The 121,616-nt window shown below is 39.8% G+C and overlaps 1 protein-coding gene across 10 annotated transcripts; it reads left to right on the forward strand.

Moving 5' to 3' along the window:
* Positions 1 to 8,925: 8,925 nt before the first annotated feature.
* On the forward strand, positions 8,926 to 116,581 carry PUM2 (pumilio RNA binding family member 2). 10 transcript variants are annotated; one of them, XM_048845582.2, is made up of 22 exons: positions 8,926 to 9,042; positions 48,174 to 48,242; positions 55,995 to 56,100; positions 56,452 to 56,639; positions 57,338 to 57,510; positions 60,004 to 60,274; positions 60,591 to 60,684; positions 65,500 to 65,625; positions 67,884 to 68,020; positions 70,869 to 71,007; positions 84,304 to 84,447; positions 84,638 to 84,670; positions 85,517 to 85,798; positions 91,147 to 91,383; positions 98,259 to 98,526; positions 99,189 to 99,318; positions 102,719 to 102,853; positions 103,119 to 103,256; positions 108,651 to 108,776; positions 109,325 to 109,446; positions 111,911 to 112,103; positions 113,491 to 116,581. In XM_048845582.2, exons 2-22 carry the CDS (start codon positions 48,192 to 48,194, stop codon positions 113,620 to 113,622), a joined length of 3,225 nt encoding a protein of 1,074 aa, XP_048701539.1. In that variant the 5' UTR covers positions 8,926 to 9,042; positions 48,174 to 48,191; the 3' UTR covers positions 113,623 to 116,581. The 10 variants fall into 10 exon arrangements, with proteins under 10 accessions (XP_048701539.1, XP_048701538.1, XP_048701533.1 ...); XM_048845581.2 differs by lacking the exon at positions 8,926 to 9,042 and adding an exon at positions 9,083 to 9,178; XM_048845576.2 differs by lacking the exon at positions 8,926 to 9,042 and adding an exon at positions 20,732 to 21,116.
* Positions 116,582 to 121,616: the final 5,035 nt, after the last annotated feature.

The following is a 121,616-nucleotide window of genomic DNA, read 5'->3' on the forward strand; positions in this document are numbered from 1 at the left end:
TGCAGGACACACTGAAAACAGAAAATAAAACAAAGCTAAATAGAAATAGTTCCACTGGAGGCAGGATATGCCTGTGTAATATGTATACTTTATTTACAATAGCACCTCCGGGTATCAATCAAAAATTAGTATCCTACCTGCTGGACACTTATTGAAATGACAGCCTCTGCCCCAAAGATCTGATATATTGATCTTTTGTTGGGGTGGGGGGTTTGATTCATGCCACTTTCACTGAGGATTGTGACCGCTTTCTGAGAAACTTGGGCCAGTTTATGGGGTTGAGTGGAAACATTGTGAAGTCCATACAAATAAGCTGAAATGTTGAGATTTCAGAGGTATTTAGCATTGAGTTTTGGGTTCTAATCTCAAATGAAAACAGGCTATTTATGTTGTGGCTCAGGATCTAAGTAACTAAGATTCATTAGCTGGTATCTAAATAGCCTTTTCTAGTGCCTAGAGAGAGGTTCCCATTTCAATTCTCATGATAATTGAGACCAACACTAATTCCCACTATCCTAACTCATCAGGACATCTAGCAATGAGCTAGTAGGTGGATCTTAGCCTCATCCAGGATAAAAGAGATGTCTTTTTTTTTTTTTTAACCCTGGTCTACACTACAGGGTTAGGTTGAATTTAGCCGTGTTAGGTCGATTTTAAAATGAATGCGTCTACACGACCAACCCCATTCCAGCGACCTAAACGGCTCTTAAAATCGACTTCTGTACTCCTCCCCGGCGAGGGGAGTAGCACTAAAATCGACCTTGCTGGGTCGAATTTGGGGTAGCACAGACACAATTTGATGGTATTGGCCTCATACCAAAATGAGACCTGCTCTGATAATTGAGAAGCCAGTGGTGATAGCCCTGTGGAAGCTTGCAATGCCAGATTGCTACCAGTCAGTTGGGAATCACTTTTGAGTTGGTAAATCTACTGTGGGAGCTGCTGTGATGCAAGTAGCCAGGGCAATCAATTCACTTCTGCTAAGAAGGGTAATGACTCTGGGAAACATGCAGGACATAGAGGATGGCTTTGCTGTGATGGGGTTCCCTAACTGTGGTGGGGCGATAGAATGCACATCCCTATCTTGGCACCAGACCACCTTGCCAAAGAGTACATAAACCGCAAGAGGTACTTCTCAATGGTGTTGCGAGCGCTAGTGGATCACAAGGGCCATTTCACTGATATCAACGTGGGATGATTGGGAAAGGTACATGACGTATGCATCTTTAGGAACTTCAGTCTCTTCAGAAGGCTGAAAGAAGGAATTTCCTTCCCAGACTGGAAAATTACCATTGGTGATGTTGAAATGCCAATAGTTATCCTTGGGGACCCAGCCTACTCCTTGCTCCCACGGCTCACGAAGCCGTACACAGGCAGCCTGGACAGCAGTAAGGAGCAGTTCAACCATAGGCTGAGCAAATGCAGAATGGTGGTAGAATGTGCCTTTGGACGTTTAAAGGGGCGCTGGCGCAATTTAGTCACTAGGTTAGAACTCAATGAAAGCAATATTCCCATTGTTGTTGCTGCTTGCTGTGTGCGCCATAAGATCTGTGAAAGTAAGGGGGGAAAGTTTCTAGCAGGGTGACGGATTGAGGCAGATTGCCTGGCTGCCAATTATGAGCAGCCAGACACCAGGGCAATAAGAAGAGCACATCAAGGTGCACTGCGTCTCCGAGAGGCTTTGAAAACCAATTTCATGAGTGACCCAACACTGATGTGACAGTTCTGTGTGTTGTTCCTTACCAAGTTGCCCCCTTTTTTTGCAGGTACTGCCCTGTAAACTAAATCCCCACTATCCACAGCCTGCACAGTGAATAAAGAGCCTCTTGTCCTCAATCCATGCATTTTTATTATGCTAACAAACACTGAACAGAGACAGCAATGAATAGCAAAGATAACCCGGGTCTAAGGGCCTGATAACACGGGGGGGGGGGGGGGGGAGGGAGGAGCAAGGACTCATACCTTATTACAATTGCACTGTCTAGCAATCAAAGCTGTAGGACTGAGAGGATTCTGCTTGATGAACCATCCCCTGGAGTTGAGTTCAAGGGATAATGGAGCTTCCCCCACCCTGCCCTGCATTCTTTTCTAGGATGTCTGGGAGTTCTAGGATATGGAACTTGGTTGGGGTACTGGTGGAGTCCCTGCCTAGAATCGCATGCAGCTGCTCACAGAAGCAGAATATCTGTGGCTCAGAACCAGAGCAACTGTTCGCCTCCCTTATCTTCTGGTATGCTTGCCTGAGCTCCTTTATTTTCATGTGGAACTGCTGTCTGTGTCTGGTGTAGCCTTTGTCCCCACATGCCCTGTGCGATTTTGCCATAGATGTCAGCATTTCTTCTGCTGGTTCGGAGTTCTGCCTGCACAGACTCTTCTCCCCACACAGCAATCAGATCCAGTGTCTCCTGTATGCTGCATGCTGGAGCGCCTTTGCGGCCCTGGACAGGCATGGTCAGCTGTGCTGGTGAGCTCTCCATGCTGATCAAACAGGAAATGAAATTCAGCCACTCCCAGGGCTTTTCCTGTGTACCTGACTGAAGTGCAGTGGAGGTGAAAGTGCTGTCCAGAGCAGTCACATTGGAGCACTCTGGGACACCTCCCAGATACCAATCCCGTCGAATTACACAGCATTGTGTCTACACTACCCCTAATTTGACCCAGGAAGTTCGACTCTAGTGGTACATCTCTCGCCAAGGTGGAGTACCGGCGTCAATTTTAGAAGCCCTTTAGGTCGGCAGAAAGGGCTCGGTAGTGTAGACACTCATTTTTTAAATTCGACCAACATGGCATATGTCGACCTAACACAGTAGTGTAGACCAGGCCTTATGGAAGTCAATGGGATTACTCACATGCATACAGTTAAGCACCACATAAGTCTTTGCAGGATCAGAGCCTTCAATTGTAAGCTTCTTGGAAAAGGGAGCAAACCTTTCATCTGGTTTGTATGCCCCCAAGCAGATTGACACACTTGAGTATTTTCCCTCTTTCATCACCTCTATCAGTTAGTAAAGAGTAGGTTGCAAAACAATACATTGATGGCAGGCACAAATGCTCTTATTATCAAAATGGTTATATTCATTACCTAGGCTATTTCTTTGAACTTCCAGTGCCTTTTAATAGGGACTAAAATTAGAATACTTATCTACTTTTTTTTTTTTTTTTACACAATATGCACAAGAATCAAATTGAAACTAATCTTATTTACAGCTTCAGCTGTACTGTGTACGAGGTGCACTACGTGATTTTGATTGCATAAACTATGGTGTACCCTCATCTTGAAGAGCTACGCATTAACAGTTCACTAACTGAATCCAGGGCCGGTGCAACCACTAGGCGGTCACCTAGGGCGCCAAGTGGTTGGGGGCAGCAGTGGAGCAGAGGTAAGCTGGGGCAGGGGGGCGCGGGGAGGGCCGCCTGCAGTAAGTAACGGGGGGGGGGCGGTGCGCAGGGGGGCGCCTGCAGCAAGTAACGGGGGGGGGCGCACAGGGGAACCGCTCCCCGCCCCAGCTCACCTCTGCTCCGCCCCGTTCTGCTTCTCTCCCTCCCAGGCTTGTGCGCCAAACAGCAGAAGCAGCGTGCTCGGGGAGGAGGCAGAGCAGAGGTGAGCTGGGGCGGGGAGCTGCTGCACACAGCCCCTGGGCTGAGGGGGTGGTGGGGAGCTGCCGCAAGGGGGGGCTACCCGGGCTGAGGGGAGGGGGTGGCGGCAGGGAGCTGCCGCAAGGCAGGAGGGGCGGCGCAAGGTGGAAGTTTCACCTAAGGCACCAAACCTCCTTGCACAGGCCCTGTCTGAATCAGAGAAAATTATAGTCCTATTGAGACATCTATTATCTAAAAAAAGACAAGATTATACTTGCTCAACTGTGAACAAGGTGGAATCATCTGAGGCCAAGCAATACAAAATCTGAAAGCCAGCTGTTATCCCTGCTTTGGGTCCACATTCGCATACACAAAATGATGTCATTGGTTACTCACACTCTGTTACAATGAATAGCCATCACTGACTGTTGTGATGCTGAGGTATGTTTATTATGTATATCTATTTATATCACAGGCTATTAAGGGGAACTGAGTGACTCAGGAACAAAAGTTGGCCAACTGAGGAAATCAGTGTTCCTGGTTCAGTCTGTAATCTAGACCTGCTATGGTATTTATTATAGGATATTTATTTGTGGTAACGTCATTGGTGACAATGTTTAGGTTAGGGCTGTACACTTGACACACTGATCTTTCACTTAAAATCTTTGCAGAACAGTGTTATCCTGCCTACTTCAAAAGCAGAAATACTGTTTAGGGGGCAATGGCCAACTAATTAAACCTTACAGCAGCCTGTATATTTATAAAAAAGTTAAGTATTATCAATCTAACACATGGCTACTATGAAAGCATTGTCATTTAGTTGTGACTCTTCTATGGGTTCTAAATATAAACATTGTCATTGTTATCCCTTTTGACCCAAGCCACTAGCAAAAATTTGGAGTCTTGTAGATTCTTCCAGTGAGGAGGAGAAACTAATGATGGAGTCTAGTACCTTTTGATGCAATCTTGTTTATTTACAAAGAATGTACAAAGTTCTGTTTCTCTGAACACAGACAGAAGGAACCAAAATAAGAAGAGATATTTTCTTTGCTCACAAACCCAAACTTCTTTCAGCTTTCTCTCTAGGCTTTTCTCAGGGTTGTGCTGCCAGCTGCTTGTTCAGGCTGTGACTCTTTCTGTTCTACCTCTCTCCTGATTCTCATCCACACCCACGCATGCCCTTACCCAAACAATGCCCAGCAAAAACTCCTCTGCCCACATGGTTCAAATTCCTGAGTGGACTCACATATGCCTGTGTTTTAGGAGAGAGGTTGCCTAACATGAAGGGCGGTGGTTACACCTCACACATAACAAAAAGGTGTAACCCAGCCCCTATTATTATATTATTAACTTATTTTATTTGTATTATTTTAGCAGTGTGCCTAGGAGCTCTAGTCATGGACCAGGTCCCCTTTGTGGTCCACACTGTACAAACATAGAACAAAGACAGTTCCTGCTTGAAGGAGCTTACAATCTAAGAATAAGACAAGAGATGATAGATAGATACAGATACACAGATGGGGGAGCACAAGGAAACAGTTAGACAATACTGATCCTCATGATAGTCTGTGGTCTCAGCACACCAGCAGCTTAACCACTGTCATGTTTTTTATGGGCATCATGGCAAAAGAGAGTTTTAAGGAGAGATTAATACATTAGTTTTGCGGATGTTTATGGGGAGCTCCTTCCAAGCGTGAGGGGTGGAATGGGAGAAAACACGAATATGCTTCTTTGAAAATTTAACAAGTGGGCAATGGAGGCTGGTATCAAGAGCCAACTGGAAGCCCTTTTGATAGTGGATGAGAAATTATCTGTAGGGTATGGATAGGCTGTGAAGGGAAATTGAAGACAGGTAATTAATGCAGGATACAAGAGGGAATGAGAGAAAGGATATAAAGAGAGGGGTGATTTGGTCTAAGTGAAAGGCTATGAAAATGATCTTTTCAGCAGCATTCTGAATGGATACGAGTGGAACAGGGTTGCATTTGTTAAGGGCAGAGAGAAGGATGTTGTAGTAATCAAGACAATGAAAGCTTGGAGGAGAGTTTTAGCTGTGTGAATGGATAGGAAAGGTGGTATTGTAGAGATGCTATGCAGAAAGAATCTGCAAGATTTGGACATAGCCTGAATGTGATGACCTAGAGAGGTCTGAGTTGAGGAGGATGCTCAGGTTAACACACAGCCACACCCACCACAATAATAATGATAAACAGGCACCATTTATGTAGTACCTGTTATATGTTGCATTCAGCTGCAGGTCCAACATATGGAATACTAATTGACTCTATTCCTACAGCTACGTATCTTGCTGATGATGCTGATACTCAGTGAGAAGACCAAATAAAGTAAAACCAGGTTGATGTGTGATTCATAAGAAACCCCTGGAGAGTGCTTGGGAAATCATTCATCAATTATTAATGCCTTAACATTTATATCCTAGCATTTTTATTAAGAAGCTCAAAAATGGATTAATATCAAATTAAACTATTAATAAGTACTTTTAAGTTTCCCTTCAGCACAAAACCAAGAGTGGCTTTTTTTTTGGTAGCGTGAGCCAAAAGTTTGAATGCTACTCTTAATGTGATAATTAGTTCCTACTTTATTTTAATTGCCATAGTTTTATTTTTCAAACAAATTTGTTAATTGATTGCATTTATACATTTTTCTTTTCTTTACGTGTTTATTTTTCATCCTCTAATACAAAGGACCAGTCAGACCAGGTAGAGATCACATATATTTCTGAAGCTTATGCTGATCAAAAAATACTTAGCACTTACAGGCATGTAGCACTTCAAAGCATTTTACAAGCATTAGATAATTCTCACAAACACTATTGTGCAGTAGGAAAGTTGTACTGTCCACATCTTACAAATGAAGAAAGTGAAGGAAAGGTTAGCAGAATATTTTTTAAGTGATCACTAATTTTAGATGCTCAATTTGAGATGCTGAGGGCCTGATTTTTCAGAGGTGCTGTACGTCAGTCAAAGTTCCCAAATCCTCTCAAAATCTGAGAACAGCCTGTAACTTATGCATGTTATGCCTATGATTGCCAAGGGCTGTTTTGTCTCCTGGGAATGGCTAGAGTGTAGTTGTGCTTCTACCATGCTATCTTTCCCCTAGCTAGGCCTCCCTGCTCTGAGCATAGTGCCTTGGGAACCACTGCATTGGTTCTATGTGTAAGCGGGGGAATAGTCCCGCTATTGTGGGGAACTTTCCTGGCTTCTGCACTACCCCCGTGAAGTGGGCTAGCGAAAGGATCTGAGTCCTCTCTTCCAATTCCTTTTACCCAGTGGCCTCCCTGCTCTTGAGGACTCCCCTTCCACTCTCCTATCTGGCAGAGTCCTCGTAACCGCAACAAGGCTGGGACCAGGATTCCTGGGGGGCTCCACCCCCAACTCTGCTGTGGTCACCTAGGACAGGGGCTAGGGTGTCTCCGGGGTACTCTCTCTGCCCTGGGCACTTCTCTGACCCACTGACCATTACATACAAGTTAAAGCAAATGCAAGTTATTTAATCAACAATTAATTTTAAAAAGAATAAGGAAAAGTGGGAAAGGTTAAAGGAAACACATCAACCCGCTCTGTAGCAAGGAACATTACAAACAGTGTCTCTGGAATGTCAGGGCAGTTCATAGTCTGTTGCTTGTAAGTCCCAGGCCTCCTTCTCCGGCCCTGGCTGTGCTGCAGGGATGCTGTGGGCTGGACACTTGCTCTGGTGGTGGCCACACGCTCTCAGGCTCTAAGTGGTAGGACCCTTCTTCCCAGTGTCGCCCCCGCCCTGTTGGTGTTACAATCCAAGCCTGGCCTGCAGAGCCTCTTCGCTGAGGCGTCTCCCTGTGCTGGGCCCACTGCCCTGGGTCCCCCTCGCTCTTCCCAGCTGCTCACCGCACCCAGCTCCAAACTGCCCCAGCCCCAGCTCCACCACTCTGTCTCAGCACTGCTGCTCTGCCTCCAGCTCCCTGGGCTGCTTCTTTGGCCCCTCTGCCTCTGGTTGCTACAGCTCTGCTCCCAGGACAGGTCTGCTCTCTCTAGGCTGCTTTTCTGGTCCCTCTGGATCTGGCACAGCTCTGCTCCCCAGCTTAGCTTGGGCCCCTGCTTTCTCCTTAGCCCGGCCCCACTCTGTCTGACCCAGACAAATCCAGCTCATATGGAGGATGGGACCTCCCTGGCCTCCTGACTCCCTGATTAGCCTGCCTGCCCTGTCATTCAGGCTGACCTGGAGCACTGGCCTCTCCCCATTGTTCCTGGGGACGATCAGTCTCAGGGTCCTGATTTCCCATAGACCCTTCCCCTTTTAGTACTGGGAGCTAGCCAACCAAAACGCCCCCACTGAATGTTAGTAAGGGGGCAACAGTCTGAGAAATCCCCCTCAGCTGGGGAAATCCCCATGTAGCTGGTTAAACTGGCTTTACAGCACTTGGCATCAGTAATAAGGTGATATTTGGACTGGGATTTAGGGCCACTGGTAGTCACGTGAGTAATAGTTGAAAGAGTGGATGTGTTGACATCCAACATTGGACTATCAATACGTTTTCAGTGTTTAAACAGGTTTCAGCTTTGTCAGGGGTTGGAACTTCTGTTTTTTATTAGATTTTGTAAAATGCTGTGTGTGTTGGTATAAAAGTGAGGGTTTTTTCTATATATTGCATCTTTAAATTTCCAAGAACCCTCCCAGTTTTCTGCAGCCGATTATAGAATAGGCACACATTTTATTCTTTCCTGGAGGCTGTACTCATTGTTTGTTCCTTTTTTTTTTCTAAAAGTAGTTATTTTTAGACTGAAAATACATACTTGTTCAATGTGTATGGGAAAAAAATATTGTAAATATCAGTTCTATTTACTGATGTTTGGGTTAATGGTTGATTTATGAAACACATCTGTGTGTGCCATGCTGCTTAAGACAAAGAACTGGTGGTGAGGTGAAATCAATTTTTTTCATTAAACCATAATTTCAGAATTATTTGAGGACTGGCCCATCAAAGTTGGCTTAACCTCTACGCCAGTTGCATGACAGGGATTCACCCCTGTAGCACAGCCTAGTCTTGTTTGGTGAGGTGGGGGGTTTTCATTATTATTATTATTACTGTAATTAACGTCTTTCTTTCAATAGCTACTTACATCACTACCCGTGGACTCCAGCGGGAGCTGGATCAGGCCCTAAAGCATCGTCCCATCGCACGCTGTGCAGAAGGATGGAACAATGAGGTGCCCGGAGTTCCGCGTTTGGAACGCCGCTACCGCGTCGACCGCCCCTCTCCCCTCCCCTCCCCTCCCCTCCCCTCGCGCGGGGCCGCTGGGAGGGCACATCAAAGCGCGCGCAGACGCCGCGCCAACGCCGGTGATTGGCGCGCGGCGGAAGGGACTCGCGGGTTCCTGCTGCTCGCTCCGCCTCCGCCCCGGCCACAGCGCGCCTGCGCAGTGGGGGTTGCTGCTCTGAGTGTGTGTGGGTCTCTCTCGCCATGTTGTTGTGAGTCTCTGGCGGCTGAGGTGGTGGGGGGGAGGGGAGGAAGGCGAGACCCGGAGGTGGGGGCGGGCGGCGGGGACAGGGGTGTTCCAGGGCCCTGTCCGGCTCCGTTGCAGGCAGCAGCGCCGCCAGCCAGCCCGTGAGTATCTCCTGGGGCCGGGCTAGTCGAGGAGGCGGCGGCGGCGGCGGGGGGGGCGGACGGAGCCCCCTTTTGTCTCGGGCCTCGGGGGCCATGTTGTGGCTGGTAACCCGGCTGGTCGGGGCCTGGTCGATGGTGGCTGCCCTTTCCTCTGCCTTTGTGCCGCTCAGCTTGGGCCCTGTAGGGAGCAGCACAAAGGCGTGGGGAGGGAGCGGAGGGGTGGGGGGAACGAAGCGGGGGTGTATATGGGGGAGGGGCAGCCTGGGGGAAAGGGGTTTATATGGGGGAGGGGCAGCCTGGGGAAAGGAGGGTGTAGGAAGGAAGGGGTGTGTGGCCGGGGGCTCGGGGAGGGACTGTCTGGGAGAAGGAGGGGAAGGGACATTCTGGAGGGGAAGTGTATGTTGTGGTTGGGAGAGTGTTGTGGGGTGGGGACTTCCGTGTGACCCTTAAAGCACCTTAAGAATGCTAACAGCACGCACCCGTTTGGTGCGGGAGCTTACTACGCTTTGGGTGAGGAGGGAGGAAAGACTTGGAGAGGAGTTTACGCCGAGGGATGTGATGGGATTTAGATGAAAGAGATGAATTCATCCCTGAAAAACAGATCTGTGGTGGGGAGGGGAAGGGTGGCAAGGAATTGGGATAGCAATTCTCACTGAAGGGCACAACTGAGATCAAGACACAGGAAACGTTTTGGAAATGTGAGCAAGGGTTTTTCATTGCTTTCATTGAGTTTAAGGCCAGACCCTTAGATCATTTAGGCTGATCTCCTGTGTATTACAGGTTATTATATTTCACCTGGTTACTAAGGATATCTAAGTCTTTTTTTTTGTAGAGCCATGAGGGTAGGTAGGAATACTAAATGCACATTTTATAGTTGATGCCACACAATTAAATGTTGGATTTTATTTTTTCTTTAATATATCTCTATCTGCACACACAAAATCAGAGAAAACATTATTGCAAAATATAACCATTGTCACAATACAACTAAATGCAGAGCAGATCACATTTTTATTTGATTATTGCAGATAATTTAAAAAATGTTTTAATAGTTATACAAGAGATTTTTGGGCTTTGTTGCTATGAAGTTTTGTGTGCACTTCACTTTAAACTGTGTCTTTAATTCTGTGAAAGTAAAGTGATACATGTTGAGCATTTTATACTCATCTGGTGTACTAAGCATTGTGTACAAAGCAAGCACAATGTCAAAACACTAAAAAAGTATTGTATTTTACATGGTGGTGTGGTTTAGAGGTTTTATCAAGTGAGTTTGGGGTGCGTCATTACTACCAAGTGATAAAGGCATTCATGAGTTTTATATATCATTGCAAATGAGTGCCCATAAAACCTTTATACCAAACATTTGTACATTCTCTATATGTTACATATTAATAGAAATGGTTTTTGGAAATGTGTCCCCTAATTATTTTATTCATGGTCCTTTTTGTCCCACAACTGAATAGTCGGGCTCCTTTAATTATGATGATTCAAACTATGTAGGCGTTGGAGGGAGAGGAAAATGAAAACAAATACATTCTTGAAATCTGTAAATATACCTAAAATGCCTGCCTGCCTATCTATCTATATATATACACACACGCACACACATATAGTGCTGCTAATTTTGATGTCTGGAGGGTTTTAATGCCTATATACTTCAGGATCTTCGTTGGTTTAGAAACAGGTATTGTGCATATTGTTGGAAAGCTGGATCTCATTTTTGCAATGGTATAAAGAGGTGTTGGATCTTCAACCTTTCATTGGTCCGTGACTGAATATTGTACCACTGTAAATATTTTTTTGGTAGGGGAAGGTGGTGAGGAAATTAGAATTGGGGAAGATTGAATTTTGTGGCAGTTTTTATTTGTTTTGTTTTTTAAACAAAGCATCTGGCAGCTGCTTGAAGATGCTCAAGGGTTTGGAAAGTTAGAGGTAGTCCCAGAGGAGATAGACCTAATGGGCAAATGCAGGTAAGGAGGTGCTTGATAAATGCAGTTTTATCGCATGGTTCTTCAATTTATTGCATGAATATCATGTATGTGTATACACGTGCTATTTTAATCTTTATCATTTTTCTGTCTGTTTTTTTGTGGGGAGGGAAGCAATAGAATGGTGGCTAGGCAATTACAGTAATCAAAAGTGAGAAATAGTTATCCATTGTGATGTTTATCAGTAGTGCAAAAATTTGGAGGGGTTTGACCAGGAAGAGTGTAATTGACTTCCCTTAAATGGTAGCTGCAGTGAAATCTATTATAGCTAATACATTTTCATTGGTAGAGAGAAAAGATCATTTTTCCTTGTCTTAGGGGAAAAATCAGTTTTAATGTAGGGTTGCAATATATATTTAAGATTGGTGTTTATTGCCCGATTGTAGTATATTAAACAATAAGTAACTTCATTCCCATTTGTTTAGTTGTGTGTGAGAGATTCTGTACATATTGTGGGACAGCATTAGCAGGGAGTTAGACTCATTCCCAGGTTTTTCAAACTAACTTAGTAGCATTTTTCCTGTTTTACTCTTGTCCAGTTTTCCCCTTGTCTAGGTGTGCATGTATGTGTGTACTAATAATTTGTGTGTACAGAACTTTCTAAAATGCTTTATCTTGAGAATTCGAGTCTCTGCTTTGTACAGTTGTTTCTGAAATGTTAAGAGATCCCAAAAGCTGGGGCTGGATGACCTGGGATGGATTACTTTTTCTCTGAAGTGTCTGGCACTGGCCACTGTCAGAAGACGGGATACTGGGCTATGAGTGAACCATTGGTCTGACCCTGTATGGCCCTTCTTAAGAACATAAGTTGTTAGATGGGCAATGATTAACTTTCATTATTCCTATTCACATACATTGATGCTTTCTTTCTGGTGTACAGGATTATGTAGAGTGTCATTCTTGATTGCAGTAAAAATTCCTAAATATTATTCTTGATGTTAATGCTGAGGTATGGGGGGGTGAGGAAGTCTGCAATATCACTTTTTAAATGTAACAAAGATATTGGCACTCAGCATTTTCTTAGGGGAAGAAAATAGACCTTTCATTTCTAAATAAAAACTACTAAAGTGACCTTATAAAAGTGTGATGGGTAGGTCATGTAGATACTAGTTAGGTTGTATAAGCTGTGTTCACAGGCATGAGATATATTAGTTGCTCTTCCTGCTTCTGTTCTCTTTCTAAAAAATTTAGTTGAAAAATACTTCCCTCATCCAGGGTGAAGTTTTTCCACCCATAACACAACTATTTTCTTGCTTACTCCACACAGTGGAACCGTTCCAGCATTGTCACTAAGCCAATACCCAAGCTCTGTGAAATGGAATAAGAAGTCCGTCACTGAAAGGCTTTTTTTCTCCTCCTGTAACAAGAAGTTAAGTTTGCATAGTGCCTTTAATAACAATGTTTCAAGCCACTTTGTAGTAATATAGTAGAAATACTGTACAGCTGTATGTGTATAAAAACACCTTCAGATCACTTAGCGTTTACTCAGGTTCTAAGTGTTTGTGTGATTTCAAATAGGTATGTATAAAATCTTTCTGCTAATAGCTTGCATATTGCTGAGACTTTTTTATTTTCAGGGGGGCTTTGTTTATCCCCTTCAGAATTTGTCAGCAGTACTTCTAGCTCATTTGGCAGTATTTCCCAGTCTGGAGTGTGAGATATCTAGTTGGTGAACCAAAACCAGGTCTTACCTGTAGAAGTATCATTAAGGTGTCCATTTTGTTATCTGTCAGTTTATTTTTAGGCCCTGATGAATTATCCATTCTGGAAGTGACTCTCGGAGAGCTAATTTGTACATGTTGGAGACATGGCCCTGTAACAGTTACGAGATGACCATCCTGGGTGTTGAGAGAGGAATATAAAGCTCTCTGAAATGCAGCAGCTGCAAAATTATTGAATCCATAGATATGTGCAGGACTCTTATCAAATAGAATTTGCAAGAATATGTCCAAAACAAAATATTGTGACTTGGACATGCTCACTGTTCAATATAGATTGGCCGTGAATTTGGTAGGATCCTTCCAGAAAACCACATCACAGACCGTGAAATCTGGTCTTTTGTGTGCTCTTACCCTATACTATACAGATTTCATGGGGGAGACCAACATTTATCAAATGGGGGTCCTGACCCAAAGGGAGTTGCAGGGGTATCGCAAGGTTATTTTAGAGGGTACTGCCACCCTTACTTCTGCACTGTCTTCAGAACGGGGTGTCTGGAGAGTGGCAGCTGTTGGCTAGGCACCTAGCTCTGAAGACAGTGCTCAGCCAGCAGCAGTGCAGAAGTAAGGGTGGCAATACCATACCCTGCCTTCCTTACTTCCATGCTGCTGCTTGCCGTGGCTCTGCCTTCAGAGCAGGGCTCGCAGCCAGCAGTCACAGCTCTCCAGCTGCCCAGCTCTGAAGGCAGCACCACCGCCTGCAGCAGCGCAGAAATAAGGATAGCAGAGACGGGCTCCACCTAACGAAGAGAGGGAAGAGCATCTTCATAAGCAGGCTGCCTAACCTAGTGAGGAGGGCTTTAAACTAGGTTCACTGGGGGAAGGAGACCAAAGCCCTGAAGTAAGTGGGGAAGTGGGATACCAGGAGGAAGCACAAGCAGGAGCGCATGAGAGGGGAGGGCTCCTGCCTCATACTGAGAAAGAGGGACGATCAGTGAGTTATCTCTAGTGCCTATACACAAATGCAAGAAGCCTGGGAAACAAGCAGGGAGAACTGGAAGTCCTGGCACAGTCAAGGAATTATGATGTGATTGGAATAACTGAGACTTGGTGGTATGACTCACATGACTGGAGTACTGTCATGGATGGATAGAAACTGTTCAGGAAGGACAGGCAGCACAGAAAAGGTGGGGGAGTTGCATTGTATGTAAGGGAGCAAGTGTGACTGCTCAGAGCTCAAGTAAGAAACTTCAGAAAAACCTGAGAGTCTCTGGATTAAGTTTAGAGTGTGACCAACAACGGTGATGTCATGGTGGGAGTCTGCTGTAGACCATCGGACCAGGGGGATGAGATGGACGAGGCTTTCTTCCAGCAACTAACGGAAGTTACTAGATCGCAGGCCCTGGTTCTCATGGGAGACTTCAATCACCCTGATATCTGCTGGGAGAGCAATACAGCGGTGCACAGACAATCCAGGAAGTTTTTGGAAAGTGTAGGGGACAATTTCCTGGTGCAAGTGCTGGAGGAACCAACTAGGGGCAGAGCTCTTCTTGACCTGCTGCTCACAAACCGGGAAGAACTAGTAGGGGAAGCAAAAGTGGATGGGAACCTGTGAGGCAGTGACGATGAGACGGTTGAGTTCAGGATCCTGACACAGGGAAGAAAGGAGTGCAGCAGAATACGGACCCTGGACTTCAGAAAAGCAGACTCTGACTTCATCAGGGAACTGATGGGCAAGATCCCCTGGGAGAATAACATGAGGGGGAAAGGAGTCCAGGAGAGCTGGCTGTATTTTAAAGAATCCTTATTGAGGTTACAGGGACAAACCATACCGATGTGTAGAAAGAATAGTAAATATGGCAGGCGACCAGCTTGGCTTAACAGTGAAATCCTTGCTGATCTTAAACACAAAAAAGAAGCTTCCAAGAAGTGGAAGATTGGACAAATGACCAGGGAAGAGTATAAAAATATTGCTCGGGCATGCAGGAGTGAAATCAGGAAGGCCAAATCACACCTGGAGTTGCAGCTAGCAAGAGATGTTAAGAGTAACGAGAAGGGTTTCTTCAGGTATGTTAGCAACAAGAAGAAAGTCAAGGAAAGTGTGGGCCCCTTCCTGAATGAGGGAGGCAACCTAGTGACAGAGGATGTGGAAAAAGCTAATGCACTCAATGCTTTTTTTGCCTCTGTCTTCACGAACAAGGTCAGCTCCCAGACTACTGCACTGGGCAGCACAGCATGGGGAGGAGATGGCCAGCCCTCTGAAGAAAGAAGTGGTTCGGGACTATTTTAGAAAATCTGGACGAGCACAAGTCCATGGGGCCGGATGCGCTGCATCCGAGAGTGCTAAAGGAGTTGGCAGATGTGATTGCAGAGCCATTGCCCATTATCTTTGAAAACTCATGACAATCGGGGAAGGTCCTGAACAACTGGAAAAAGGCTCATGTAGTGCCCATCTTTAAAAAAGGGAAGGAGGAGGATCCTGGGAACTACAGGCCAGTCAGCCTCACCTGAGTCCCTGGAAAAATCACGGAGCAGGTCCTCAAGGAATCAATTCTGAAGCACTTAGAGGAGAGGAAAGTGATCAGGAACAGTCAGCATGGATTCACCAAGGGCAAGTCCTGCCTGACTAATCTAATTGCCTTCTATGATGAGATAACTGGCTCTGTGGATGAGGGGAAAGCGGTGGACATGTTGTTCCTTGACTTTAACAAAGCTTTTGACACTGTCTCCCGCAGTATTCTTGCCAGCAAGTTAAAGAAGTATGGGCTAGATGAATGGACTACAAGGTGGATAGAAAGCTGTGTAGATCGTCGGTCTCAACAGGTAGTGATCAATGGCTCCATGTCTAGTTGGCAGTCGGTATCAAGTGGAGTGCCCCAAGGGTCAGTCCTCAGGCCAGTTTTGTTCAATATCTTCATTAATGATCTGGAGGATGGTGTGGATTGCACTCTCAGCAAGTTTGCAGATGACATTAAACTGGGAGGAGAGGTAGATATGCTGGAGGGTAGGGATAGGATACAGAGGGACTTAGACAAATTAGAGGATTGGGCTGAAAGAAATCTGATGAGGTTCAACAAGGACAAGTGCAGAGTCCTGCACTTGGGATGGAAGAATCCCATGCACCGCTACAGACTAGGGACCGAATGGCTCGGCAGCAGTTCTGCAGAAAAGGACCTAGGGGTTACAGTGGACGAGAAGCTGGATATGAGTCAGTGTGCCTTTGCTGCCAAGAAGGCCAATGGCATTTTGAGATGTATATGTAGGGGTATTGCCAGCAGATCGAGGGATGTGATCGTTCCCCTCTATTCGACGTTGGTGAGGCCTCATCTGGAGTACTGTGTCCAGTTTTGGGCCCCACACTACAAGAAGGATGTGGGAAAATTGGAATGCGTCCAGTGGAGGGCAACAAAAATTATTAGTCATGGAACACATGACTTATGAGGAGAGGCTGAGGGAACTGGGATTGTTTAGTCTGCGGAAGAGAAGAATGGGGGGGGGGGTTGATAGCTGCTTTCAACTACCTGAAAGGGGGTTCCAAAGACTCTTCTCAGTGGTAGCAGATGACAGAACAAGGAGTAATGGTCTCAAGTTGCAGTGGGGGAGGTTTAGGTTGGATATTAGGAAAAACTTTTTCACTAGGAGGGTGGTGAAACACTGGAATGCGTTTCCTAGGGAGGTGGAATCTCCTTCCTTAGAAGTTTAAGGTCATGCTTGAGAAAGCCCTGGCTGCGATGATTTAATTGGGGATTGGTCCTGCTTTGAGCAGGGGGCTGGACTAGATGACCTCCTGAGGTCCCTTCCAGCCCTGATATTCTATGATTCTATGATTCTAAACTTGCAAACCCCCCACAACTTCATTTTGGGTTCGGCCCCTACAATTACAACACTGTGACATTTCAGATTTAAATAGCTGAAATCATGACATTTAGTATTTTTCAAATTCTATGACTGTGAAATTGACCAAAATGCACTGAATTTGGTAGGGCCTTAAATATAGATCATCATATTAATATCACGTATTGTAGCATAGATATATTTTAATCAACATATATGATTTTTCCTTACAAATCGGAGTTGGTAGTCTGTTAAAAATTTTGACAATTTCATCAAATGATTCCAAATACAGTCTGGCCTCAGTTTACACGGTGGTTACATTCTTGAAAAAACACCGTGCCAATAGAAATCCCTTTAAAAGATACCAAGGGTCCATGGGAAATAAGTGTTTTAGATTCCAGGCTCACAAGATGACCTCCCTAATTTATCCAATACAGGTTTTAAATTAAAAATTGATCGTGAAATTTAAACTTTCTACTATACTGATGTTAAGGATGAACTTGATATGATAATGCTGATGTTGTTGAAGTCAGAACTCCGAGGGCTCATCTGGGGAGGCCAGGGAGTGTGGAGCGGCAGCATAGCCAGGGCGGGACACATGGGTGGGTGGGCATGATTGGGGAGGGGAGGCAGGAAGGATGGACCACCTCCCCTCACCCCCTCCAGCCAGCCTTGTGGGGACGATGGCCAGTGGCTGCATCGCTGCAGGCATGCACCTGGGGAGCAGGGTGCGGGGGCTTGCCCCGCTCCGCCCGGCGCTCCAGCCAGGGAGTGGGGTCAGGGTGTGGGGTCTTGCTCACTCCCTGGATAAAATGCTGGGTGGGTGGAGTGAGGTAAGCCCCTGTTCCACGACCCCACTCCCCAGCAAGAGTGCTGGATGGAATGGGGTAAGCCTCCACACCCTGACCCTGATCCCCAGCAGGAGCGCTGGGTGGGCAGAACAGGGCTAGCCCACGCCCCGATCCTGTTCCTCGGCAGGAGCGCCGACTGAATGGAGTAAGCCCCCGCTCCCCAGCAGGAGCGCTGGATGGAGCGGGGCGAGCCCTTGACCCTGCTCCCCTTCTGGAGCGCCAGGTGAGTGGAGCCAGGCGAGCCCCCAATCCCACTTCCTGGCAGGAGTGTCGGATGGAGCGGCGTAAATGCCTGTGCCCTGATTCCACTCCCCGGGTGTCCACTTGGGGTCGCAAGGCCCCTGGCCAGAGTGTCCATCACCCCCTGCACGGCCTTGTGGAGGGGGTGAGGGGAGGCAGCCTCCCCTCCCCCACCCCCATCATTGCCACACACCCAAATCTGGGCCCACCCAAGTGTCCCGTCCTGGCTACGCCACTGACCTGCGCATCTTGGTGATTGCGCCAGACCATGTAAAAGTGAATCCATACTATGTACAAAAATAAAGGGTCACAATTAATTGACTGGGCATAACTGAAATCATGCAAAAAAACCCACTGTGTAAATCAAGGCCCAACTGTACAGGCCTCGATTTTCATGGTATTTTTTTGCACAGTTTCAGTTATGCACGGTCAGTTAGTTGTAACCCCATTCCTCGTGCTTCCCCGCCCACCCAAGTGTCCCACCCTGGCTGCTCCACTGCTCCACACTCCCCATCCTCCTCAGATTTACCCTCAGAGTTCTGACTTCAACAACATCAGCATTATCATCATATCAAGTTCATCCTTAACATCAGTGAAGGTTAGTAGCAAGTTTAAATTTCATTAAAAAAAATTAATTTTAAAACCTCTATTGGATGAATTAGGGAGGACATCTTAAGAGCCTGGAACCTAAACCCTTATTTCCCATAGACCCTTGGTATCTTTTTAAGCGATTTCTTTTGGCACGGTGTTTTTTCAAGAACGTCAACCACTGTGTAAATTAAGGCCCAACTGTATATCTACAATTTGACCAGTTCTGGTAAAGTTAAATTACTTCTCACTTAGCCAGTGTAGAGAAGGCATTGGAGAAATGGACATATACAAATTACTGCACTGACCGGCCTTGTTTTTCCATTGTAAATCTCTCTTTGTGCTTACATATGTCATAAATCGTTGATTTTTTTTCTCTTTGTGTGTGGGGAGTGGGGAACAAGGAGATAAAGGTTGACAGAAAAAGTCTCAGTCCAGAAACTACTTTTTAAATGTGAGCATGCTCACCCAACATTGATATGAGCATAAATTTTTCAATTATAAGTGTACCAAACTAGTTTTTTTAATTTGGTTACTTAGTTCCTTTATTTATATATAAATCATATACAAAACTTTAAAGTGGACTAAAGCCTGCTAGTTTTTTAAAAGGAAAAAAAAGTGATGTTGAGGCTCAAAGAGAGGCTACTATGCACATGTATTTAGTTTCTTGGAGCCATATTATGCAAACGTTAAATTTTCACAGTATATATTTTAGCACAGAGCTGCTTGAAATGAATTTTTTGAATGTTCATTAAGAAAAATAAAACTTACACATTTTATTTCACATTCATAGTTTTTAGGCATATTATTCTTAATGCATGATTATATTTCCAGTAGAATATATATTGCAAAATTCTTTGTTCTGTAAATATTGCATTGGGGGGTTTGTCATATTGTTGAGTTTGAAGAAATCTCAGAATTCATAACATGTTTGTGAAATGCCATTTCAGTGAAGTAAACAGCTATTGTTGTAATAATAAAACTACATCTAAGTAGCATTTTTTCTTACAATGGCAATAAAACAATGCATATTCAGAGTTATAGCAAAAACCTCAATTCCACAGTATGGTATCTTTTTTTTTGTTGATGATAATGATTGTACATGGAGGAGGTGTTAACGCTGGGAATAAAATATATGTATGCATAGAGGAATTAGAAGGGATCGTGATCTCTTTTTGTATACAATTTTACGCTTAAAAACTGGGTGAGGAGCTTTCTGCATATGATTTTTTCCATTCAGGTTTTATATTGTTCCTCTTAAGTGATTATGGAAGGTATGAAACTTACTGTAAAGCTTCCAGACTGTACTTTAAAATAAAAATAACTCTGACCATTTTTGCAGATGCCATAAATTATTACATTGTAGGATATTTTTGTCTTAGTTTGTGTACTGCTCCTGGTCTATGAATTTCACTGTAAGATTGACAATAAGCCTGATGAAATAGACAAAGTAGGAATCAAAAAGTCAAAAAAAAGCATGATCACTTTGCCCCCATCAGATATTTTGGCAATAAAAACACAGGCGAATCCATTCTTAGATGTTGGCAACAAAAACAGAGTTCATTCTTAATCTGGTAGAATGGACTCTCCTTTGTTTTTATTGCCAGAATCCATTCTACCAGATTAAGAATGAACTCTGTTTTTGTTGCCAACATCTAAGAATGGACTCGCCTGTGTTTTTATTGCCAAAATCTCTGCGGGGGCAAAGTGATCATGCATTTTTTCTACTTTTTGATTGCTACTTTGTCCACTTCATCATGGGTATTTTCAGTCTTTCATCAATAAGCGTGTGGTTGTCAGTTATACTTATTTCAAACCAAAAATAAAATTCTTCAAAAGGAAGTTGGCAGACTGACTAAAGATTTCAGGCTCAGATTAAAATTGTGGTCAGTGAAAGGCCAAAATATACTGCCAGTTTGGTCATAGGTGTTTTTAATATGAAATTTGATATTAAAATTACAACCAGAATAACACTGAACATTTTTCACTTGTGACATATCTGCATTGAGATTTAGGAGTTAGCCTTCCATACTATTTAGGTGAAAGTGTTTGTAGGCTATGAAAAACAAAGTTGGTAGCAGAAATTATAGGACCTAATATGAAGGAATGTACGTGTCAGTTGATATTATAAAAAACTAAATTCAAGATCTGAAATTATATTTTGATCAAGGATAGTTTGGCTCCATACTATGTATTGTCTCCGAAAACCCTGCCATCTTAGGTTGATAACAGTACTTTAAATTAATTAAATAGAAAAAGCTTAAGCCAACATCTTCAACAGAGAATACTGTTCTTATATAGTCTGGATTTTTTTGAAATCCTAATTATAAGAACTGCGTATTTAAAGACATTCATTGGAAAGCCTTTTATGTTATCAAGACTTTTTCTTTTTAGGTTTCTACGTGGAATGAGCATTCCATGTGTCCTCCTAGGTATGAATGAAGTGACCTGGCAGGAGACAAGAGGAATGATGCATGCGAACATTGGTCAGGAAGCCAGTGGGGTTGGAATAGGGGTTGCCCCAGCTGGAACAGTAGGTGGAAGAACAGCAGGGCCAGGGCCTGGAACTTCAGGGCCCAGTTCAGGTGGAAACAATCCTCACACCATCCCTACAGCTACAGTGTCAGGTGCTTCCAATGTCCAGGTACCCCTCAGTGGACGGTCTCAGGATGATGCCACAGTTGGATATTTCTTCCAGAGGCAGGCTGGTGAGCAGTTGAGTGGCTACTCCAGCAAACATCGCTGGCCCACAGGAGATAGCATTCATGTAGATCATTCGGTAGGTAGTTTATTTGTTTTTTCATTCAAAAACTTCTTATGTTTTTTCTTAAATCCATATCTTTCAGAAAGATATATGTGGGTTAAGCTAGTCTTTCTGTATCAATTATAGCTTCAAAGCATATAGTTTTCCATAATGTAAACTATTCAGTTTTTTGTTTGAGCAGTTAAATTAGGCTACATATAAGTTATAATTATTCTATTGTAATACTTTAAGTGTTCATTAAAAAGTTGTTGGTTAAAGTAAATAAGCATTACTTTTCAAAATATGTGTCTAGTTTTTTTCCAGAAACACAAGTATCACTTGTTAGATCTGAAATCAGATGATAGCCAACTGTTTTAGTGTGATAAAAGGCCAAATTATAATAGGCCTAATGAAAAGTAACATGGCTCTTGCACACAAGCTTACTTGTTACACTTGCAGGTAAAAACTTGTATCATCAACACTATAAACATGTAAGTAGTAGAACTAAGCAAGGGGTACCTGTTGTTTAAACTTAACAGTATACAATAGGTTACAACCTGATCTTTTTTTTTTAGATAATGAAATCTAATTACCCACAAAGCTTCAAATAGCAAACACCTAGCTCCAAATGTGTAACTGCTACAGCTTTCTAATTTCTCTCGTTTAACATTTACTCTTGAAATTCAGAAAACAAAACGTTCTTTCCTATGAATCTGAGTTCGGCAAGTTAAAAGGTTCACTGGCAATTTCTTTATCTTCCCAAACCCCGGGGTTGTGGGATATGTTCCAAGAAAATTCAGTAAAATGTAGGAAAATGAATACAACAACTGAACTTTTAGGTTGGTAAAATTTCTTATCTTTGTTATTTTTCTCATCCATTTGCTTTTCGTCTTTACCTTAATTTCTCTGGTCATTTTATTTCTTGGTTTTGTTTTTATTCTCCCTCCCTTTTATTCTCCCTTCTTTCTCTTTCCTGTAATATTAATTGCAGAGCAAAACCTCTCTTGTCAGTACCTGGTTCTTTGTATTGTATAAAATATTATATTTTATAGATTACTAAAATATAAATCAAGCCCCTCACAATATTCTTCTTTCCCACTTGGGGCAAGTAATTATTTTGAATGTGTGATAACGTAATAGTCTTTTTTTTTTTTTCCCCTCATCATCTTTGGCTTCATGGTAAATGGTGGGCAACTAGATTGTGTGCCTAGGCCAATTGATTTTTATTACAGTTTTGCAAGGTGATAGTCTGTGTGTGTATTTATGTATTAAGCTATTCTTAGACAAGTAAGAATTGGCATATCTTCTCCCCCATCCGGAGAGCAGAGAGATCTGCAGCTCAGATTAGCTTTGTGTAATAAAACTATTTAGGTCCTTCAGCGTATTGCCACGCTTGTTCAGGAGAGAACGGTAAATGTAAACGTCCTATACCTAGTGTGTTTTAAAAAGAGCTCCAGAAAAAACTGGTTCTTGAAAATGTTTTGTTTTATAAATTACAAAGAGCCATAAAGGGGAAGTTTATTTTACTTTTGCTTATTCACCTTTAATTGCTGGGAAGCAGTAATACTTTTCTAACCTATATAAATGAGCAATATCTCCTTTGTGTTCTGCCATTTTCACTGCTTTCCTTCTTTGATGGTCTAGAAAAATAGGAAATTGCCATGAAAGAACAGATCAATAGACTTCCCTAGTGCTATTCTGTATGCTTTAATAGTTGCAGAGTGTTCTTTGTGGGCCACAGTGCACACAGAACAGTTGCTTTAGGGTGGGTATGTGAAGACAGGAATTACATTCATATTTACCATCTTGTAAAGAGCCAGTGCTCAGAGTGAGGTTCCAACAGACCTGGTACATCTAAAAGCTAAAATATGCAGACTTTGAAAGAATTTAATTACCATTCCTTTCTATATGCATAGGTTAGGAAAAATCAGCACATTTGGGTGAGAGATGAAAGGGGTGGATGTTTTGACATGTTTGCAAAGAGAGACTGCATAGAAATGATGTTAATAAAAATGACTCTGAAATCCAAAATGAGGAAATTAAAATCCCTAGATTCAGTATGGATTACTTAAGCATACTGTAGCTGAGTCACGGAAGGTATGAATATGCCTAAACAAAAAAGAAAGCAGGAAGGAAAGAAAATAAGCAATATGGATAAAAACAGTAAGGTTCAAGTTGCAGAGAGTGGAAACCCGGCTCAAGTGAAGCCAGTAGAAAGGAGCACAGACTGTTACAGGTAAAATACGAAATGGAAACTAGGAAACTTGGGAGAAATTTTCATAGAATCATAGAACTGGAAGGGACCTCGAGAGGTCATCTAGTCCAAACCCCTGCACTCAAGGCAGGGCTAAATATTATCTAGACCATCCCTCACAGGTGTTTGTCCAACCTTCTCTTAAAAATCCCCAATGATGGAGATTCCACAACCTCCCTAGGCAATTTCAGTGCTTAACCACTCTGATAAGAAGTTTTTCCTAATGTCCAACGTAAACTGCCCTTGCTGCAATTTAAGCCCATTGCTTCTCGTCCTATCTTCAGAGGTTAAGAAGAACAATTTTTCTCTCTCCTCCTTGTAACAACCTTTTATGTTCTTGTTATCATGTCCCCTCTTCTCCAGACTAGACAAACCCAATTTTTTCGGTCTTCCCTCATAGGTCATATTTTCTACACCTCCAATCATTTTTGTTGCTCTTCTCTGGATTTTCTCCAATTTGTCCACATCTTTCCTGAAATGTGGCATCCAGAACTAGACGCAGTACTCCAGTTGAGGCCTAATCAGTGTGGAGTAGAGCAGAAGAATTACTTCTCGTCTTGCTTACAATACTTTAATACATCCCAGAATGTTTACTTTTTTTGCAACAGCGTTACACTGTTGACTCATATTTAACTTGTGATCCGCTATGACTCCCAGATCCCTTTCTGCAGTACTCCTTCCTAGGCAGTCATTTCCCATTTTATATATGTGTAACTGATTGTTCCTTCCTAAGTGGAGTACTTTGCATTTGTCCGTATTGAGTTTCATCCTGTTTACTTCAGACCATTTCTCCAGTTTGTCCAGATCATTTTGAATATTAATCCTATCCTCCAAAGCACTTGCAACCCCCCCCCTCCCCCGCTTGGTATTGTCCGCAAACTTTATAAGCGTACTCTCTACGCCAGGGATCTCAAACTCAAATCACCATGAGGGCCACATGGAGTCTAGTATATTGGCCCCAGGGCCACATCACTGACACCTTTTCATACAAAGATACAAAAGCCCCCGGCCCCACTCCACCTCTTTCATGAGGCCCCGCCTCTTCTCCACCTCCTCCCCTGAGCATGCTGCACCCCCGCTCCTCCCCCCTGGAAAGTCCTAAGTGCTGCCAAATGTTTGGTGGCAGGAAGCGCTGGGAGGTAGGTGGAGGAGCAGGGACGCAATGCGCTTAAGGGGGCTGGAGGTGAGGGGAGCTGTGACGGGCCGCAGGAAATCTGTAAATTCATTGCCACAAGATATTGTTGAATCCTAGAGCATAGTATGATTCAAACAGAACATCCAGCATTATAATCTTTTAAAACATATATAGAGATATAAACCCTCATGCTTCAGTCCTTAATCCAGACCACTAACTGACAAAATTAGGAAGAAAATTCCCTTCTCTAATTCTAGAATTGCCCACCACAGGATTTTTTGCACTTTCCTCTGACATATTTATTATTAGTGGCCATTAAACAGGCTACTGGACTAGATGGACCACTGCTCTGATCTTGTATGGCAATGTCTCTTTTTCCCAACCATGAAAAAGACTGTAGAGCAAGAGAGGGTGGGCCCGCAGTCGGGGGAGGACACCTACCCTTTGGCATCATCCTGGTAAATTGGTGGTTACCATTAACTCGTATCAATTCTATCTGTGTTTAGTGGAGAATCCTCTAGGACCTGAGAAGTGAGTGACCAGCAGTAAGCCTATAACTGTCCCCTGCTTGAGCAATATTGCCATAGAGGCTGAGATGGGGTTTTGAGAGGAAAGTGACTGTGTGAAAGTTTAGAGACACATGGTCTTTTCAGAGGTCTCAAACGCCTCACAGATCTTAGACAAAGCAGACATTAGTGAATTTTGGTGGAAGAATGCCAAGGAAATACTGCAATTACAATAAAGACTACCAAAAGCCTCTTATACTTACAATAAATAGCAGTATTGTAAACAAGAGAATGTAAATGATTACACAAAGCCTTAGTGAGGTGCCAGTTGGAGTAACCGGTCTCATTTTGGGCATCTTACTTCTATTAGAATTTACGAACTGTTGGAGAAGGTATAGAGAGCAACTACTACATAAATTTCTCAGAAGTAGGACACAGTCTTAGTTATGACAGGTTGAAGAGCTTATTTTGTGTACAAGATGGAGGAGATGTTGCTAGTGATCTATTGCAGTATGTACGTACTTCAGTAAGACTTTGTTTCAACTATACAAGTATGGGGAAACACTTGGGCATTATTAGATACTTAACTATTAGCAATAATAGAATCAGCAGTTTAGATTATATGTGTTGAAGCACTTCCTTAGACAAAAATATTTGGAATTCTTTACACCAAGAATAAATGCACAATTGTGATATCTTGGGTTTTAAATAATATTGCATTCTTAAATATGGATTTTTCTTGCTCAAACATGCTGTGCTAACACATTAGCCAAATTTGAGATTGGGAAGGAATTTTCCCACACTGAACTGTACAGGAGTTTCACCTTCTTTTGGAGCATTGAGTTGGATTTAGCCATTTAGATCAGGTGAATATTTCCCACATAATCAGTTTTCTGTAGTTCCAGTGGGAGGAGAACTTTTTATAGTCATTTGTTCTTCCAATTGTATAGATGCCCTACGCTAAGAATTTTAATAATTGATTTTTAATTACATTTTTTGTTAGGTTAATGATAGGTTTCATTACATTGAAAATATTTTTACTTCCCTTTTGCCTGGGTGGATTTGATTTAAATCAGTTTGATTTAAATCATGATTTAAATCACTAGTCAGGAAGACTCGATTTAATCATGGATTCCTACATAAAAAGTGCATTCTTGTTGGTTGTTATAACCTTAATACATATTCTTCACAGCTCAGAGATAGATGTAGGTTTCATTTTTAGAAGGCACACACTATACATTTTTAAAGTGATTTTTTTGAAAACTTTTCAGATTAGATTTACAGCTATATCAGAAAATGAATATTTGTTTGGTTATTTCATTTACCAAAGCTAATTGAAGCATATGTTTCTGAAGTCATTGGGAGGTGAACTATCCCCAATTCAACAGGTTAATCATTAATATTTGGAGGATTTTCTTACCATTCTGTATTAGGAGGAGAACATCACCAGACAGACATTTAAATTGTTTTATTTAACTAAAACAACAACGTTATGTATTCTGGAATTTTTTCCTTCAATAGCAAACATAATATTTTAACAAAACAAGCATATGAAATTTTGAATTTAGTTAAACATTCAAGTTTTTTAAAATCTGGTTTGTTTTTTTAAAATTGTTTAACTAAAATAGTTAAATGAATTTTAAAAAATTAAATAGACTGCTAGGTCAACATGAAAAACTTAAAATATTGGCTTCTGCAGCTACCTCAGTCGTCTTCACCTTCATTTTCCTGTTTGTTCATAATCTGGGAAAGAAAAACAAGCTTTCCTGCTTTTTCAGGTCCCAAACGATTTCTCAGTTTGGAATGAATTATTCCAAAGGAAGAAAATATACTATCTACACCGGCAGAAGACGCTACTGCTGTTAAAAGTGAGATTATAACTTCAACAGTCTCTGAATCCAAGTGCTTAAGTGACTTCCATGAGTTTACTGGTGTGACTTTCTTTAAAACATCATCAGCAAACATATATTCCTTGAATGGTTCACCCTGAGCTCTGAAGATTATTATAGTTGGCATTATGGAGGGATGATTGCTGGATGTCCATGTCATAGCCAACTCCTCTTCTTCAGCAGTTAAGGTTTGACTCTGGTACCGAGTATTGAGAATATTTGCAAGAAAGTGAGCTGGAGAGGGTGCTTGTCCCATTCGTTTTTTTAATGCTTGTAATTTAACTCTGCATATTTCTCTTTTTAAGACCTCACTCAATTCCTTCCAAAGTTCAACAGCGTCAGCAATAAAATAGCTATTTCCCTGCATTTTGTTCAAGGCTATAGAAATAAGCTTCAGGGTACTCCGCATGAGTTCAACATTTCTTGTAAGCCCAATGTTGAGAATTTTGGCTGTGACAGTGCCATTTATTTTTTCACAATTTTGTTAACAAACTGTCATCAGATTAGGCCAGTTCTTGGTATAGTTCAAAACAGTCCACTCTGAGTTCCATCTCATGTCTTGTGGGAGAGTTAGCTTGGTTCCTCCCACTTTTTTCAGAGCAGCTGCTGCAAAGTGGTTGTTATGGAAGTATTTTGCAATTTCAACAACATTAGCCTTTATTTTTGGAACACTGAAGTCTTTGGCTAGGAGGTGTATCAAATGAGCATGGCAGTTGTATGTTATTAGGTTGGGATTCTCTTCGCTCTCTTCTAAATTTCTTCTCATCTTGGATACATTTGCAGCATTGTCTGTGACCAAGCTGCATACTAGACATTTGAATTTTTTTTCCACAGTTTGTTATAGGTTTTACTGCTACTTCTTGTAAGTATTCTGCTGTGTGTGCATTTCCTGATGTATCAATTGTTTCTGTAAGGAAGACATTCCCTTCTTCTGTTGTCACACAAGCACATACAACAGGATCATTGTGGACATTGCTCCACCCATCAAGACTTAGGTTAACAATTTTAGACCTTTTGCATGCTGCTCAATTTCTCTTTCATACACTTTATCCAGCAATTTGCCTGTGACATCTGCTCTGTTAGGTGACTGTGTCCTGGTCTTAATGACTGAACCATGTTAATGAAGTGTGGGTTCTCAATCGTACAAAGGAGTTTGTTGCATAAACAAACCGAGCAATTTTTTCATCAGTTACCTCTTTTTATAATCTGCTGGTGGTTCTCACAAACTTGTCTATGGTTGTTTCTGGATGATGATGATTTTTTTTTCTTTTTGCAATAGGTGATATACTTTGGCTACTTGACATACACGATGTGATTGAAACACTATCATTGGCAGATAACTGAAACTATAGAAAATGATAGTGATCTTGAAGGTGGATAGTCTTCAGAATCCTGTATGTTGAGGGTGGATTCTCCTAAACAAAATAAGTCAATGCAGTTATTTAATTATTATTACCATACTGCTCATTTAGGATTACTCATTGCATTCACAGACACTCAGTACTACTTTAAAGGTGAAATTGTAAAAAGAAGAGCTGCCTATTTCAGCTATTTATTTTTTTATCACAACTGCATCTAAAATAATAGTACCATAGAGTAACAACTATATTTTTTGCTCAAACATGAGAATTCAAGACTAGACCAGAAGGAAGACAGGCAGTCCTTAAGAAAGAAGTATGAAATACAGAAGTTTACCAACCTGAAGATCCTGCATGTTCAGACATGTTCCTTTCATCATCTTCAACACAGCTTCCTCCTGAGAAGGAACATGCCTCATGTTGTTGTTTCATTCGGGCAACCAGGCCTTGCATTTCTTTGTTGCACTGTTTGCAATTTGCACGCATGCCTGTCTTACCCACAGGTAGAGGAACTTCATTAAAATATTCCCAAACTGGGTCTCTTTTATGGTCTGCTGCCAATATAGGTTTTCCCTTTTAGCGAGAGAATGGTATTGTAGATCTCAAATCAATGAAGGCTACACGGAAAGACCTCAAGACTTCTGGAATATATTGCTCAAACAGTTTCACTTTTGTTTCTACTGCCTGTCCCTCCCCTCTCACATTTATCTCCAGACTTCTTCTCCTTGTCCAGATCTATTCTATTTCACCCCCAACGATCTTCTATTCATTGAACTTTCTGAAACTTTTTGAGAACTGCAAAACTATGCATCTCTGATGGTATCTTCTAGATTAAGCATTAAGCACTGTCCCATTGGGTAGATAGAAAGATTAACCTAAATAATCTATACAGAAGCCCCAGGAACCCCATAAGATTGGGTCCCTAATCCATGAACTATTGGAACTCATTTACAAAACTTTTCTTAAACGTTACATTAATATTGTCTCATCGTATAGAATTAGAATGTATAATCCCAATCCATGATGAGATATCTTTGAGCTATAATATGTCTTAATTAAAACTATCTTTAGATAGGATTTTTTTGATAAAATGCTTTTTGAGGAAAAATCCTATTTTAAATTTAAAAAATCCAATTTTTTTTAAGTCATTGATTTTTATCCACCCTGATTTTCTTCATGACCTATCCCTGCTCTAATTATCTTTTTAATATCAGGAAGGTCTTGATTCCTGTCTTTTCTCTGCCATTGATTCTAGCCTTTGTTGCCAATTTGTTAAATTTGCAGACTGTCATCTTGGTCATTTCTCACATGTCATCCCTCATGCCTGGGAGGAGTTACACGCACACCTCTGTAAAGCCACCTCACTGTCCTTAAAACTGTCCTGGGCCATGTTGCCTACAAAAACATTTGTCAGGTGTGCTTTGACCAGTGCTTTTCATGCTGACTACTAGTCTAATTGTTTTCTTGTGCTTCCTGACCTGTTTGTTGTATTCAGTGGTTGTCTCATCTCAGACTTAGACTGTAGGCTCTTTGGGACAGGAACCATCTCTTTATGTGCTTACGTAGTGCCTAATAATTTTCAGTCACTGTTACAATGATAAAGTATGAAAATATACTAATCAAGAATCTGGAACACTCAGCTGTGTCATATGGAAGAACTAGATTTAATTTTCTGGACTAAATTTAGTCTGGCACAGTTCCCATAAAAAACAATGGAGAAAGGGGGCCCTGAAATTTGGCCATGAAGGGTTCTAGAGAGCCTTGGTGAGCATGGGTTGCAGAAGACTGAAGAAAGTTGAAGCCAGATTGAAAAGTATCAAAGAGAGGAATGCAAAGCAATGGTTGTAAATAGCAGTGATCATAGAGATGACGGGAAGGAGGAAGATGGAGCATAATTGGAAAGACAAATGGGATTGAGGAATTAAATGATTTTTTTTTTAGACTAATGGATAATTTCATATCTAAAATGCTAATCAGAAATTAAATTAATTGTTTTAGAATCATAGAATATCAGGGTTGGAAGGGACCTCAGGAGGTCATCTAGTCCAACCCCCTGCTCAAAGCAGGACCAATCCCCAATTAAATCATCCCAGTCAGGGCTTTGTCAAGCCTGACCTTAAAAACCTCTAAGGAAGGAGATTCTACCACCTCCCTAGGTAACGCATTCCAGTGTTTCACCACCCTCATAGTGAAAAAAGTTTTTCCTAATATCCAACCTAAACCTCCCCCACTGCAACTTGAGACCATTACTCCTTGTCCTGTCCTCTTCTACCACTGAGAATAGTCTAGTCTAGAACCATCCTCTCTGGAACCACCTCTCAGGTAGTTGAAAGCAGCTGTCAAATCCCCCCTCATTCTTCTCTTCTGCAGACTAAACAATCCCAGTTCCCTCAGCCTCTCCTCATAAGTCATGTGTTCCAGACCCCTAATCATTTTTGTTGCCCTTCGCTGGACTCTCTCCAATTTATCCACATCCTTCTTGTAGTGTGGGGCCCAAAACTGGACACAGTACTCCAGATGAGGCCTCACCAATGTCGAATAGAGGGGAACGATCACGTCCCTCGATCTGCTCGCTATGCCCCTGCATATACATCCCAAAATGCCATTGGCCTTCTTGGCAACAAGGGCACACTGCTGACTCATATCCAGCTTCTCGTCCACTGTAATTCGTAGGTCCTTTTCTGCAGAACTGCTGCCTAGCCATTCGGTCCCTAGTCTGTAGCGGTGCATTGGGTTCTTCCGTCCTAAGTGCAGGACCCTGCACTTATCCTTATTGAACCTCATCAGATTTCTTTTGGCCCAATCCTCCAATTTGTCTAGGTCCCTCTGTATCCTATCCCTGCCCTCCAGCGTATCTACCACTCCTCCCAGTTTAGTATCATCCGCAAATTTGCTGAGGGTGCAATCCACACCATCCTCCAGTTCATTTATGAAGATATTGAACAAGACCGACCCCTGGGGCACTCCACTTGACACCGGCTGCCAACTAGACATGGAGCCATTGATCACTACCCGTTGAGCCCGACGATCTACACAGCTTTCTATCCACCTTATAGTCCATTCATCCAGCCCATACTTCTTTAACTTGCTGGCAAGAATACTGTGGGAGACCGTGTCAAAAGCTTTGCTAAAGTCAAGAAACAATACATCCACTGCTTTCCCTTCATCCACAGAACCAGTAATCTCATCATAGAAGGCAATTAGATTAGTCAGGCATGACCTTCCCTTGGTGAATCCATGCTGACTGTTCCTGGTCACTTTCCTCTCATGTAGGTGCTTCAGGATTGATTCTTTGAGGACCTGCTCCATGATTTTTCCAGGGACTGAGGTGAGGCTGACTGGCCTGTAGATCCCAGGATCCTCCTTCTTCCCTTTTTTAAAGATTGGCACTACATTAACCTTTTTCCAGTCATCTGGGACTTCCCCCTTTTGCCACGAGTTTTCAAAGATAATGGCCATCTCTTAGGGTCATCTCTTTAATCTAAAAATTTTAAGTTATCTAAAATGATAAATTTTTGGTTGTTTTTGTATAGGCAAATGTTCTCTTTAATGCAGAGCTATTGCACTCTGACCCAGTTCTATAATTTATTCATGTTGACTAGTACCTTTACTAATTTTCTTATTGAATCCAGGGTGCCTCAATGTAAAAGTTGCAGAATTTGACCTGGAGCCTTCCATTCTACAATTGTATTATTAGTTAATACTAATAATACATGACTTTTTTTTCTACAGATGAACTTTAATTTCTTTTATTTGAATTCTAAGATACCTATTTATTTTCAACAACTTGTTTATCACCAGTAAAGTTTTCACTGTTTAGTCTAGAAGTCATAATTTCATCCACTTTCTTTGAAGAACTCTGCAGTAAGGGACTAATGTCCAAGGCCACGCTGTGTTTTCCTGTTTTGGTAGCCAAAACTTATTGAAGTTTAAAAAAAAAAAAAAAAAGTCTGTTTTCTTTTGCAGCTGCCTATTCAGACATTGTAGGAATCCTATTTCTACTATCTTCCAGATTACTTTAAACACGTATGTTGTCCAAAAAGTGTATACTTTGAGGATAAAATAAATTGGTAATAGTAATTCCTTTTAAACATTGTCTACACCTTTGCCATAGATAAAAGTAGAAAACCCACACCCTCCAGTATACCACTGAAAATTTTTTTCCAAATAAGATAGTAGGGAATGCTGACTAAAGAGTGCTGCAGTTAAAAGCTCTCTGGTTCTACTCAAGCTTTTCTTTAGATGGTAAAAACTTGAAGAACCAAAGGTAAAACTTGAATTTTGAAATATATGCCGGTATATTTTTGAGAAATTTTTCACCTGCTCACTGGCATCTTGACTTCCATCATATAAAAGTAAAGTTTGGTCCAATAACATGCCTCTTTTGAATATGTAACTGTTTAGTGGTATGCTGTGCTTCCATTCTTGAGAGAGGAGTCTAGAAATTGTGAATTCCCACATAACGTGCTGGGTCAGATGAAGAAATATTTTCAGTCACTGCTTGGAGAGGGCTATGATTCAGCAGCTCCTGCAAAGAGCTGTACTTACTGGCCAAAAGTGTCTGACAAGGTTCACTACAGGTGTTCTGATGTGGCTTATTAGGGGACATAAACTTGTAAAGCCTTGGTTAAGAACTGCCTAATAAGAAAAGTAGTAGCCCCATAGTTTGGTGTTAATCTCCCTAGTTCTTGATAGCCATATAATTTAAAAGCTGTTGGCAGAGATTATGATTTGGAGTCTTTGCTCCATTCTGCATCAGAATAATAGAATGGAGGCCATAGAGATGTGGTAAAATGTCTGAGAGAAGTAAGGAGTGGTTGGTGTTATGTCAATAGGCTCCCATCTTGATTTGGGGGTCTAGGCAGTGGTGAGCTGGAACTGGTTTGCACTGGTTCACGTGAACCAGTTGCTAAATTTTGAAGCCGGTTGTGAAAGAGGTGGGCAAACTCCTGCCTGCGGACCACATCCGACCCACGGGAACGTCCTGTCCGGCCAGCCTGAGCTGTCGGCTGGGTAAGCTCCCCTGATAATCCCTTTTTAATTTTTACTCACCCGGCGGCTCTTTGGCAGCAGTTTGGCGGCGGGCCCTTCACTCGCTCTGGGTCTTCGGCGGCACTTCGGCAGCGGATCCTTCAGTGCCATCGAAGACCCGGAGCGACTAAAGGACCCGCCACCGAAGAGCCGGAGCAAGTGAAGGAACCGGTTCTTCAGCTTTTGGCAGCTCATCACTGGGTCTAGGTGCTACAATAATACAAATAATAATGCTCATTGTTTCCTGGAAATTCTGTTTAATCTACCATAACATTCCTCAACCCTATACTTAAAGCAAGATGTCTGAGAATTCTGCTTTCTAGGTCAGCGTTAGTAGTAAGTCCGTCACTATATGCTAACAATTAACCCTGCCACGTTTTTGCAAGTTTTCCTGAAAAAAGAAGTTTTTTCTTGAAAACATTTTCCTTGTAAATGTTTCAAGGTTAGTTTTGTTTGCTAGGTCTTCTATGTGTCTGGTTCTCTGGTGCTCAACTTTTCATTTTCGTATTCGGTATCTAAAGAAAATACTCTTTGGAAATATTCTTTCTGTTCAGACTCGGAAAATGTACACCACTGTGTAATAATCATCTTGTCTTCAGGCTGCGATTTTTAACTGTTACATTTTAAGCATAGAGTACAAGAGAGTTCCATATAAAATGTATTTAATATTTTCTGTTTAGGCTGTTGCCTATATATTTGTGTAACATGGTGCAATAAATACATAAACATACTAAGTCATTAGTTCTCAGCCTTTTTCATGCTTGGACCCTCCTACCATATAACCAGAATGTAGTGGGGACCTGCCTTTCCTTCAGCTGTATGGGAAAGATATAGAGGTTGCATCCCATCCCCATGGTGCCTGTTCTTGACCCCCAGGTTAAAGAGCTTTTGTGCTAAATAGTATGGTAAATGCATATGTTTATTGTAAGTGACCAAAATCTTCCAGTGTACTGTTGAATAATGTAGCTGGTCTTCACTGTGTGCATGTGTATGTGTATATATTGAAATATTTATTTATGATCATGTGTAAATGCTTCACAGATTCAGTGAGTGTTGTAAAGCTCATTCTTGAGCTGATGAAATGCCTTGTTGTGACTTGACTGGAACCAAGGGTCACTGGAAAAACAATAGCATTCTGGTTTGGATTTTTAACAGAATAAATGTATCTTCAGTAGCATAAAGCATTGTTTTGTGTAATGGAATAGTTTGGTGCTGCAAATTTCTTTGCTCACTTCCCCCATGAGGATTTTTTTAAGAGCACTTAAATGTAATTGGGTTTTTTGGTTGTTGTTCATTGATAGACTTCTGATGACTATCTGATCTTCAAAGCAGTGACTGCCTCTTACTGTGTGTTTTTCACAGTGCTTAGCACAGTGGTTCTCAACTCTGGTCCACCGCTTGTTCAGGGAAAGTCCCTGGTGCGCCGGGCCGGTTTGTTTACCTGCCGCGTCCTCAGGTTCAGCCAATTGCGGCTCCCACTGGCCGTGGTTCACCACTCCAGGCCAATGGGGGCTGCAGGAAGGGCGGCCAGCACATCCCTCAGCCCACGCCACTTTCTGCAGCCCCCATTGGCCTGGAGTGGCGAACTGCGGCCAGTGGGAGCCATGATCGGCCGAACCTGCGGACGCGGCAGGTAAACAAATTGGCCTGGTGCGCCAGGGGTTTTCCCTGAACAAGCAGTGGACCAGAGTTGAGAACCACTGGCTTAGCACAATGAGGGTGCAGTCTTTTTTGAAGCCCCTAGAGGCTACTGTAATACAAATAACAAAGAGGGAAGAGGAGGAGGTATGCATTGGTATTACTGGGAGACTGAGGTGGAATTGGGCTATACTGATTATGAATTAAGAACTAATAAATCACAGGAGTTAACTTGAAGTAAGATAGTGAGAAATAGGTCTCAAAAAACACACAGTGAATTACTTTCTCAAATATTTATGGTTTTAAATCCTTTTGTAAGTCTCCATTCAGTATTAAAATGATCAAGCAGACAAAACTATTTACACTATTCTGTCATGGTGAGCAGCAAAAATTGGCACCTTATTTCTGTATTACTTCCAAGCCCACAGTGTCTAAGACAATACCTCTTATTGTTCTGTTTTAACTCGTGGCCTATTTGTGGCAAGATACTAACTTAACTAGAGTTGTAGCTGTGTCTGTCCCAGGATATTAGAGAGGCAAGGTGAGTGAGTATCTTTCTCACCAACAGAAGTTGGTCTAGTAAGAGACAAGCTTTCGTGTGCTCTGTAAGCCACACTGTCTCTCTCAAACTTAACTAGAGGCAGAGTGTGTGATGTGTAGTATCTTAAAGTTTGAGAAAATTATGGGTGTGTTTTGATAGTTCTCTTAAATGGGCACTATCAACTTTGAAATGACACTTCCGTCTACATAGTTTTTACATCATTTTTTTCCAGTTTTTCTGTTGGGTATTTTGACAGCACTTTGTATGGTGTTTGTTTTCACCATTTTCCCTGTGTAGTTAGTTTGCTTCCTTTTTTGTTTGTATACGTGGGGTTTTTTTTTGTTTTGTTTTGTTTTTGGGGGGGGGGGTTCTATATACATCAGTAGCGGAGAGAACTGTTCGTTTAAAAAAAGTGTGTGTGTAGTTGTAAAATCACGAAAACTGGCAGGAGGACTCTGGCAGGTGGAGTACATAAAACTACTTCAAATTCATTTTTATGTAGAAACTGGAAAGAAAATATTTGACCAGCTTTTCAGTTGACTGTTTCAAAACCAGAGTTTTGGTGAGGGGGGAGGGAGGGACTTCTCCTGCTTGCCCGTGGTAAGTTACATTGGTGTTAAGTAGTGAATTCTGCCCTGTTAATTTTCTTCAGAATAAGCAGCAGTCCTTTGATCATTGCTTCAAGCAGAGGTATCTGGTCAGCATCATGATAAAAATGCTGTTTTTATAATCTGTTTTCAGAGTAAAACCACACTTGGCTAAATCACTTTGGTTCTAGAGCTGTGAAAAAGGCTATCTGAAATACAAGAACTATTTGTTGTGAATTGAATCTAAACAAAAAATAATGTATTATCAGTATTAACAAAATAAATATTTGACCTTCACTGAAAATGCGACTTGCCTTATGACTGTGTACAAATAAATGTGGATCATTCACAGCATGCATTTAAATAAGTCTTTCTGGAGCATATATGCATTTTATCTTGGTGTAAATCAGGACCCAATTATTAAAACTCTTCAATAGAGAGAGAGCTGGCTGTTTTTAAACAGTATTAACATGTAATTACCAAGAGAAAATCCTCATATCTTAAGAAACATACAGTCCAACTATGTACATAACTGTCGTTGCATCAACAGTGACATTCTTCCCAATACAAAAGGTTCTAGATGATGTTTTTGTCTGATTTTTTTTTTTAAATTATTTGGTAAATTAAAGCCAAAACAACTATAGTATCAAAAAGGTGTCATGTTTTCATTTTACAAAACTCTGACATTTACCATCCCTGACCTTGTTTCACCCTTTTCTTCACTTTCCTTTGTAGATGTTTTAAATAAATGATTCCTAACAAAATAAGATGGAAAGTCGAAAAACATGCTAGGTTATGTGGACAAAAACATTAGGATATATGTCTAGTCATGTTTCAATACTACTGAGACCTTTGAAATTAAGAAAACATAATGTGATTGCTCTAAAATATGGTTTTAAACCATTTGCATGGAAGAGCCGTATATTATAGACAAGGCTGGTAACTGCTTTAGTGAAATTTGGCAGGAGGGTGACTTCTGTGTCAAGGGTGTACCTTTTGTGACCCTTGTGAAAATCTTCTCAAATCTGGCCAAGTTATAAGCCTTTGCAAAATTGTTTTGCAGATGCTCAGTAAATTTCTTTGATTTTTAGAAGCTAAGATTCTGTCCTCACTAAGCATGCTCCCTGCAGCCAATGGCTACAAGGGAGAAACCAGAATTTCCATCTAAATCCTGCTCCAGCTGTTGTGAGAAGGTTCTGGGCACTGAAATTGAGAGCAGGGAGCCTGTCTCCAGTACTGTCGGTGACCCCCCCCCCCCCCCCCCTCTGCTGGCACCTAAGCACCATGGAAGAGGAAGGCATCTGTTTTGAATGCAGGGGAAGGTGGGGGGAAGAGTGAGGATGGAAAGGAGGAGATTGGGACATGATGTGTGGAGGAGATTGGGACATGATGTGTACTGAGACTGGCACTGTTTGAGCAAGGGGACTGTGACTTGGGATGGGGAGGCTGGGACTGGTTGAGCTGGGGGTAAGAAGGGAAGTTACAAAGTGACTGATAGAGGATGACAGCCTACTATTTTACTATGTGAACTGGTGCCAGAGTGGGACAAGACACACACACTTCGCTAGGGTGTTTCACAGACTGGGACTGGCTGAGCAAGGAGAATGGGTCTGACACAGAGAGCCAGGGGAGGGAGACAGGACAGGGACAGATTGGAGGGGATAGGTCAGAAAGGGTCAAATTTGGAGGGGGAGACAGGTAGAAGTTTGTGCTCACTAGAGCAGTGCTTCTCAAGCTATCTGATGTGGGGGACCGGCAAGTTTTTTTCCAATGTGCGTGCAGACCGGCAGCCGATGGCTCACGGACCAGCACTGGTCCGCGGACCGCCACTTTGAGTAGCACTGCACTAGAGCACACTCCTAGAGCCTGGAATGGAACCCAAGATTCCTGGTCTATACTACAAATTTACATCTGTATAATTGTGTGCTCAGCGGAAAATTGTCATCCTCTGTCTACTATTTAGCTCTGTTATTTTGTAAGCTCAAATGTCAGAGGTCTGTGTGGTGGATCTGTAGGTTCCAACTCTGCTGATGATCCATATGGGTGTCAGTATAATGCCACATGATGGAATTCCTTTTTCTTCAGTTGACTTTAAGAAACCTAGGAACTTGCACACAACTATATTAAAACAATATTATTAAGGTTGCCTGTGCAACCTGAAATCGGCACCCTTGTGTGTATGCGTTATGATTGTTTTTATTTACATGATCGCTTACTTTTTTTTTTCCACAAGACTCCTGCCTTATTCATTGCACAGGATGGATCTGCTGTGGGATGAGTCAGCATTGTATAGTGAAGGAGACTGCTGTTTGTATGGCCCAGGGATCATTTGTTGCTGAAGTTGGAAAGTTTGTAGTGCATAGATAGGGGATTACAGGAAGAGAGAAGATGGTTGCGGGAGTTGAATGCTGCCCTTGACAGTTGGATTCTATGCTACGCAGTTCTTATGTGATTCTCGACAAGTCTCTTAAGCCACAATTTCTGCAAGTGGTCACTAATTGTGTGTTCCTCCTTTTCTGGATTCCTGACTTGATATGCTGGGGTCTGTTATGTAGAAGTGCTGCAAGCTGAAGTCAGTGGAAGCTGTGCTTTGAACATGTAAGTGCTCTGTAATGAATGGTAAATCTGAAAAATCGTGTTTTAGTCATCTTGGATTGGGCACCCAAAAGTAGTGGGAAATGTTGACCTTAATATCTCTCTGCCCCAGTTACCCATTTGTGAAATGGGGATCTCATCACCCTGTCACCTCACAGAGCTGTTGTGAAAATAAATGGTTTGTGAAGCACTCAGATTCTGTAGGGATGAGTGCTGTAGAAAAGCCCATGAGGAAATTAATAATTCTGTTTCAAAGCAGGGTTTGAATAGTGTGCTGTAAATAAGATGTGGGGCCCCCAATAAGCAATGAGAAGAAAAAATATTGAATAGCTTGTTACTATGTGAGCACAGTTCCAATCTGTACCCTGAATGAGGCAGGGGTCCTGGGGACAAAATAGCATGTGATGTAATATAAAACTGTATCATAATGCATACACATGAGGGCTGAATTAAGATTAATTCTGGTATTTCCTGACTTGAGTGCTTGACTTTGCAACCTTAATGATGTTCTTTTAGCATCGGTTTGGAGGTTTTTGGTTTAATATTTATTATGTGATTTGCAGCGTGTGTGTTTGAGATCGCAAGCGTATATCTTGAAGTCTGTTTTTGAGTTTATAAATGGATTGTCTGAGTTCTGTCTCTGCAGGTGACTCAGTCTCATCCACTCTGATTAAAGAGGCAATCCAAGATATTTCATAAGAACTCCTTTTGTGCCATGATCTGACTGTGACTAATGCAAATCCATTAATTATGTGTGTTGCTCAACTGGAAAGAAACAGAATGATTACATCTGTTTTTTGTTTTTGTAATTTGCCAGTTGTAACCTGTGTTCTTCTGAATAAGTAAAACAGAAAAGGAAAGGGCACGTCCTGTAACTTTGTGAACTGTTCAACATATGCAGTTGGAATGCTTGTCTTTCTCGTGTTGCGCAAATTATTTTGGGGAAATAACCTAACTACTGGAAATCTCAGTATTTAATTATGTAAATTAAAATTTTGTTAGTATTATATGGTTTTGCTGACTTGTAGAATAGATATGAAATTGCAGAGGGGTTGATCTTAAGATTCCCTGTATCATTTTTAATATAATGTAAATATTATTATTATTGTCCAAATTATTGCCATGTTTAATCTGCAGTATTACTATGGATAGTTAGGAAAACCCTAGTTCAGAAAGCATTTAAGATTGAGGGGTTACTATAAACTAATAAGAGAACCATATTTGGTGATGTAGGTATCAACTGTACCCACCTAAAACACTGTAATACATGCAGAGAATGTTTTCTCTTGATAATGATATATTCTAGGAGAGAGACACTGTAAACTCTAGGTTTTGCAAATAAGGTTTATGATTTTACTTTTTAAAGTTTCAAGTTTTAAGGGGAAGTGAAGGGTTTCTCTGCATTAGTGTCTGAGTGAGAGTGATTTTTTTTTAATGCTTCCAGCTCAAAACAGCCATTATAATTCCAATGTTTAGTTTTGTTTGGGTATTATATAAATTACCGACACAAATTTAGTTTATATGCTTGGATTGCTAAAAATAATTCAGGTTCCTAATATGACCCCATAGGGTTGGTCTGTTGTCCTTTTAACTGTTGTATAGTTTTTGTCATTAGGAATACCATCACCTAGGTTTTTATCCTGTAACCTAAACTAGGGAAATCTTAATTAGGATAACTCTCTGCCATGCCACTTAGAGGAAAATATCTTGTAATTAAGATTTCAAAGGTAACTCAACATTTTCTACAACATTTCATTGATGGTTTTGGGCTCTATATTTGTATGTGTAGTTTTTTGTTGTATGTCTGGTTTTTATATTTTGATCACATGAAGACACATTAGGGAAAACAAGTGAAATTTTAAATGTTTTCACTTATAGCAAGACAACGCTAGCTGTGTTCAAAGTAAAATCAAATTTTAAGTGAATAGGGGAAGACCGATTCAAAGCCCACCCCCCAAATTAAAAAAGCTGCTAGTGTTCCTACTGAAGTTCTGTTTCTGATGGAGGGATAACTGAATTTGTAGCACATTATTAATACAAACTGGCATTTATGAAGAGAAATTATACTCCTTGGTCTACATACATGACTTCAGGTGGGGAACGATGCCTTTGGGATTTAGTATTAGGCTTTGTAATCCAATACTTCTGACTTTTAAACACAGAGTAGTCCTTTTCTACTATAAACCTCAATTCCAGTCATTAGCGTACTATACTGGAAATTTAGACAGGACTCATTGAAAGCCATCATCTTGTGATTGTGTTTAGTGATGCAAGTGTCACTCACATGTAACATATAACCCTGAGAGATTTGTGTAGACAATCAGTTGCCTTATTTAGAGAGATGTGATCGTGACAATATAGGTGAAGTTGATTTTCCATATCACAAAGTGACTTTTTTAAGCTGCCTTGTAATGATATTTAAAAATGTTCCTTTTCTTTCGTCATTACTCTTTGTTAGCTACATATCAAAGCTGTGAAATCAGGTATATACTCAAGTCAAATATGGAGTTTTTTTTCTTCTCTAAGGCAGTTCGATTTTAGATAATCTACTGAAAGACAACCATGATGGAAGGCAGTGTGATATGAGTACAAATATTGTAGCAAATAGGTTTCTATCTATACAAACGATAACAGGGATATCCATAGTAGATCAAACTGGTGATCCAGTGAGCCTAGTTTTCTGTCCCAACAGTGGCCAATAACCTATTTAGAAGAAAGTTCAAGAAAATCTGTAGCAGGTATTTGTGGGTTAACCTGTCCCAACAGGAAGTTTCCTGTTATCTGTTGGTAATTAGGTTGGAGTATGCCCTGAAGTGAGAGGGCTTATGTATCTTCCAAAATTCATTTGTTTTAATAGTTGCCATTGTGACCCAAGATAATCTTGTTAACCATCTAAATGTCTGTTCCTTTTCAAATCCATGTATAAGTACCATGAGCTAATTGTGTATTTTGTGGGGAAAATATTACTTCATACCTGTTTTGGATTTGCCACCTTTTACTTTCATCAGCTATTCCCTTATTCTTGTAATTGTGAAAGGAAATTTAAATCCTGGATTTGTGCTGGAAATGGCCCAACTTGATTATCATACACATTGTAAGGAGAGTGATCACTTTAGATAAGCTATTAGCAGCAGGAGAGTGGGGTGAGAGGAGGTATTGTTTCATGGTCTCTGTGTATATAAAAAGATATTTACACTTTCCACAGTATGCATCCGATGAAGTGAGCTGTAGCTCACGAAAGCTTATGCTCAAATAAATTGGTTAGTCTCTAAGGTGCCACAAGTACTCCTTTTCTTTTTAAATAACTTCGTCATCTGTAAACTTTGCCACCTCACTGCTCATCTCTTTTTCCAGATTATGAATAAATATATTTGACACCGGTTCTTGCATGGAACCTTGTGGCACCCCACACTTAGTAATAATTAACTGTCCATCCTGCATTTTGTGTCTTTTAGCCAGTTTTTGATAAACGACAGTACTGCTTAGTTTCTTCAGTTGCCTCTTATGAGGGACTTAGACAAATGCCTCATGAAAATGTAAATAAATTGTCTGTTCTCCTTTATCCATTGTTTTATTAACACATTCAAAACATTCTAATTAGGGAGGTATGAGTTTCCTTTGCAGAAGCCATTCTGGTTGAACCCTATCATCTCATGGTCTCATAGTTGTTCTGAAATATTTTAATACTTCCATACTGGGTAAATGGAATAAAGTTACTGGTCTGTATTTCTCTGAGTCACTCTTAGTGCCTTTTTTAATGTAAGTACACATTTGCTATTGTCCAGTCCTTGGATATGGCATAGAATATGCCTATGTGTTGTGGATAAGGCATCAAGAAAGGGGGAGGTTTAAAGATGGAGTGAGGTAAAGTAGGACCAATGAAGTTGGTCGCTAAGGGTACATCTACACTGCGATTTAAAAAAAACAAACAAACAAAAAAAAAACCTTTTATACCAAGTCTCAGAGCTAACATCAGCTGACTTAGGTTTGCGGGGCTCGAGCTGCAGGGCTGTACAATTCCAGTGTAAACGTTTGGGGTCTCCAAGCCCGAATGTCTACCATGAAATTTTATAGCCCCGCAAGCCTGAGTCAGCTGACCTGGGCCAGTCGCGGCCATGCCACAGGCGTTTTATTGCAGTGTAGACGTACAATAAGGGTGGATGGGGTAAGGGAGAGGTTGAAAGTGAAAAGTAAAAAGGCAGGTGTAATGGAGACTGATTGTATTTTTTGTGTGGTGAACTGAATTAATTATTCTAAAAATTGCTTACCAAGTTCATGACCAAATACCTCTTGAAATTGTTAATACTTAAAATTTGGAGCTGGAACTCCTAACAGAGTATGTAAGTGAGTGGACGTATAGTTTGTTGATTCCATGTGCATCTACATGATAGGCGTTTAAGATACGGTGTGTTTGTGTGTCTAATGTCTTTTTGGTTTTTTTGTTTTGTTTGCTTTTCTATTTCAGTGGGTGGGATGAAATATTGGTAACCTCAGATAATGCTGTAGGTTAACAATAAGAGTTATCTTTTTGTGACAGTTTAAGATCAGTTAGATAGAGACTTAATCATATCTATTCCTCGATCAAAGATGTTACAACAGACCAAACGGCAAAGCTCAAACCTAATACCTTTTAATGAACTTTCTAAGGTAGGAAACTATCTTCAGTGAGTAAATGGTTAGGACTTAGATAAAAAGCCTTTACATTCACGTTTATCAGTACCAGAATTCAAAGATACTTTCTTGCATTGGTTATTAACACAGTGATATTAACACAGTACAGGTGAGCAGTCTTGAGACACTTGATATACAGTAGCAGAGGGGGAAAAAACATACTTTGGAAGAGTTTTGACAAAGTCAAGGAAGACATTACAACACTTTTTTAATTTACACATGAATATATTTTAAAACTAAAGTGGATATATTCTGTTTTGTTTGCTTATTTTATCCTACATGGATTTATTTTATTGTCAAAAATTTATACATACTTTTCAGGGAATGTGCCGTGTCTGGGGAATGTGTCATAGGTAGATAGTCTCAACTTCTGTGTATATTTTGTTTTTTATTGGAGTATTTACCAGATTCTGACATCTGGAGTGAGTTATCTATATTAAATATTGGGACTAGTGCTAGCACCTAATGCCAAAGCATTTGGATGGTGGAAGAGAATACTCAACAAAATAATTTTCGGGGGAAAGATAAACAAAAGGCAAATATGTTCAACCAGAAACAGGGCCTTTCCAGCTACAGAAAAGATTTACTATTTCCGGAAGCTCTAGTTGAGTTGTCAGGGTGGCCTGCACAAAGGTGAGAAAATGCAAAGCAAAGCACCTTGCTTTGAAAATGTTGCTTTTTTTTTTTTTCCTTTTGTGTGTGGGAGTTTGTCTACTTAGACTTCTAAAATGAACTACACCTCATTTTTTACATTTCAAACAGTTGGATCTTTTGATTTTCCAAATTATTGATGTCTAAACTAATTAACTAAATATGACATTAATTAATGAGAGGCTTTGCTGTAGAGTTAACAGCACAAGTTTGTTTAACGCTATTCCCTGTGCTATAATAAATGTTCGTGCAAAACAATGGCTGTCTACACTATGAGCTATTGGTGTGATTCCCCTGCTCGTGTACAGGTACTTGTGCTAGCTCTCGTCCAGCTAGTGCAAGTATAAATATGGCAGTGTTGCCACGGTAGCCTGGGTAGCAGCAGCAGAGGCAGAGCTGAGCCATGTCGAGTATAAAGCTGCCTAACCCTGTGGGTATGTACTCCACGCAGCTCCGTGGCCTTTGCTGCCACTACGCTTGCTACTGGGGCAACACGTCTTCTAATTATATTCATGCCGGCTCGACGAGAGCTAGTGGGAGTGCGTACGCAAGCAGGGGAATCACATTCCTGACTCTTACTGTACATTTAGCCTAAGTAGTAACTGAAAACTGACACAATAGTTTTGAACTCAACTGAAAACTTTGAAAAGTGCTTGGGGAAGTAAGTTAGTCAAAGGCAAAATAATTGAGAAGGCACCCGTTTCTCAGTAGTTCATAAATTATTACAAATGATGGGGAAATATATATCTGGAACTAAGTATTTGACAGTGTTTTTAAATTCTAAAGAAATTAAAAAAACTCTGTACTGAAAGATCTTTTAATTAGGTTGCACCAAAGGAATAAGGCATTTTAAATTAATTAGCTAAACATTACTTCTGAATCAGAGGAACCAGGCAGGGACTGTCTTTTTGTTCTGTGTTTGTACAGTGTCTATTACAGTAGAGTCCTGGTCTATGACTAGGGCCTCTAGGTACTATGGTAATACAAGTAATAGGCAATGCTAGTCAGAACTGCTTGGCTGCTTATATGATTCCAGCCAACATGTTTTCCTTTTGGTTCTGTAGATTTCCTTAATGAATTCTGGAATTCAGTGAAGAAGTAGGAAAATTTTGGTAGGCAAGACACAAGGAAATCCAGTATCCTAGAGATTAGAGAATGCAGACCTTTTAAAACATCAGTGTTGCCTGCAGTGCTGTGGCAGTATTTTGTGTACTACTATTTCTGATGAAGGCATGTCTCCTGAAGGAGACACAAATGAAGGCTACACTCTTCTGGTAATAGTACAGTCTTGTAATAGTATTACTAATAGTAACAGGTTTCAGAGGAACAGCCGTGTTAGTCTGTATTCGCAAAAAGAAAAGGAGTACTTGTGGCACCTTAGAGACTAACCAATTTATTTGAGCATGAGCTTTCGTGAGCTACAGCTCACTTCATCAGATGTTTACCGTGGAAACTGCAGCAGACTTTATATACACACAGAGAATATGAAACAATACCTCCTCCCACCCCACTGTCCTGCTGGTAATAGCTTATCTAAAGTGATCAACAGGTGGGCCAGGTGGGCCATCAACAGGTGGGCCAGGTGGGCCATCCAGAAAACCTGGATCTATGCAGGAAATAGCCCGACTTGACTATGTAAAGAGTTGTCACTTTGGATGGGCTAGCACCAGCAGGAGAGTGAATTTGTGTGGGGGGGTGGAGGGTGAGAAAACCTGGGTTTGTGCTGGAAATGGCCCACCTGTTGATCACTTTAGATAAGCTATTACCAGCAGGACAGTGGGGTGGGAGGAGGTATTGTTTCATATTCTCTGTGTGTATATAAAGTCTGCTGCAGTTTCCACGGTAAACATCTGATGAAGTGAGCTGTAGCTCACGAAAGCTCATGCTCAAATAAATTGGTTAGTCTCTAATAGTAACAGTAATCATCTTTCAAATTTCATGCTTATGAGAATGGAACATGAGCAAAATGAAGTTCAGGGCAATGTATAGGATTGATCTACAGCCATAGAGACCTCCAGTTCCTCAGATTTGTTTGTTAAAATATGTAAGAACTAAATACATAGGTTACTATGTTGTTACTCTTTTGCTCTTTTTGTAGGGCTCTGGAGGACTGTGTGACTGTAATTTTAAGGTATTTTTATGTTGAAAACTGGGTAGGTGTGGCAATGTACACTTAATCTTTTGCAGCAAAATAAAAAATACAAAAAAAATGTAATGACTTACAAATGTGGCTAATTGTTAGACAGTGACTTAAACAACATTTGTGTTGAATGAATGTAGATTAACGAGTTTGCTGTAGATTGTTTGAAAAGTGCTAATTGAACAAAACCATGTTCTTGAGGATGAAATTATGTATATATCAAGTTTCTTTTTTTCTTTCAATAGTAAGTTGCAAAGTAATAGTGAAGTGGTTCACAGTATTATATATAAAAGTCTTCCATTGTTTTGTTAGGAACATCTCTGCAGGTAAATTCAGTCATTAGAAATTTAGAATATCCAAATTCAGAAGTGTGTTCCAAAACTGAAATTGTGTAGTTTCATTCTTTCCCCAAAAATCTCATTTTCCCCACACAAGGATTTTTCATCGCTTCCCTGAGCTTTTCAAATAAAAGTTTATCTTTATTTAAATAGGTTACTAATCTGCTGTTGATTTTGCTCAAGCCTAAAATTTGTTCTTAGACATTTTTATAGGAGCATAATGTTGTCTGTCTTCAGTTTCATTGATACAATCACAAAAAATCAACCTAATTGACTTAAATGCCCAGTTTTCTAGTATGGGGGAAAGAAAGTTTGTATTTAGGTTGCTCTTTCAATAATTCAGCTCAAAACTAAGTATTCTGCTAGTGCTGGTTGAATACATTGAGTGTTCACTGGGGATGGAAATGAATTAAAATAACCAAAATCATATTCTTCATGAAGAAGTGTTCTTTTATAACTTTGTTAAGCATTTGCTTCAGAAAGATTAACTATGTACTAATATGCTGACTTCCGAGGTTTAATAGTTTGTAGTTTAATATGTTCAGTAATGACATCTTGAGAGGACTGAGTTTTAGCAATGGAAATTGCCAAGAAATCAGCACTGCTCCTAGGGTTACCAGATAGCAACTGGGGGGAGGGGTACAGGGTAATAAACACCTATATAAGAAAAAGTCCCAGAAAACAGGACTGTCCCTTTAAAAACTGGACATCTGGTCACCCTAACTGCTGCTTAAATTCAGAATCCTAAATTTGCTACAAAAAACTTCCTGTTGGGGAATTTATAAAACTGCAAGTTTATCCAGTCTATCAACAGAAAGATAATGATCACATTTGCACATGCAATTTTGAGCATGTACAGGTTTTTTTCATGTTTTCATAAACAAGTTTATGAATGACCAGAAACCCTGATATGTGAAAGAAAAGAGCATTTGTATACCTTGTTAGATAAACATCTGTTTATACAAATGCAATGTTTGTGCAGCGTCACTTACTGTGTATGGGGAAATGCAAATGCACATGCACAGCATTCCAGGAACAACTAATTCCTTGGGATCCAACAGAGAACAACAAAAGTAAGGAAATTTGCATCTTCATCTTCCTCCAAAATTTTAGACTTCATAATGATTCTAAATCACTTCATTGCTGTGCCCTCTCATATTTTACAAACAATCCAATTGTAGTTTTACTTGTTCTTGTCCCCCTTCTTGTTCTAAGTTTTCCCTAGTTTTGAAAGTTCCTTTGAAGGCTATTCCTTAGAGGTGTGAGGTCAGTGTCTCTGATGGGAATAGGATAGACAGTAGTGATAGCTTCTCGTGTGCACTCTCATGAGCTTTTCCATACCTTTGTCTACCCTCAAGTGTACTCAGTAACTTTGTGTGCAACAAATCATTTATTTTCCAAATTAATATATATACACCAATTATTAATTTCATTTATGCTTGTGTGTGGTTGCAGATAGAAAATTACTCATTGTTTTCGTGGTAGTTGATGTGTACTGTAATTATAGTTTTTAAAATATTTGTCCTTAACACAATAATGCAAAACAAATTTTAACATGAAGCATTAAAGAACTGGTTGCAGTCTTTAAGTAGACTCACTTACCAAATCTGAGATTATAGACTGAGTAGCAAATTTTAAAACTTTAGAAACTATTTTTAAAAATCCAGTCAAATCATATCGGGGAATATATAATTGTATTTAAGACATATAATTCACTATCTAATAGATTGCTAATTGTCATTAATATTTTTTTCTTCAGGTTCGATCTGTGGATGAGATGAATCATGAGTTTCAAGCTCTTGCACTAGAATCTCGGGGAATGGGAGAGGTAAATATTTGTAGGTGATTAGAAAATCCTGTTGGAGGATTGGAAATTCTAATAAAATTTTGCTTGTTTCAATTCTTAGCTTGGTTAGTGAAGTTTTTTTGATCTGAGACAAACCAATTTTTCAGGCATCCAAAGACAACTTAGACACCACCTTAAATTTTGTAAATATTAACTCCAGTATCTAAGAACTATGATAAATGGAGCTATCATGTTAACATATTGGGCTTATCAGCTGTTAAGCTTGGGGAAGAAGAGCTGGCAATGTAAAGATTGTGGAAAATTCTCTGCTGTTGCTGCTTTCTAAGAAGTTATTTCCACTGACCTAAGCCCTCGGGTGTTGGGGCTTTTGCAGGATTCCTGGACCCAAAGAAAAATAACAATTATAAACTGGCTGAAATTAGGGCAATTTATTATACCCTTAGTGGCATGGCTTCTTCAATGGACAGCCTTAGTGCTGATGGACTGGCACATGTGCCATGTAAGGAGGAACAAAAGTTTCCTTCCAGAATGAGCAGTGCAATTTTAAAGAATTTGAAATACTCTGCTGGTTAAAAATAGCCCTTTCCTTCGCTCAAACTATAGTAACACCCACAGAGTGAGAGACTTTAAAAAGACTATTATAAAGTCTCTTAGGAAATTTAGAGAAATGCATACTGAAAGCTAGACTTCTCTACTTGCTAAGGATCTGACAGTTCTGCAGCTAACAGAGTCCATGTACATCACGTTAATGAAGGACTACCTTGTCTCTTTGCTGACATAGTGGAGGTGAAATCTGAAAAAAGATGTTGATATACAGGGTAGCTTTAGGAGGTTATAGGAATCAGGTGTAAAGATCAAATCAAAAGTGATTGGCTCATTTAGACAATCCAGTGATAAATATGAGTTATTCAAATGGTATACAGGCCACTTGATAAAATATTCCTTATTTTTTGTCCACTGTATCAAACATATCATTAGGCTTGCTATTCTCAATCTCAATAAAGATTTATCCCATCTTAAAAAGATGGAATTTATTTTGAATCTTGTTTTCAAGTTTTTCTAGTTAAGTCTCCAAAAGTGACTGCAGCTTCAAATTCTGATGATATAGAGGCAACTGTGAGATATTTTGCAAGTATGCACCATGTATACTGTGATGTTTGTTATGCCAGATCACTTGAAGGCAATGCAAAGAAGTATGGTTTGGCTGTTTCCCATTTGGAATATATTGAGAAAACTGAGTCAAGGCAGATGTTACCTGGGCCAGGAGGCATTCTTAAGGAGATCAAGAAAAACAAAATTGTTGATGCATTCTATTTTGTAATGACTTAATAACCAGTGCTATATGTAAACTGAAGCAGTCATGTTTCCTACATAGAATCATAGAATAACAGAGTTGGAAGGGACCTCTGGAGGCCATCTAGTCCAACCTCCTGCCCAGAGCAGGACCAATCCCAACTAAATCATCCCAGTGAGGGCTTTGTCAAGCCTGACCTTAAAAACCCCTAAGGAAGGGGATTCCACCACCTCCCTAGGTAACGCATTCCAGTGTTTCACCACCCTCCTAGTGAAAAAGTTTTTCCTAATATCCAACCTAAATCTCCCCCACTGCAACTTGAGACCATTACTCCTTGTCCTGTCATCTGCTATCACTGAGAATAGTCTAGATCCAATCTGCAGACACAAACTACATCAACTGCAATACTGATTTCAGTGTTTTGATTATACGGCTAAAAAAGTACAATATGGTTGTGTACGAACTGACACATGCTAGATTACTTTACACAAGTATTGAGTGAGAAGAAAAAGAAGATAGCTCTTTGTAAACAATTGCTTTTAAAATTAAACTGAAATATCAAATCCACAACGAATGATAGTGCATCATACATGTAAAACAAACTTTTTAATTACTTACCTATCTGTCTTTCAAAATATTAGAGAAATGCCTTTTGACAATCAAAACAAACAATATTTCAACTTAATATGTTAGAGATAATTTTTGGGCTCTGATCTTTCCAGGAAAAGCATTATTCCTTGATGAGAAATTTGAAGTTTTAGCTGGTGAGCATTTTGTTTTTCCAAGGCTGATCTATAGTCTCTAAGCACCTTACAAACGCTAATGAAATAATCCTCTCAACCACATGAGGTAGGGTACATTCCAGGTACTTTATCCTAACTTATATGAAATGTTCCAAAGGGGCTTCTACCATTTCTTCAGGAGACTATTCCACATTTCTTGCTTTCAGGAAGTTTGCTGTGTTTTTCCTAGATTTCCCTTTTCTTAATTCTTTTACCCAAGTTACACATCATAGTACACCCTAGTTTTGTGGTGTGTTTTTGTTGGTTATTCCCTGAACTCCAATTAGTTTTCTTGGCACCAGACTGAACACAGTATTCCAGGTGTGGTCTCATCAGAGCTATATCAAGAGCACATTCTCTTTTATTATGTGATTCTTCTGAATGTGGGAACTAAAAAATGGTGTCAGTTTTTTATGCCAGTTGTCACTGAACACCTTGGTATAATTTGTTTACTGTTTAACCAATGAACACATCGGGAAAAGTCAAGACATTAAGGGCTTGTCTACACTTGAAACACTACAGCTTTGCTGTAGCACTTCAGTGTAAATGCAACCTATACTGCTGGGAAGGGTTCTTGCATTGGCACAGGTAATCCACCTCCCTGAGAGGCAGTAGCTAGTTGGACAGAAGAATTCTTCTGTCAACCTAGCGCCGTGTACACTGCGGGTTAGGTTGGCTTAACTACACTGCTCCGATGTTGATTTTTCACACTCCTGAGCAACATAGGTGGGTCAACCAAACTTTTTAGTGTAGACCAGGCCTAACTCTTTTGCACTTTTTGTAAAGTGTAGTGTTGTAATGCTCCTAGAACATGTGAATAGGTATACTTTTTAAAAAAATGTCCAGATAGTTTTTTCTTCCCAGTGAAGACATTGTTCCTGTTATGTTCTCTTGTTCTCACATATGCATTTTTCTGAATTGAATTTCATTTCCTGATCATATTCCTAATCCCCGTAGGTCAATTTATTTTTCTGTCTCTGCAGGGATTCAGCACTTCCCACTTCTACACTTAGCTCCAGAGCGATTGATCCAGCGGGTGGGGGGGGGGTAGATTTAATTGGTGGGCTGTTAATTCTATCACTTGGAGTCTTTTAATGACATTTAAATGTCTTTCTGAAATATATGCTTGTGTTCAACCACAAGTTATTTGGTTAGATGCAGGAATCACTAAGTGAAAGGCCTATTTTGCCTTTGCTTCTCTGTTATGCTGCAGAATGAATGACATGTCTGTCATAGAGGTGCATACTGCTCTTTCAGGTACCACATAAGAAGTAACAGATGGCAGTTTGTTTGAGCTGTTCATGCCCTTAGCTAATCAGTAGCTAAATAACCACATTTTAATTAAGATGAACAACATGATGTATGCTTAGCTATCAGCAATTAGGAAGAACCAGGTCAGTCCCCCCTCCTTAGGGAAGATTAAACCCTCATAACTTGGGCAGGGAAAAATCTTACCTATGTACTTCCTTTCACTGTAGGCAAACTCAGTAGTGTTGTTAAATTGTCACAACATAAATGCACCAAAATGTAGCGTCTACCTGTTGGCATTGTCCCAGACAAATTATATCTTAAATACAATTATATATTCCCTGATATGATTTGACTGGATTTTTAAAAATAATTTCTAAAGTTCAGTTTCTAAAACTCGTTGGCATTGTCCCAGACAAATTTAGGCAACCAAAGGTAGATCTGTTTGCATCCTAAAATCAGTTGTAAAACACCTTGTCACAGGGAGCAGCAGCCATGGACCTGCTATCCTAACCATTCCTGAAATACCTCTTTAATGCCTTTCCTGCATCCTCTCTTGTGGGTAGGACTCTGCAAAAGATAAAGGTTAGTCCTCTTTTGGTTCTTGAGCAAAGTAAGCTGTCATGGGGTAAGAGGGAAGGTCCTCTCATGGATTAGTAACTGGTTAAAAGATAGGAAACAAAGGGTAGGAATAAATGGTCAGTTTTCAGAATGTAGAGAGGTAAATAATGGTGTCTCCCAGGCATAAATAATGGTCCCAGTACTGCTCAACATATTCATAAACAATCTGGAAAAAGGGATAAACAGTGAGGTGGCAAAGTTGTGTCATCTGCAAATTACTCAAGATAGTTGAGTCCAAAGCTGACTGCAAAGAGTTACAAAGGGATCTCACAAAACTGGGTGACTGGGCAACAAAATGGAAGATGAAATTTAATGTTGATAAATACAAAGTAATGCACATTGAAAAACATAATCCCAACTATACATAAAAACCGATGAGGTCTAAATTAGCTGTTACCACTCAAGAAAGAGATCTTGGAGTCATTGTGAATAGTTCTCTGAAAACATCCACTCAATGTATCACTAACAGAATGTTGGATATCATTAGGAAAGGGATAGATAACAAGACAGAAAATATCATATTGCCTCTATATAAATCCATGGTATGCCCACATCTTGAATACTGCCTACAGATCTGGTTGCCTCATCTCAAAAAAATATATTGGAATTGGGAAAGGTACAGAAAAGGGTAACACAAATGATTAGGGGGTATGGAAGAGCTATGAGCCTATGAGGAGAGATTAATAAAACTAGGACTTTTCGTCTTGAAAAACAGACTACAGGGTATATGATAGAGGTCTACAAAATCATGACTGGTGTGGAAAAAATAAATAAGGAAGTGCTCTTTACTCCTTCTCATAACACAAGAATTAGGGGTCACCAAATGAAATTAATAGGCAGCAGATTTAAAATAACGAAGTACTTCTTCACACAATGCCCAGTCAACCTGTGAAATCTTGGCCTTCACAACATCCTCCGGCAAAGATTAGACAGGGTTCAAAAAAGAACTAGATAAGTTCATGGAGAATAGGTCCATCAGTAGCTATTAGCCAGGATGGGCAAGGATACAAAATCATGTTCTGAAGTGTCCCTAGCTTCTGTTTGCCAGAAGCTGGGAGTGGGTGACATGGTATGGATCACTTGATGATTACCTGTTCTGTTCATTCCCTCTGAAGAACCTGGCATTGGCCATTGTCGGAAGACAGGATACTGGACTAGATGGGCCATTGGTCTGACCCAGTATGGCTGTTCTTATGTTCTGGCTGCTCTTCTCGATGAGACACTCTACCAATAAACAATACTCCTGTGTTTTGCGGAAATCCTACACACTGTTTCAGGGATAAATAAATGTTGTTCCAATCTTTCCTCACTTGGACTTTCTGCCATACTTGTCTGACCTTCAGCTGGATAATGAAAGTTATATAGAAATAACCTCATTTGAGAGGACACAAAATAAACATGCTCGAAGTGCATGACAATTTGATGACCTGACCAGATTCTGATTTAATCTGCTCCATTCTTCCCATCAGTTTTTTGCTTTTGGTAGCTGTAATCTCAGCCAGAGAAATCTCTGAACTGAATGATCATATTCGCACTTTCTATTGGAAGTGCCACTTTTTCTATAAACAACACACACACTTTTTTTATAGTTTTCATAAAATGGCTTTATTTCATTTCTGCCCTATCCTGGGATATCCAGAAGGAAAACAGTGGTGCCTTTACAGACATAGATACAGAGTTTAAAGCTAGATGGGACCATTAGTAGGCCTTTAAATTTCACTTAGTTACCCAGTATTGAGGTATCCTGCATGGTCCTCGATGTACTTCTCCATCCTCTGAGATCTAAATAGTTCAGAACTTTACAAACTTATAGAAGACATAGTGTTTTGACCCACATGAAAATCTATGATGTGGACACCTGGTGATTACTTTTTAAAATATACAAATAGAGAAACAGACACTTAAGCATCTTCCATTGCAGCCTTTGACAGGAAGACGCTGCATACCAAAATACTATCCTGAACAATAGACCCTCCTGAACACAGCTAAAAGTATGTGCTCTGTTTTTCTAGTTATTTTCCTCCCTTCATTTATGACTTTTTTAAATCCCACTGTAAGAACCAGGGATTTCAATATAAAGAATGGGGAAATGGCTTTTAAATTTAATTTAACTATTCTCCAACTAATTCTACCCACCAACTTTGTTCCTGGCTAGTAGGTTTCTGAGACATTTGAAGCCTCATTAATCCTTTAGTTACTAGAGGGGAGAAGCAACTGTCTTGACTTCAGCTTTCTGACTGCTAAAGAAGTAGGCTCTCAACTACTCTTGATGTCTCATGAGCGCTTCTTGTTGCCTTCCTCCTGAATAGCTCCAGGGCATATCTCTGCTTCTGTTCATAGCCATTTAAATAGCTGCCTGGTTAAAATGCTGTGAATCCTGTCCATTTCTAACAGGCCCATATGTAGGGCCTTACCAAATTCATGACCACGAAATCTGGTCTTTTGTGTACTTTTACCCTATACTATAAAAATACCCTATACTACAGGATAAAAGTATACAAAAGTACAGTGTTTCTCAAACTGTGTTTCTCAAACCCCCAAAAAGGGGTCACAAGGCTAGTGTAGCAGGGGGTCATGGTGTTGCCACCCTTACTTCTGTGCTGCTGCTTTCAGAGCTAGACGTCTGGTCAGCAGCTGCTGCTGTCCAGCCCCCAGCTCTGAAGGCAGCGCAGAACTAAAGGTGGCAACACTGTGATCTCCTCTAGGTACTATTTGCAGAGTAGGCGAAATAGTGTTGCATCAGATTATATTTGTCATATTTTTTTCCACTTCCAGAAGGCCTAGAAACGTGTTTTAAATGGATGGTTAAATTCTGCAGAATTAGGTTGTTAATCTCCTTTCAAAAGTTTTCTTACTTTCCACTAACAAATTGATTTTTTTAAAATAAATGCTGGGTTACAGTTTTTCAGTGTGCACAAAAATTACAATCCAATGAAAACTGTATTAATGTGTTTGCGAGGATTTAGATGTACACCACAGTGGCAGAGTTGGTAAACCTAGTTATATTGCCACTGATGTTTATGGTTATAAAACTAGATATAAAAAGATTGGTGACTTAGGAATGTTTTTGATGAAGTTAAACGCAGTGCCTGCTTTCTGTAATCACACTAAAACTGGTTTTGTTCCAAGACAGAACAGAATATGAGATTCTAAATCTGAAATGGCTTCAGTTTTTCTACCTTAGAAGTAGTTACTTGAGCAAACCCTATTGCTGAGGGGAATGACTGAGATTTGGAACCTTTAATCTGTAGGTCACTGGATCAAACATGGCAGGGTTTGTAGTAAGCTAGAGGTAGCTGAACTGCCATCATGCGGGTAGTTACTATCTGAAGTTTGTGGACTTGGTCCATTTCCAAGTTGACACAACCACGTCATGAAAACTACCTCTGGATTTTGTATTCTTGTTGTTTAGGCTGAAAGGCCAAGATTTTGAATCATGATGGAAAATGGAGTGGCCTCTCACCGTTAGAGATGCAACCTACTAGGTGATGGTTGAAGAACATCAGGGCATTAGCAGGGGAAAGCTTGCATAATTACTGTTCATTCTCTGTGTGTTCTGTGTAACTAGTACCTGCGTCTTAGGTTGTCAGTTGGGCTCCTTTCCTGAGAAATTAATTAGACACTATTTTTCACTCTTTAACTGTTCAAATGTAATTTGTTTTCTTCTGTACAGTTAACATCTATAGAATCTCTAAATATCTAGAATTTTTTTGTTTCATTGATGGAGTATATCCCCCTTAGTTGTGCTGTTAATATTTTTGGCTATTTATAAGAACTATTGGTTAATTTTTGGCTATTTTAAATGAAGTAACTTCCCCTTTTAAATAGCTGTTACCTGCCAAAAAGTTTTGGGAACCTGATGATTCAGCAAAAGATGGACAAAAAGGGATATTCCTTGGTGATGAGTGGAGAGAGACTGCATGGGGAACTCCTCGTAAGTGATTATAATATGTATTTAAAGATGATTCCTGTTAATTTATCTGAAAGTAATAGTTTTATAAAACCCTAGATATGCCTTACATTTTAAATTGTTTTCCCTCATGTTAATTCTGAGAAATCTATACTGAACAAATGACAATGGTATGCTAGTAAAACTCAAAACTGGGATACAAGATTTTTTTTAAAAATAAATATATTCAGTTATAACTGTTAAAAATAAAACTGGCTTTGTATTTAATTGCCATATTCTGGTCTTGCTTAATATGTTCCCCATTATGAAATGCTAACAACTTTGCAAGTTATACTGTAAAGTACAGATTAGTAATTTTTTTTTTTTTTTAAACAGACCATTCTATGTCTCAGCCTATTATGGTACAGAGAAAGCCTGGACAGGGTTTTCATGGAAACAGTGAAGTAAATGCTGTATTGTCTCCTCGATCAGAAAGTGGTGGCCTTGGAGTGAGCATGGTAGAATATGTGTTAAGTTCCTCTCCAGCAGATAAATTGGATTCCCGGTTTAGGAAAGGAGCTTTTGTAAGTAATCTAATGCTTTAAGCTTGCATAGTTACTTACAGCAGTGCTATGAATTCTTGTACATGGTTATGTTTTTCTATTACATTTTTCCATTTCTCTTCTATCATTCCCTTCAGCTGAGAAATGTGTAGTTCTTACCCACCACTTTTCCTTAGTTGGAAGATCCTAACATGAAGGGGTTAGGGAGAAACATTTGGGGAGTTCTTGGCCTTGAATAAGTTTCTCAGGAAAATTATTGCATTTATTTACCAATCACCTTCAAATCCAGGCAGAAAAATAGGTACTATGCAAATCACTGGTGAGCTGTAAAAGCTCTTAATAACTATATTTAAAGCAAAATACAAAATGGCCTTTGGGCTAGAGCTTCATATTATTTGTGTTCTTAAAAACACTTCTTTAATTTTTTTTAATAGTATATTGTGATCTAATTTGTGGTGTTACTGCTTTACCAGCACCGCTATAGTTAAGGTTGAGTTAACTTTTCCATTATAAATTCTGACAACGCCCTTTTATGTTTTAGCAATTAGTAATTGCATGTGGTTGAAACTTCATAAACAAGTTACATACCAAATGCAATTTCATTTAGAACAAAATGTTTGTATTTTTTACATGCACTATAGTGTAGAATTAGGTCATCTTACGGTGCTCCTTTTGTGTTCTGTTAAATATTCAGAATCAAACAGATTCTTTTTCCTCAGGGCACTAGAGATGCTGAAACAGATGGACCTGAGAAAGGAGATCAGAAAGGAAAGGCTTCTCCATTTGAGGAGGACAAAAACAGAGATCTTAAACAAGGAGATGATGAGGATGTTACTAAAATAAATGTCAGAGGTTTGCCAAATGGAATGGATGCCGATTGCAAAGATTTTAAGTAAGCTTTTAACTGTTTCTCAAGAAGACAAGCATATCTCTTTAGGGATACTTGGAGTTCTTGTTTGTGTGTCAAATTCAAACATTTATTCAGCTGTAGATTGATTCTTTTATCTCTCATCCTCCCCCTCCTGCTGTGCCACATGTTACTTACAATTTCATTAGCCCATGTGTCATTTTTCATGAGAGAGAAAAGTTCATCTTAACTAAATAAACCTACTAGTTCTTCTAAAGAAATTACTACCTGCAAAAGGCAGTGTGTAACACATGTTAAAGGGGGCTTTAAGATTTTATTCTATTAATAAATCATGAACTAAATTACTTCCTGTGACTTTTTTTCTTCTTAAACTTCATAACTTTCACATCTGGCTCATGTGTTAAGGAGTTAGTCCTGCACAATTTTAATGTAACCTCTAATTTTGCTATGAAGCAGTGCATCCTCCCACTGCATAACCTGTTGGAACCCCAATTCCGTTTCCCCACACAATTCATCCTCTATTTGACCAGCATGATATGATTCAGCTCCCTTCTCAGCCGGTCAGTACCATTCTGAATGCTGACGAGAGTGACATTTATTCAGGTTTTTTTGTTTTAAAAGGAGAAGGTCCAAACTTGGGATTTAAACCTTGATCCCACTCATAACAGCCCAATCAGCTGTCACAAGCAGCCACCCTATTTTATCTAATCTTTAATTAAACCTTTGGTACCTTACAAATACCAGATTAATCACCTTGGTATCTAAATACCTATCTAATGTATCCTTGATAATTGACATGATCATTGACAAACCAGAAAACTGCTGTTCAGACTGCTGCTTATAAGTCCATCCTAATATGGATGGGAGAATGGGAGGTACAAAACTTGAGTTAAAGATTATCATCTTTAACTCTTAATATTCTTTCTTTTCTTGGTCTAAAATTGAACCTATATATTTAAATGTTTGTTTGATTTTTACTTTTATTTTTTAAATTTAGGAAGGTAAGGCAATGCATATTTGACCCATTTCTAGTCTTTTGGATAAATACATGATTGCCCATATTAAAAACAAAGAAAATAACTAACAAACATGTTAATTATGCCAAAAGTGAAATCCTCAACATATTGTGTATCTGAAAAGCTACAGTCACTCCTTTGGAATGCATGCTACCATATCAAAAATAAAACATATTTCATTCATTTTACTAAATTGTCTACTGCATATGCAGAGTAGATTAATTTTAATCTGTTCTGTTATTTTTATTTAAATATCAAAAGCAATGACAATATTAAAAAATAAATGCTTTCCAAATTATTTTTTTTAGAAATGACTTTTTTTTTTGCATAAGTGCAGAAAAGCATCCAAACCCAGTAAACCTCTCAAGAAATAATAGAGAAGGCTATCTAATTAAGGGGGCAATTAGAAGCAGAGTTACGAATCCCTGCAAATAGAAGTTTATAATTGAACTATTGACACAACTTTAACTATAGCAACACAACAGCACCACTATAAGGAGCAAACCTATCCTAACTAAATATATATTTTTTTAAATATTTGTCCTATTCTTCCTGTATCTCTTGACATTTATATTAAAACAGTATTTTGAATTAACTTGTAGTATGGGTTTTCTTCCTATATAATTCTTATTTATAAGTGAAATGGATATTGAAATAACTAATGCATGAAACTTTAGTTTCTTTGGTTCCTAGCTTGTGTCACAGGCAAAGAAGAAGCAGTGCTAAATGGTTTTTAATGCATAATTTAGGTTTGGAGCCAGGGTGGGTTACTAGGGTGACAAAAGTTCCCTGCCATAGTGTTCCTCTTTGTCACCATCAAAGCACTAGAGTGGCTGTGTGTGCTCTGGATTGAATCAGTTTGTTAAAAGTGACAGGTTTTATGGTGTTTTCTTTCCCGCAACAAAAGACTGACTTCTGATTTTTGATACTGGACAGTTCAGAGTTATGTCTGCAGATTTGCTGGAGGCACCCATGCCTTCATTTCAGTGAGAGAGATTTAAACCTTTGAGTGCTGCAGAGATGAGAGAAGTAGGACTGACGTAACACTTCCCATTTGGGAAGTGGAGTGTGATACCTACCAACCTTTAACAGCACACTAGGGTGCTTTTACTGTATAGTAACATGGTCCATATGGCCAGGTTGTACACTACATGCCAAAGTGCTATAGATTTACACCCCAGCTTGCCAGGCACTGACTTGCCATCTAGCTAAGCCCTTACAGGTGATTGGCAATTCATTTCATTTCATTCATAAGAGTCTGGAAGTATTTTTCAGTGGGGTTTATAATGGAAGTAAACTGGTAAAGCTAAAGGTGTGCTTTTTCCTAGCTCACCATTCTATGCCTGTTAAACTGCTTATGGTGAATCTTCTTTCTCTCAGTTATATTTGTAAACTTTTTCATGTTTAAAGATTCTCCTTCAACAGATTGTAATATGCTTTGTCCAGTATTGATTTATTTGTCAAGGCTGTAAGAGGCTCTCTTTTAATTTCTTCTGTGCAGTCGTACTCCTGGAAGCCGACAAGCCTCCCCAACAGAAGTAGCTGAGCGCCTGGGTCCTAACCCTAACTCCACAGAAGGATTAGGTCCACTTCCCAATCCTACCGCCCACAAACCTCTGGTAGAAGACTTTTCAAACTCAGAAACTCAGAATCTGGATGCCATGGAACAAGTTGGTCTTGATTCGTTACAGTTTGACTATCCTGGCAATCAGGTACAAATGGACTCCTCAGGAGCTACTGTAGGACTTTTTGACTACAGTTCTCAGCAGCAGGTTAGTGCTGTTCTTACAGAACTGATGGGAATGTGTTTAAAATATTCTGTGATTTGAAGATGTTGCAATTTGTTCTTTCTAATTAACTATTTAAGCATAAAATTTTGATGTATTTCACCTTATTAAACTCCTATACTTGAGAGAGAGTAGGATGGAAACAAATAAATGTACTTACATTTCCATGTAATATACATTGTGCAGTTTCCCAACCTATGTCAGAAGAGTATTTGGTTTATAGTATTTTATATGTAAATTCTAAACTTTAAGCATAACTCGCATCTTTAAATTGAAAACTTAAATGTTTGCTATTTCATAGCTTTTCCAGAGAACTAATGCGCTAACTGTCCAGCAGTTAACAGCAGCCCAGCAGCAACAGTACGCATTGGCTGCAGCTCAGCAGCCACACATAGGTGAGATTTTTATAATGTATAAATACTTTAGATGTCAGCGACAAAAAGCTGACAAATGTATTGTTTTGCTACACTACTTTCAGTTTACTAAACATCAAATCTAATTCAAGTTTGCTGATTTATGGTGTTCTAACTAGTTAATAAATAGTAGTATTAGTAATAGTATGCATATATGCACTGGAAAGAGAAATATTAATGATCATTTTGAAGAGCTGCTGTGTCAGATTGTTCCTACTCTATATAACAGTTTCTAAAATTGCGTTTTCTGTTTTGTTTCCTCCACCTAAATATTTGCCACTACACTTGTGTTCAAATGACTGAAAATTAGTTTTGCTTATGTAGAACTGTATATCGAAAAAAATGGATGACTAAAAATGGGAAGTATGCTTATTTTAATGCCACAAAGTAAGTGTAAGTGAAGCAACTCATTCATTTGTAAAATGGGATAATACTTAATGTACCTCCCAGAGGTGTTGAGGTTAAATTAATATTTGTAATAGCCCATTGAGATCCTCCAGTAAAAGGCACTATAGAGTGCAAAATAGCTTTTATTGTGTTGATTAACTTCATTCCTTCATAAATAGCTGCTTATCCTAGAGGTGCCCTGGCAATTGTCTAGTTAAAGTAGTGTTGAATTTTGTATTTAAAGTAGGGCTAAAATCCTTGTAAGACTTCAGTGTTTGAATTTAATCTACACATTTCTTATGAATCCTGAGGTTTTTTGGACTCTTATCTGAGTTGCTGCAAAGACCAAACTTTAAACACCAACACTTCAGTAAAGTCTGAAGGAAAAGATGGGTTTGTTTTTTAAATTTTTACAGCTTAGCAGAAGTTATTCACTGAGTCCTGTTTTGTGAGGAGCTCTGTGCTAAACATCCCCTGGTTCAATGAAACAGCAGTGCCTTAGAGAGCCCTTGGTGCATTGATATCTTAGCAAGAAGACATTCTTCTCCCTTGATGCTACTGCCTGAGTGCTCTCAGGAGTTAAGGTAGCAGCAACAACTACAGAAAAGCCGAGTTGTCTTTGTGGAGGCATCCAGACACAAAAGGGCTCCTCAGGGGTTACTGCTTCAGTGAGCTGAGACAGCCCAACATGGGAGCCCCTCAAGCTGAGATACTTTGGTGAAGGGGTAGTGGATTCCAACTCCTGTACTCCCCTCACTTTCATCCTCCTTCACCACCTTGCATGTTCATTTTCATCATCTGAGTCAGATGCCACCAGCAGAAAGTTGATTTTCTCTTTTGGGGTTTGGGTTCTGAAGTTTCCACATCCGAGTGTTGCTCTTTTAAGACTTCTAAAAGCATGCTTCACACCTTGGTCCTCTCAGATCTTGGACAGCACTTCAGATTCTTAAACCTTGGGTTGAGCGCTGTAGTTATTTTTAGAAATTTCACATCGGTACCTTCTTTGCGTTTGGTCAAATCTGCTATGAAAGTGTTCTTAAGATAAACGTGCTGGGTCATCATCCGAGACTGCTATAACATGAAATATATGCAGAATGCGGGTAAAACAGAGCAGGAGACATACAATTCTCCCCCCAAGGAGTACAGTCACAAATTTAATTGACACATTTTTTTAACGAGCATCATCCGCATGGAAGTACGTCCTCTGGAATGGTGGCGGAAGTGTGAAGGGGCATATGAATGTTTAGCATATCTGGCATGTAAATACCTTGCAATGCTGGCTACAACAGTGCCATGCAAACGCCTGTTCTCACTTTCAGGTGACACTGTAAATAAGAAGCAGGCAGCAGTATCTCCTGTCAGTGTCGACAAACTTGTTTGTCTTAGCAGTTGCCAGAATAAGAAGTAAGACTGAGTGGACTTGTAGGCTCTAAAGTTTTACACTGTTTTGTTTTTGACTGCAGTTATGTAACCAAAAAAAAAAAAATCTGCATTTGTAAGTTACACTTTCTCGATTGCACTTCAGTACTTGTATGAGGTGAATTGAAAAATACTATTTCTTTTGTTTATCATTTTTACAGTACATATATTTGTAATCAAAAATAATATAAAGTGAGCACTGTGTACTTTGTAGTCTGTGTTGTAATTTAAATCAATATTGAAAATGTAGGAAAACATCCAAAAGTATTAAATAAATTTCAGTTGGTATTCTACTGTTATAAGTGTGATTAATTTTTTTAATCACAATTAATTTTTTTTAGTTAATCATGTGAGTTAACGGTAATTAATTGGCAGCCCTAAATCCGAATATATTTTTTGAGATTGGACAACCAGAACTGTGTGGTGTATTCAAGGTGTGGGCATACAATAGATTTATATAGAAAATACCTTAATGCCGCTGTCTTATTATCTATCCTTTTTCCTAATGATTCCTAATATTCTGTTAGTTTTTTGACTACCCTTGCAAAATGAGTGAATGGTTTCAGAGAACTGTACGTCGTGACTCCAAGATCTCTTTCTTGAGTGGTAGCAGCTAATGTAGAGCCCATCATTTTGTATGTATAGCTGGGATTATGTCTTCCAATGTGCATTACTGTGCATTTATCTACATTGAATTTCATGTGCTATTTTCTTGCCCACTCACCCACTTTTGTGAGATCTTTGCAACTTTCTGCAGTCAGCTTTGGACTTAACTATCTTGAGTAATATTGAATTGTCTGCACACTTTGCCATCTCACTTTTCACCCCTTTTTCAAGATCATTTGTGAATATGTTGAACAGTACTGGTCCTAATATGGATCCTTGGGGTCCCTGCTATTTACCTCTCTCCACTGTGAAAACTAACCATTTATCCCTACACTTTGTTTCCTATCTTTTAACCAGTTACTGATCCATGAGAGGACCTTATCCCATGACTGCTTTCTGTGTTTAAGAGCCTTTAGTGAGGGACATGGCCAAAAGCTTTCTGAAAGTGAAAGTACATTATATCCACTGAGTCAACATTCTCCATATGTACGTTGACCCCTTGAGAGAATTCTAATAGATTGGTGAGGCATGATTTCCCTTTACAAAAAGCCTTCCTCAACAAAATGTGTTCATCTGTGTGTCTGATAATTCTGTTCTTTACTATAGTTTCAGCCAATTTGCCTGGTACTAAAGTTAGGCTTACCATCCTGTAATTGCCAGGATTGCCTCTGGAGTCATTTTAAAAAATCAGCATCACATTAGCTATCCTCCAGTCATCTGATGCAGAGGTTATTTTAAATGATAGGTTACATACCACAGTTAGTAGTTCTGCAATTTCATGTCCGAGTTCCTTCGGAACTGTTGGGTGACTATCATCTGGTCCTGGTGACTTATTACTGAGAAATTAATCAGTTTGTTCCAAAATCTCTTTTGTTAACACCTCAGTCTGGGAGATAAGGTGAGTGAGGTAAAATCTCTTATTGGGCCAAGTTCTGTTGGTGAGAGAGACAAGCTTTCTAGCCACACAGTGCGCTTTTTCAGGTCTGCTTTCAAAAGAAAAGCCGGGGAGCTTAAATTCGTTAATCAAAAATCATGTCTAGCAGAGTAATAAATTTAAGCTCCCAGCCTTGTCTTTTGAAAGCAGACCAGAAGAAGAGCTCTGTGTCGCTCAAAAGCTTCTCTCACCAGCAGAGGTTGGCCCAATAAAAGATACTACCTCACCCACCTTTGTGTCCCTAATGTTCTGGGACTGACACAGGCACATGTATATTGTATACCTCAATCGGGGACATTTCCTCAGATTTATCACCTAAAAAGAATAGCTCACATGTGGGAATCTCCCTCTCATCCTCAGCAGTGAAGACCGATGCAAAGAATTCATTTAGCTTTTCTCCAATGGTCTGGTCTTCTTTGAGTGCTCCTTTAGCATCTCCATCATCAGTGGCCCCACTAATTGTTTGGCAGGCTTCCAGCCTCTGATGTACTTACAAAAAAAAATTTTGCTGTAAGTTTTTGTGTCTTGCTAGTTGCTCTTCAAAATCTTTTTCGGCCTGCCTAATTATACTTTTGACTTGCTAGAGTTTATCCTCCTTTCTATTTTCCTCAGTAAGATTTGACAGTTTTTAAAGGGATGTCTTTTTGTCTTCAACCACTTCTTTTACTGTGTTGTTTAGCAGTGGTAGCTTTTTTGGGGTCGGGGGGGGGGTCCTCTTACTGTTTTTTGTGTTTTTATTTGGGGTATACATTTAGGTTGAGCTTCAATAGTGTTTTTAAAAAATCTCTGCATTTCAACACTCCTCCACCTCCCTTGAGCACCTGTGGCACCCCTGCGCTCCCTCCCCACCCAACATTTAGTCAGGGGTATATAGTAGAAGTCATGGACAGGTCACGGGCCGTGAATTTTTGTTTACTCCCCATGACCTGACCATGACTTTTATTAAATATACTAGTGACTAAAACCTTAATTATCATTGTTCCACCAAGTTTCTCTGATGCTTATTATATCAATAGCCTCATTTAATAGCAAGCACTCAAGTTCATCTTAGTTCATCTTAATTTTTAGGTTTCAGAGTAACAGCCGTGTTAGTCTGTATTCGCAAAAAGAAAAAGAGTACTTGTGGCACCTTAGAGACTAACCAGTTTATTTGAGCATAAGCTTTCGTGAGCTACAGCTCTTGTATTTGCATATAAGCACTTATAAAATTTCTCTATTTATTTGTTTGCCCTCATGTGGCATAACTGAATGGGGTTAGGGCAGAGATTTTGTGGTTAGAAAAAATGAAAGTAATGATTTCTCTGCTACTTTTGTCTTCACTTCAAAACATCAAGAAGAGTACATGCAGTACTTGTTTTAATACAGGTATAACTTGTGATCACATTGATTAAATGTGCAATAATGTCTGTTGGATCTATTTGCTAAAATTAAATCTTTGTTTGTTACTATAGCAGGGGTATTCTCAGCAGGCTTGGCTCCAGCTGCTTTTGTGCCAAACCCGTACATTATCAGTGCCGCTCCTCCAGGTACTGACCCGTACACTGCAGCAGGGTTAGCTGCAGCAGCAACACTAGCAGGTAACAACAATTTTTCTCAATTTTATTATAACTTACTGATTAGAATTTGAAAATAGTAAAATGTATTTATAAATTTTTTTATTGAGAAAATAAATCAATATTTGTAGTTTTGAAGATTTTTTTCTATGAATACTTAAGAGGGCACAATCCACTTAATAAACTGCATTTTCTTTGAGTATTTTGTACTCTTAATTGTTGCAAATAATATCAAAGATTGCTCTGTCTAGAATATTTTTTATTAATATTGTATCTGAAAATTATAGAAAAAGATTAAGTATTGTTGTTCCTTTTTTTAAAATGGAAAAACTGAGATCCATGAGCTGTTAAGTGTATTTCCAAGGTGACTCAACAGGTCATTGATAGAACTGAGATTAGAAAATCATGCCTTTTGAATCTCTGTCTAGTACTCTATCCAGTAGACAGTGTATTCCCTGTTTGCATGAGTCTTTCACACAGCAACAGGATGTGGAAAAAATACCTTTAAATAGGAAGGTCTGATGTAAAACCACAAATATTGCAGAGTGCTCAGGGCAAATGGAGTATTTGGAACTGCTTCTGACATTTTGGAAAGAGGTTTAGATTTTAAGTTTGTTGTCTCCCAGTAATGGAGGTGGAAAGGAATATTAAAATATGCACACAATACATGAGAACTGTGGCATTTGATGAGCAAGGTGATTAGAAATGATGGTTAAGAGCCTTTCACTGCTAGGTTTTTTTATATCACAAGTAGACTGGAAATGTTGGGCTTCAAAAGCTAAGACAGTATCTCAGCCCAGTTTGAAGGATGTGATCTATCATGTGTGAGTGTCAAAGGAAAATCGCAGGGTTGTATTTGCAAACAAGAAAAGGGATAAAGAATGAGGAAGTGTAGAACCAGGAGTGTTGAAGAAAAAAGACCAAGAAAGTTGCTATGGGAAGCTCTTTGGTTTAGGCAGGATAGGCTGGGTTTATCCTGTGGAATGTGAAGTGATTTGTTAATGTGGGATAAAACTGACTTTGAGCATACTTTTACATGTAAGCTTTGACTACTGAATGTTATGTAAGTGTTTCTAACTTTACAAGGGTCTACCAGAAGGGTGTTTATTGTTACAGTGTGAACCCTCTTGTGTGTCCCACTCCCAGAAGTTGTTTGACCACATGCATGTATCTGTTTGGATTATAGGGTGATCATTTACATTTAAAATGGAACTCCTACTTAATAAACTAATTGGGGACTGAAGTTCATAAACTGGAATGTTTCCTTTTGATCTGTTCAACGCCAATAGACCAGGAACACGGACACTTTTTTTTTGGTGGTAGTAGCTTCAATTTGCAAAGTGATTCGTCCAACCCTCAGCAACTTTGATAAAGCTTGTGAAAAATTCCTTACAGTGGAAACAACCAAATTTGACCTCCAAAACTAGTAATTTTTCTCAGTCCTATCCCTGCAGAGTAGGGTCATGCTTTGTAGTAAGGTTTCAGTTATAAATGGTTTATAACCAATTAATAGATGTTAAAAGCATGTTATAGATCAGCATAGGACGTATGGGTTATAGATGATTAAGAGCAAGTCAGTAGAAGGTGCTGTAGATGGCCATGATGGTAGTTCACCTGTTCTAGAGTTCATTCTGGAACAATTGATTAACCATTTATTAAAATATCTGTTCATCATTTCTTAACCTTTTGTAAACTATTTGTAGAAGTAACTTGAATATAAAGTGTGTCCAGAAAGTAATTACTGCTGTCCCTCATCAAGAGTTGGGTGTAAGCTACCATCTGGTACAGCAGTTGAACAACTTTGAATTGTTATGGGAGTTATCAGTTATGTGCTTAAAACTTAGTCAGGGTTGACTGTCTAACCAAATGGCTGCATTCAAAGAACAGAAACAGTGACTTGATATTTTTCATATACACGGGTAGTTGTTGTTTGTTCTAAGTATATCAGCCTTTCTTGTGTTCTTCTGTTAATGTTTCAGACCAGAAAAGGGGGGTTAAAATGAAGCTCATTAGTTGAATCAAGTGGATCTTTTAAAATAGATACATGTCTGGTTTTGCTAACATTTATTTAAGAGCTCTTGACAATGACAATGCAAGTTCTCTTTGTAAAATTGAAAGTAGATTAATTTGTGTTAGGGATAATGATGTCTTCTGTGTGACGTTCATTCAGCAACTAGCACAGTAGAGTGAAAATCCTGATCAGAGTTTATAGGTGCTATTGCAGTATGAATAATAATAATTTTGATGAACAACAGTAAATTGAAAATAATGTGTTTTGTTAGGTCCGGCAGTGGTCCCTCCTCAGTACTATGGAGTACCATGGGGAGTATATCCAGCCAATTTATTTCAGCAGCAAGCTACAGCTGCAAACACCACAGCAAATCAACAGGCAGCATCACAAGCACAAGGACAGCAACAGGTAGAGTACAATCTTCATGCAGAGGAACAGTATTTTAAAAAAAAAAAAAAAAGTTGTATAAGGTTTGCTACTTCAAAATATCAGTTTATAAACAAATTCAACAGGAACTGTAAACAAAAATTGCATGTCACTCTTTAGACTTTTCTCTTGTGCTTTTCAACAGTCTGTATACCAAAAGTTTTGGTTAGTATTTGACTAGTTCTCATTTCTTAAATTCATTCATATTACCAATTATATCAGCATCTTTTAAGTTTCACCTGCTGCATAATTAATCTTTATTTTTTTCCTTATTTGGCTACTGTTGCAATCCTAATTAAAAAGAATACATTAAAAATTGCTTCCTTCGTCTGGGTTGCTATAACTTAATTGAAGGTGGGTTTTAATGCTCAGGCCTAATATACACTAAAAAGTTAGGGCAACCCAGCTATGTGTCTAAGGGGTGTGAAAAATCCACACCCTGAGTGGTGTAATTCAGCCAACCTAACCCCAGTGTAGACAGTGCTAGGTCAAAGGTATTGCCTGTAAGGGAGGTAGATTACTGCCCTGACAGGAAAAACCCTTCTGTCAGCATAGGTAGTGTCTGCGCTGAAGCACTACAGTGACATAGCAGCTGTGTTGCTGTAGTGTTTCGAGTGTAGACAAGCCCTTTGTAACTAGTGCTGCATGAATAATCTCTCAAACATTCATACAAAGTTTAAAATGATTTTAACAGTCAACAGCAAGAAAAGAAATCGGGATAAAGACTGCCACATCCTCTTGAAGTTCTTCTTATAGTGCTGCAGCAGGGTGCAGTTGTGCTGTAGTAGCTCTAGTAATTTTCCACCTATTGGAAAATAGTATATTGTTGAGGGGGGGTTGTTTTTCTCTCTAATTTTAAAAAATAATCCTAGTTTTTCCATTGGCGTTGCTCTATACAGGAAGATAATGTGCTTTGACATTGTGTCCTGCCATGGGTTATTTTTGTTTTGATAAATCAAGAAATTATAGTAACTAAAATATATCACTGAAATTAATCTCACCATTTTATTTATTGAAATGCTATTTTTACTACTTTAATTTCATTAATCTTTAACTCAAGATTGCTTCATTTTTATAAGATTTGTTTTTATGATGTTTTTTTTTTAAATCCCATTCATTGTGTGAGGGCAATTGTGATGTAATGCTTGAAGCCATTACAAAAATGTTTCCTAAAGACAAAAATAAATCTTATGTAGGCTATGTATCTGATACTTTTTATTATCCTTTCCTCAAAACAACAAAACATTCAATGCCATCCTTAGCCAATATATAATTTACTAGTAATGTCTTTTTATTGAATTTCCATTCTCTCAAATTCCAAAATTGCACCCTCACCTTAGAAGCCTATATAACTGGATCTTCCCTCCCATTTAAAGCAGTTCCTAGTCGTAACTTGTCACTGATGAACTATCTTGAGAGTTGAACAGCCTCTCTTCCTTGCAGAATTTTTTCTCATCTATTGAATGAATATCTAACCCTGTTTCCCAAATACTGGGTCCCAGGAAGGGTCTAGGTGGGTCACCAGCTATTTTCAGACACCTTAAGCGCGTGCGCGCACACACACACGGCATGTCTGCCATAAGTGCTCTATCTCTACACTCTCTCTTCTGCTAATCTGGGGCAACAGCACAGGGAACAGGTCCCAGGCAGCAGCAGCATGGAGGAAGTGGCCAGAGCCAGCAAATGGACAGTCAGCAGCCTTGGGGAGAGGGGCTGGCTGGTGCTGCAGGGAGGGGGCAGGCTTCAAGAGTTAGAGCAAAGGGGCTGGGGTGGGGAGGTGGTTAGTCGTGCAGGGAGCTTGGGGCCTGGGCTGGTGGGGGAGTGGAGTGGAAAGGAGGGAGATTAGGAGGTTGAAGGCCTGGGAGGGTAGGAGGGCCTCCCCAGTTCAAATGGTGCTCCCCAGCCCTGTGTGACAGCTCCTAGCACGCAGTAGTTTTGTGTGTGTGTGTGTGTGAATATATAAATAAATGGTGGGTCCCCAAAAAGGTCAAAATGCAGTTGGTGGGTTGCCTAACTAAAAAGTTTAGGTTAAAATCAGTTGTTCCCATAAATAATTTGCATGCAAGATATTTGTGCAGGAACACATAGGTGTAAGACTAGCTAAACTGCATTTTTCTTTCCAAATTTGTGTGTGGAAAAAGGACTGTTTGTCAAATAGGTGACAAGATATAAAGCATATTTGTCATAATTGGGTAGAGGAGTTAAAAACCTGAAACAAAATCAAGTTCACTTATCAACCTCCAGAAGATTGGATATTGATAAAGGATGTGTTTTGAGTTTTGGTGGGGGATAGGTTAGGTAAGTATTTACAAACTACAATTGGTAAATTTTCAAAGCATAAGATAAATTCCTTCAAGTTATGGAATGTCCAGGAATAAAAATTTTAAATTGGTGGAATGTGAGGGTAAAGATTTTATTTTATTTTATTTTATTTATTTTTACTATATTATGTGCTTGTCAGGTAAGGATTGGTTTTCAGTTAATAAATTGTCTGGATTCACAGATGTGTTTATAGATTTAGGAGGACTTTTTACAATTTTACTTTCTTCTAGAATCACAGCCATTTCTAAAATATTCTCGATCTCTATTGTGCTGGCTAGCAAAAGACCCAAGGCAATCCTTGAACCTTGTGCTACAATACTTTCAGCAAAGTAGTCTATACCTGTTACACTTTTACATGTTTATGCACTTTAAGGTGGGGTATTCAGAATATTAAATTCAGAACTAAAAAGCATTAAATACACAAACCAGCTGTCCTAGGCCTTTTATAGCGTATAATTGATTTTGTACTCAGTTTTTAAGAAAATAGTATCATATTGGTCTTTTGTAGGTTCTGCGTGCTGGAGCAAGTCAGCGCCCTCTTACTCCCAATCAGGGTCAGCAAGGGCAACAGGCAGAGTCACTTGCAGCAGCTGCGGCCGCAAATCCAGCTTTGGCTTTTGGTCAGGGTCTTGCTACAGGCATGCCAGGTATATAATTGATGGATTAAGGAAATTAAAAATCAGTTTGAGTTAAAATATTGGTTTTATTAGAAATAAAGTTAACTATATATTAAAATTCTGTTATATTTGTAATAGGTATTTGGCGTTCATCTCTGTACAACTTTATGCTTGTTTAGTTTGGGTAAAATCTTGACACAGTTTTTCAAATACTAGAGGTTTTCTTTCAACTTGTTTTTAGCTGTTATATCATTTTAAATATATTTGTCTTTACAGTTAATGTATTTAGTTTTTAGTACATCTAAAAAATCTTATAAATGGATAATGCCCCATAGATATGCAGTTCCAAAGGAATTCTGTTACTATCTACTTGAAAACTCAGAATTGTCACTGCCGCTAATGCCAAAAGAATTGTAGAATAAATTTTATACTTGTATCACATAACTCTTAACAACGCTGAAAAGGAGAATTTAAAATGATGGAAACTGCTTAATTACCTCTGATGATGGGTTTGAAATAGATCTTCTGCATTTTTTGGTACCTATGAGGCTTGCAAGAGAATTAAAACAAAGCTGCACATTTTAAACTTCTTTCAGTCTCCAGAGCTTTAGACTCTCTGCAGTGAAATAGTGTATGCTTCATAACGTTCATCCTAGTGCATTCTCATTATTTGTGCGTGATAAATTGCACAATGCATTGCAGTAAAAGATCAAAACTGCTGTTGAACAGTTTCAGAACTTTGGTACAACTTCATGAGCCAGAACAACTTAACCATTTTCCTTGCCCTCATGTCAGTACAAACATGTTTGAGGTTTTTCCTCTTTTTCTTCTTAGTTTAATTTTAGAAAGTGCTATCATCTACCCTCAGTTGATGGAAGTAGCATCATGGCTGCATACTGCGTGGCTTCTCTCATTTATCACTATTGGGGTGATGCCCCTCACCTGTGGAATTTGGAGGCAGTCCAGTATTGGTGGAGGCTGCAGAACTAAGCCCCCTTTCAGCTCAGACCACCAAATATTTTTAACTCCAGCAGCTGAACAGGTTGTCCTTTCAGTTTCTTCTGGCCAGATTGTTTCATAACTTCAATTTGTTTTCATGTAGTGGTGATTTCATTTCAGCTTCTAGCTGCTCTCTCCATCACCTAAGGTGCGGAATCACTGGAGCAGTGAGTCTCTAATCTTTGTGTTCTCCGACAGAGCACCTCTCAATCAGGCTCCTTTTTCCCCTCATAACAGCAAGCGATGATGCCCTGCAAGCATTGAGCCAAGTTAGAAGTGCTATAAGCAGCTTTTCAGGAGCCTCAAAGGGCAGCTTGTGCCCTGCTGCCACAAGCCACTGACTCTTGTGCTCTGCCAGGAGATGGGGCATGAGAGTGCAGGTTATACGCAACTACAACAAGCCACCATTCTTTGCACTTTGCCAGGATGTGGGTGTTGAGAGGGACAGGTGTGTAGGGCCTCGACCCCTGCCAGAAGTTGCTTCTCCACTGTGGGAGGTTCAACCAGGAGCATGTGAATTCCCGCAGAGAGAACTCCTCACAGCCTGCTTAGTTGTGAGTCTTGCAAACTCCAGAGACTTTGGGTTCCAAAAAACAAAATAATCATCCCACTCTTAATGTAACAAGTCATATTGTTAGGTGGGATAAAAATCAGGGTTTAAACCCATTCTCCTTTGCCTTTCCATGCTGAGGAAGTCTTTGCTGGGACTCTTCTCACAGAGTTGCATTTACAGTGCTGTGGAGCAGGCTAACCAGCGCCTCCCTCATCCACGCTGCAGCATGCAGCCCGTCACTCCTGTAAAGCAATGCTCAACCACCAGTTTAATGGGAATTGCACCTTTCTGGTTTTCAGACAATAGACCCTCACTCTGCCAGGGCATGGGGCTCAGGCAGGAAGGGGTCTCTCTTTCCCTACTCTGTAGGATGGCTCCACGTTAAAGCATAAGCTGCACAATAGGCAATCTGTGACCAGAACAGAGGTACATGAAGGTTACGTTCCCCATGGAGCTGCACCATCATGAACCTAGATTCTTCCCCCCACTCTCAGACTTCGCTTAGGGCACAAACAAAGCTTCACCATTCATGTCTGTGCTGGGCCACTATCTAGATGTCCTCTACATTGAAAAGTCTCATACATTTCCCTCTCTGAGGCCTGGTCTACACTGGGAAACAGTATTCCCTCTAAGCTGTGCGGCAGCCCAAGAGTCAATTAAGTGCAGCGCACTTGGAACACTTGATTAGCAGAGCCGCACACATCTGGTGACATTTGTTCAGGTGCCCCTCCCCACGCTGCTCTGCAGATGCATTGCTCCTACCTTCTGCCTTGGAGCCCCTGGCCAGCTGCTCCCAGGGCCCTCCTTGCTGTGCAGAGTGGAGGGAGAAGTGGGGTGCTGATGTCAGGGTGTCTCCCACCACCCATGTACCCCATTTCTGCAGACCACGGGAGGGGGGACAAGGCTCAGGAGCAGGATGGAGCTGCTAGCAGCTGCTGCGGTCTGAACGAGCCTTCTGGTGAGTGCCCCTCTGCTTCAAGAGAGCATGTACAGTCTCTCATACACTTCCCCAGCATCTAGCACACATATATACATACTCTCACACACACACCTCCCAACACAAATTGGTGGTGGTACTTCCTGCAGTGCACACATATTCTCTGTAATTTTATTATTTCAAAGTGCTGCTGTTCTAGTTTTTGACTGGTGTATGCATTTCATAATTTTATTTCTCTTATGCTTAAATTTAATTCTTTGAGTAGTGAGTTCTAAAATGCCTAACCTGTCCTGGCTGGAGTAATCCCTATGGTAACTTTTTAAAAATATATATTTTATCTAGATTTTTTTCGTTTCTACTGGTGGCGCACGTCCGCACATTACCTCAATATTGGTGCACATATCAAAATTCATTCCACACATGGATGGAAAAAATTAGATGGAACATAGCCAGGAAGTTAGGTTTATATACCTGCATCACTAAGGGATGTGAAAAATCCACACCCCTGAGCAACACAGTTAACCCAACCTAACCCCCAGGGTAGACAGCGCTAGGCTGACAGGAGAATTTTCCCACACTACCACCTCTGAGGGAGATGGAATACCTACGCCAATGGGAGAAACCTTCCTGTCAGCATAGGTAGCTCTTCACTGAAGTACTGCAAGGGTGGAGCTGCACCGCTGCATCATTTTAGGTGTAGACAAGCCCTGAATAGCGTTTGATGGAGGTATTCTTTCAGTCTGCCTCTTTTGCTTTTTTACTATCTTACTTCCTGTAATTCTATGAAAGAAATCCCCTCTCTTGTTTAAAATAACTCTGAGAGTATGTCTACACTATAGCACTTAGTTATAGATGCTACCTCCGCCAAGGGGAGTGATTCTCCCATCAGCATAATCCACCTCACTGGGAAGCGGTAGCTGGGTTACCAGAAGAATTCTTCTTCAACCTAGCACTGTCTACAGCAGGGGTTGGGTCGGTATAGCTGTGTCTCTCATGGGTTAGAGATGTAGCTATACCAATGCCAGTTCCTAGTGTAGACCAGGGCTGAGTTACTGAATGAAGTTCTGAATGGTATTAGATAATTACTAAAATATTAACATGGGTATTAGGCAGCTGGAGGAGTAAGCAGGCATCCTTTCAGGCTCCCAGTGACATCTGTCAGGCCACTCCCATAAGCAAGGTATTTGTCCTCAATTGGGTAGTCCCCAGGCCAGCATGAATGTATGCTATGTCTCACCTGTAAACAGCCTAGGGAAATACCCTATGCATACACATGCTTCCTTCCCACAATCGTGAGAAGTACACTGGCCAACTGTACCCTGTTCATCTCATTCCATCCAAAATGCCAGTTCCTTCAAGCCTCTCTGGTGTTTCCCAGCAAGATGTTAAAATACTGCACCGTTTAGCATGTTAGGCATCTGGGAAACTATTTGTAGAATAAGAATTGAAGTTCCTTTTACGAGGTTCCTAGTGGTGCTCTGTGCCTGTGTGTTTGGGGGAAGATTTGAGCCTAATCCAAGGAAGATTTGCCAAATAAATTTCCATTCCTCTGCAGATGGATTCTTTGGTAGACAAATGCTACAGGGTTCACTTCCACATAATTCCTTAAATTACAAAGCTCTTGTGGGTAACTTGCTTTTCAGCCTATTCTACTTTAATAATAAAACCTCTCTCATGTGGTTGCATGCACACATGCTTTTGTGATTCAGAGCTCACTACTTCCCATTAATGATGAATTGAGGAGAGAAGTCATGTGACAGAATGAGAAATTTAATACCTGACAGTTTTATTTCTGTTAGCATCTTCTTTCCTCATTCATCCCACCTTGGTAATCTGATAAATGTATGGAATATAATTTGTAACAAATTGAATTTTTTTTCTAACGGGAGACTTAAACATTTTAATTATCCTTAAGGCAATTATATATCAAGTCTTCATCTTAATGGTGGTAATCAGTTGCTGGAGTGTTTCTACAGCTTTGGAAGAATTCTGGTGGCCTGAGCTGAAGGCTGGGGCTTAATCCTGAAGCCTCCAGCAATAACACTGGATTGCCTCCAAATTCTACTAATGTATTACTCCATTAGTAATAAAAGAGGAGATAAGCTACTAAAAGAAAATGATCAGGTAAGCTAAATTCTATCTGTAGATAGAGTTTAGCCTGAGATGTTAAACCCCATGGGCCAGGTTTGCAAAGTTAGTCATACATAATGACATCCACACATTCATCTGTGAATACATTCAGGGCATGCAGGCTCCAAAATCTGCAGCTCTGTGACCACATATAAAACCAGTTACATGATTTTTGTTAACACACACAGGGTATTTGCACATAAATGAGGTGCACACATTAGCCTGTGTTTAATTTGTGAAAACTGGCCCTATAAGTTCTTAAAACAATGTAGCAGCAGCTAGCTCCATTCTGATCTCTTTAACTGGATCTGTTCTAACTTTACTGAGCAACATGCACTAAGTTCAAGCTAAAATCGATCTTCAAAGGAGAGAAAAGAAAGGGATATTTTACAAGGATTTTTTTAGTTCCTGTTTGAGTTTCCAACCTTTCAGAACTCTGTTTCAGAGACCATATTTGGACACACACATGCATAAAAAACTTCACCTTAATGCAGTCTTTTTTAAAGGCAGGTGTTTTATTCAGTTTTGTATTCAGAACAGTTTTCATGTTAAACTCATTTGTTTAGTTTAATTATGAAGTGTGGTGTGAATACATGTGGTTTCTAGTAGCGCTGTTACTGTTTCAACTGTTTCCATACGGAACACTTATAAAAGATTTATCTTTGACTTCTAAATCTCACAACATGGAAGCACAATGTATAAAACCTATTATCCTGAATACAAAATGAAGCAATTCAAATACAAGTTACTTTTTAGTTCAGTAATTTTTTTCTATTTTTATTTGTATTAGACTTTTAAAAAATAAATACATCTTGTGAAAATATTAGTTCTGTTCGAAACCACCAAAGCCAAGAGAGTTTGGGGTTCAATCTGTACAATTACCTTAGCTCAGTCTACTTATTTTAGTGTGTAGACAATATTACTCGGTATCAGGAAATCTAAAAAAAATAAAAATTGGACAGTCTCAGATGTGCGTTCACAGAGTAGAGTGGTCTCAACTTCATCACATCATGATTAATGCAGTGTCATCTGTCAGTAAAACTATCGTCACCCATGGTCTGATCGTGGATGAGGTGTCCAGTCTTGACTGAATCATCAAGATCTGCCTCGTTAACTCATCTTGTCCTTGTTTTAGTACAGGTCTGCTGCTGGTGACTTGGTGCAGCATGAGCCTTGGTAGTGTTGAGATGGCCGGGGTGGAGAGACTGTTTTTGCATCTCATATTAGATGCTTTACTCTATCCCAGGGTCTTTGACCGTCAGTTAAATTCAAATAGTACACAAGGTCCTGGATAAAGTGCTTGTGTGAATCCGTGTAAGCATATAGGCTATCCCATGACACTACAACCTGCCTCAGCAAAGGGAGATTGTACTGCTTATATTATGGTAGTGCTCTGAAGTCACAATCAGGGACAGGACCCCTTCTGCTAGATGATGATTATACATATAGAAGAATGGGGGTCACTGCTCTGAAGAGCTTAACATTTCAGTTGAGATAAGATTCAACTAGTTGGTATAACAAACAATTGAAGGGAATAGCTAAAGGAGTAAGACTAAAAAGAACATGCCATTACTTCGACTCCCTATGTGCATAACTTGATTTGTTCAGTCATTTTAAACATTTGCCTAAGTTATAGGATATAAATAATAGCTATCATCAGTTTCCAATAGCCATCTGTTTTTCCGTTGACAGTTTCCATAGGTATAATGGTAGAGATGGGTCTTGAGGGATTTGAAGGAGGACATTGTGGTGGGATGGGCGGCCCATGCTTAAAAGACAGCATGGAAGAAAACACAAAGATAGTTGTGGCAGAAGTGGACAGAGGCTTGCAGCACTGGCAAAGTGACAGGCAAGTAGATGACAAGGAAATAACCAAATAGTGAAGGACAAGAAAGTTGAATTTGATGTGAGGAAAGAGTAGCTAGTGGATGTTGGATTACATGGTCAGAACAACAAATGAGTTGGAAGTTAGGATAGGTGAATCAATGGCTATTGGTCAAGATGATCAGGGATACAACCCTATGCTCTGGATGTCCCTTAGCCTCTGTTTGCCAGAAGCTGGGACTGGACAATGGGGTGGATCACTTGATAACTGCTCTATTCTTTTCTTACCCTCTGAAGTGTCTGTCAGAGGAATTGGTCTGACCCAGTATGGGCATCCTTATGACAGGAGCGAAAAGAAGAGAAGGTTGCAGTAATCAAGAACAGAGATGAGGAGGGTCTGGTTGAGCATTTTAGCTTACTATGCAGAAACAAAAGGGTGGATCTTGGACATGCTGAGAAGGAAGCAGCACCAAGATTTAGACTAGCCTGGATGCGTAGATCAAAGTCGAGAGTGTGGAATCTAAAATGACCTCCAGAATGAGAGAATGCAGGGTGATAGTGTGAACAGTGATTGAGAAAGAAGCAGTGGTGAAGGATTTAGGAAGGTAGACGATCCGATTTAGTGATGTTAAATTTAAATTGACAGTAAGGTGTCCAGGAAGAGATGATGGGCTCTGATATGGGATTGGATGGAAGGAGACATCTATGAGTCTATGAGACAGGTCAGTAGATTTTTCCTGTTGTAGGTGTAAAGATTGCAATTGAAGCTGTGTAATCAACTAGAGAAATGATGTAAAGAGAGGAAGGAGTGGGCCTAGGCAAAGCACTGTAGCTTCCCTGATTAGAGTGGGAGAGGAAAGGATGAGTAACGCCATTTAAAAAATGCTGACAGAATTACTAGATAGGAGGACGGGTTTCAGAGTAGTAGCCATGTTAATCTGTATCAGCAAAAACAACGAGGAGTACTTGTGGCACCTTAGAGACTAACAAATTTATTTGGACATAAGCTTTCATGGGCTAAAACCCACTTCATCAGATGCATGGATTGGAAAATACAGTAGACAGGTATATATACACAGTACATGAAAAGATGAGAGTTGCCTTTCCAAGTGAGAATAGCCCACTTCCCACTTGAATTGTCTTGTTAGCACTGACCCCCCACTTGGTGAGGCAACTCCCATCTTTTCATGTACGGTGTACATATGCCTGTCTACTGTATTTTCCACTCCATGCAGCTAGATAGGAGGATAAACGGAAGATGGAGGTACAAAAACCAAGGGATCAGATTTCAAGAAAGGGGTGGGTATGATCAGAGCTTTCAAAATCATAATGGGAAGTGATGAAGACTAAGGATGAAGTAGAAGCCATGAGCTTCAGGTGAAAAGAAGTCTTTGGCCTTTGTGAAAGCAGTTTCAGTGGAGTGGAGAGTGGGTAAGCCAGACTGCAAGGAAATCAAATGGTGCAGAGGAACTTGAGGCAGCAGTAGTAGATGGCATTCTTGTGTTCAGAGGATTAAAGATGGTGTTAGAGAAGCAGCTTTTATCTTATGGATGAGGAGATCACAGGATGCTTGCATTGTGAAGGCAGTGAGCTGGGAGTGAGGGATCTAGTTGAGGAGCAAGATGAATAGGTGCAATGAAGATCATGATGTGAGAGATCATGTGGTCACTGGAACAGGTGCGGGGAGAGGTTAGAGGAGGAGAGCAGGCAAGGAACCACAGATCTGTGACAGGAGGAGGGAGAGAAATGATAGGTGGGAGGCCATGTTGAATCTTATCAGTTTCTCTCCAGCAAATCTGATGCAGGATGGTCTTGATGTCAAGGCAGGAGGGAATACAGTTTACATAGTGTCTCGTTCTAAGGTTCTAGATATACGTAACAAGATCTTCTCAGCAATTTAGTCACTGGGGCCCTGTTCCTTATGTCTGAGGAGATTGAGTGGGTAATGCTGAGGCCTTTTATTGGTGGAGATCATTTATGCATCACAAAAATGTGGGGGGGAGGGGTGCTAACTGCCAGCAGATCTCAAACATATCCCTAGTGCAAGCCTTTCTGTAGCTCACGAAAGCTTATGCTCAAATAAATTGGTTAGTCTCTAAGGTGCCACAAGTACTCCTTTTCTTTTCTCAGGAAACAGTCTCTTGACACTAATTCCCATGCCGATTATCGCTCATTAGCAAACTGCCAGAGGACATGGATAAGATAGTGACAAGCAAATACGAACAGCATGTGGAATCCTCCTGTTCCTTAGACATCTCCAATCTGTTTTCATACCTGGACATGGTGCAGAAATAACACATCATGGTAGTCAACTATTTTAGTGAATCTGAAATACAAAGTAGTTTTTGAGCTCTGATGTTAACACGTTGTATTACTCCAAGTTTGTGTACACATAGAACTTCCTTTCCCTGCACACCTCCCCCCACTCTTGCTTGGGAAAAATACATATACAGGTGTTGTAAGCCTGAAACCATCTAGAGAGCTGTGACTGTTTACATGCTCATGTGGGGTGTGTGCATGTTGATGTTATAGCATCATTTCAGAAGTATGGATATGCAAAAACAATAGACTCAAATAAACAAAAGTACTGGTAAGTAACCTTTTCCCTTTCTAGTTCTGAAAAAGTAGATTTATTGTGGCATACCAGTAATCAATTAAAAGTCCACCATGCTTGAATACATTGGAAGACATGTAAATAAAAGGGAGGTGAAAATACTGGTAGTTGGATCATTATGACTAATGTTCGTAATAAATGTGTATAGTAACATTGTAAGGAGTGTTTTTCTGCTGTGCATTTTATATCACTTACCTTCTAATATTCTGTTCTGCATTCTTTACAGAACTTCACTAAAGCTGAGTGCAGTCAGAAAGCCTCACCCTTTTCTAGCGTAGGAAAGCCGCGGTCATAGTGGTGAAGCCTGTGGCAGCACAGCAGTTCTATAGGTGGAGCTGGCAGCACAGGCTATAGTTAAGGTTGTCCAACACTTTACATTATACAACCCTGTCTTCAGTTGCTTATATAACTTTTGCCAAACTGTAACTGTTCAGGCTGGAAATTTTCCATGCTGGGTGTTTGCCTCAAGTTGAATTTTTTTAAAAATTTTCAGCAAAAACAGTTCCACCAGTTCTGAGAATAAGGCTAGGGGGAAATGCATTGCTTCGCCAACGTTTTTGAAAAAAAGCATTTACTCCTGTTTAGTTGAAATACTGTAGGTGCTTCCTTGGCTTGGGGCAGGGACTCAAAATTTGGCAGGAGGTACATTCTGCTGCCCCTGTGAAAATCTGACCAAACTTAGTTGAATTTTAGGCCTTTGAAAACTGTTGTTTGCACATGCTAAATGCAGGCTTGTAAGAGTTGGCATCAATATTCTCCAAAGATTCCAAGGGCACTGAGCATGCACTAGTCCACAGCTTCAGGAGCTGAACAGGACTTCCTTTAAATTGGTCTTCGGGACTGTAGTGGCACCAGGCACTGGAACTGAGAGCAGGGAGACTCTTTCCTATGCTCTCAATGCTTCCTCTGCTGTCATTTTGGAAGAGGCGGAGGAAGCAGCCTGACTGGAGTGCATAAGGGGTAGAGATAGAGACATGCTGCAGGCAATAGGAGCAGAGAGGGACACAGCATAAGGGTTTATAACCTCTATAGCACATTGCCCTCCATAGCCTTGAACCTAGCATTCTAGAGTTTCATCATTTTTCTGCTGTCTCGCCATTCACTGTGGGGATCCACTTGCAAAGTGTCTCTCTTGTAAGAAGTCTGCTGATAGACTTACTCAGGGTTGCTCTTATTGCTCCAGTGGAGGAGGTGTGTGCTGAACTTTGATGATCCTCATGGGGGTTGACGGGGTTCTGCATGGTGGAATTTGTTTTTCAGTTTGCTTTTTAAATGCTTAAGAAATGACATTTTAAGAAAACTATCTCAAAAGAGTATCAAGATTGAAAAATCAAGCGCTCGAATTCGGAAATCCAAGAATTAAGATTGCCTGTGCAACTCTATTCAGCTTCTTTGTGCCATCTTCAGTTTACAGTCTTTATTTACATGCTCCCAGTATTTTCCCCCACAGGATTTCTGTGTTAATCAGTGCACAGGATGGACCTGTGGATGAATTGAGGTGAGGGAGAATGTAGCTGTAGTCTATAGGATCCTTGTATTATTTGTTACAGAAGTTGAAAGGTGTGGAGTGAATGAAATGGGACTACAGGAAGAGAGAGGATGATACTGTGATTTAGGCAGTTGACTACTGTGCTGGAAATTTGGATTTTATCCCTGTTACTGCGTGGTGCTGGTCAAGTGACTTAAACTAAACTTCACAGGTGGCCTCTAATTGTGTGTTCCTCTTCTGGGTACCTGACTTGAGATCCCGAGGTCAGATTTGCAGAAGTGCTGAGCACTCACTACTAAAGCTGAAGTTGGTTGGACCTGTGCTTTGAATATATCAAGAGTTGTAAAAATGTGAAGTACTGTGAAAAGATCAGACCTTAGATATCTCGCATTGAGTAGCCAACATTCATGGACTCATGACAGTGGGACCTCACTTCCCATGAGTGTTGTCAAAGTAAATTCATCAATGTTTGTGAAGTACTCAGATACTACAGAGAGGAATATTGTAGAAATACCCATACAGAGACTACTGATTATGTGTTCAATACAGAGTTTGGATGGGGGTATGTAAAATAAAGCCTGAGACAACACATTTGATGAAAAGAGTTAAAAACCTGAATGGTTACGCTTTTGAGGAACACCATCTATCCTGTGCACTGAATGAGGCAGGGATCCTGTGGAAATATAGTATATGATCATGTAAATTAAGGTTGCACAGGTAACTTTATTCTGGCATTTCCTAACTTTAAAGTGCTTGATTTTTTTTTTTTTTTTTGGAACCTTTGCAATATATCAGGGATAGTATATATCAGGGATGGCCAAACTTACTGACCCTCTTCACCACATACGACGGTCTTCCGATGTTCGAGAGACGGGGTGTGACTGTTAGGTCTTGGGGCTTCAGACTTGTGGAAATGGGGGGTCTCGGGCCTACAGCTCCATGGGAGGTGACTGCCAGGGCTTGAGGCTGAAGTCCCGAACTCCCCCTCCCCACTGGGCAAAAGCCAGAGGCATCATGTCACCCCCTCCTGATTCTTGCCAGTGTTTGCTGGCCCTGCTTGGTCACATGGTTCTGCTGGGACCCCTCCCTGCATGGCAGCCGGCAAGCTGTGAGCTGCCAAAGAGATGCTGCTTTTGCTACTACCTCTCCTTGCAGAGCTAAAGCAGAGGCCCCTCTCTGCAGCTTACAGCTGTTTTGCTACTGCGTCTCCAGGCAAAGCTAACACCTGGAAGCTGCAGGGAGGGGCTGTTAAGGTGGGGGAGGCATGCTGGGGGTTGTGACTCAAACTGTTGGGAGGGGCCTTTAAATTGTGGGCGCCCTCCCCCTCCTCCCCCCCAAGCATCAGTCATCTTTTGCAGAAGCCCCTAGCACCACCCACCCCCCTCTTCCTGCAGGGCAGAAGCCCTGAACTCTCCTCTGAGTCTGGTAGGTGGAGAATGGGGGAGGAGGGGTGGGGAGAGGCTCCGCAAGCCGCACTTTAACTGTACAAGAGCCATAGTTTGGCCACCCCAGTTATATATATTTGAACCAGCTTGCTTGCGTGTGGGAGGAGCATATGGAATGATCTCTGTGATTTTATTTTGTTTAAATACATACCTAGATAAATTTAAGCAATTGCTTTTATTTTTTCTGTCTTACCCTCTTCCTTTCTGGAATTATATATTGTTCCTCCTTTTCCATTTCTGAGGCCCTTATGTTGACTCAGATATTAGGTACTTTGTAGTGGACACAAGTTACTCTATATCTGTATGTTCCTGTCCCTGCATTTTGGTTTGGAGAGAGAAAGGGAGAGATGTGTTTTCCTAGCCATACTCTCCTTTTCATGCCTCCTTTTATTCTTGCTTAGTCTCCTTTTTTGTGTCCCTTGTTTCTCTGTTCTGCATTCATTTTAAGTGTTTTTTGTTTTCTCTCTTCCCCCCTCCACTCCCCCACCCAAACCTCAGAATTCCAGAATGAAACTGACATAAACTTAATCAGTTTCATTTGTAGGAAAAATATTTTCCAGAGTTTCAAAGTGAAACTGACTAGGACAGAGTCATTTTAATTCCAGCACTTAATTTTAATATTCCCACCTGTACTGCTGCAGGAACTGTCCTCCCCCAAAATATTTTTGTGGGTGGATTTTAAATGTGGTTTTGCCTGGAAATGCAAGAAACTCTCGATCCCACGCCTAATTTAACTTAAGAGGTAGGTATGTGTGCGGTGATGGGGGTGAGGGTTTTTTAGCTCTTTCTCTATATATTTATTTACACGCAAATAATGGTAGAATGGAAGAAATAGAAAATATATTTAAAAGTATAAGAAGAAATAGATTAGAAGATTCCACTCAACTATGGCAAATGATGTTGCTCTTTAAACCCTGGAATCAGAAACCTGTTTATTAACATTGAAAGTAAAAAATAGTGCTTCTAAACTTCAATGCCACATAGGAAAAAATTATTTTTAAAGAGAATCGATATTTCAAAATAAAAATCCAATTCAATTTAGGGAAGCTCAAGCTCTTGAACTTCTTTGGGATGTATAATATTAGAGCTTCCCAGTTTCATTGACATTTTTCCAGTGTAAATGTACATATACATGAAAATTATTTTCAAAATTTGTTTTCTGGATGTTTAGCTCAACCTGAGATCTAGTTGACATTTAGGGAATATTGCAAAAATACTGCCTTCTGGGTTTGTTCATTGGCATAAAATTCTTCAAGGAGAGGAGAGATGTTGACCTGTGCTTTTTTCCCCCAAAACACGTTTTTACTAGTAAACATTTTATTTTGTATTGTCTAGGCTATCAAGTACTAGCCCCTACTGCCTATTATGATCAGACTGGTGCCTTAGTAGTAGGCCCTGGAGCAAGAACTGGCCTTGGAGCACCAGTCAGATTGGTGGCCTCAACTCCTGTTATAATTAGTTCTGCAGCAGCACAAGCAGGTAAGTATTAGACCTGCCATACATTTTTTTTCAAGTTTTATATTGCAACTTCTCACTCTAATCTTTTTTGAGGAATATCCAGTATTAATTATGGTACTTACTCTATGTAAACCCTGCAAAGATTACTGGTTCTGAAAGATATATCATACATGCTCTCCTTCCTTTTTCTCTCATGCCTTTCCCCATACAGGCACACCCCTGCAAATGCTGCTGCTTCTCAAAGGTATAGCTTCCCTCCCTTTTTTCCTCACCCCTCTCCCCATATACATACAGGGACATCCCTGCAAATATTACTGCTTCTAAAAGAGTGCATTCTCTCCTTCCCCTCTCCCCATGCATATACATGCACTTCCCATCAGTCTCTAAAAGGATGCTTTCCCTAAGGAAGCACCATTTCATTGCTTCGGCCTGGCAGAAGGTTATGGATTGCCCTGGGGCCTCATGGAGAAAGCAGCAAGGATTAAAATGTACAGTAGGTAATAGGAAGAAAGGGAGAACTTAATATGACATCAAAAGGTTCTAGTTCTATTTTCTACCCTTCAATAGTTGTAGGGTCTGGTGCTCGTTTCTTTAGTACATTGTACATTTTGCATTAGCTTGTGGCTCCCATAAAATTCAAATCGTAACTCCTGGCACCAGATGGACAAAATGAACCTGTAGAAAATCTCAGAAAATAAGACTTTGTTGACCCTCTCCAGCTGCTTATTTTTATCCAGAGCTCATTTTTGACAGTTGCAGATGAAGGCATCTTTCAATTGTTAGTTACAACACTGCTATCCCAACCTTGATTACAAAAATCCCATTCTGCACAGTCATGTCTGCACTGAAAATTTTCTGAATTGCATTGACAATTTCCCACAGCCTCAATTATCCAAAAATAATCATTTTTTCCCTTGGATAATCAAGATTGTACAGTATTGCAAAGTATATTTTAGTCCTTAATTTAAGGTGTACATATCTACTTCTTTGGGAGGGATCCATGAACATAAGATTAGATCTGAATAGTCCATTTGCAAGGTCAAAATGTTTTAGAGAGCCGTTATGATGATTGAAAACATGTGTCTTACAGCTGCAGCAGCTTCAGCTGGAGGAACAGCAAACAATCTCGCGGGAGCCACGAACGGTCTATTTCGGCCACTTGGTGCCCAACCACAACAGCCGCAGCAGCAAACAAATAGTAGTCTACAATCTAATTCATTTTATGGCAGTAACTCTTTGACCAATAACTCCCAGAGCAGTTCCCTTTTTTCACATGGTCCTGGCCAACCAGGAAGTACATCTCTTGGCTTTGGAAGTAGCAGCTCCTTAGGAGCAGCTATCGGCTCTGCACTTGGCGGATTTGGCTCATCAGGTAGGTTCTTTAACATAGTGAGGAGATTTTATGAGATTTGTGCTTTAAGGAAAAAATACATGACTCTTGCTTCCACACATATTTCCAGATAGAACTTGAAAAATAGGTTATTTAGGTTTAAAACAAAAATAGCCACATAATCTAGAGAGAAGAGCAAGAGTCTGTTTAATCCACTAGGCCTTCTGTATAAGAAGCAACTTGTTCTCTTAATAAATTAGTAATATAAAAAAATACACCTCAGTCAGAAACCTCTCAAAAATTACTTTCCTATAATAAGCACTGTATACTAGTCTAGAATGTTCTTGTGTTTGTTTATTTTTAGAAAGCTGCTCAGGCAATACTGCATTTTGTGTTTTTAAAAATATTATAAAACCATTGATTAGCCCATCGCTTTTGAGGTGTAACTTGCTTTTTATGTCTTGAAATTTTTTTTAAATTATTTTAGAACTATTGATTGAAATAGTATTTCACACTCACACACCAGATATGACCAAATGTTGTGCTCATCCTTACATGATATTTTAAAGGGCCTTAGGCTGTGATTCTGCAAAGAGTTACTCCAGTTAGTAGTCTCATAGTCTTCATTTGGATTGCTCTGATAAGTATAGTTAAGCATGCCTGTAATTCTTGACAGGACTGTGGCCTTAATCATTATCATAGATGTCCCAAAATTGAATTGTCTATTTTGAAAAACACTATATGACACACAGCCATAATGTTCTTGATTTTTTTTAGTTGTAGTAGAAACTTGACACACTCTTTTTATTCACATAAGAGCACATGGAAAGGTAGCTTTTCCTGTTCAAATCATTTCTTCATCAACTCTACAAGCTGGAAACTCAACTCCTTTGTAGAAAATCTCTTCCTCAGCTATATACATCCATTAGTCATTAGTTACTTATGGCACTGGGTTGCTTACTAAGTTTATTTTAGTAACATCAGTAGAACACTCTAACAATTGCATGCAGTTCTCAATGAATAAATGTTGGGGCAAAATTTTGAGCTTACACACTTCAACAGTATTCTTTTAAGTATGGCATATATACAGATTGTGTCAACATTGTTTTCCACTAAGGAATATGAATAACATTCATTGTGATAAAACTACTAAAGCCAGGAAATCTAGAATCAAAGCTTACAATCTGGCCTTTAATTATGCCAATTTTGGGGGAATTAAGAGCACCCAAATATGACCCCTTTCTTTAAAAACAAAAAACTAGAAGGGTATTCAGTTGTGTTCTCAAATGATCTCAAGCAGTGTTGATACAGATGGGCCTTAATTACAAAGTAATTGTGCATTCCCATTTCTAAACTTTTAAATGTAGATTTCTCTGCTGAACCACTCTGTAATCTTTCTGTGTACTGTTAAACAGCCCTGTTCTGCTCCAGATTTGGTTGCGCTTTATTGGCTGATGAAGTGAATCGTATGTGTATATATATATATTTTTAATGTACAAGATATAAACCCTGTAGGAAATCTCTAAACATGTAGAATATTTTTAAATTCACAACTTGTTGAGCAGCAGCATCAAAAAGACAACCCCACAACTTAAATAAATGTCAACCACATATCGGCCCACCACTGAGGCAAAAATTACCCTTCCAGCATGTTTTGAAAGTCAACAGATTGAGCCCTCTGTCGTATAGCAGTGGGTACCTTGGCTGCAGCCCCAAGATGCTGAAATCTCTCAATCGTTACTCCAGCTGACTTTACTGACAGGTGAGCCCTTCATGAGGAAAGAAGCAGTCTGTGCTTTGTATTTTGAGAAGTGTAGAGGAACCCTTAGGATGAGTTGCTACCTAATATATTCAGGTGCCCTTGTGCCAAGTATAGTTCATACCTACCAAACCACGGCCTTTTTTAAAACCTATATAGTTGCTGATAAAAATACTAATTATAACAGCTTTGATAACTGAACTGTAGAACCCCTTCCTATGTAAAATGATGTTAATGCATACTTGCCACAAATTAAAGGGGAATTTGCTTAATAGTTGACTTGTCAGAGTACTGAGCTTCTCTCTCTGTCTCCACTCAGTGCCTTGCAAGACCTGGGTACTAATTAAATGGGAAGAATGAAGACTGACAGGCAAAAACATAGCTCTTTCCTGTAAAAATAAAAAAATTAACAAACTAATTAAGCACTCCAAAGTAAATCTGTGGTAAACCTAATATCCTAACTGACTGGCTGGGAAACAAAGTAGCGCAAACAGAGGCAGGCATGCTTGTGATGACTATGAATTGTACTACTCTGCTCTCGTATATAAATTACACACACAAACCTATATTAAAAGAACATTGTTAAGGATGCAAAGTCAAGCACTTAGTTAGGAAATGCTCAGTATTAAGGTTGCTTGTGCACCCTTAATTTGGCCCTCTTCTGCACATGCATTATGCTACATTTTTAATTACATGATTATGACCTATTTATTCCACAGGACCCCTACCTTATTCAGTTCACTAGATGGACCTGGTTTTGGGGATGAATCAGGATTGTATAGTGAAGGAAAGTCTGTACAACCCTTCTTCGTTTGTTGTAGAAGTTGGAAAATGTGTAGTGAGGCAGAGGAATGCAGGAAGAGAAAGCATGGTTTCATGGTGAAGGCAGTTGAATGCTGCCCTGGAGAATTGGATTCTATTCCTGCATTTATCACAGAGATCCTGTGTGATACTGGGCAAGTTACTTAAATCAAACTTTTCAAAGGTGGTCATTAATTGTGTTCCTCAGTTTCTTGATGCTGGATTTGAGACATTGGGTTCTGATTTGCAGAAATGCTGGGCACTCACAGTTGCAACTGAAGTCTATGGGGTAATACACCCACTCATCTCACAGAGCTATTGTGAAGATAAATTCATTAATTTTGTGAAGCACTCAGATCCTATAGTGAGAAGTGCCACAGAAAAATGGATGCGGAAATTGTGTGTAGTAAATAAGATATGGGATCACCTATTGAACAATAAGAGGAAAACAAAATATTGAATAGCTACTCATTAAGACATCTCTATGCACTGAAAAAGGTAGTGGAAAAAATAGTATGTAATCATGTAATTAAAGATTGTATTGTAATGCGTACTCCCAAGGGGGCCAAATTAGGCAACCTTAATTCTGGCATTTCCTGACTTGTGAGTTCTTGCACTTGCAACCTTAATAACATTATTTTAATGTAGTTCTTTGTATGCAATTTCTTACTTTTTAAAAAGGTAAACTAAAAAACCAAAATGCAATCATATTGCATCAAGTAGACACCCATATCGTTCATCAGCAGGGTTGGTACCTTTAGACCCATTCTCTGCTCCTCACACTTCTCGTCCCAGGTTTCTTAACTTCCCCCCCAGCTCCTTATATCCAGTCTCCTTACCTAGCTAGGCCCAGTCCCATTCTGTGCCCTCCCCTCCTCCCCCCCTTTCCCCTAGCTCCTTGTCTGATATGTCTCTGTCCCTGGGCTTCTTTTCTAGTGTCAGTGTTTTGTGTCTGCCCCCCAGTTCCTTGTCCCAGTCTCCACGTTGGCATCTCCTCTGATCTCCAGCCTCCTTTGATTCTTTCTCCTTGCCCAGTGAGCTCCCAGTCCAAGCCTTCTTGTCCCATTCAGTGCCTGGGCCCATCAGCAGGAGACAATAAGAGCGCAGAAAAGAGAGTCTCCAGACTATCAGTTCTGGTGTTCAGCCCAGGCACAGCATGCAACAGCCTAGAGCTGAAGTTGCGTGGAAAGTCCTGCTTGGTCTTGGGGGAGGGGATATGCCTAGTGTAGACTTTTTGGAGATTTTAGCTGATACTCTAGTCTCTACTGAGCATATGCAAACTATTTTTTTCCCCAAAGGCTTATAACTTGAACAAATCTGGACAGTTTTTACAGGGACAACAAGGCTCATCCCTGACACAAAGACCACCCTCAGCCAAATTTAAAGTTTCTGTTCCAAACCTTGGGGATACGAGAGCTTCTTAAAAGTTGCCAGAATTTAACATAAATAAAGCATATTCTTCACTAACCCCAGTCTCTCTGAAATGGCTGAACTGTTCTGAATGAAATTTTCCAAAAAATTCAGCTTGAGGCAGGAATGCAGCAAGGAAAATTTCAGCCCAAATGGTTAAAGTTTGGTAAACTTAAAAGCAACTGAAAATCAGGATCTTGTAGTAATAATAATACATGGTGCTTCCAGTCCTAGGAATTGACGGGCAACCTTAATAGTTTGCAGTGCTACCTGCCCCACCTATTATTTTTATATTTATACATGTCAGAGCTTAAAACTGTCAGCTTTGATCCTGTCCTTTTTAAACTGACATAAAAATCAATTTGCCAAACTGAGTTCAAGATGTGCTCATTACTTTTGGAAGTGCAGCAGCATTAGTTACGTTCACCAGTGTGCTAGAAATGTTCCAAAATTAAAACAAGAACTCTGTTTTAACATTTCACTATTACATAACATTACAGAATATTTTAGTTTGTAAAATGGTGATTCATATGTATCCCTTCATTTATCCTAGAATGGTCATCAGCCTGCTGATACTACTGGGCCATTCTAAGAAATACAATACACTAATACAATTTAGCCTAAGCTTCTAGTCCGTAATTTACTTTCAAGCAATACCACAATAGCGTTTAAAGCTGTTCCCAGTTCCTCCCCTTATTTTGTTTATCCCACCCTGTGCTCTGCTTCTCCTCTTTTCAGCTTATGATCCTTTATGATCATAAGATCCCTTTATGATCTTCCTCCAAAATATTCTCTCTTTGAAAACCAACAACTCTCTCAGAGAATTTGAAAACTGACTCTAGCAGAATTACTTTCTTAGAATGGCCAGTTGGTTTCCACAGTTCTAAGAGGTGTCTGACAAAGAAGAGAAGTTCAGTAGCAGCTGGGGCAAAAGTGAAGGAGATTCATTATTTTATTTTCTCAGCTTTTAAGCAAATACTTTTATTTTATCCAGCCTGTTTCCTGAAACCAAGTGGCACCAACTTGAATTATTTCCTGTGGGGAATTTTTTTTGCAGATATTAGTGGCAATACTTTCAGCACCACTGAACCATATAAAGCATAGTGTAGGAAATTTCTGACTGCTGGTCCCAAAGCCTGAAGTGAGGACACTAAAACATAGTACTACAATATACCAGTAAAAAGTCTGAAGTGAAATGTCAAAAGATTTGGGCATTGAGTAAAATACTTCCTTATCTGTGGTATGTTTATACCCGTTTGTGATTTATTCAAAAGCATGTACGGTTATCACAGTAATTGTCTTTATCATAACAATTGTTATAGTTATTGTGATCACATCTGTTATTGCCCAGCTGTAGTTGGGGATAGGTTTTATTCAGTTGACACTGTATGTAATTAGGGTTTTTTTATTTCTTCTTCAGTTGGCAGTTCTGCAAGTAGTAGTGCCACAAGGAGAGATTCTCTATCTACTAGTTCTGACTTGTACAAAAGATCTAGTAGCAGCCTAGCACCCATAGGGCAGCCATTTTACAATAGTCTGGGATTTTCCTCCTCTCCAAGTCCAATAGGCATGCCTCTGCCAAGCCAAACTCCAGGACATTCACTTACGCCACCGCCATCACTTTCATCACATGGATCCTCATCCAGTTTGCATTTAGGTAAAAACAAAACAAAACCCTTTTTGTTTGTATGTGTGTGTGTATTTCTATATGTGTAAGATATTGTATGTTGCATAAAAGATGTCACACTATCTTTGCTGTCCGACAGTTTTTAATTAGAGGGCCCAGTCCTGAGTGCACTCAAACTCTCATTGGTGTGACAGTGGAGAGCACACAGCCTTTTGCAGTGTGGAGCCAACAATTGATTTTCTACCACTCTTCAGATGCGAAAAGTAGAAAGAAAGGTCTGATGCCCAGTAAGACAACTCAATTTTTGTAGTATATATTCCTTTTTACTATGTTCAACAGGCAAAAGTGTATTATTCTTCTTTGTGATTTGTGTACTATTCATATTTATAAAGGACCCTTTAAGATGAGGAAATGTATTGTTTGATAGTGAAATAGCTTTCACTATCACCTGGTATAGCTAATGTTAGGAGAAAAACTTGAGCAAAGCTCACAATATTGAATGTATTGAAGGATCATCTTGAATCAATTAGTCTGCTGTCTTGAGGTCAGCTACTTTGCCAGGACATCAAGGATTATCACCAAGCAGATGAAGAAAATCAAGTGGCTATAGATCCATAATGCATTCTTTCTGTGGTGCCCCTCTGTATTATTTTCAAATTCTTTGTTAACAATAGTTCTAGAAATATTTGATCCAGTAAGAACATGTGTGGTGGCTTGATCTTAAAACACAAACACCACACTCACCCAAACCCACAAACAGGTATATTTGTGGAAGATCCTGTGTTTAATTCAGGGTTACTTCATAAAACCTTTTCCCCTTTTTTGCTGTAAATTTTTGTGGTTTTCTACATTTGGATGCATGATTGCACATAACTATTAGAATGAATTTCACTTGGCCCCATTGACTACTGTACACAGTCGTCCATCCATGCAGACAGTAGACAATTTAATCCCTGTACACTTTTATGTTTTGGTACAAAGTAAAACAGGAAGATTTGTGAACTGAAGCTCTAGGGAAATAGAAATTTCTTGAAGCAAGAAATGTTTAAGTGGTATATGTATTCATGTTAAGCATAATTGAAATATACAATACATTTACAATTTAGTGTCCCCCTTTAGTATGACTTTATGGTTATATCCTGACTTTTCTAAATAAAAAATGGGTAAGGGGACATTTTAGCACACTTGATTTTTTTTAACCTTTTTTCCTTTTTTATGTCTATAAAGTGCACCTTTTGGGCTGAGATCAAGCACGGAAAGTTTCAGCCCAAATGGAAGCTTTTCAGAAAATTGTATCTGACAATGGTGTTATCAAGGAAACCATTTTGCAGTTTTTAACTAGAGCTTTCACTAATAATGAAAGCTATAATTTAAATCCAAAATTTGAGGAGCTTTATTTATATATGTAAATTTGATATCTGTATGTTTAGTGAACTGTGTTAAATAACAGGAGCCTTTCCAGTTTTGAGAAAATATATAAGTGCCATCAGTATCAAGGATTACACCTGTCATCAAAATTGTGTTAAACACAGGATTTAAACAGTTTAGATTGTCTGCCTGACAATGTGGGCTAAGCACAATTGTTTGTTAAAATAGCGTTCTGGATTAATGGCTAAATAGTATGTAGAGACCATAAAGTTATATTCTGAAAAGTGACTTTATAAAATGGACCATGAGCTTCCATGCTCACTTTGTCTCAAACATTTCCAGTTCAGATACGATCAGTTTACATGTAAAATTGTTTTTCTGTCCTGCAAAATCAGCTTAAAATCTGAAAATCATTGTGTTCTTTTTAGCGCTCATAATTAACAGTAATGAAGATTCAGTTACACTTCTGCAGTCCGATTGTCTCTAATGGCATTGCACAAACATAAAGGGGGCCCTGCAATTGAAATTTAGTTACCTGTTCTATTAATTTTTCTCTTGGAAAGCTATGTTGACTCAGTAGTGCTGTCAGGTACAAAAAGTAGCAAAAGTTGTTACTGAAGTAAACAGATATGTCTCAATACAAATAGAAAGCAGATTTAAGGAAGAAGTCATTCTTACTTTTCATGTTTCAGAGTAGAACAATACTTTAAGGCTGTGTTTGCACTGCAGTTTTCATCTGTATTTTGATAATGCCTGTCAAACACAGTTCTAATCCCCCTTTGGATCTGGTGTTGAAGCCATTTGTCCTGCCTGCTGGTATGGACAGGATTAACTACACTTAACTCCTGTTCTCTTAAAATGGTGGTTGGGACTCAGTTGATCCTGTCCACACCACTGCAACTGTGGGTGGAAACATACATGGTTTATACTTTTTCAGACCCTGCTGCAAATTATAATGTTGACACAGCCTAAACAACCAACTGCTCCTTTGCAAGAAATTAATGCTATTTTAAAATCTTCAATCTCCTGCCACCAACTCCTTTCTTTCCCACTTGACAAAGTGTGAGCTCACTTCAGTTATTTTAGTCTTTTGTCCCATATTGTCAAGCCATCACAGTACAAGCTGGTTGCTTGTAACAGCTCCTTTCTAATAGCCAATCTCAGTAGAAAGGCTGTGAATTGACTGATGCAGGACACTTGAACTATTCTTTCACTCACAGTGATAAAACTGTGAGCCCAACTGGTTTTAAGCCATGTTTAAAACACTGGGACTACTTTTGTTTTAAGTATTCTAGACCAGAGCAGAGTTTTGAAGCTATGCTTTGTCCATGTGGTCCAGGCAAAGCTTCTTAGCCTGAACTGCTGATGCTGTTTCATCTTTACCATAGAAGTGGCCTTAAGAATTGGTCAGTCTGTTTGAGAGTTGAGGCCCACTGTCAGGCCATGTGGGGTACTGTGTAGCGCCTTGACTGCAGAGGACTTCTGTAAACCAGACATCATAAGCACTGAATTCATTTCTGAAATATAGACAAAAGAAATTATGAAAAACCTGTATATACTTGAGACCTTTACATTTTCACTTGAGTGGATGAAAAATAGAGCTGACCTCCTCTTACCTGAGGATCAGCTGGGGCTGTTCCCTTATTACAAAAAAAAAACAAGAAAAAAACCCCTGTGTTAAATAATTAAATGTACTGTATTTTTATGTTAGAAAGTAAGATTGTTAACCACACTTAAACACAACAGCTATTGTATGGCAGAGCTGTTTTACTTCGTGGGGAGAAATTCTTGAACAAATAATTTAATAAGTATTAACTACTTTCTTGATATCTAAAGGAATTGGAGAGACTGGACTTTTAAAATATTCTTTTTTCATTTTTTTCCTGTTTCATGAAATAATGTGTACTATCTAAGTTAGATAGTAGTAGTTTACTTAATATTCATAGGACTGTTTAAAATTTGTATTGGCCCAATTATTACTTTACCATATTGAAGATCTCCCTTATGTAAAATCAGAGGTGATAACAAAAAAATGTATTCTTTGTTACCATATTAGGCATACTGTGCCCTTGATCTCATACTAGATGATATCCTGTTAGATTCACTTCTTGTTAATCGTTCAGTCTCTAAACTTGACCTGGGAGATCAGTCGGCAAATTTTTGTAGCTAGTGCTTTGAAAGCTAGTCATTGTCCAATCCATTTAATGAACAGAGCAATGCATTATGTATCAGTTGGCCAATTCATTTAAAAGAATTGGCCTACTTGACCTCTGTTTTGGTATTGGAATCTGTAAAATAAACATGGTTTTTGAATTTTTGTAGAACAAACCTGACATAGTAAGGTAACCAGAAGGACTTTAGTAACTAGCTCTCAGTTTTGAAGAATTTACAGTGCTATAAACAATAAATTTTTGTGAGGAGAATAACTGAAAGGTGTCCTGGACTATAATAATAGCTGGGATGCACTTCTGCGGTTGGTATTGGTTGGATTTTATTTTTTGTGCACTAAGAATGTCTGAGTAGAATAGATGAGAGAAGTACAAAGCTGAGCAATCTTTGTATCTGTTCCAACACAATGAGCAAGAATATATAGTTATACAATAAATATCCATGACTCCTTTTATTTTAGGGTTTTTCATTTGCAGTCTATTCCCTTTATTATTAAGCTAGAACGCTCCTTCTGATGTAATACTTCATTATAATAGCAAAGCTAACCACCTCATCAACCAATCAGTATGCCCCAATATTTTATTTTAACTTTGCAGTAACTCCTAGCAAAGAAAAAATAGTGCTACAGAAGTTTGACAAATTCTCCATGCTGATCAACTATCAAGGGAAGGAGATATGTCTTCCCCCATACCAAGTTGTGCTATGATCTTGTGGTATGTCAGAAGCTAAACATAGCTAGGATAATTCTTGAATAGAATGCCCTAGCCTCTGTTTGCCAGAACCTGAGAATGGGCAACAGGGGATGGATCACTTGATGATTACCTGTTCCATTCATTCCCTCTGGGGTACCTGGCATTGGCCACTGTCGAAAGACAGGATGCTGGGCTAGATGGACCTTTGGTCTGACCCAGTAAGGGCCATTCTTATGTTCTCAAGACGTTATTTCAGCAGAGTTTTGAGTTGGTAATTCAGTGGGTGTTACTGTTTCCTATGAGTTAGTATATACTTTCGTTTACAATATTAAAAATAAAACAAATTGTTTCCAGAGACAATTCTCCAAATAAAATTTGATTGTAAAGTACTTTGAGATCCTTAAGGATGAAATTTTGCTATATAAATTTATTAATACACTTGTGTTAGACAACTTACCCAAAAAGTTAAACAAACAGAAAAATTGTCATACCTAGATTATGCTCTCATGGGCCCTGTTTTTCAAAAGTATGTGTTTTAAATTATTCCTAATTCACACATACAATTCCATCTTTGTGTGCGTGCGCTAATTAGATCCATAAAATACAGGAGCATTTACTCAAAACTATCCTGTTACTTTACAGAGAATAGTTGTGTAATGAAGTAACATGAATTTTAAATCCTGCCAGTCTTATTATGGAGGCAACATTGTAGTAAAGCTGCACTCACATCGCTGTTAAACCAACTTTGCTGAAATCTTGTGGCATTAGATTTACTCCACTATTCTTAAACTAATGATGAGATTGAGTCTTGTATTGTAAATACTTAGAGCTGAAAAGGATAACATTTAAAAGCATGATTTTTTTCAATCTTTAGCTGTTTTTAAAAAAGAAAAGTCTCACTGCATAAACTTTCCCTGCATCCATCTTGACCTATAGAACAATAATAATGTACCCTTTACATTATTATCATCATCATCTGTGAGCCCATTTCTGGAAATACTGATAATAGAAGTCATATAAATGGTAGCTGTAGGATGTGGATTTTGCAGGTAAATTCATAACAATAAAGTAGTCGATTTTTAACAAACAAAAAAAAACACCTTGAGACTAGAGCACTTTTTTATATCATTTTGAGATGCTATATATCAAATTAGGGACCTAAACTACTTATTCCTTTAAATATTTACTTTACAATTAGTATTACTTACCTTTTGTTTCCCTTTTTAGCTCATTGTGATATCCAATGTAATGTAAATGACTCCGGATATACTAATATATCTCAATCTTTTGCATACAGCTTCAGTAACTCAGCTGGCCATTCAGAAAAGACTCTGGGAGACTTCATAAATGTTTACCAGCCCATTGTAATAATTTGGTTGCCTGGTCTAGTAGATTGGTCAGAAAAATATTACCAAACAAAGGCTTGGTTGTGGCTTTAAAGGACACAGTCAATTTGAATTTTTTTTTTAAATCGGTTTCCTGATAGAACACCCTTCTTTATAGCACATACTGAAATTCCTTTTAAAAAATAAGTGATTTTTGGGTTGGGAGTGGGGGGGTTATTGCTCTCCTGTGATGCTAATAAGGGTCTGAGATAGTGTCTCCCTCTCTAACTCCAGGGAAAACATTGAAAGTGATGTAGCTCCCCCCCTCCCTACCCCCATTTTTTTTTTTAGTGTATGTCAGTATAGTAGGTACAAGATTTTCAAGTCGAAATGTGACTTTCATTATTTATTATTTGTATTAAAGTAGCAGTATCCCTTTTATGTATCATAAAGTAGCAGTTAAAATATATGTTGTTTGGTATTATGGTGATAATATGCTGGGTGCAGCATGGAAGATGATGCTGATGGGTTTGTGAGGTGAAGACAGTTGGATAGCTGTAGGTGAAAATACTGGCAAAGCGTGAAACAGGTGCTACACAAAGCAAGATCAGCTCATATATAAGGAGGGAGGGGCAGAGGAATATGGAGCTCCTCAAGCTGAGGAGAAGCTGAGATTTGGTATGATAGAGGATTGGCAGCCAGCGGAGGGATTACCATTTCTAAATGAACTTCAGTTTAACTAACCCTAAAACAAAGATATTTCAAGCAGAACCATTTTAATGTTCTATCTTAAAAAAATTTTCACTTACATATAGTGCTTGCAAAGCCTGGGATGCTGATGTCTTCTGTTTTCCCCACAGAACAGGTACAGCATGGGCAATGGCGGCACAAGGGCCCCAAAATGCCTTGCCACTTTGCCATAACTGACTACAGTAGCACTATAGAGGATAAAGGATAGTTCAATTTCTATGGCCTATTCAGATCTTTGGCCAACCGTGAGATAGTGCCACTTGTGAAGTGGAATCCTGCCCGGGGTCATTGGGCTGAGACCACCCAATTCTAAAGTTTCTGTACGTTTGTCTAGATACACAGCACTTCATGTGTTGTATAAGATTGTTTCAGTGAAAGTTATTCTACCTCCTCCCCTTCACTTTAAAAAACAAAAAGGTGGTGTGGTGGGTGTGCTTTATTTCTTTTATGAATATAACCAACTATATCATCTCAGTTGAGGTGACTGAATGGTAAAAAGACAATTTTTCTTTTTCTTTAAAACATACACAGTTTTAGTACAGTTCTTATTGTTGCTTACTTTCTTTAAAGCTTGTGTACTGATAAAGCTGCTTCATTGTAGGAGGGCTGACAAATGGTAGTGGTCGCTATATCTCTGCAGCACCCGGAGCAGAAGCAAAGTATCGCAGTGCCACGAGTACCTCCAGTCTTTTTAGCTCCAGCAGCCAACTCTTCCCTCCTTCACGTCTTCGTTATAGTAGGTCTGATATTATGCCCTCTGGACGCAGTAGGTTGCTGGAAGATTTCAGAAATAATCGCTTCCCTAACCTTCAACTAAGAGACCTTGTTGGACATATAGTTGAATTTTCTCAAGACCAGCATGGTTCGAGGTAAATGTTGTAGTGAAGCTTATAATTGAAGTAATAACATTTATAAATTGAGTTAAAGCATTTCATTTTTAATGTGGATTTGTGGTTGCCCCACAGTGAAGCATCTATCATTTTTACAGCAACAGTTTTTAGAATAGAGCAAATTTAAGTAATGCAGAAAGTCTTACACTAGCCTCCCTTCATACCAGGAAGATTTTCACCATACGTTATGTAAGGAGCTAAATGTACAATTCTTAAGTAAAAAATATTTTCAATATAGAATCAGTCTTTCTAAACTTCAGGAGTTCTCTTAAGTATCAGAAAGACCTTGGTAAAAGACTGGAATCCGGAATCAAATACATTTTTCAGTAGTACCACAGCAGCTGCTTAACTGTCATTTTGTCTGCCATAGGTAGGGTAACAAATTGCTAGAAGAATTAGTCAAGAGCGATTTACCCTTCAGCCATTTTTTTTATTGGAACTTTAATCATCAGTGTTGTTCTGAAATACGTCTATATTTATATTTTAAAAACTATTAATGAAAGTATTCCTTCTAAATATAGTCTAATTAAATGTCCTGACTTTAGTGATTTGATTTCTCATCAAAATAAATGTTGTGATTCATAGCAGTTGAGGTTTTCCCTTTGTTTAGGTAATGGCATATAAATTTCTCTTGCACTTAGATTCATACAGCAAAAGCTAGAACGAGCTACTCCAGCTGAGCGCCAGATGGTATTTGCTGAGATTCTGCAAGCAGCATATCAGTTGATGACTGATGTATTTGGAAACTATGTAATACAGAAATTCTTCGAGGTAAGTATATACTTTAGTCAGTATTTGTGTGCCTGCACTAAAAGACTTGAGTTTATTTAAAGGTTCTATTCTGATATTGTAACAGATATTGTACACTTACCATGGCACCTAATTTTTTGATACTGAAGGCTGCTTGATAGTGTTTTCTCTTCAGTGCTCCCCAAGAAAAGTGGGAGAGATTTTCCTTGGGTGGTGGTGTCCTGGCATGGCCCCGTCCTGTTGACAGTTGTTATCCTCTCCACTCTTAGGCTATAATCGTGTTTCAGGAAGCAGGGTGAGTGCAGTTTGCCTGCCGGTTGTAGGGAGACACAGTAGTTTCCTTATTACTCAGAAAAAAATTTGTCTTGACTCGGTAGGGATGACTTCTAAAATTGCTTTAAAAACAGTGCTACTTCATCCACATTTCGCAGGTGAACTATTTTTAAACCAGTTAGCCTCAAGTTTTAACGTGTTGAGAGGCAGTTCAGGAAATACTGTTTTAGACCCACTTTATTATAGATAGGAGCATAGAAGTCCTGTTGCGTTGCTCGGTGCGGCTATGTAGAGATCCTTAGTTGATGCTTTGAAGTGTTAATGTTTGTTTAGGCCTACTAAGGCCATTTTTAAAATAAACATCACAGCAATTTGCTTAAACTAATACCTAAATATATGAGTGTCCATCACAATATGTAAAATAAAATGTATATTTTTTAAAATTTGGTAATTTTTTTCTCAGTATTTTAAAAATCCTTTATTGATCAGGGTCCACAACAGATTCTCCTATAACATATGTAGCTTGCAGTTCTCACCCACTAGATTTTTGTAATCCGTCAGTAAATGAAGAATAACACTGCACATGATTTAAAAAAAAACAAAAAACTCCTTATGAACTTTTCAGTGAAAATATTTATTGTGCATACAGGGCCATGTTTAAACTAAAATAATTTGTTTGCACACAGTCAAAGCCTGGGGGTTCACAATTATACCTCCTACTTATTTTAATTCTCCACATATTCAGTTTAATTCTTTGTGATGGCAAGCAGGGCAGTGTTCCAGAATAATTCCTTGTATATCTAATAAACACATTGAAAATTGATCCTAGCAGTGTCATTCAGTAGCTATCCAACAATCACAAGCTAGTATCAGGAGGCAAAAAAAAAGAAAAACTTTGAGATACTCATATAGTGAATTAAAACATTTTTGTTTTAAAAATTTGCTTGTTTTCAGTTAATTGCTAGTGTGATAAAGGTGTGTTTGTTTGGGTGATCCTTAACTGTGTATCTCCATAGTTTAAAACCTGTAGTTATTTTTACTGTAACTCAGCTTCTCTTGGTTTCTCATTCTTGTTTTTGTTAACATACGGTGTTCTTATATGGATTTTTACACTTAAATCTGTGATGTACTTTCCACTGCAACCCCAGCCCAATAAAGTTGTTTTGTTTAAAAGTTGCTCAATGACAGTTCTGTGCAGTTGGGATAATTTGTTCCATCTTCTTTCTCTGAATCCAAATTCCCTGTATAGCTTTGCTGCACTGCCGGCTCATATCCCCCATTGTCTTTTTTTTTTTTTTTCCTTTTCCCCCAGTAAAAATGATCTCTGCAGAATGATAGGTCTAGGCTTAAATTCTTTCCATACTCATTTGCCCACCCACTGAGTCAGAATGCCATCACAGTATCTAACCTCTACAAGCTGCCTCTGCTTCTCGCTGCTCCTATGCTTTCCAAGGTTTTTTTTCTCCAAGTAGAGGAGGTACCCTAGAGCTGCAGGAGCAGCCAGGATGGGGAGTTGAAAAGGAATGCAGCGCTCCCTTGCGCATTCAGTCTGCATGCTTTTGCAGTTTCTGTGTACCATGTGCTCCAGCTTTTTCCCTGTGCAGATTAGTCCACAAAGTGAGATAGCCAAAAAATCATGGGTGCATAATTAGAAGGATATTTTCAGGGTATAGAACTGCATCCTGACAAAGCAGTGGTTCTGAAAAGAACTTATGAGCCATGGTAGATAACCAGCTGAACATGAACTCTGTCCAGTTCTGTGACTGAAAGGGCTCACAAAAAATGTGAATGCATAAGCAGGTGATACTCCCTCTGTATAAAGCATTTCAGACCTCTGTTCAAGTACTGTCTGGTTCTGGTGTTTATACTTCTTTAAAAGTGAAGTTAGAAAAGCTACAGAGCGTTCATCAAAGAGCTATGGGAATTATTCTGAGGTCTGGAAAATGCATCTTATGCTGAATATCTTTCAATCTGCTAATTTTTCAAAGAGGGATAAAAAGCAGCTTGACTGTGGTCTCTAAATACATATACTGGGAGAAGATACTTGATACTATAGGGCTGTTTAATGTAGTAGGTAAAATCATAAGAGTCAATGGCTGAAAGATGAAGCTAGAAAACTTCAGATCGGGGATAAGTTGCAAATTTTGAACAGGGAAAACAATTGTTGGAACAATTTCCCAAAGGATATGGTGTAGATTTGTTTTCACTTAGTCTTTAAACAAAGACTGGATGTTATCTTAAAGGTGTTCTGTAGTTCAACCACAAATTATTGAGCTTAACTCAAGAATTGACTGAAATGTTACCACCCGTGTTATGTAGGAGGTCACATTAGATGGTGGTTGGTGATTTGTAGTTATTTCATCTTGGTGTCGTAAATTGACTCAGGCCTAGCCCCAGAAATGTTCCCAAGAAAGACAGCACTAATCCATAGATACAGCTAAGGGGTTCCAATGTCAAGTACTAAATGCAGGTAAAATTGCCTGACACTTGTACTTGTCCTCAGCTACCTAAACACCCAGTGTGCTGGTACACTTTCGCTCTGCTTCATGGGTCTTAGGCATTTCCAAACTTTCCCAAGGTGTTCAAGGTACCAACAAGCTTTCCATGGCATTTGAGGCCTCAGTGAGCCACTCTAGAGGTGACACCTTTCTCTGCTACTGCCCTTTTGTGACCTATGAAAAAGCTCATCTGTTAAGTTTATTAGGTTTATTTAAATGATTTTGTCACCATGCAGTGACAGAACCAAATCTGAGACATTGAAAGAGCACATTGAAAATGTTATTCATTGGCAAATTGGGATCACATGTTGTAGTTAAATTGCAAAGGATTGCCCCTTAGGTCAGCCTTTTGCGGTGTCTACACTGTGCTGGGTTGACGGGAGAAACTCTCCCGTCAACTTACCTTATGCTTTTTGTTCCGGTGGAGTACCAGAGTCGTTGGGAGAGCGATCGGCGGTCAATTTAGCGGGTTTTCACTAGACCCGCTAAATCGACAACATCCCCCACCCCACCCCCTGTGGATCGGTCGCTGCACATCGATCCCCTGGTAAGTGGAGACAAGCCCTGTGACAGTTAGATTTCTGCCAAATAAACATCATCATACTGCAATGCATCAGCTTTCATTTAACAGCATCTTTGTTTTCTTGTAGTTTGGAAGCCCGGATCAAAAGTTAGCCCTAGCAACACGCATACGTGGTCATGTTCTGCCATTAGCCCTACAGATGTATGGTTGTCGGGTTATTCAGAAAGCACTAGAATCTATCTCACCTGACCAGCAGGTAATTGTAAGTTAGAACAGTATTTTTTTTTGTATTTTTTTCAACAAATCCATTGTGTACTCTCTAAAGATTTTCAGTTTTTACTATATTGTGACATATGCTTGAAATAAAATGAATATTTTATTAGTGTAATTCTTCAGATAAAAAAGATAATCTGGCTAGGTTTACAGTGAACATAACGATTTGAATATTACATTTGAAAATGCAGTTTTGCTGAGACAGCATCAGTGTAGAGAAGTGGATAATTTAGTAGTGTCCTTATTTTTTGCAGAATGAAATGGTGAAAGAGTTGGATGGTCATGTTCTGAAATGTGTGAAAGATCAAAATGGAAACCATGTTGTACAAAAATGCATTGAATGTGTCCAGCCACAGTCACTCCAGTTCATCATTGATGCTTTCAAAGGACAGGTAATGTTGTTAATTTCTCTACTTTCTCTAGGAGTTGCATCATTGACCCAAGGATTGCTGTATAATTTGCAAATACCAACAAGCGTTTATCAACACATTGGTGTCTCGTTTAAGTTAACATAGCATGTAACATCACTTTTTTTTTTTGTCCTAACTGAAAAAAATAAAACCCTGGAATTACATAGTTAATATGACGTAGAGTGAGAGTATATTGGGAATGAGACCCTCTGAAAAGTACATCTGATCCTCTATGAATTTGATGGCAGAAACACTCAGCTTATTGTCAAGTTTTTCATTCCAGTTTAGAGACTGACCTGATCAGGTTTCCTTTGTCATACTTTATTATTTCAGTTAACCAAAGGCCATCTCTGATCTCTGTTCATGGCAATAGAAGTAACTGCAGTTATTACCAGACTCTCTTGTAAAGAGAGATTTATTTCTCCTCTCTCTATTCCTATGTGCTTTACTTTAAGTAGTAGCAATTTCTTCCAAGGTTATCCACCTGATTCTAATCAGTTTTAATAAAACACCTTTATTAAATTCAATCAAATGTTCTCTGAGCCTGGATTAGTAGAGGTGTCTGATATGAAAGGTGACACTGGTCATTATTCCAAAAAATTATATGCCAAGGTTAATATTGTACTAAAGACAATACAGAAATCACTGCAGCTAAATAAACTTTTAGTATGACCACCTTGTACTTGTCTAGTCTGAAAAATATACCTAATTCAGACAGATTAGGTTTTATTTTAGTGAAGCACCGTACACATTTCTTTACAATATCTCCAACATATCATTCTCTCTCATGCACTTTACTGTACTGAGATGGATATTTTTCCCCTGTGATATTAACCTTTTATTGTGAATAGCAATACCATGACTTACCAAAATGATGGCTGATTTCACTTTTCGAGTCCCCTCACTGTTTACATCAAAGTCTGATGGGGGGAAGGGTGGAGGGGCTGGTTTCAGTGGTTTATAAATAGAGACCCTTTATAACGCTATTTATTGGCAAAACATGCATTATTCCAGGTGTAATATAATGTAGTAATTGAAAAAATGAAAAATACATTACAAAAGTGTTGTACAACAGAAGATAACTTTCATAGAATCGTAGAAATGTAGGGCTGGAAGGAACCTCAAGAAGTCGAGACCAGGCCCCTGTGCTGGCACAGGAGCAAGTAAACCTAGACCATCTGTGACCTATGTTTGTCCAATCTGTCCTTAAAAGACTACAATGATGAGGATTCCACAACCTCCTTTAGAAGCCTGTTCCAGTGCTTTAACTATCCTTTTAGTAAGAAAGATTTTCCTATTATATAAGCTAAATCTCTCTGAGCAGATTGAACCAATTACTACTTGTCCTACCTTCAGTGCACATGGAGAACAATTGATCCCCGTCCTCTTTATAACAGCGCTTAACAAATTTTGAAGACTCTTTTCAGGTCCCCCCTCAGTCATCTTTTCTCACTACTAAACATGCCCAGTTTTTTTAACCTTTCCTCATAAGTCAGGTTTTCTGAACCTTTTATCATTTTTATTGCTCTTCTCTGGATTCTGTCCAGTTTGTCCACATGTCCTAAAGTATGGTGCCCAGAATTGGATACACTACTCCAACTGAGGCCTCACCAGTACTGAGTAGAGCGGGACTATTACCTCTCTTACATACGACACTCCAGTTAATACACCCCACAGTGATATTACCCTTCTTTCCAGCTGCATCACATTGTTGATTCATATTCAGTTTGTGATCCACTATAACTAAGGCTGCAAGTTTGTCACGGAGCTCACAGAAAGTCACAGATTCCATGACTTTCCGTGACTTTTGCAGTGGCCATTGTGCCTGGTTCAGGGGCAGCTCAGACAGCCCCTGCGCCAGGCACACTGGATGCTGCTGGGCACTCTCAGGCCACCACACCCCTCCTTCCCCTGCAGCAGAGTTGGGTGTGGGAGAGGGCAGAAGGTTGGGGCACGGGATGGGTGAGGTGGGCTCTGGGCAGTGCTTACCTGGGGGGCTCCCTGGAAGCAGTGACATCCCCCTTGCTCAGCTGCTAGGCAGAGGCATAGCCAGACAGCTCTGTGTGCTGTCTCCACCCACAGTGCTGGCTTCGTAGCTCACGTTGGCTGGGAACCACGGCCAAGGTTTATTCACGGGTGTTTTTAGTAAACATCATGGACAGGTCACAGGCCGTGAATTTTTGTTTACTGCCCGTGACCTGTCTGTGACTTTTACTAAAAATACCCATGACTAAACTGTAGCCTTAACTATAACCCCTAGATCCTTTTTGGCAGTACTACCACCTAGCCTGTTACTCCCCATTTTGTAGGAATGCATTTGATATTTTCCTTCCTAAGTGAAGTACTTTGCACTTGTCTTTATTGAATTTCATCTTTATTGAAATTCAGACCAATTCTCCAGTTTGTCAAGGTTGTTTTGAACTCTAATCCGATCCTTCATAGCTCTTGCAACTTCTCCCAGCTTGTTGTCATGTGAAAATTTTACTCCTCAGTCCATTATCCAAGTCATTTAATGAAAATATTGAATCTCGCAGGACTGACCACTGCGAGACCCCCATTAGATATGCGCTCCCAATTTGACAGAAAACCATTGATAACTACTTTTTGAGAACTGTCTTTCAACCAGTTGTGCACCCATCTTATAACAATTTCATCTAGACCACATTGCCCTAGTTTGCTTATAAGAATATCATGTGGAACTGTGTCAAAAGCCTTACTAAAATCAAGATACATCACATCTACTGCTTCTCCCCTATTCACTGGCTAGTAACCTTGTCAAAGGAAATGAGGTTGGTTTGCCATGATTTGTTCTTGACAAATCCATGCTAACTATTCCTTATAACCCTATTATCCTTTAGGTGGTTACAATTTGATCAATAATTTGATAATTTAATAATTTGCAGGCTAGCTTTATTAATTAATTTTAGCTTAATTAATTAATCCAAACTTCCAGGTATAAGTCTTTGTGTTCAATCCTGGCCATCACCTAAAAATTTAAGCCCTTAAATCAAACCTTCAAGGACATGTCTGGATAAGAATTTAAGTAACCAGAGTAAGCCAAAGATTTGACTGTATATTTTTAATATATACTTAAAGTATGTGCATGTAACAGTGATGGAATACAAAATTTGTAGCATAATCAGTTGCAGAATTTCAAAACTGTTTTATAAGATTCCAGAATATCCAGTTAATACATAAAGTTCCAGATTAGGAAACATGAGTGAAAAAATCTTTTTCTTAAATGTGATCAGTGCAGATGAAGACTCTCCAAGACCCTAGGTACATCATGTCATGGGCCTCTTGTGGGTTTGCCCATAGATAAGAGCATAAGAAGGGCCATACTGGGTCAGACCAAAGGTCCATCCAGCCCAGTATCCTGTCTACCGACAGTGGTCAATGCTAGGTGCCCCAGAGGGAGTGAACCTAACAGATAATGATCAGTGATCTCTCTCCTGCCATCCATCTCCACCCTCTGACAAACAGAGGCTAGGGACACCATTCCTTACCAATCCTGGCTAATAGCCATTAATGGTTTTAGCCTCCATGAATTTATCCAGGTCTCTTTTAAACCCTGTTATAGTCCTAGCGTTCACAATCTCCTCAGGCAAGGAATTCCACAGGTTGACTGTGCTCTGAGTGAGGAAGAACTTCCTTTTATTTGTTTTAAGCCTGCTACCCATTAATTTCATTTGGTGGCCCCTAGTTCTTATATTATGGGAACAAGTAAATAACTTTTCCTTATTCACTTTCTCCACACCACTCATGATTTTATATACCTCTATCATATCCCCCCTTAGTCTCCTCTTTTCCAAGATGAAGTCCTAATCTCTTTAATCTTTCCTCATATGGGACCTGTTCCAAACCTCAAATCATTTTAGTTGCCCTTTTCTGAACCTTTTCTAATGCCAGTATATCTTTTTTGAGATGAGGGGACCACATCTGTACGCAGTATTCAAGATGTGGGCGTACCATGGATTTATATAAGGGCAATAAGCTATTCTCCGTCTTATTCGCTATCCCTTTTTTTAATGATTCCGAGCATCTCATTTGCTTTTTTGACTGCCGCTGCACACTGCATGGACGTCTTCAGAGAACTATCCACGATGACGCCAATATCTTTCTCCTGATTTGTTGTAGCTAAATTAGCCCCCATCATGTTGTATTTATAGCTGGGGTTATTTTTTCCAGTGTGTATTATTTACATTTTTCCACATTAAATTTCATTTGCCATTTTGTTGCCCAATTACTTAGTTTTGAGAGATCTTTTTGAAGTTCTTCACAGTCTGCTTTGGTCTTAACTATCTTGAGCAGTTCAGTATCATCTGCAAACTTTGCCACCGCACTGTTTACCCCTTTCTCCAGATCATTAATGAATAAGTTGAATAGGATTGGTCCTAGGACTGACCTTTGGGGAACATCACTAGTTACCCCTCTCCATTCTGAAAATTTACCATTTATTCCTACCCTTTGTTCTCTGTCTTTTAACCAGTTCTCAGTCCATGAAAGGATCTTCCCTCTTATCCCATGACAACTTAATTTACGTAAGAGCCTTTGGTGAGGGACCTTGTCAAAGGCTTTCTGGAAATCTAAGTACAGTATGTCCACTGGATCCCCCTTGTCCACATGTTTGTTGACCCCCTCAAAGAACTCTAATAGATTAGTAAGATATGATTTCCCTTTACAGAAACCATGTTGACTTTTGCCCAACAATTTATGTTCTTCTGTGTGTCTGACCATTTTATTCTTTATTATTGTTTCAACTAATTTGCCCGGTACTGACGTTAGACTTACCAGTATGTAATTGCCAGGATCACCTCTAGAGCCCTTCTTAAATATTGGCGTTACATTAGCTATCTTCAAGTCATTGGGTACAGAAGCTGATTTAAAGGACAGGTTACAAACCATAGTTAATAGTTCCGCAATTTCACATTTGAGTTCTTTCAGAACTCTTGGGTGAATGCCAGTAGTAGTGAATGATGTAGTAGTGGTGGCAAGTGGCCCCCTTCCTTCTACCAAGAAAAACAGGAACAGTTGTGTGAGAGTGCCCCTGTTAAACTTACACCAGTAGCTAGGGTATCTGCTTAGCAGACTGGGTAATGCCCCGAGCACATTTCTGCTGCCACTGAGAACTGATGTAATCAGATGGCTCCAGGAGCTGGGGTCCTAGGCACAGATCTTTAGTGTTTATGACTTTCTCTGGCTCTGAATGTGTTTGGAGGCTGAAATTTCTAATGCTGGAAGACACCACTTCTGTGAAGACTTCAGTACTTTGAAAAATAGCTAATATTCAATTACTCACTTTTGAAAAGTAATTTACAGCACACTTGTAAACTTCAGTATGTCTAATTTCAAAATTTGTAATCCTGTTGTTTTAAGGTATTTGTGCTTTCAACTCATCCGTATGGCTGCAGAGTAATTCAGCGTATTCTGGAGCACTGCACTGCTGAGCAGACTTTGCCCATTTTAGAAGAATTGCATCAACACACAGAACAGCTTGTGCAGGTTAGTGTACTCTTATGTTTCAATATGAAGTTACTATCAACTCTGTTTTTTGTTGTAGATTTCAGTTTCTTTTATATAACTGGCTGTTGTTCCTTAATTGCTTAGGAGATGATAAAGCTTTGTTTATGCACTTTTGGTATAATGTAGGGTACAATGTTAGTTAACAGCATCCGTAGAATCAGCTTATAGAAATTTTTGGAGGTTTTATGACCACTACAAAATTGGTGGCTTTACTGATGGTGAATGTGTAGAATTAATTTTAAACAGATTTAGCAAATAATGGTCTTTTCTTGGCAAATCACAAGTTTTAGCAAGGTTCAGATTTTGGACCTAAAATCCATAGAAGGACCATGAATAATTCTCAGTGAAATCTTGTTTTTTCTGATGTGCTCTTCTAATCATTTTGTAATGATCAGTTACAGTTACTAATTTTTTTCTCTTTACACCCATACCAGTTGTAGTTCTCAAAGTGAATACAAAAATGCATAAGCCATATGAGTTTCTCAGACGGAACCACAATAAGAAAACTGAAATCTTTTTATTTTCAGGATCAATATGGAAATTATGTTATCCAACATGTGCTGGAGCATGGTCGTCCTGAAGACAAGAGTAAAATAGTTTCAGAAATAAGAGGAAAAGTTTTAGCTCTGAGTCAGCACAAATTTGCCAGGTATTACAATGTTCTCAGTGTTAAAGAAAGGTTCACTAACCTTTTTAATGTTGTTTTGGAATTGACTTATTTACGTCAGTTGCTGAGGAAAGGATTTAATTTTTCTGCCTTTGTTCAAAGCTGATTAATATTTTGCCTAGAGCTTCCATTTGCATGAAAAAGTAAGACTTTTGGTAAGAAGAAAATGTTCCATAGTGGAACAAAACACATCAGAATTTTCCACAAAATGTCTGACAGCTGGGCAGCGTGCCCATCCAGAGATCAGCCCAGGGAGCTGGCGAGGTGGGGAACCAGCCACCCAGCTCCTTGGAGATCTGTGGGTCCTGGAAAGCATGGGCTCCGTAGCAGCCCGCCCACTAGGCAGGCTGATGTAGAACCAGGGACCTTTAGAACCCTGGCTGCCAAGGAGACATGAGCTTGGGAGCCGGGGCTTCCAGATATTTGGCTCCTCATAAGCCCACCAAGGGGGCTGCCGACGAGCTAGTGGCTTGGGAGCGAGGGATTTTCAGGCTCTCAGCTCCCCATCAGTCTGCGTGAGGAGTCAGGAGCCTGGAAACTTGGACTGCCTAAAAGATGGGTAGGTGAGCTGGTAGGAAACCAGGCAGGTTTCACACAATATTTGGAACTCGAGTCATTTTCCAGCAGAAGAATGTTGAGTTGGAAAATTTCCTACCAGCTCTAATTTTGACCATCTCAAACGTACAGTGGAGTCGCATCTTACATGGAGGTTAGGGTAAAATCAGTGTGTAAGGTGAAAATCACGTATAGTCAAAATTACCCTTGAAAATTCATTAAATCGCCCATAAAGTACATTATACACTCCATCGCATTACGATTGGGATCGGCATCCGTAGCGCTACCTGTCCATGAGAATGTAAGCCTCGTGTTTGTGGCCTTGAAACAGCGAATCACGCCTTGGTCGAGAGGATGGAGGTGGTATTAGCGGGGAGAAAGATGACTTCAACTTTGTTATGTGCAAACCGGAGTGCCGCAGGGTAGCCAGGTGCATTGTCTACATCAGCAACACTTTAAAGTCAAGTCCTGTCTCTTCAAGGTAACGCTTGGCCTCCAGAATGAAACACTTGTGGAACCAATCCAGAAATAATGCTGCCATCACCCAAGCCTTTTTATTTGATTGCCAGAACACAGGCAGGAGATTTTTGTTCTTGCCTTTTAGGGCACGGGGATTTGCAGCCCTGTAGAGCAAGCCCGGCTTTATTAATTGCCCAGCTGCATTGCCACAAAACAACACAGTCACACGGTCTTTAGCTGCTTTAAAGCTAGGGGCTTGTCTTTTTGATTTCGAAGTGTAAGTGCAGTTGGGCATTTTTTTTCCAGAAGAGCCCAGTCTCGTCAGCATTAAAAACTTGTTCCGGAAGATAGCCCTTTTCTTCTGTGATTTTCTTTAATTGTTTGGGGTAGACTTTTGCTGCCTCTTCATTGGCAGATGAAGTTTCACCAGTAGTCTGCACGTTTTTGAGGTTGAAGCGGTTCCTAAAACTGTTAAGCCAACCTTGGCTAGCTTTGACTTCCTTCTCATCAGAAGGCTGTCCCTCTTCGGCGGGAGGTTTGAACAGGGCGTAGAGGCTAAGAGCCTTTTCTCGCAACATGTTGCCATCGATAGGCATATGTTTACGGTTCATGTCTTCCAGCCATAAAGTTTAATGCCTTTTCAGTCTTCACTAAAGTCTTATCACGCACCTGGCTCGTCACTGTAGCAATTATTTGAGCACTTGATGCCACAGCTTGACGAATTTCTCTCTCTCGAATCTTGATGGCATGGATGCTAGATTCGTTGTGGCCATATTTACGTGCTGCGTTGGAGACCGATATACCGTCTCTCAGTAAGTCCAACACAGCCAGTTTTTCCTCCAGCGTTGGAACAGATCACTGTTTCTTCAGTTGAGCACCAGATGAAGTAGTTGGCTTGCATTTAGGGGCCATGTTGTACGAAAAATACGTACAGTATCTTTAAACACTAGAATCACACTCAGCGCAGCGAGATGCTTACACTATGAGAGGCATGTGGGAACTGAGACTGACTGAGGGAACAGCAGATTCACGTCTCCCATCTCACACTCGCTCCGGGGCATATGCTCATTGAATGGAATTGTGGGCGGAATCGCCTGCGCTATTTACAGGTATCTTCTTTTTCTTTTCTTTTTTTTTTTTTTTTGCCGAGCACGTATAGTTGAATTCGCATAAATTAAATACGTGTACGATGCGACTCACCTGTACAGATTATCAGCATTTTTTCCACACAAAAAGAAAGTCCTTTAAAAACTAAGGAAATTAATCTTTTGGCTTATATCATGCACTTTCAATATTTAGTACCACAGTCATAATGTATGTATAAAATACTCAGATGTGCCAATCCCTATTCAAATAAATTAGAAAGTAATATCCTAAAATAATATTCAAAACCTTTTAAACCTATAAAACACAACTACCTTATTTTTTTCAGCAATGTGGTAGAAAAATGTGTAACTCATGCATCTCGTGCTGAAAGAGCTCTACTTATTGACGAGGTTTGTTGCCAGAATGATGGTCCTCACAGTGCCTTATACACCATGATGAAGGACCAATATGCCAACTATGTTGTTCAGAAGATGATTGATATGGCTGAACCTGCGCAGCGGAAGATTATAATGCACAAGGTACATAATATATATAGCTTCATCAGTGTTGGGGGGGGGGGTTTTTCCTCTACATTCACGTTTCCTGTCACCTCTTCTTCGTATATATTTCTGAATTTACCGGAATTTCTGTAGAAGCCACCTATCCTGTAGATTCATTACCCTTGTCAGGAAGGGGGCATTTATGGCTTAGTAAAATAAAATAAAAAGCACATCCTTTTTTTATTTTTAATTATTTTAAATGTCTATAGTCTGGTGAAAGCAGGATATAATTGGATCTTTGACAATTCATTTAGTTTCTACAGATTTCTGTTTTGAGCCTTGAAAACAACTCCTAACAGTTATGTCTAGTATGAATCTCATTTTTATTCTTTTTAAAATAAACCTGACTTTTTATATTAAACATAAAAATTTTCTATCCAATGCCCTTGTTATATATTTACTTTAGTATACATTTTAGAAAATCAACAGTTTTGAAATTTTCTTCCATCATGTGGCAGTCACTAGTATGAATGGTTGAGTCATCCTCATCTATCACTTGCACAAGTAGTAGCTAATCCAGATGCCAGCTTTCCACACTTAAGGTACGTCTACACTGCAGCAGCTCCCTGTTGCAGGAGTCGTTCCTTGCGGCAGGAAAAGGTTCCAGGCGCGGGGAGCTGCTGGAGCTTTTCCCTTCCACAGTGAAAGCCTCTGGCAGCAGGTAGAGGCTGTGGCAGAGAGAGAGGTAGTGGGGAAAACTGCTGCCGAGCCTTTCCCCTCTCTGCCAGAGCCTTGCCCTGACACACCTAGCCACACACCACAGTGTGGCCACAGTCTGCTTTTTGCTGGAGGAAGAAGCAAAGAAGCGTGCAGTGTAGATGTAGCCTTAGTTCTTCCTCCTTGACACGCAGACAAGCTTCTTAGTTGAGAATATCTAGAGATGGAGAAAATCACAGTTAATCTACACTGCCCTTTTTAGTGTCCCGTTCAATAGCCATTGAAGTAATTGTGCTTGAACTCTTGATTACTCTGGCATATTGAATGGCTGCCTTCCTGGTGTTGGCACATAACAGAAAAAAATGAACAAAGTAAACAAACAACAGTTCTTTCTCTTTTATTGACATGCTCCGAATAATTCATTTTTTCACATTTAAATAAACAAAAACTTGAAGACAAATATATTTAATAGAAATTAAACTACATTTAGATAGCCAGTACTAAACAAGCTTGGAATTAAATGCCTGTAATAAGAAAAAGGCTCACTTGGCCTTCTGGTTCTTCAGAATCTAATTTGAAATCTTTCTAGAAACTTTCTAACGTTTCAAATATAGGGCTCCACTTGAAAATATTTAAATTATTCTGAATTAATTGTAGATAACTTGTATCTGAAAATCTGTTAATCTTAACTAGATTTTTCTTCTTGTAGATTCGACCCCACATTACAACTCTGCGTAAATATACCTATGGCAAACACATACTGGCCAAGTTAGAGAAGTATTACCTGAAGAACAGTGCTGATCTGGGGCCAATCGGAGGACCACCAAATGGGATGCTGTAAAAGACCATGCATACAGGCAGCAACTTGAATGAAGAAAAATTTCATTGTGAATTATCAAAACCCACAACTTAACTATAAATGTTCTGATTTTTTTAAATCTATTTATTGACTCTGTTCATCCATTTGTAAAATTTTTATTGTTCTTGTGTATATTTTTGGGGAGTGAATTATAAAATATCTCCAGCCCTGGCCCGGAGACCTATCAGATTGAACTGCTGACAAAGCACAGAATGCCTGTATATGATGTAATTGTATCAAAATAGCTGTCACATATTTTGTAAATTTTTACCTTGTAAAGTCACTGAAAAATAGTTTTTAAAGGGAAAAAGTACATTATTCTTTTAATACACTGGCTTGCAATCTGGTAGGTCTACCCACTATCACAGCACAACAGGTTTCTAGAGTTGTAAATAGAATGTCTTCCCACCCTCCCCCCTCCGTGTGGAGTCTTTTATACCAGATTAAAATTGATCAACTGCATAAATATTATTTAACATGTTACAAAGTTAAGTTGTATTTTGGTGGTTCACAACATATTATCCAAATAGCAAAAAGGGCACGGCAAACTAAAATAGGGATTGAAAAAACAATGGGAACTTTAAAGACAAGCATCCGTCATTTGCTGTGGACATGATTTTTTTAAAAATGCAATGCCCTAATATTTTCTCTAGCAATGTATTAAAAAAAAAAAGTGATGTATATACTTATATATTGTTGTACAAGGTAGAGGAATAAAATCATGGTGGTACTTCCATAAAATAAAGTACTGTCTGAATAGAGAATAATCCTGCATTAACTTTACAGTCAGTTTTGCTATGCGGGAAGAGTAGAGTTTTGTATTTTTTTAATTTGCATATAGAATTGTAAGACATGATTTGAAAATGTTGAGCATTTATTTTGCTTTCTCACAGTAGATGCAAAAAAGTAGGTATTGATGGAGGAGAAAAGGGGCCACTGAACAGTAAACTTGATAGCTCAACATGTAAGCATGATTAAATATTCAGATAGCTTTTTTGCTTCCTATAAATATATGCATTGTATACGTGTAGTTAATAGGTGTAAGTTTACAGTTTGAAAACAAATCTCTTGTTTCGATGTTTATTACAAGCCTTGCTAATTTAGTAGTGATGCTTACCTTGGTTGTACAGATGTACATTTGTAAACCTTCATGCTGTAAATGTAATTTGTTTTACCCCCTTTGGGGACAAAAATTTGCATTTTAGTGTATATTCATATCCCCCTCCCCTCTTTGCCTTGGCATATAGTGTTGTATAATGTAAATTTATTTCAACAAATCAAGAGTGATTTTTTAAAAATTCTATCTTTATATGGTTTCAGAAATATGAACCAGCTTTCTTTTTATCTATTGTGAGAAACATTATGTTTTCTTTATAACATAGCTGTTGATTCTGTTAATATGGACATTTTGGGAAATGAATCAATTGAAAATTTAAGTCAGGATAATAAGAATAGTAAGCAAGAAATGGACTGAAATATTTGGTTACCCGAGAAACCAATGCTTCTTCCATCTTAATAAATGTGGCATGATTTTTTTGTACAGAAGAGTACTGTATTTTTGAATAGCCTACTCCAAACCTAAAGCAAATATGTATGATACTGTCAATTTTTTCTCTGGACATATGACATTGTAACAGTAACATGAAGATGATGTACATTTACAAGCGGCCTTATGTACATTTCCCAATGATCTTTTTAAGGCAGAATTGTGACCATATGTGTATAATTAAAATCCTTTTTAATCCTTTGCCTATGGAAATATTTTGGAAAAAAGCTTACTTTCAGTTTCTGAAAGATGAAGAAAGTGCTTGTATTTTGTTGAAGCAAGTATTTTGTGTAGAACATTAATTTTGATGGCATAACTTTTTTTTTAATCTACAAGCTATTGGGTTCTATGTCTTGAGCTTTGATCACATAAATCTGTTATGGTAAGGCTCTGATGATGAGGAAAAAAGAACCAGCAGTGGTATAATCTTGTATATAGAGTTCTGTCATCTTACTGTTCATATCAAAATCTACAGAAGTTTCCTTGCAGCATAAAATTTTAGGTGTTCTATATTTTTTTGTTGTATTCTTGTAGCATTAATTTAACAAAACAGCTTGCTGAAGGTTAGTCTGGCCTACATCTGAGACTGTGGATCTGTCATTAATGCCCTCCTCAGTAATCTAGTGGTTTGCTTCATAAGCACAGTTCTAATTTCCATTCCAGTTATTTGTTGCATGAAGATTAGTTTTGAGCACCAGACTTTCTCTCTGCTAGAGGCAGAACCCCAATCATCTTGAGTTGGGGCTTTCCCTGAAAATACATAAAACGGCCTTGAAGATTCTGCTTTACTGGCACAGGAGATGGGAATCCAAAGTTTCACTTTGAGATGATATTTTGCAATTTCTCTATTCTGTCCTTCGTACAAACTGTGTGCATATGTTACAACGTACAATGCTGACATTCACCTCAGTTAGTGCTACACTGAACGCGATGCTGCTGGGTGTGTTTATAACAGATGCAGCATGCACTCTTATGCAGAAGCTGACATCACCATTCCAGTACTCCCAGCCCCCTGCCAGCCTCTTCTACCATGGTTGGTTTTAAACAGGGTCTTCAAGCTGTAACACATTCAGCAGCCACTGAATCGTCTTCTCCCAATCACTTTCATAACAGAATTTTTTGACCCAGAAGAGCTGCAAGCACCTGAAGATCAATTCCCTTCGCCCCCTCCCCCCCACCCTCCTTCAATACATAGTAAGTGTATTGAGGTTTGGATAGAACCACTAGGCTTTTTTTTCTCAAGTGTCTCCTTTTGATATGGATTGTTTATGGACCAATTTGTCGAGTCTGATTAGGTCTGTCTCCTGCTCCTTGTGGTTCATAATGAATAATGTAATGTTCATTTGTATATGCTGTAAAAACAAAATGAAAATGTGAATAACACTGTGAAATATACCTGGTCTTGTGTTTTTCTGTAGGAAACAAAACATTCTTTATACCCTCAATTACAACTACATGAATTGCCCGCTTCCTAATTCAGCACAGCTTCAACAGTGGAAATATATTTATACCTCTCATAAAAATGCAATGTTCAGATTAAAATTAATAGTCTAGTCACTTTGTTTCCTGTTCTTATCAACTAGTAAAGTTCTAATGGAATAGTTCCAATTAATTGCATCAGACACTTCCATCAGAAGAGGTAAAGCATGGCCTTTGCAGTATGAGTCCTATATGTGACTTCTGGATCTGGATGGTTTTTTACTAGTAAGAGTGAGTGAGTCATGAAAGGGTGCAGAGACTTCAATCCTCTGCCTCACTCTTTTGGTGTTCCAGGTAGGCTCTTGGCTGACCATAGACTCTATTATTTTCCAGTAATCTAGTTTAGCTCTACATGTGGCCCCCAAGGGACAAATTTGCATAGACCAATATTCTAATGTATCCTAGTGGAAATACAATTTGTGGGCATTTGCCGTTTCCTTATTCTAATTATTGAATTCAAGGTTCTTCCTTCATATATTTCAGATGTCAGCTACTGGGGCTTAGTCACTTAGGCTCAAAGGAATAGACACAGTTTAAAAGAAAAAAAACCCAGTGCCATTTGAGTAACAAGCAAGTGCCTTTTCAAAATTAAAAGTTCATTTGACAGAACAGTATATATACTATTGACACATGCTATTGTAATCACACTTTTTTGAATACTGTTGAAACTCAAGAACTTTTCCAGCTCTCATCACTCGATTTGACATGTAGAATTATTAACATTTTCTGCAGAGCATGATAATCTGGATCTTCCACAGCTTTATATAACTTGTTTGGAGACTACCTAGGTCTGTTGGTTAAAAGTATTGAAGAATAAAGATGAGATTCATACTAAACAACTGGTTTCAGAGGAACAGCCGTGTTAGTCTGTATTCGCAAAAAGAAAAGGAGTACTTGTGGCACCTTAGAGACTAACCAATTTATTTGAGCATGAGCTTTCGTGAGCTACAGCTCACTTCATCAGATGTTTACCGTGGAAACTGCAGCAGACTTTATATACACACAGAGAATATGAAACAATACCTCCTCCCACCCCACTGTCCTGCTGGTAATAGCTTATCTAAAGTGATCAACAGGTGGGCCATTTCCAGCACAAATCCAGGTTTTCTCACCCTCCACCCCCCCACACAAATTCACTCTCCTGCTGGTGCTAGCCCATCCAAAGTGACAACTCTTTACATAGTCAAGTCGGGCTATTTCCTGCATAGATCCAGGTTTTCTCACATCCCCCCCACCCCCATACACACACAAACTCACTCTCCTGCTGCTAATAGCTCATCTAAACTGACCACTCTCCAAGTTTAAATCCAAGTTAAACCAGAACATCTGGGGGGGGGGGGGGTAGGAAAAAACAAGAGGAAACAGGCTACCTTGCATAATGACTTAGCCACTCCCAGTCTCTATTTAAGCCTAAATTAATAGTATCCAATTTGCAAATGAATTCCAATTCAGCAGTTTCTCGCTGGAGTCTGGATTTGAAGTTTTTTTGTTTTAAGATAGCGACCTTCATGTCTGTGATTGCGTGACCAGAGAGATTGAAGTGTTCTCCGACTGGTTTATGAATGTTATAATTCTTGACATCTGATTTGTGTCCATTTATTCTTTTACGTAGAGACTGTCCAGTTTGACCAATGTACATGGCAGAGGGGCATTGCTGGCACATGATGGCATATATCACATTGGTGGATGTGCAGGTGAACGAGCCTCTGATAGTGTGGCTGATGTTATTAGGCCCTGTGATGGTGTCCCCTGAATAGATATGTGGGCACAATTGGCAACGGGCTTTGTTGCAAGGATAAGTTCCTGGGTTAGTGGTTCTGTTGTGTGGTATGTGGTTGTTGGTGAGTATTTGCTTCAGATTGCGGGGCTGTCTGTAGGCAAGGACTGGCCTGTCTCCCAAGACTTGTGAGAGTGTTGGGTCATCCTTTAGGATAGGTTGTAGATCCTTAATAATGCGTTGGAGGGGTTTTAGTTGGGGGCTGAAGGTGACCGCTAGTGGCGTTCTGTTATTTTCTTTGTTAGGCCTGTCCTGTAGTAGGTAACTTCTGGGAACTCTTCTGGCTCTATCAATCTGTTTCTTTACTTCTGCAGGTGGGTATTGTAGTTGTAAGAAAGCTTGACAGAGATCTTGTAGGTGTTTGTCTCTGTCTGAGGGGTTGGAGCAAATGCGGTTGTATCGCAGAGCTTGGCTGTAGACGATGGATCGTGTGGTGTGGTCAGGGTGAAAGCTGGAGGCATGCAGGTAGGAATAGCGGTCAGTAGGTTTCCGGTATAGGGTGGTGTTTATGTGGCCATCGTTTATTAGCACTGTAGTGTCCAAGAAGTGGATCTCTTGTGTGGACTGGACCAGGCTGAGGTTGGTGGTGGGATGGAAATTGTTGAAATCATGGTGGAATTCCTCAAGGGCTTCTTTTCCATGGGTCCAGATGATGAAGATGTCATGTGGTGACCTAGAATCCTATTTTCGACGTCTCCGTCTCAAGGAATATTTCCAAAATACCTCTGAACAACATACTAATCCACAGAGGTCTCCCTGCCAACACTACAGAAAGAGGGATTCTAGATGGACTCCTCCTGAAGGTCGAAACAGCAGACTGGACTTCTACATAGAGTGCTTCCACCGACGTGCACGGGCTGAAATTGTGGAAAAGCAGCATCACTTGCCCCATAACCTCAGCCATGCGGAACGCAATGCCATCCACAGCCTCAGAAACAACTCTGACATCATAATCAAAAAGGCTGACAAAGGAGGTGCTGTTGTCATCATGAATAGGTCGGAATATGAACAAGAGGCTGCTCGGCAGCTCTCCAACACGAGTTTCTACAAGCCATTACCCTATGATCCCACTGAGAGTTACCAAAAGCAACTACAGCATTTGCTCAAGAAACTTCCTGAAAAAGCACAAGATCAAATCCGCACAGACACACCCCTGGAACCCCGACCTGGGATAGTCTATCTACTACCCAAGATCCATAAACCTGGAAATCCTGGGCGCCCCATCATCTCAGGCATTGGCACCCTGACAGCAGGATTGTCTGGCTATGTAGACTCCCTCCTCGGGCCCTACGCTACCAGCACTCCCAGCTACCTTCGAGACACCACTGACTTCCTGAGGAAACTTCAATCCATCGGTGATCTTCCTGATAACACCATCCTGGCTACTATGGATGTAGAAGCCCTCTACACCAACATTCCATACAAAGATGGACTACAAGCCGTCAAGAACACTATCCCCGATAATGTCACGGCTAACTTGGTGGCTGAACTTTGTGACTTTGTCCTTACCCATAACTATTTCACATTTGGGGACAATGTATACCTTCAGATCAGCGGCACTGCTATGGGTTCCCGCATGGCCCCACAGTATGCCAACATTTTTATGGCTGATTTAGAACAACGCTTCCTCAGCTCTCGTCCCCTAAAGCCCCTACTCTACTTGCGCTATATTGATGACATCTTCATCATCTGGACCCATGGAAAAGAAGCCCTTGAGGAATTCCACCATGATTTCAACAATTTCCATCCCACCACCAACCTCAGCCTGGTCCAGTCCACACAAGAGATCCACTTCCTGGACACTACAGTGCTAATAAACGATGGCCACATAAACACCACCCTATACCGGAAACCTACTGACCGCTATTCCTACCTGCATGCCTCCAGCTTTCACCCTGACCACACCACACGATCCATCGTCTACAGCCAAGCTCTGCGATACAACCGCATTTGCTCCAACCCCTCAGACAGAGACAAACACCTACAAGATCTCTGTCAAGCTTTCTTACAACTACAATACCCACCTGCAGAAGTAAAGAAACAGATTGATAGAGCCAGAAGAGTTCCCAGAAGTTACCTACTACAGGACAGGCCTAACAAAGAAAATAACAGAACGCCACTAGCGGTCACCTTCAGCCCCCAACTAAAACCCCTCCAACGCATTATTAAGGATCTACAACCTATCCTAAAGGATGACCCAACACTCTCACAAGTCTTGGGAGACAGGCCAGTCCTTGCCTACAGACAGCCCCGCAATCTGAAGCAAATACTCACCAACAACCACATACCACACAACAGAACCACTAACCCAGGAACTTATCTTTGCAACAAAGCCCGTTGCCAATTGTGCCCACATATCTATTCAGGGGACACCATCACAGGGCCTAATAACATCAGCCACACTATCAGAGGCTCGTTCACCTGCACATCCACCAATGTGTTATATGCCATCATGTGCCAGCAATGCCCCTCTGCCATGTACATTGGTCAAACTGGACAGTCTCTACGTAAAAGAATAAATGGACACAAATCAGATGTCAAGAATTATAACATTCATAAACCAGTCGGAGAACACTTCAATCTCTCTGGTCACGCAATCACAGACATGAAGGTCGCTATCTTAAAACAAAAAAACTTCAAATCCAGACTCCAGCGAGAAACTGCTGAATTGGAATTCATTTGCAAATTGGATACTATTAATTTAGGCTTAAATAGAGACTGGGAGTGGCTAAGTCATTATGCAAGGTAGCCTGTTTCCTCTTGTTTTTTCCTACCCCCCCCCCCCAGATGTTCTGGTTTAACTTGGATTTAAACTTGGAGAGTGGTCAGTTTAGATGAGCTATTAGCAGCAGGAGAGTGAGTTTGTGTGTGTATGGGGGTGGGGGGGATGTGAGAAAACCTGGATCTATGCAGGAAATAGCCCGACTTGACTATGTAAAGAGTTGTCACTTTGGATGGGCTAGCACCAGCAGGAGAGTGAATTTGTGTGGGGGGGTGGAGGGTGAGAAAACCTGGATTTGTGCTGGAAATGGCCCACCTGTTGATCACTTTAGATAAGCTATTACCAGCAGGACAGTGGGGTGGGAGGAGGTATTGTTTCATATTCTCTGTGTGTATATAAAGTCTGCTGCAGTTTCCACGGTAAACATCTGATGAAGTGAGCTGTAGCTCACG

Source organism: Caretta caretta, chromosome 3 (assembly GCF_965140235.1).
Source record: "Caretta caretta isolate rCarCar2 chromosome 3, rCarCar1.hap1, whole genome shotgun sequence".
Classification (NCBI taxonomy): domain Eukaryota; kingdom Metazoa; phylum Chordata; order Testudines; family Cheloniidae; genus Caretta; species Caretta caretta.

Bases quoted from the DNA above. Each gene is read 5' to 3' on its own strand.
- PUM2 (XM_048845576.2), top strand. From the start codon at position 20,745: ATGAGCATTCCATGTGTCCTCCTAGGTATGAATGAAGTGACCTGGCAG. The intron at 65,626-67,883 runs GTAACAACAATT...GTGTTTTGTTAG, and splicing joins TGCAGCAGCAACACTAGCAG to GTCCGGCAGTGGTCCCTCCT. The intron at 103,257-108,650 runs GTAATGTTGTTA...TGTTGTTTTAAG, and splicing joins TTGATGCTTTCAAAGGACAG to GTATTTGTGCTTTCAACTCA.